General features: G+C 42.6%; 1 protein-coding gene and 1 long non-coding RNA gene across 2 annotated transcripts; one reads left to right on the top strand and one right to left on the bottom strand.

The window, feature by feature from the left end:
• Nucleotides 1-23,475: 23,475 nt before the first annotated feature.
• LOC143998312 (uncharacterized) lies at nt 23,476-36,150 on the bottom strand. Its single transcript, XR_013277839.1, has 2 exons — nt 36,085-36,150; nt 23,476-24,258 (listed from the first exon to the last, which is right to left on the bottom strand). It is a non-coding gene; the product is annotated as an uncharacterized LOC143998312 (long non-coding RNA).
• A 100-nt stretch (nt 36,151-36,250) lies between these two features.
• Nucleotides 36,251-90,940, top strand: BLOC1S5 (biogenesis of lysosomal organelles complex 1 subunit 5). The gene is made up of 5 exons (XM_077492165.1): nt 36,251-36,449; nt 40,434-40,516; nt 53,213-53,342; nt 68,093-68,151; nt 90,287-90,940. Exons 1-5 carry the CDS (start codon nt 36,344-36,346, stop codon nt 90,458-90,460), a joined length of 552 nt encoding a protein of 183 aa, XP_077348291.1. The 5' UTR covers nt 36,251-36,343; the 3' UTR covers nt 90,461-90,940.
• The last annotated feature ends 36,189 nt before the right edge of the window (nt 90,941-127,129 follow it).

Below are 127,129 nucleotides of genomic sequence, written 5' to 3'. Positions count from 1 at the left end.
GGGAGTGGGGGCTTCGTTAGGAGGGGGACTTCCTGTCCCACTTCCTCCTTCCGCCCAAGACGACTCCTCTGTTTGCTTTAGGCGCTCCTTCCCTCTAGGTGATCTCCTGGGACACGTGACAGGTCCCAGGAGATCGCCTGTCCACTCCAGGAGCGCACACTTATGCATGCGCTGTGCATGTCCAGCCGTGAAGCCAAAAGCTGTCACGGTCTGGTGCCCATAGTGGCAAAGGAGGTACCAGCAAAGAGGAGGGGGAGAGGAGCGCCGCTCCGTTCGGACGCATCGATGGACCGTGGAACAGGTAAGTGTCTGTTTATTAAAAGTCAGCAACTACACTTTTTGTAGCTGCTGATTTTTAATACACATAAAAAGCCTGGAACTCTGCTTTAATTCTAATAGTTAACTTATTGCTCACGCCATCTAGTGGGCGATCAACAGTTTACATTTTCTCAACTTTAAAAACCCACATACAACTGGCAGAGAACCAGCTTTACCTTGGATTATATGTAGGACATCCTCCCGAGGTAAAAAAACAACAAACTCAATAATAATACCAAAATATAAATATGCGTATACATACAATAAAATAAATACAATTGTACATATGCATTTTATACTAGGGAGGACTCCTTTTTCCCCCTGTTAACATATAAAAGGCCTTCCAGCCCAACTAAACTTTAAACTTTTTGACCTCCCAGTCTAATTTTAGCTCCCTCTAGAGGGTATAGGTTATGTAAGATTAAACACATCCCTATATGCTAGAACCAAATATAAAGTATGTTCCCCTTACCATCATTAAATCAGAAAATCCTCCTAGGCTAACATTCAATATTAGTGACTGAAGAAAGGGTTCAGAAGTACCTAAATATGATTTTTACTATGTTTAAGGGCATTGTGCTTAGACACACAATGCTCAAGGTCCGTGTGGTCCGGCCCGCATAATCTAGGCCACAAGGGTGGCCTACTAGTTTCAATTCTGCATGTTCTGGGAAATCCTTTGGCATACAATATTTCATTACCTGCTCTACACAACATGTGGTACGCATTATTAGGTGCCCTTGTGGCCTTGATTATGTGGGCCGATGCATAGTAGCCCATTATGCTTTACCTTTGCAGGGAGGCAAAGAAGTAAACCCATCTTGGTTTACTTCCTCTTTAACTACCTCAGTACAGTGCAGTTACACCCCCTTCCTGACCAGACCAATTTTCAGCTTTCAGCGCTCTCACACTTTGAATGACAATTACTCAGTCATGCAACACTGTAGCCATATGAAACTTGCGTCCTTTTTTTCACACAAATAGAGCTTTCTTTTGGTGGTATTTAATCACTAGTGGGGTTTTTTTTTTTTGTGCTATAAATAAAAAATGCCGTAAATTTTGAGAAAAAAATGCCTTTTTCTTTTTTTCCATCAAAATTTTTTGCAAATTAGTAATTTTTCTTCATAAATTTTGGCCACAATTTATACTGCTACATATCTTTGGCAAAAATAACCTAAATTAGTGTAAATTATTTGGTCTTTTTTAAAGTTATAGAGTCTACAAACTATGGTACCAATCACTGAAAATTGATCACTTCTGATCAGGCCTTCAGTACATCAGGTGTATCTCATTTCTTGAGACTCTAACAAGTCAGGAAAGTACAAATACCCCCCAAATGACCCCTTTTTAGAAAGTAGACATTCCAAGGTATTAAGTAAGTAGCATGATTTTTTTTTTTTTGTTGTAATTTTTTCCCACAATTCTTTGCAAATTGACGATTTATTTATTTTTTTTTTTTTTTTTTTTTTACAAAATTGTCATATTATCAGGTTATTTCTCACACACAGCATGTGCATACAACAAATTACATCCCAAAATACATTCTGCTACTCTTCCCGAGTACAGCGATACCACATGTGTAGGACTTTTACACAGCCTGGCAACATACGAAGGTCCAACATTGAAGAAGCATCTTCAGGCGTTTTACGAGCATAAATGACACATCTCATTTCTCAACCACCTATTACACTTTTGAAGGCCCTGGAGCACCAGAACAATGGAATTGCCCCCAAAATGACCCCATTTTGGAAAGCAGACACCCCAACGTATAATCTATGAGGCATAATGAGTCTTTTGAATGGTTCATTTTTTTCCAGAAGTTTTTGGAAAATGTGGGAAAAAATGAAAACGCATTTTTTTTACACAAAGTTGCCCATTTATCAGATATTTCCAACACATAGCATGTACATAGCAAAGATGACACCCCAAAATACATTCTGCTACTCCTCCTGAGTATGGCGATACCACATGTGTGAGACTTTTACACAGCCTGGCCACATACAGAGGCCCAACACTGAAATAGCATCTTCAGGCGTTCTACGAGCATAAATGACACATTTCATTTCTCAACCATCTATTACACTTTTGAAGGCCCTGGAGCACCAGGACAATGCAATTGCCCCCAAAATGACCCCATTTTGGAAAGCAGACACCCCAACGTATAATCTATGAGGCATAATGAGTCTTTTGAATGGTTCATTTTTTTCCAGAAGTTTTTGGAAAATGTGGAAAAAAATGAAAACGCATTTTTTTTTTACACAAAGTTGTCCATTTATCAAATATTTCCAACACATAGCATGTACATAGCAAAGATGACACCCCAAAATACATTCTGCTACTCCTCCTGAGTATGGCGATACCACATGTGTGAGACTTTTACACAGTCTGACCACATACAAAGGCCCAACACTGAAATAGCATCTTCAGACGTTCTACGAGCATAAATTACACATTTCATTTCTCAACCACCTATTACACTTTTGAAGGCCCTGGAGCACCAGGACAATGGAATTGCCCCCCAAATGACCCCATTTTGGAAAGCAGACACCCCAACGTATAATCTATGAGGCATAATGAGTCTTTTGAATGGTTCATTTTTTTCCAGAAGTTTTTGGAAAATGTGGAAAAAAATGAAAACGCATTTTTTTTTACACAAAGTTGTCCATTTATCAGATATTTCCAACACATAGCATGTACATAGCAAAGATGACACCCCAAAATACATTCTGCTACTCCTCCTGAGTATGGCGATACCACATGTGTGAGACTTTTACACAGCCTGACCACATACAAAGGCCCAACACTGAAATAGCATCTTCAGGCATTCTACGAGCATAAATGACACATTTCATTTCTCAACCACCTATTACACTTTTGAAGGCCCTGGAGCACCAGGACAATGGAATTGCCCCCAAAATGACCCCATTTTGGAAAGCAGACACCCCAACGTATAATCTATGAGGCATAATGAGTCTTTTGAATGGTTCATTTTTTTCCAGAAGTTTTTGGAAAATGTGGAAAAAAATGAAAACGCATTTTTTTTTACACAAAGTTGTCCATTTATCAGATATTTCCAACACATAGCATGTACATAGCAAAGATGACACCCCAAAATACATTCTGCTACTCCTCCTGAGTATGGCGATACCACATGTGTGAGACTTTTACACAGTCTGACCACATACAAAGGCCCAACACTGAAATAGCATCTTCAGGCATTCTACGAGCATAAATTACACATTTCATTTCTCAACCACCTATTACACTTTTGAAGGCCCTGGAGCACCAGGACAATGGAATTGCCCCCAAAATGACCCCATTTTGGAAAGCAGACACCCCAACGTATAATCTATGAGGCATAATGAGTCTTTTGAATGGTTCATTTTTTTCCAGAAGTTTTTGGAAAATGTGGAAAAAAATGAAAACGCATTTTTTTTTTACACAAAGTTGTCCATTTATCAGATATTTCCAACAGATGGCATGTACATAGCAAAGATGACACCCCAAAATACATTCTGCTACTCCTCCTGAGTATGGCGATACCACATGTGTGAAACTTTTACACTGCCTGGCCACATACAAAGGCCCAACATTCAAGTAGCACCATCAGACGTTCTAGGAGCCTAAATGACATATAGTTACCTGGCAACCTATCATTTTTGAAGGACCTTCGTATTTCTAACACATAGCATGTACATACCAAGAATTATAATCCAAAATAAATTCTATTGTGGAAAGGGTAAAAAAAAAAGCATTACCTGTGTAGTATCCACCAGAGCGCTGGTCCAGGCAGCAGGCAGGGATGTGCTTAGCGACAGCAATGGTAGTTATCAAGGCAGCCGGCAGGAATATTGTCTATAGTCAGCACAAGGATATTGTCAGCATGGCAGTCCATAGAAATTGTCCAGACAGAGAGAGCCATAATATTGGTCCTGGTACACCGTTACCTGCAGACACTCATTATCGCACCGCTCTCCAGCCCTTCATAAACATACTGCCTCTTGCTACAGCTAATTATTTGCATAGTCCAGGTAGCGGTGTGGTCCGTTCATGCGGCAGGCAGAGGCATGGTGGCAGTAAGTCAGCGGCAGGCTGAGGGCCGCAATCACGTAAGACCTGTGCACATGGGCACAGGGGTAGAGGCTTCGACCCTCCCAAATCTCTATGAAGCCTCCGGACTCCAGACCCTATTCCGAAAACCGGAAGAAACAATAAAAATTGTTTCCTCCATCCGGAAAAACATTTCTGGAGCCCCTCACATGGGAGACCCCTGTGTCCTAGAGTAGCAGGGCAACAGATCAGTCCAAGCGGTAGGCAAAAGCATAGTCCATAAAACAGGCCAGGGTCAGATGACGTGAAAGCAGTCCAAGCGGTAGGCATAAGCGTAGTTGGTAAAACAGGCCAGGGTCAGTTCACGTGGAAGCAATCTAAACGGTAGGCAAAGGCATAGTCACAAAACAGGCCAGGGTCAGTTCACGTAGAAGCAGTCCAAACAGTAGGCAGAGGCATAGTCAAAAAACAGGCCAGGGTCAGTTCACGTGGAAGGCAGTGGCATGGTTATTTGGGGAAGCATGAAAAATGGTCAGCACAGATAATGAAAATGGGGAAATGGTTAAAAATATGGGCTAATATTTTAGGGATGTATGATAAAGTTTGAAGCATTCACCAATGCAAAGGCCAGGTTGGGAGGGACAATCGGGACAATGGTAGCTGGTATCTTTTCGAAACCCTTTTTTGGTGCACACGCGACATTTTTTTTGCCATCTTCGGCCTGTTTCAGATGCTGGAATTCTGAAGGGGAAGTGGCGCTCACGAAGTCGGCAAACAGCCTCAGAGCGAAGGTCAACTAGGGGGGGTCTTTGGTGATAGATGAGGGTCATGACAACTTCTTCGATGAATTTTAGGAAGGGGGCGGGGCTTTCCATGGATTTGGTGTAGACTATGTAGGAATTATAAATGGCCAAATGGATTAGATAGATTGCTACTTTCTTGTACCAGAATCGGGACCTCCTTATTGACAAATAGGGCTGAATCATTTGATCGTTGAAATCCACTCCCCCCATGTAGAGATTATAATCTTGGACACACGTTGGCTTTTCAGTGGGACCTCGTCTTCTTTGAACATCAATTGTAGTGTCCTCATGGATGGTGGACATCATGTACACGTCCCTTTTATCCTTCCACCTCAAGGCCAGCACTTCGTTGCATCTCAGTGATGCTCTTTCCCCCCTTCGCAGCTTTTTGTTTGCCAGTGATTGTGGGAAGCCCTTTCTATTTTTTCTGCAGGTTCCGCAGGCAAGGGTTTTTGCAATGTATAAGTGTCTGAAAAGGGGCAGGCTGGTGTAAAAGTTGTCAAGGTATATGTGATATCCTTTGTTCAGAAGTGGGTATGCCAGGTCCCATACAATCTTTCCAGTTGTGCCCATGTAGGCCGGGCACTCAGGGGGCTGGAGCTGGGAATCTCTTCCTTCATATATGCGGAACGCATACAGATATCCCGTGGCTCTCTCACATAGTTTGTATAATTTTATTCCGTATCTGGCCCTTTTGCTAGGTATATATTGCTTTATTCCTAGCCGGCCTGCAAAGGGTACCAGGGACTCATCGACACATATATTTTGATCGGGGACATAGAGTTCTGCAAATTGTTGGGAAAAGAAATTTATCAGTGGGCGAAGTTTACATAACTTGTCATAATTTGGATGATTGTGGGGAAGGCACTCGGTGTTGTCGCTAAAGTGAAGAAAGCGCATTATCTTCTTGTATCGGGACCTGGACATTTCGGCAGAATACATAGCCATGTGGTGGATGGGTAGGGTGGACCAATAGGCATGTCCTTCATTTTTTTTTGTTATCCCCATGTTCAGGGTGAGGCCCATAAAAATTTTGAACTCCTCCAAATTGAGATCTCGCCACTCAAAGGGACGGGCATATGATGAGTGGGGGTTATTGGCAATATACTGCTGGGCATATAAATTTGTCTGGTCCACAACTAATTGCAGAAATGTGTCGGGCAAAAACAGATGAACAAAATCGATCTCTGAAAAATTTTGGGTGTTGGTCTGCACACCTGGCTGTGCTGTGAAAGGGGGAATAATTGGTGATGCCGAGTTGGAAGGCAGCCATGTTGGGTTGGCAAGACCATCTGGCATAAATGTAGAGGCCCTGGCTCTTGGGGGATGTGACACTCTAGTAGTCGGATTGGAATTTCCTATGCTGGTACTCAGGCGTGATGTGCCAGCACTGGTACTGGGTCTGGGCAATTGTTGGTGAGGCCCATCGCCGGCGGCAAAGCTGGTACTAGGCATTTGATCCCGGGGCCTAACGCTGACAGCAGCGCTGGTACTGGGCCTGGGAATTTGTTCTTGGGGCCTATTGCTGGCAGGAGCTCTGATACCGGGCCTGGGAATATAATCCGGGTTTTCAGAGGGCCTTGCCCTTTTAGGAGGGACCCATTCTTCCTCCGAATCAATTTCCGATTCACTATTCGGGTTAAATGCCGAATTTGATTCGGAATCAGAATCAGAATCGGAATTGGAATCTGATGAGAATTCCCCGTTGCTCTCATCGGTCATGGAGAGGATCTGGAACGCCTCCTCGCTGGTGTATACTCTTCTGGCCATGGCGCTGATGGCTGTGTGACAGGTGACGTTCACTGATGGGCTGTGCGATGGGTGGCAGGTGATGACGGTGTGACAGGCCACGGATTGTGACGGGTGATGGTCACTGATGGCTGGCAGTCACTGATGAGTGATGGTCACTGATGGCTGGCAGTCACGATGGGTGGCGGTTGATGGCTGGCGGTCACTGATGGGTGACAGGTGATGGGTGACGGCTAGCGGTCACTGATGGCTGGCGGTGACTGATGGGTGGAGGGTGATGGTTGGCGGTCACTGATGGGTGACGTGCAATGGCTGGTGGTCACTGATGGGTGAAAGGCGATGGCTGGCGGTCACTGATGGGTGACAGGCGATAGATGGCGGTCACTGATGGGTGACAGGCGATGGCTGATGTGTGACGGCTGGTGGTGGCTGATGGATGGCGGGTGAAGTCTGGCGGTCACTGATGGGTGACGGTTGATGTCTGGCGGTCACTGATGGGTGACGCCTGGCGGTGGCTGATGGGTGACGGGTGACGTCTGGTGGTCACTGATGGATGACGGGTGACGGATGATGTCTGGTGGTCACTGATGGGTGACGGGTGATGTCTGGCGGTCACTGATGGCTGACTGCAGGCGGTGGCTGATGGGTGACAGCTGGCGGTCACTGGTGGGTGACGGGTGACAGCTGGCGGTCACTGATGGGTGACGCCTGGCGGTGGCTGATGGGTGACGGTGAAGTCTGGCGGTCACTGATGGGTGACGGTTGATGTCTGGCGGTCACTGATGGGTGACGCCTGGCGGTGGCTGATGGGTGACGGGTGACAGCTGGCGGTCACTGGTGGGTGACGGGTGACAGCTGGCGGTCACTGGTGGGTGACGGGTGACAGCTGGCGGTCACTGGTGGGTGACGGGCGACAGCTGGCGGTCACTGGTGGGTGACGGGTGATGGGTGACAGGTGCACCGCTGACGGTCACTGATGGCAGTCTCCTATGTGACAGGTTCACTTTATTGGGTGACTGTGGTGACTGTTGGGTGACAGATGACAGTGGGGGGGGGGGCGATCTGACAAGTGTGGTGTTGGTGTAGACACTACAGAACACAGATGATAACTCACTGCTCCAGGCTCTTCTCTCCTCACACTGGAAACTGTGTGTGAGGAGAGAAGAGCTGGTAACAGGCAGTTACCGCTCTGTGTTTACATTTAGTGATCGGCTGTGAAAGGTTCACAGCCGATCACATGGGTAAACAGCCAGCCAATGGCTGTTTACCGGCATCGGTGACGAGCAGTGTTCCCGGGGAACACGCCGCCACCGATGTGAACGAGCAGCGCGCTCCCGATCCCGCGCATGCGCCGTTTACAGGCGACGAGCACTTGCTGTGATCGGCCGTGACTTCATCACGGCCGATCACGTGGTAAACAGCCATGACCAATGGCTGTTTACCACCCTCGGTGGTGAGCGGTGTCTCCGTGACGCGCCGCCACCGAGGGAACGGGGATGCGCGCGCACGATCGCGCGCATACCCTCTTTAAACGGGAGGCCGTCATATGACGGCCTCCCGCCACGAGAGCTGCGCCGCCTGGCCGTCATTTGACGGCCGGCGGTCGGCAACTGGTTAAGATCCTAGAGTCCTTAAGATAATCCTCTTTATGAGTACAATTTTGCCTAAGGCGTGCAAAAATTGTCCCTTAGGTACCGCTGACAACCAGAATGGATGATAGCATGAATCCGTTGGGATGTAGCCATTCCTATGTGTTATTTAAAAAAGTAGATGTCACAATATCACCCTCTACAATGGAGATTTTTAAATGCATAAAAAGAATTTAATTGGAGCTAATTTAATGACTGAATTGAATAACTCTGTTGTTATTAATCACATGATTTAGATATGAAACAGAAGAGGGTGAAAAAAAACGTAGGAGATCCAATATAAATATACTTTGAATTCTAAGGATTGTGTCATTTTGATTCAAAAAATGTAATACCGCCTCTAACCCTAACTCATGGGAAGTTACAGTATACAGTGATGCCACATCAGCTGTGACAAGCAGATAATTTGATTTCCATTGTACATCCCCAACACATTAATTACATGCTTAAGAACAGAGGGAGTATCCATCACGAGTGGTTGAAGATAGAAACCAATGTACTTTCCGGCAGGAGCCGTAATGGAATCAATGCCACTGATGTTGGGTCGTCCCAGGGGATTCTCAAGACTATCAAGAATTCCTTCTCTTTCTTGTTCAGGATTCTGTCAGGAACCATGAAACAGACAGAGACAGAAGTACAATCAAATCACACTTGTTTATTAATAAAAATAAAAAGGTACCGTATATACTCGAGTATAGGCCGACCCGAATATAAGCCGAGGCCCCCAATTTACCCCCAAAAAAACTGGCAAACTTATTGACTCGTGTATAAGCCGAGGGTGAGACATGCCTGTCCATCCCTGTGTGTGTGTCCGTCCATCCCTGTGTGTCCGTCCATCCCTGTGTGTCCGTCCATCCCTGTGTGTCCGTCCATCCATCCCTGTGTGTGTGTGTGTCCATCCATCCATCCATCCCTGTGTGTGTGTGTCTCCATCCATCCATCCATCCATCCCTGTGTGTGTGTGTCTCCATCCATCCATCCATCCCTGTGTGTGTGTATCCATCCGTGTGTGTGTGTGTGTGTGTGTGTGTGTGTGTGTGTGTGTGTGTGTCCAGCCTACCTGTGTCCCGAGCCTTTGTCCCGAGCCTCCGTCCCGTGCCTTGCCTCCTTGCCTCCGTGCCTTGCCGCCGTGCCTTGCCTCCGTCCCGTCCCGTGCCGTGCCGTGCCTTGCCTTGCCTTGCCTTGCCTCCGTCCCGTGCCCTCTTCGTCGGCGCCTCGGCGGCCATTGTAAAATTCAAAAGCTGCGCCGCCGCCTTCGCCTGTGATAGGCGGAACACTGAATTTCCCAGCAGCCTGTGTTCCGCCTATCACGTACATCGTATCATCCTCGTCCGTAGTACGAGGATGATACGATGTCCGTGATAGGCGGAACACAGGCTGCTGGGAAATTCAGTGTTCCGCCTATCACAGGCGAAGGCGGAGCCGGAGGCGCGGCTTTTGAATTATAGAATGGCCGCTGTCTGTCTGCTCGACACGCTGATCGAGCGGGCAGACAGCGATGACTCGAGTATAAGCCGAGGGGGGCACTTTCAGCCTCAAAAAAGAGGCTGAAAATCTCGGCTTATACTCGAGTATATACGGTAAATAGAAAAAGTGTAGTCAAGCATAGCCAGAGTCCTGTAGCCAGATCAGGTAGTCAGCCAGTCCAAAGTTCATTAACCAGATCGGGTAATCAGCCAGGCCGGAAGTCAGGGATCCAAGTAGAGCAACCGCAAGCAGGATAAGAAGCCAGGTGGGATGTCAGCAAGCCAGTCTTGAAACAAACAGCAGGAGATGGTTCCCTGTGATGTGACCAACACGAAGGCAAATGAAAAAGTGAGCAGGAAGGCTTTAAATAGGCAGGTCAGACGAGCATCATTGGGAACAGCTGGTAACTGTGGAAAGAGAAGAGAGCTGGCAATTAGCCGACAGCTGAGCGGCCAGCCCAGAGGAGGAAGGGCTAAGCCAGCCCTGACAGATTCCTAGACTAAAACCCTCATCAATTAGTGCCCTAAGTTCTCTTTTGTATTTATGCACAGGATCCATTTGTATAGACGAATATGTTTCAGTATTAGCCAGAGTCTTGGCCACTTCATTTTTATATGACTCCTTATCTATCCAGCACTACAATAGTCCCCCCCTTGTCGGCCGGTCGGATTATAATATCCTTTCTGGCACACAACTTCTCAAGACCTATCTTTACATCCTTTGCAGGAAAACCTTTTTTTTTAATTCCAGGTTTTTAAGCATTAAATCCCTGAACACCAAAACATTAGAGGCCGTGCTACCTGGTGGATTAAATAATGAAGCATTGGCTGAATTAGAATGTACATTCTCTGAGGAGGCCATGGTTTGGTTCCTTACTGGATTGGAAATAAGGTACTTCTTAATGTTAAGTTTTCAGATATATTTCTGCACATCAAGAAATGTTTTAAATTTACTGATGTTACATGGAGGTGCTAATTTGAGGCCTTTATTTAAAGTGGCCTCTTCCTCTTTTGTAAGTCTTTTACCACTAAGGTTAATGATGCCACTTTCCACTAAGCTCGCCTTCTTAACCTACTAAATGTGAGTGTTAAGGCCCATACACATGATCGGACTTTTTGACAACAAACATGCAAATTAGCTGTTTTGGAGCAACATCCGACTGTGTACGCTCCATCGCACAAACTTTTTCCGTTTTCATCTGACTTTTGTTGGCTGTGCGAATGGACAAATGTTTTGACAACATAAGTCTGATGGAGCAAAGTCTGATCGTGTGTACACAAAACCATTGGACTTTAGTCCAAAGTACAAACACGCATGCTCGGGAGCAAGGACCAGCACGAACAGGTCGGTCTTTTAAAACTAGCGTTCGTAATGTAGATAGCACATTTGTGACGTGTTCAATTCTGAATTTTCTAAATGCAGCGTACAGTTTTTTAAATTTTTAATGGCTTAATAATAATAAATTTGATTTGCTGGTGATACTGACGAAGTACTAACAAACATGTTTTACATAGGATATGTGTTCTAATGATATCAAAAAAAAAAAAAATTATTTATTTTTTGGCCATTTTGTTTATTGTGCATTCACAACATAAATAAAATTCTTAAATGATTAGACATATTTTCTGTCATCACAATTCTAAATTTAAAATTAAAAAACCAAAAGAGCAAATGATACACCGAAAACCAAAAATATAGCCTATTAAATCATACTTAAATCAAAAAAGCTAAATTAGTAGCCCCTAAACTCCCCAGACCACTGGCCTTGTGCATCCTGGGGCTAATTTTGACACTGACCACCATGATGCTGAGGTGGGTGGGCTTGCTGGGGGTGGGTAGGTTGCCTTAGGTGGGTAGGCTTGCTGAGGTGGGTAGGCTTGTTGTGGAGGAGGTAAAGGTGTGTGGTCCAAATTACACACATGTGATTTGTTGGTTAGCTCACGTTTCCTGGCCTTGCTGAGGAGCTGGATTATGATACCCTCACATAGCTCCTTTTGATCTGGGTCAATTTCACGGAGCTTATTAGCTGTAAAACAGCCAAACCCTTCAGCACTATTGGGTGCTGTGGTGATGACAGATGTAGCCCTACTTAGGAAGTCAGCTGTGGCCTCATCCAGGTGGTGGCTCTTCCTGGCCCTTTTTTTGGGAGGACGCAGGGGAGGGATTCTGCACTCCGTTGTCTGGCTGCTGGGCCCAGCCTCTTCTTGGCTCAAAAGTTTCGGTGTGTGAAAAAACAACATAATTTTAATGTTTGGTCATCCATCACAAATACTTTTCAGCTCGTGACTTTTTTAATTTAGAATGTGTCCAATTGGTAAAGACAATCAATATGACTCCAGCATTTGTCATTCTTGTCCAAATCCTTTTATATATAATATATACACTCACACACACATACATATATATATATATATATATATATATATATATATATATATATATATATATATATACATAGCCAAGCTTTTAAACAATGCTATACCTGGGTCAAGCTGAGCTCCTCTTTGAAAGGTTATGCTAAGCATCCATCTTGTTTCTGTCAGCCATCTTAATATTCACAAACTTCCATTTCACAATATGTACAGTTTGAACACCCCTTTAACTTCTCAGATAACTGTCTCAACATGAGATTCTTCTAACCCGTGTGTTCTCACACACTTATCTATAACCTTCACACTGTTTCTCAGCATCTTTTAGCTACAGAAGGAATTATGTATCTTTTCTTATATTAATTCAGCTAGCTTAGAACAAAGAACAATAGTGTTTTTGTCTTGACCAGCTGTAATCGTCTTGATGTCTACTGCGCATGTCTTATTCTGTATGACGTAAAATACCCTATATCATTTGCTTTGTAATAACCCAATACAATTAGTTCTCGAAGGACGCCATGGTGTGTGTGTGATTTTATTTGTCCTTTGAGAATTGATTCCAGAGCGCTCTGAATTTATACAATACATTGGATCTAAGGTCTGAGAGGTTGAAGGGACCACCCTAGACACAGGATTAACCCTAACAGAACTGGGGGCTCGTCCCGGGATGGATGTTTATTAACCCTTAACGGACTTGGAAAGCTACTAACGGCTCGGTAAGTGAATTCTATTCTTATTGAGTGAAATTGACTTGCCGCAGTCCAGGTGTCAGGTGTGTGACTTGGCTTCCATCCCACAGAGATTGCTGTTGGGTTATAGAACCTCTCATAAGTATACATAAGTTGACCGGTCATGACCTTGGAGGTCATATAGTGTTTTGGGGACACTTGTAAAGGTTTTGGTGACCTTAAAAGAAAAGATCTTGGCGATCTTAGAAGAATAGGTTTTGGGGACCTAGGAAAAATTTACAGAGTACTCTAGAGTTTTCGTTCTGTTCGGTACAGAACTGGTGACTGATGATCAATGTATTGTGTAAACTTTGTGTATGATTGTATAACTGCTTTGCTTTAAAAGTATCACGCTGAATGAATTGCGCTGAGTGTGTATATGTGGACTGCTATTTTGTTTCCAGAACCAAAAGGCATACTTGGTGAGTAGTATTCCCGGAGGTTATAAAGTTACAATTTGGGTAAAGCTATTTTGTGAAAGGTAAACAGATGTACATTGCAAGTTAAATTCATCTGTGGTTTAAATTTGTCTGAAACAAAACGGCAGCTCCATGAGCAAGATTGTGTGTTTATTGTATGTCTGAAATACTCTTGAACTTGTTCCAAATTTATTCTGTTACAGTCTTGAAGTGATTGTAGCTGTATTAGTACAAAAAAGTGTCACGGACAGTACTGATAGTTTTTGTTAAAGGAATCTAGGTTGAGGTATTGCCTAATTGTCTGATTGTCTGCACCGCTAGGTGGCAGTCAAGCAAATAAATTGTTTTGCTTTCATAGGAAAATGAAATGGAGCAATGCCTAGTTAACCCTTAGGTGGACCATATGGCAGGATGGACAGAAAGCCGGTTTGGGCATTCTGACAACTTTGGATCCATTATTGATCCAGACTTTCCTGGGTAATCTCAAACCCCATTTAGTGGTCCCAGTCAAACAAATGATTACTGAATGGTCAACACTTTCTAGAACTGACTTTGGCAAAGCTCTTTCACAGAAAGATGTCTCCACACAACATTTCCAAGAGAATACGAAGGGGAACTTTAGAGGCAGAGGAAATTTTAGAGGCAGATTTAGAGGCAGAAATGGAAGAGGGATGAGTCGCTCTAGAAACAATGAATGTTTCAATTGCGGTGCTGAGGATCACTGGGTGAGTCAGTGTCCTCACCCCACCCCTTCTCAGACTCCCGATTCCAGCTCTGTCCCTAACCAGACACAACAACCACAGGCATCCATCCAACAAGGTCCAACATTTCCAATCAAATGGGGAAATCAACAACAATGATGGGGCCCGGAGGGTAGTGTCCCAGCTTTTCCTTTTGTCTCAGATGATTTCACTGACAGTCCAATGGTTGCTATTTCAATAAATGGGAGACTCCTCCCCTATCTCGATGATAGCGGGGCCACTAGGAGTACTATTTGTGAAGATCATTTCAGAGGCAAATGGGAACCAGCGGAACCCTCTTTGGGAATTAATGGGATACTGACAAAAACATATAGGACTCCACCCCTACCAATAGAAGATGATGAAGGGTACACCATATGCACACATTCTTTCAGGATAATACCAAGGTGTCCTGTAAATTTGTTGGGAAGAGACTTGTTTGGGCCACTAGGAATCACAATTAGAACCAACTCAGAAGGAGGTCTAGACATTTCCTCAGATAAAATCACTATAGTAGCATGCAAACCAGGTTTTTTGATGCTGTCACAACAAAATAGTGAAGAAGATTTTGAGGATATAGACCCCCAGGTCTGGTCTACATCAGATCTGGATGTAGGACTTATTTCATGCACACCATACAAGGCCACTCTCAAAGAAGGTGCATTTCCTATCTATCACAAACAGTATCCACTCTCTAAAGAAAAGATGGATGGCATAGTGCCAATGGTGAAAAAGTTTCTGCAGGATGGAATCCTGGAGGAAATTATTTCTCCATACAACACACCTGTTAACCCTGTAAAGAAGCCGGATGGCTCCTTCAGATTTGTACAGGACTTGAGGGCCATAAATGACCTCATAGTCCCAATAGCACCCATTGTACCTGATGTTCCATCTCTGCTGTCCTCCATTCCAGCAACAGCCAAATGTTTTACTGTGATTGATTTAAAGAATGCTTTTTTCTCTGTCCTTGTAGACAAGGAGACAAGGCCACTCTTTGCTTTTACTGTGTCGATTGACCAACACAATCGCCAGTTTACCTGGTGTAGAATGCCCCAGGGATATATAGACTCACCTGTGGTCTATTCTATAGTACTCCAAGCCACCCTCAGGCCTTGGACTGCCCCTCATGGTTCTGTACTGTTGCAATATGTTGATGATCTTTTGATTTGTAGTTCTTCAGAGGAGGACTGCCGAGCTGATAGCCATATCCTTATTGAAATGGTTACATACGTGTGGTCACAAAGTGTCTAAGAAAAAATTACAATGGTGTAAACAGGAGGTTGAGTACCTAGAGTTTGTGCTGTCTCCGGGAGTTAGGAAAGTCAGTCACAAAAGAATTGTTGCTATAGTGGGTCTGCCCCGCCCACTTACCAAGAAAGACCTGCTAACCTTTCTTGGAATGATTGGTTACTGCCGCCAATGGATACCTGACTGCTCTTTCTATGACAATATATTGAGACAAGCAACCCTCTCTGAAATGTCTGATATTGTAAAATGGTCTGATGAAATGTTAAATGCTTTTACCATGTTGAAAAGTGCAATGGTTACCAGCCCGAGCCTCGGCCTCCCTGATTTTAGCAAAATGTTTCACTTGTTTGCTAGGGAAAATTGCAGAACCATGGCAGGAGTACTGGCCCAGGAACATGGTGGGAGACTGCGCCCTGTAGCTTTTTTCTCAAAGGTGGTTCCAGTACAGGTGCAAGGCATGCCTGCTTGTCTCGTTGAAGCTTGAAGCGTTGGCTTTTTGTTCTATGGTCGCAGAGTTGGCAGCACCATTTACCTTGGGCCATAACACTACTTTATACACCTCACACAGCGTTACCACACTCCTCAAAACTTTACATACTCAGCATATGTCAGCACAAAGATTGAGTGGGTATGAAGTCATCCTCCTGTCCAATCCAAACCTGAAAATAAAAAGTTCAAACATAAACTCTGGCCCAGCTCCAATTTTGAATGCCTTATTAGGTCTTAAAGGAGAACAGGATGACTTACCACCACCTCATGACTGTATACAATCAATACATCAGGACACTTCACCTAGAGCAGACATGCTTTCAGTACCAATTCCTACTGCACAAACAGTTTTTGTTGATGGCTCTTGCAGCAGACCGAGTGATAATGTCTATCATGCAGGATATGCTGTTGTCCAGCTGCCGGATACTGTCCTCGAGGCCAATCCAATACCCTATCAGTCTGCACAAGCTGCTGAATTGATAGCATTAACCCGTGCATGCCAGCTGTTTGCAGGAAAAGAGGTAAACATTTACACTGATTCCAGGTATGCTCATGGTGTGGTTTGGGACCATGGGGTAATATGGCTTCGCAGAGGATATGTGGCAGCAGATGGAAAGAGCATCTCACACTCTGACCTAGTCACAGCATTACTAGATGCAATTCAGTTGCCTTCAAAACTAGCTATCATGCACTGTAAGGCACATACAGGCCAAATGACTGATATAGCCAAAGGTAATGCACTAGCTGACAGAATAGCTAAAGAAACTGCATCTACACAAAAGGCAAACATTCAAATGCCCATGCTGACACCTCAGCCATGTTCCCTGAAAGAGACACATCGGCTCACAGAACTGCAAGCTTTTGCCACCCCTGATGATATTGCGCAATGGAACTGTGATGGGATGATACAAAAGGATCCTAAAACAGGATTAATCTTCAAAGAGGGGAAGCCGTGTATTCCTGTTGCTAGCACCCCCCTGTTCATTGCACAATATCATGGACTGGGTCACAAGGGATGGCATGCCACATGTGAACTTCTAGATGCAGATTTTTTCATTGCAGGATTACCTAATCTAGTCAAAGCTTTTGTAAGGAGATGTGTCACTTGCATTAGGAACAATCCAACAAACCCAAAGAAATCAAAGCATGAACATCTTGAGTACCCAACAACACCGTTTACCCATTTACAGATAGACTTTACACATATGCCCAAAGAAGGAAAGAAACAACAATATCTTTTGGTTATCGTGGACATAATGTCACGCTGGCCCGAAATTTTTGTCACCAACAATGAAAACGCACAAACTGTAGTGAAGATCCTCACACAGGAAATTATTCCTAGATGGGGGTGTCCATTGCAAATAAATTCAGACAATGGCCCAGCTTTCACAGCTAAAATCTGCCAAGATCTTGTAAAAGTACTAAAAATAGACTGGAAATTTCACCTCCCCTACCATCCACAGAGTTCAGGAATTGTAGAAAGAATGAATAGAACAATTAAAGACAGGATAAGGAAAGCTACGGTGGGAATTTTGGCAAGTGGAAAAAAGTTCTCCCAGCTGTATTAGCTGAAATCAGAATGACCCCTCACAGTGTGACGGGTTATTCCCCCTTTGAGGTACTCATGGGTAGGCCATTCCCCACACCGTGGGCTAATCATCCCTTGATGGTAGAGAAAGGTGATTTGGAACAAATACAGGAGGAATATGTAAAAAAACTGATTGAAACTCTTGATATTGTCGAAAGAAGAGTTGCTCGCACCTCTCCTTCTTCTTCACAGGTACCAACCCACCCGTTCCAGGTCGGTGATCAAGTTGTGGTCCAGAGGCTTCAGAAAGGTCGAAAGCCGCAAGAGGTTCCATTCGGACCAGTGACCAAAGTGGTAGCCGTCACCAGGACCGCCATCCTTACAGAGGAAAGTCCTACTTGGATCCATGCCAGCAGAGTAAAGAAGGTTGATCTAAGCCCAGGAATTCAAGAAAGGCTGAAAAGAGGTGAAGCAGGTGTTTTAAGTCCTCAAAAGACAAGCACAGACATAAAGGACAGTGATGTCACTCATTTCACCACAGACTTCTGGGAAGGCCTTTTGCCTTCTGGTGATGTTTCTACTTCTGATCTTTGTCCCAGTGTGGATAATAACTAACTGTATTTTTCATCCTGAAGACTTAGGTGCCTTGAAACTCATATGTGGTAAATGCGAAATACACACCAACCATACTGACTTTCACCTCAGAAATCGCAGTAAAAGAGATGTCTCTAATGAATTGATCAAAGAAACAAGTTTTTCTGGAAAAATGTTACTGTTAAAATTTAAATATGCTTACGCTAGAAAGTCAGGATATGAAAAATGCTGGATTTGTAGTAAGTTGCACCCAGAAACTGCTAAAATCCCACTCTTAGCTGTCCCTCTGAACCTCAAGTCATTATTGGAAAATACTCTAGTCTTAAGTATTAAGAATGTCTCGGAAGGGTACCGCAATCAGAGTATTATGTTTTACACTTTAGGAAGGACACATGAACCTGAGTGGTGTGTTCAGTTAGGCAATACATCCAACGGAATAGGTATGTGTTCCAAGTCTGTATTTAACATTTCAAAGGGTATTCCCTTCCACACCAGTAACATTATCATAGGTCATATGTGTAGTTACAAAAATCAATCCCTTAACAACACCATTAGTGAACTTACTACATACAGGAACACAACCTCTGGGATACTTGTGAGTAAACTTGTTAGTGCTGCATTTGAGGCTGGAACTGAGCCCCAACGTAGTTCTCTAAGAAGCTTTTCATTGGGAAACAATACATATGTATGCTGTGCTAAAATTTGTTACCCATGGATCCCCGCAGGAGTGAAAGGATGGTGTTATTTAGCACAGTTGGTACCAGTCATGTCAGCCCTAGGCCAGAATCAGGAACATCACATACAAGTTACTTCAAGTCCAGTACATAGGTTAACTTATAAATACAAGAGAGAAGCCCCACCTATGTTTTCTACTTCAGATAAGTCATGGACATGGTTTCCATCCTGGACAGGATGGGGCATAACCATGATGGACAAATTAAATAACTACACTAGTTTAATAAATGATGTTATGGAAAAAAACTCCCAAGATATAGGACTACTCAATGTCGAGCTCAAAGCAATTAGAAGACAACTAGAGTTACACGAATTAGCTATTGAAAGCATGAGTGCAGCTCTGACAGGTTTATGCGAAATGACCCAAGATTATGAATGTTGTACATGGTTTCACAATACCAGCCTGGAAATCCCAGACTACTATGATGTTATTAATCAACACCGAACACAGGTAAATGAATTAATGAAACAAGCAAGGGACATAGGTAATTATGGATGGAACCCCTTTTCTAGTTTGGGTTTAGGTGGAATGTTTTCATGGTTAAAGGACATAGTGATTATGATTATCATAGTACTATTGTTAGGATTGATAGGCTACTTGATTTTCAAGCTTATTCTACTTTGTATTAGCAAGTGTACTACACCAGACCAACCTTCTCACGCATATACACAATATCTGCAGCTTTATGTAAAAGAATATAACAAACGTAGCAAGAACCGTAGATTTCAGGAGGCTGCGGATCTGTAGAAGTCATTCCATGACTTAAAGAGGGGGTTGAAAGGTTATGCTAAGCATCCATCTTGTTTCTGTCAGCCATCTTAATATTCACAAACTTCCATTTCACAATATGTACAGTTTGGACACCCCTTTAACTTCTCAGATAACTGTCTCAACATGAGATTCTTCTAACCCGTGTGTTCTCACACACTTATCTATAACCTTCACACTGTTTCTCAGCATCTTTTAGCTACAGAAGGAATTATGTATCTTTTCTTATATTAATTCAGCTAGCTTAGAACAAAGAACAATAGTGTTTTTGTCTTGACCAGCTGTAATCGTCTTGATGTCTACTGCGCATGTCTTATTCTGTATGACGTAAAATACCCTATATCATTTGCTTTGTAATAACCCAATACAATTAGTTCTCGAAGGACGCCATGGTGTGTGTGTGATTTTATTTGTCCTTTGAGAATTGATTCCAGAGCGCTCTGAATTTATACAATACATTGGATCTAAGGTCTGAGAGGTTGAAGGGACCACCCTAGACACAGGATTAACCCTAACACTCTTCATCCTGTGTAGAATCAGGCTCAGTATCGGTGGCCTCAGCTGATGCGGAGGGCAGTGTAGAGAGCAATCTGCGTGGTACTGTTTGATCCTTTAAAAAATGGAGGCTATTAAAATACCAGAGCTTGGGAACATAGACCTCTTCAGCTGCTGCTCCAGTTTTTTTGGATTTTTCTGTCTTCTTTCGTTCCCTGTTATATATGCTTCTGAGGCCCCCAATTTTTGTCTTGATCAAACTGTAGTTTTTGCGAATTCCACCAGTTGCTCAATTGCTGCTATCCTCTTGGTTTTATTGCAATAGTCTTTATGTTTGACTTGCCACAGACAAGTGAGCTACCTGTATTTTCCTATAAATTGTGTAAGGAATTTGTGAGAATTTAAACTTGACTTCATGATTTTGATCTCTGCAAAACATAATAAAAAACAAACTATAATGGGTGGCGTATAGCTCATAAGCTGCTCACAATATGGGCCTTTATTTAAGCAGTAGGGATGGGCTGTATGTTCAAGCCGAACATGAGTTTGACTTGAACATTGGCATTTAGGTTGTTTGTGACAAATTCTAAATCCGCAGAAGACCCTATAATAGCCTATGTGAGAATTCCAAAGTCTTAATTTTAATCAACAATATGCAAGCTATTGTCATAAAAAACTTTTTGTGACACGGTACATGTATCAATGCAAAAGAACATTTAAAAAAAACGTCAGTTTTTATCGGGACCATGGACTTTAATGTTTAAAAGTTAAATATTCCTTTACATTTCATACCTGGATGTGTGTTGGGGGGGGGGGGGGGGGGGGGGAGGGGGCTGGTGGTTAGGTGTGGATGTCTATAGTATGCCTGTAAAGTTGCACGTTTCCCATGTTTAAAAACAGTCCGAGAGCAAAATTTAATTTCCAAAGTAAAAGAGTCATTTAACAGTACCAGCGATAGCGAAAACTTTTAGAAACATACCTTCCTTTTGTGTCTACATTCAGCTTGCGTCGGCTTGTGCCAGCTTGCGCTCGTCTCCCGCCTATTCTGAACATTACATTGCATCACACGTTTGTGCTTTATACACGGCGCATGCGGCAAACCTCCGCTCTCCAAGCGTCATGACGTTGGACCTTGACCATATTACAGATTCTGCAATGCATCGTTAATATTTAACATTTGTGTACCATTGACTTTAATTGTTTTCTTCATTCATGTCCGGACTATTTTAATTATCACATATATATATATATATATATATATATATATATATATATATATATATATATATATATATATATATATATATATTAGATACATTTTCCATACATGTATTTAGCAAAAGAGAAGTTCAGTGCTTAAAATTTTCGATCGTGTATGGGGTGGAGTCCATCGTATATTTTTACGGCGGCCTGTATATAGATCGGACCTATATACAGGCTGCGTGTTAAGCTTGACATACACTACGCATGCGTGAAACTCCACTCGTGTCGCCCACCCCTGACGTTCCTTTTCTGTAATATTCCCTGCCCCTTCTCTCTTCATTGCGCAGTCGGAGCAAACATGGCGGAGACACAGATGCAGGCTAATGTGTCATCTAGTGAGGAGGAATCCCGATCTAGGAGGAGGAGATTCAAGGCCACCAACATGGCCTTTGAAGAAATGGTGGAGATGGTGGATATTTTACACAGGGAGGATTATAATGGGAAACATGGCCCATACCTGTATCTGAATTTGTTGAAGAACTAAATTATGAGTAGAGTGGTGAACACTCTGGAGCAGAAATTTAGGGTGCAACGGTCCAGTTAAGGAAGTTAAGGAAGCGCTGGTCCGACATTAAACTGAGGGAGCCGGATCAGTATCTCAAAATAAAGAAGGTGCTTCGAAAAAGTAAGTACCTGTCATGCGTTCCTATTATAAAGTGCAACTTGTATGCACTTGCATTGAACCATTCGTATGTATGAACCAACGTAGTCAGGAACCACGTTCATAAGGTGATTGTTTACTAGTGAATACAATGTCATTAGATGATACAGGGTTATGACTGTTTTGGTCATGATAATTTGTCATATTGAGTGAAGTTTAAAACATTATTGTTTAGCTGAAATTTGAATTAATTACTAAATAGATTCAGTGGAATGTAAGGAGAGGGCATTCAGCAGCTGTTTCCACATCTGGACTCAGGAGCACTAGTGTGCGACATCAGAGAAACTTGGGCAAGAAAGATTAAGTATTTCAGTTTGGTTAAAAGGGAAATTTAATTATGTCTTCAACTTGGATCTCTTGATAAACAGACAATTGTACACCACCTCAAAGCAATGTTTCATATCTGTGTGCTAAAGCATACCTTTTGTTTCATTCTCAGAGGGGAGAAAAGGCTCAGACAACAACCTCGCCAGGACCCCCAACTTCGCCAGGACCCCCAACCCCGCCAGGACCCCCAACCTCGCCGGGACCCCCAACCCCGCCAGGACCCCCAACCTCGCCGGGACCCCCAACCCTGATAGGACCCTCAACCTCGCCAGCCTGAATGGCAAATTAGCCCCAGAAATCCTGAGGAGGTGGAGGAAAGAGAGGTGGAGGAAGTGACAGAGATGTACACTCCACCAGATGAGTGTCTGACACCCCAGCTTCACGTAATCTATGTAAATACATGTTTTTAACCCTTTTTTTGATGATGTGCTGGTTGTGGAACAAGAGCCTGAACCATTCACTCAGGACACTGCACAGAGGCTCATCGGGCAAATAATGGCATGGAATAGGGAGATTGATGCCATGAGCAATCGCCTCAACATCATGCATCAGGAAATGAAGAACATGATAGATATTTTGGGGAGAATATAATCCCTTTTTCCATTAAAAAAAAAATAATTTTCTTCATTTCCTGCTGCATGATGTTGAGGCGATGTCCACATTCCAATTTTATTGTTCTTCTAGTTGCGGTTTTAAACATGACTATTAAAAATAAAAAAAACACCTAAAAAAATATATATATTATATGTAGTATTTTGATATTAAAAATAAAAAAAGTTTAAAAATAAATAAATAATTAAAACGCACATGTGAATGTGCACAGATTAAAAAAGTTAAACTAAAAACAATGCATGGCTTCTTATTTCAATGCTCAATACCAGTATATTTGTTAAGTTGTTGTAGTTACATTGACCGTGTACTCTAAAATGTGTGTAGCCGAGATACAGCACAATATAAAAGTTAGCTCAAAGAGAGATTGCCACCTCATGTTGCACATCAGGTTGGTTTAAACTAGTGGCAAAAAGGACAAAGATCATGGCTATTTGCAAACATAAGAAACACAGACAACAGTAGTTGAAATGAAATAGTATTTTGGGAATAAGTAAACTATTTACAAGTTAGCAGGAACATTTTGCTGCCAAGGCACTGCCCCTCTACCGACAAAGTAGTCCATATATTGTTCACGGACAAGACGGCCATTCTGGGAGCCCAGACCAGCGCACTTTCAAGAGCTGGCATCACAGCCTCTTCAGCTGGTTGGGAAAAAGCCTCAACAGTCTGCCCTGAGGCAATATAGCTGGAAGTATTCCTCCTTAAGCATAACACCACATGATTAATTTTATATTCTGCTAAGTTTATGGCAGTTAAAAAGAGAAGAAATCTGCTGGAAAAATGCCAAAGGCATTTTCAACTACCCTTCAGGTACGAGAGAGGCGATAATTGTAAATCCTTTGTTCTGGGGTTAGGTTCCTTATTGGAAAGGGTTTTAGAACATGTTCCCCCAAAGAAAAGGCATCATCTGCCACAAACACAAAATTTAGTCCCTCAATATTGTCCTGAGCAGGTGGCAAATGTAAGGTCCCTTTCTGCAGCCGGTCATAAAATTCTGTATGCATCAGCACACCTCCATCAAAGTGACGGCCATTCATCCTAACATCAACGTACAAAAAAATCATATTTGGCTGACACCACAGCAAGCAGAACTATGCTGCAAAATCCTTTATAATTGAAATAATATGATCCAGAGTTTCCTATCCTCACATGCTTGCCATCAATGGCACCTCCACAGTTGGGAAAATTCCATAAATTGGCAAACTGGGCCGCCACATCCTGCCATTTCTGGGTGTTTGAAGGAAACTGTGGAATCAAACAAATCAAAAAAAATTAATACCTGAGTACATAAAATTGCAACCATATTTGACACAAACATTGTGGGGCAACAGAATATTCTAACATTTAAATGTGTATTTAAAATAAAAATTATATGCTCCCTCACCCCCTCTGGTGGCACATTCTAAAAATCTTAGGAGGGGGGATTTGAATGGGTAGATGTTTTGGACAAGTAAACACTTCCATGAGAACTAAATGCATTAAAATGTAAGTTTAATTTGGCCAACCCATCCAACTTTACAAGATTGTCAGGCCAGTGGACAGGTAAGAAGTGGCATAAAACAAAAATAAGAATGCACATTGTCAAAATCTAATCACATTTTGACATACATCGTAAAAAAATTATAAAAATATTAATTAATTATGAGTATTCGTTATGATGAAGCTAAAAACCCAGGAAGCTGGCACAGCACAGGGATGGTGAGAGCCATTCATAATGATAAATGAATCATAACCAAAGTATAATTTGTACATTTTGAAGGTAATCAGGCAGGCCCTTGCACTACATTCTTTTAATATTTTTTTTTGGGGGGGGGGGGGGTGTTCAAAATAAGTGTGTGAAACATAGAAAAGGGACTCTTGCACTCTGCATAAATTTAAGGGCAGGAATAAGATTGGGACACATTTTAGGCAGTGTTTAGGGTAATGAATGAAGCATAATAAATACAGTGTTATGTACTAGGCTAGGTGTATGAAGGATGAACAAACTCTGGACAGCCGCACTCCGGATCAGATGAAAACTAAAAAGTGCCTTTTATTTCTTCAAAGTAAAATAACCTCACATCACACAAATAACAGCAACAAAGGGAAAAAAAGCAAAAATTTTTGACGCGTTTCATGCTAAACCTAGCGCTTACTCATAGCTTACTAGGCTAGGTGTGTATGGGCCCAGGGTAGCGTGCTGGGGAGGTTAGTGAAGGGAAATATGCACGTAGGCCACAAAAAAGGTTACAGCATGCATGAGGACAAAGAGGACATTCATTCACAGCATATTACAAAAATGGGAAGGATGGAATACAAAAAATATAAAATAAATTGTAAAAACATGAAGGTGATATTAAAGCAAAAAATGTACACTAATATAGTCCTTCTGCAGGATTGGATGATGGCACTACATGTCTCAGGAATAATGGCTCCCAGAGCCTGGGGAGAGATACCAGTGGTAAACTTGATATCCTGGAGACTCCTCGCCAAATAACGCAAGGTAGGTATGAGCCTTTGCTCTGCTGGAATAGCAGCTCTCATGCAGGTGTCCTGCTTCATGATATAGGGGGACAGCAAGGACAATAGTTGCTGAAAGCAGGAGTCCGTCATCCGGAGATAATTACGATAATCATTCGGATTATTCTCCTGCAGCTCACGCAATAAGGGCATATGGCTAAATTGGTCACGATTAAGTAACCAAGTTTTAGCCCAAACACTCCTCACCCTACTACTCCGATTATTCCTAGACCGGGCTAAAGTCACAACAACAACTCCAAGCCCATAAATAGCACGCTCTCTCCTAGGATCGCGCAACATGGCTAGGTCAGAAAGGAACACGAAACTCACGGAACGGAAAACCGTGAATCAGCACCGACCAAACGTCTACTAACTCGAAATTAGCAGAAGGAGCCAGAAGGGTGATGCCAGGGAATTGAATATCCTCTTTCGAAGCGTCGTCAGTACGTTGTAACGTCACTATGTTTGTGTTTGTTTCTCAAAAGTCCGATGGTGTGTATGCAATACTAGTTTGTGGACAACGCCCTTTGTACAAAAGTCCACGGGAAAGTTTGTACAAAGTCCGATCGTGTGTATGAGGCTTTACTCTTGGTTTTTATCAATAAATAGTCCAAAGGTTATTATGCAATGTGGATTATTCCTTTATTTCATCCTATGCTACCTTCAGTTTCATGGCTGGAGGGACTTTTTTTTCACTCTGAGTGCTTTATCAACAGCAATTTTGGCCACTTTTTAGTGAAATTCACATACTGTATGTTTTTTTGCAAATATAATTATACTTTGGTTCTAGTGCTGCACTGTTTGTATTCATATATCATATGTCAGGAATATAGACTTTATGCACAGCTGCTGTTTTCTATTTGATTTTCGTTTTATTTGCTTTTCATTTATTCACCATTTGCGCAAATATATAATTTAGGTATAGGTCTTTATTCCAATCTGTGTCTCTGTTAGGGAGACTCACCCTCTCTATTTGTCCTGTTTGTCGTTATCACTGAAAGATAAGGTCACCAGAACAGAAAAACTGGAAATCTTCCATTCAGGACACTAGTCCTGGCACCCTGGTGACAACTAGGAATTTTCTCACTTTAAAGGGATTTCCTTTCACTTCCTTTTTTGGCTGTGGGACAGGAAGTGACGGTAAACCGTCCTAATGGGACACATATAGCAGATAAAAAATGACAGGTGTAATTTTTTTTTTATAGGTTCTGCTTTTATTCTACTTTATACTTAATAAGGCTTTATACATACCTACATTGCTGTTCCCCTGAAACAGCCAGCTAAAATCTGTTTAGGGTAGATGTAACCTTTTAAATACTTTAGGTGGTATGACACACCAGTGAATTTCAAGCTTATCAAATTCTTTAATGCCAATGTAAAGTATATGCTATCCTCCTTTGCAAAATGTAAACAGATGTTTAGTTTTAAGTTCTAATTCCGTCACAATGCATAAGGAATTAGAATATAGCGTTCACACAGAAAGTTACTTCAAGGACAAGAAAATCTGTTTATCCTCTTATATTTTCATGATTATCCTCAGATTGATTTTATATGTATCTGAAAATGAACGTCTGTTTTCCTTGCTTTCTAGGAAAGGCAGTGGCCTAATACCGTTCAAATTCATTAGCTAAGCATAATAGGTTATGTATTTGTACACAGGTCTAAATAAGGAAACATTATTTCCCATCTTACTCTAGGCTAATATTTAAGCCCATGACTGCCAGATACTTTAAAGCAGTTGTACAACCTATGCTCATTGGTTTATTGTATACCGTATAAGCATAATTACAGAATGCCTAAGGACATGTAGAACAGGATTGAGTATAAACCGTATTGCATGCAGGAATGCAGAAAGAAGTCTCATATCAAGTATACATTTTCTTAGTACTAACATTCTTTTAATAGATCTTTGTAGCTCTCGAATGTGACAAGCATCAGCAGAAGAGCAACAACACAATGTATAGATATGGATGTTTGTTACCTTATTGGGAACTTGTGCTTTTCCCTAATTGACAACTAGGCTTCATGCACACTGGAAGTTTTTGCTATCTCCCCTAGACTCCTTTCCTCTAGCCACTTCCGGACTGCCCACCACATATATACTGTAGCAGGGTGGCTCGGCTGTGCAAAATCACATACCTGTACGTGATTTTGTAAAAGAGATCTGGGGCGCGCGTGCGCCAATCATTACGAGGAGAGGAAGAACGGTGGTCTGCCTACGTAAACAAGGCAGATCGCCATTCTGTGAGGGAGGAAAATCGAGATCTTGTATTTCTGCTAAGCAAAAACACAGATCTCTTTTTTCCTCTAGTGCATCCATTCCCCCCACAGTTAGAAAGCACTCCCTAGGAGCAGACTTAACCCTTTGATCACCCCCTGATGTTAACCCCTTTCCTGCCAATGTAATTTATACAGTGATTTTTTTTTTTTTTTTTTTTTGCGCTGATCACTGTATTGGTGTCACTGGTCCCCAAAAAGTGTCCCTTAGTGTCAGATTTGTCCGTCGCAATGTCACAGTCCGCTAAAAATCGTTGGTCGCCACCGTTAATAGTAAAAACAATAATAGAAAGTCCATAAATATATCCGATAGTTTGTAGACACTGTAACTTTTGCGCAAACCAATCAATATACGCTTATTTGGGATTTTTTTTTTACCATAAATATGTAGCAGAATACATATTGGCCTAAAGTGATGAAGAAATTTGATTTTTTTTTCAATTTTTTTATTGGATGTGTTTTATAGCAGAAAGTAAAAAATATTGTTTTCAAAATTGTCAGTCTTTTTTTTTATAGTGCAAAAAATTTAAATCGCAGAGGTGATCAAATATCACCAAAAGAAAGCTCTATTTGTTGGAAAAAAGCACATCAAATTTATTTGGGTACAGGGTTGCACGACCACGGAATTGTCATTAAAAGCAACAGTGCTATATCGCAAAAAATGGCCTGCTCAGTAAAACCTTCTGAGGCTTACTAGGCAATGATGTACTGGCAGAAGAAAATGCTTGCCACTTGTAAACACGTGTTATGCGTTTAAGTGCGTTTAGGAGCGTCAAGTGATTGGGTGTTAATTAATTTCATTGGCCAGAATAATAATTTATTCTGAAAGAAAGAAGAAAAAAAATAATCATAAAGACTCTTATGCCCTGTACACCACTGGTTTTCCCGTCGGAATAAACTCTGAAGGTTTTTCTGACGGAGTTCCGTCAGAATTCCGCTGAAACTGTCCTGCATACACATGATCACACCAAAGTCCGATCGTCAAGAACGTGGTGACGTATAGCACGTACCACGAGACTAGAAAAAGGAAGTTCAATAGCCAGCAGCCAATAGCTTCCGTCTCATACTTGCTTCAGAGCATGTGTCGTTTTTGGTCCGTCGGAACAGCATACAGGCGAGCGGTTTTCCCGATAGGAATTGGTTCCGTTGGAAATATTTAGAACATAGTCTATTTCTAGGTCCGTCAGAATTTTCAAAATAAAAAGTCTGGTGAGGCATACACACGATCGGAATATACGATGAAAATCTTCTGTATAACTTTTTCTGTCGGACATTCCGCTCGTGTGTACGCGGCATTAGGATGTATGACATCATTTTGGTCTAGGCCAGAAACCAGAAAGCAACTGAAGAAATAGGTTAAAATAGGTTAAAACAGGTAGCTATAATATACCCTCTCTTTTTTTACTAAGGCTAGCAGCACAAGAGTTAAAATAGTTGATGGTGATTGAGAGAATTTAATTCCGCTTGATGCACGCTCAAAAACTATAATTATAAGATAAATAAGTCACCTCAAATGAAGTGTGCCCCATCTCTGGATTCTCTAGCATTTGTTATTAAAGTTATATCAATATATATATTTTTTTAAATAATAAACATATCATACTCAGAGGCGGCTCTAGGCTTTGTGAGGCCTTAGGCAAAATTTAGACATGAGGCCCCACTGATTCCCGTAATGGGAAATTTTTAAACAAACTCCATCAATTGCAGCCACTGTACCCATCAATTGCAGCGCCACTGTGCCCATCAGTTGCAGCCTCACTGTGCCCATCAATTGCAGCCACTGTGCCCATAAATTGTAGCCCCATTGTGCCCATCATTTGCAGCCACTGTGCCCAGCAATTGTAGCCTCACTGTGCCTATCAAATGCAGCCTCACTGTGCCTGGAAAATGCAGCCTCACTGTGCACATCATATGTAGCCTCACTGTGCCCGTAAAATGCAGCCTCACTGTGTCAATCAGAAATCAGCCTCACTGTGCCCATCACTCAGCATCGCTGTGCCTATCAATCAGCATCAAAGTGTCCATCAGAAAGCAGCCTCAATGTACCCATCGATAAGCGTAACTGTGCCCATCAGAAAAGCAGTGTCCCTGTGCCCATCAAAAAACAGTGTCACTGTGCCCATCAATGAGCGTCACTGTGTCCATCAATCAGCATCTCTGTGCCTATCAGAAAGCAGCATCACTGTGTCCATCAATCAGCATCACTGTGCCCAGGGCCGCTGATAGGGCAGTATAACCAGCCCTGTTGTACCGGGCCTGGCCAGCAGGGGGGCCCGAGCAGCTTTTAACCTCTAGCTAAAAAAAAAAAAAGAAGCTAAATAACTATATTAACCCGCACCCACTTGATTACTAAGGTATATAAGGAATATATATTAATTTCCTGGGCCCCATCAGGTTACCAGAGGGGCCCAGGAGGTGAAAGCAGAAGAGGGACTTTTTTTCCATTTTCGGGTGCAGGGATATAATTGCATGCTGTTCTCAGTATACCTGCACAAACTAAAGTTCTTCCTGCTCACTGTATGCCTCTCCAGCGGATGGATATTACTGTTATACGGCTCCCTTCATTCAGTAAGTGCTGCAGCTTGAGGGACTTATCACTGAGGCGGCATAGAGAGACAGAGCAGCAGGAGTAATCTGGACAACGGCAGTGGTACACAGGCAAGCAGTCCCCTGCACACACACATACTGACAGGTCACACTATTGTATAATGTGCAGTCCCCAGACTCTGTGTGCTCATGGTTATTATCATTATGATGATCAGGGCACATGACTGTGTGGTGCTGACTTTCCTGATTTATGGCTGTACTGTGTGTTACAGACTATAACTCAGCACAGCTATAACAAAGTCAGCACCACACAGTCATGTTACACTGACAGAGCCATACATCATGAGCACATAGTGAGATGCTACTTTTACACATGTGATGGGGGGAAGGGGCAGTAAAAACACACAGCCAAGCTGCATTTTTACCACCCCCAATCCACTCCCCTTTGATAACCTTTCACCCAAGCTTTGCAATTAGATCCTTTTTAATGCAGACCTGATTGAAAGCTCCATGTAGGTTTACAGGTATGAACTGACTTGTGTGCATTTAGATCCACCTTCCTCCGTGTCCATTCAGGTAGGAAAAAAAAAATTGGAAAAGAATATCCTTTTCTATTTTTCCAGACCTAAATGTGACAGATCAGAGGTAGCCTGATGTAAATGGACACAAGTTGGTGGTGTATGAAGACACAAACTGAAAGGGCACAGATGTCCAAACACTGACATCTCTCCCATTCAGATGCAGTTATGAATGGTGGGGCGCTATAAATGTTACATGTTCCAGCTCCTGCCTCCAGACACCCCCCCCCCACCCACCCTGACAGCGTGGAGGCAGGGGTGGAACGAGGGGTGGGTTGTGGGCGGGGTCAAAGGGGCCCCCCGTCAGGTAGGCTGTATGCCCCATGATTTCTAACAGCGGCCCTGACTGTGCCCATCAATGAGCGTCACTGTGCCCACCAGAAAGCAGTGTCCCTGTGCCCATCAAAAAACAGTGTCACTGTGCCCATCAATGAGCGTCACTGTGTCCATCAATCAGCATCTCTGTGCCTATCAGAAAGCAGCGTCACTGTGTCCATCATTCAGCGTCACTGTGCCCATCAATTAGCGTCACTGTGCCCATCAGAAAGCAGCATCACTGTGCCCACCAATCAGCCTCACTGTGCCCATCAAAATGCAGCCTCACTGCTCATCAATCAGCGTCACTGTGCCCATCAATCAACGTCACTGTGCCCGTCAGAAAGCAGTGTCACTGTGCCCATCAATCAGCGTAACTGTGCCCATCAATCAGCGTAACTGTGCCCATCAGAAAGCAGCGTCACTGTGCCCATCAGAGAGCAGCCTCACTGTGCCCATAAGAAAGCAGCGCCACTGTGCCCATCAATCAGCCTCACTGTGCCCATCAAAATGCAGCCTCACTGTGCCCATCAATCAGCGTCACTGTGCCCATCAATCAGCGCCAATGTGCCCATCAATCAGCGTTACTGTGCCCATCAGAAAGCAGCATGACTGTGCCCATCAGAAAGCAGCGTCACTGTGCCCATCAGAAAGCAGTGTCACTGGGCCCATCAGAAAGCAGCGTCACTGTGCCCATCAATCAGCGTCACTGGGCCTGTCAGAAAGCAGCGTCACTGTGCCCATCAGAAAGCAGCGTCACTATGTCCATCAGAAAGCAGCATCACTGGGCCCATCAGAAAGCAGCGTTACTGTGCCCATCAGAAAGCAGCGTCACTGTGCCCATCAATCAGCATCATTGTGCCCATCAGAAAGTAGCGTCACTTTGCCTGTCAATCAGTGCCACTGCGCCCATCAAGAGAGGAAGGAGGGGAGATGGTGGGTGAGAGGAAGGGAGAAAGAGAGAGATCCCCTGCCCTGTTCCTTGCCCCCATGTCCCATTCTGCATACTTTATGTGCAGAATCTGAACTAAATGGAAGCTCCAGTCATTGTGGTGAGGTTACTCAATGTACCCTGTAGCAGTGTGTTCAGTCCCGGCTGCTCATCTATGCGTGAAGGGCTGAGGCTGGGGGGGGGGACATTCCTTGGGCTGAGTATTTCATCCTCCTGGACACTGACAGATCCCGGAAAGGCAGGGGAAAGTTCACCGTAGGGCGGCATGGTTTATCCCCAGGAGCGTCTCTCTCACTCCCTCAGTGTTGACAGTCACATGGCGCCGGTGCGGTGCCATCTTGGAAAAACGCCGGCGGCTGTTGTGGCTGCAAGAAGCGTTCCATGCTGCAACCAGTGTGGGCAGATCAGCGGTCCGGTTTCCTGGGCATCTGCACCATTCGGTACCAGCAGCAATGTTTGGCAAGATGCAGCGGTGCCCCTGGCCAGGAGTTCTGAAACGTAGGGTCCCCAAGCCGCCATGTGGAGACCACGCCCCCGATCACAGGCAAATTGGGCGGCCGCGAGGCCCCTGCGAGTGTGAGGCCTTAAGCGGCCGCCTAATTTGCCTAAAGAACCGCCTCTGATCATACTTATAGTACCTGTTTTGTGCGATGGTTCCCGGCTCCCCCGCTCCCCCTCTTCTTCTCGGCTCCCCCTCCAGAGCTCCTGCTTCCTCCCCCTTGACTAGGGGCACTGGAGCATGCTCCCTCCATAAGACACATAAAGCCTCAGCTCAGTCCTGCCCCCTGCTCTCTCCTCATTGGCTCACTGGCTGTGATTGACAGCAGTGGGAGCCAATGGTTCCTGCTGTTGTGTCAGCCAATGAGGAGAGAGAGACCTGGGAAAGCCAAGACTCCTGTGCACATCGCTGAATAGAGTGGGAGCTCAGGTAAGTATTAGGTGTGCCTGTGGGGGTGAGCAACACAAATGCATAGAGGTAAAAACCCTTCAGCCTCTAAAACCACTTTCATTTTATTCAGCCATTTAGCCATACATCAGTAGTATTTCATTTGAAATATATAATTTTAAGAACATTCATTCAATTTTCTAACCTTTAACTTCAGCCTCGGAGCATTTGGCTGGCCAAAGACCAGAGCACTTTTTGCGATTCGGCACTGCGTCGATTTAACTGACAATTGCGCGGTCGTGCGACGTGTCTCCCAAACAAAATTGACGTACTTTTTTCCGCACAAATAGAGCTTTCTTTTGGTGGTATTTGATCACCTCTGCGGTTTTTATTTTTTGTGTTATAAACAAAAAAATTGCGAAATTTTGAAAAAAAATAATTATTTTTTACTTTTTGCTATAATAAATATCCCCCAAAAATATATAAAAAAACATTTTATAGGCCGATACTTATTCTTCTACATATTTTTGGTAAAAAAAAAAATACTAACCGCAGCTAAAACCCTCATTCCCCTACTCTGGAAAACCACTTACCCCCCTTTAGTCAAGGATTGGCTGGACAGAGCTCTGTACCTATATAAGATGGAAGAGATTCTGGCAATGAAAAAGGAAAATAGTGAGAATTTTATTAAAACATGGCAGCCATTATTTACCTACTCGACCGAATACCAAACACTTCTTATGTAAAGACATAGATGTAATACCCTTACAATATAATATGCATAAGTTTATACCTGAATGATATAAGTTCATCTGTACGCTATCAATACCCAACACCCCGCCCACCCTCTTCTGAATGGACTTTCGTGAATAAAAACTACATTCACTGTTATGCCCTTTACACACGACCGGACATTCCAACAACAAAATCCCATGTTTTTTTCCCGGCGGATGTCGGCTCAAACGCATACACGCGGTCACAAAAATTTGGACGGAAATTCCGAACATCAAGAACGCGGTGACATACAACACGTATGACGAGCCGAAAAAATTGAAGTTAAATAGCCAGTGCGGCTCCTCTGCTCGATTCCGAGCATGCGTGGAACTTTGTGCGTCAGAATTGTGTACACGCGTTCAGAATTTCCGATGACGGATTTTGTTGTCGGAAAATTTGAGATCCAGATCTCAAATTTTGTTTGTCAGGAATTCCTCTGGAAAATGTCCAATGGAGCCTACACATGGTTGAAATTTCTGACAACAAGCTCCCATCAAATATTTCCCGTCAGAAAATCCGACCGTGTGTACGCGGCATTAGAGTCTGCAAAAGACTTGAGATTGTGGTAGAGTTTCACCTTCCAGCAGAACAAAGACCCTAAACATACAGCCAGAGCTACAATGGAATGGTTTAAATCACAATTCTGTGCTACTTTGTGTTGATCTGTCACATAAAATCCCAATAAAATACATTTACATTTTTGGTTGCAACATGACAAAATGTGAAAAATGTCAAGGGGTATGAATACTTTTTCAAGGCACTGTATATATACTGGAATTTTTATTTAATTGTTTTTTATAGTAGTAATGGCAGGGATCAGTGACTTATAATGGGGCTGTGCAGGGAGCAATCTAAGCCCTTGTACACACGGTCGGACATTCCGACAACAAAATCGGTCTGATTTTTGCCGCCGGATTTTGTCTGAAACTGGTGTTGCATACACACGGTCGGACAAAGTTGTTGGAAAATCCGATCGTTCGTAATGTGATGATGTTATTTAGCTACGACGGGACTATGTTCAGGCTAGTAGCCAATAGCTTTGGTCTAGGAATTTGATCTGAGCATGCGTGGCACTTTGATCGGAATTCTCTACAAACGATTGGACAAAGTCCGATCGGATCATGTTGTCGGAAATTTTTTATATCCAGCTCTCAAACTTTGTTGGTCGGACATTCCGACGGAAAAAGTCAGATGGAGCCCACACACAGTCGGATTTTCCGACAACATGGTCCGATCAGACATTTTCCGTCGGAATGTCCGACCGTGTGTACAAGGGCTAACACTAATGCCGCATACACACGATCGGAATTTCGCCCAACAAAAGACCGATGAGAGATTTTCATCGGAAAATGCGACCATGTGTATGCTCCATTGGAATTTAGCTGGCCAAATTCCCGCCAGCATGTTCTCAGTTTTCCCAACAGAAAAACTTTCTATCGGAAATTCTGATTGTGTGTATGCAATTTCCGACATACAAAAACTCACGCATGCTCAGATTCAACTACAAGATGGAAGCTATTGGCTACTGGGTATTGAACTTCCCTTTTCTAGTCCCGTCGTACGTCACCGTGTTCTTGACGGTCGGAATTTGGTGTGACTGCGTATATATATCGCAGTGCGATCTGCAAACTCAGACAGGAATCTGATCACATGGTATGAATACCCATGCGATCTGATTCTGCTGCGGACCAAAAAAAGGGTCCTGTATGAGTTTGGCCTGAATGCGATGCAAATTCAGCCATAGTATCTGTTGCACTGCAGTGCGGAGCGAATCACATCCGATCTTGGACATCGCAGATGTGGCAACCCCGCCTTATACCCAAACACAAATAAATGACACAGGTTCTGAGGCTAAGTTAATGCAGAAAAGTGAATTTAATTACCACCCTAATCAGCTACAGAACCTGTGTAATTAATGTGTTTGGTTTTAAAGGGATGAGGTGGCAACTCCACCACCAGCACCAGCCATGCGATGCGATTCAGGTGCAGGGGGGAAGGGTCCTGCTTCCTTTTGGTGTGGATGTGATTTCAAGCAGAAATCGCACAGTGCAGACATCGCATGTGATGTGCACAACAATGTGGTGCGATTCCTGTGCAAATCACATGCGATGTCTGCATCACACAAATGTGAAGAATAAATAAGTATTGTTAATCATTTCTGATGCTAATAATAATTTGCTCAGCAACCCCAATTCATGTTTTCTTTGTAGGATTACGTATTTCATAACGTGAAACACTTTTACCATTCTCCTTTCCCCCGTGTGGCTACACTCAGCTGAGCTCATAGAAGTACAGAACACAGCACTTCCTGAAACAGACGGAGGCGTGCCATGTGAGCTCACCAATCGGGCGCCGGGGCTGGCTAGGCACGCCTCCACCCCGTATCCAATCACAGTGTGTGTTTTGCGGTCCAGAGCTGTAGTGGTGGGGTGATTCCGCGCACGGTAAACGCGGAATCTGGTCATGTGACATGGTGGTCAGCTGTCTCCTCCAGGAAGGAACATGAATATTTCTCCTTCTAGAGCTGCCGCTTCTCCGGTCACAGCGAGCCCCAGAGCCCGGGACAACGTCTATTCTGTGACACCAGCAGCCCAACTTATCATTAAGGGTATGACTAATAGACCAGGGACGGCCTTGTATGGAGTATTGCTCATATGTTCTTGGAATCAGATACATCTAGACATGTCCACCCATCAGGACTGTTTGTGTTAGTGGAAAACATTGTTATTATCAGTGTGGAGGAGATCACATCTCCTGTCTGTGCCCCCACAGGGAGATTTATCTTTACTTCCGGTCGTGGAGATGCAGCAAGGTGATAAAAACAAATCCTGTGCTCCCACTAGTGTGACTTGTCATGGCCCCTTTTAATGTCACCTGTTCCACTCTATGCGACCCCGGTTCACACCGGTGCAGCTTTGACATCGTGCTATTTTAGAGCCGCGTTTCACTGTGATGTCATTGAACAGAAGTCTATTCAAGTCGCAATGAAATCGGTAAAAAGTAGTGCAGAAACCTTTTTCATATTCGCTGCTGATATGAGCTGCGTAAACGGTTCCATAGCTGTCAATGGGTTGTGACTTATCATGTGATTTGTAGCTGTCAAATTGTATGACAAGTCGCACCGGTGTGAATGGAGCTTAAAAATGGTTCCTCCACTACTTTTGATGCAACTAGAGTGCCAGAGAGTGTAAAGCTTCATGACTTTGGATTTACACTGGTGGGCACAGAGCCTTAGAGCTGATTTTAATACGTGGGCTGGTGTCCCTTGTGTGTTGGGGGATGTGGTGTAGCGTAGCCCTGGTTTTGAAGTTGTGCTGACATCTGTGCACTAAGGATGAGCTCAGGCATGTTTGCATGGTCCACATGCAGAGCCCGCCAGGAAGTCGGCGCAGTGCTGCGCTAATCACAGGCAGTGAGACATTGCCCCGGCTGCAGAGACTTCCTGGCGGCCTCTGCACGTGGAGTATGCGAACACGCCGCAGCTTATCCTTACTGTGCACTTTATTTAACTTATGTCAATGCAAGTCGCACTGAAATCGCACAGAATCAGTGCAGGAGCCTTTTACAAAGTTGCTGTGACTCAAGTCAACTTGGGTTCACGCTACTGCAATCTGAAAGTCACGTGACTTCCTGGCTACTTGATGCGAGAAGCGACTTTGTCTTGTGCAGGTTTGCAGAGATAACAGCGTAGAGAAAGATACCATGCATTGCTTGGGTACTCTTCCTGTAATGTCGGATCCAAATCACATCAATATAAATGAAGATCCCACTTGTAGGTGACTTCCATTAAAGTCTATGGGCACAAGTCGCCTTGAAGTGGTACAGGAACCTTTTCTAATGTGGGAGCGACTTCAGTAGTGCTAATTAGGACATCTCTCATTGATTAAGGTGGAATTTCACAAGTCAGATCCCAAGTCGCAGCAGTGTGAATCGAGCCTAGAAAGGGTTCCTGCGCTACTTTTAAAGCGACCTGAGTGTAAAGTTGCATGATTTTGGAGTCGCACTAGTGGGCACCAAGCCTTAAATCCCGTTTTTAACATGTGTTGGCGAGGGTGCCGGGGTCACACCAGTGTGGATTTAACCACTTAAGGGACCAGCCACGTTTTTGAGATTGTGTTTACAGGTTATAATCCGTTTTTTTTTCTGCTAGAAAATTACTTAGAACCACCCCTAAAAAATAATATAAATATATATATTTTATTTTATATTTTTTTTCCCCACACACCCTAGAGAATAGAATGGCGGTCGTTGCAACGCTTTATGTCGTACGGTGCACTTTATTTGCACAGCAGTCTCATAAGTGCAATATTTTGGTAAAGAAAATACATTTTTTTTTTTTTTTTTTTAATTAAAAAAGGCCAATTTTTTTTTAGATTGTAAAAGACAAGGTTACACTGAGTAGATTGATACCTAACATGTCACGCTTCAAAACTGCACCTGTTTACATTTTTTTACAGGTTAGAAGTTTTGAGTTTTGAGGAGGTCTAGTATTAGAATTATTGCTCTCGCTCTAACGATCGCAGCGATACCTCACATGTGGTCTGAATCGGTCCTCCGTCTTCCTCTTAGCCGCTGCCATGGATCCCGGAGCGACTTCCGGGTCTTGCGGCTCCAGTGCTGTGATTCGCCACAGCCGCGATGACGTCACTCCCATGCATGCGCACGGGAGCCGACGCTCGCGGCATATCGCCGCGATCTGCGGCCTGCCCCAGTGCGCCTGCGTGGTGGCTGTCTTCGGGCAAATATCTCCTAAACCGTACAGGTTTAGGAGATATTTCTTGGACCTACAGGTAAGCCTTAATCTAGGCTTACCTGTAGGTCAAAGTTGGTTGTAAGGGTTTACAACCACTTTAAAGCACTGTGTATCATAAGCTATACCATGTTATTTGTTTTTAGAAGAGCCTGTTTCCTCTGTATTTAATCCCTTTCTGAGTGCTGCAAATCTACTGCAACCTTTTTTGTAGCCATTTTCTGTCTGTGTGCCCACCCTGGTGTCAGCTGCATTTTATTTATCAGGGAGGGCTTCCTAATGGTGACAACAATGTAATGTTCCAGCATTGGCCCATGGGGGACTACACAGACTGGCCATCTCCCTACTGCACACTCTCCTGGCTGGTCCCTTGCTCCTGGACATGTTGAAAATCCCTTTCTTTCCCAAAAAGAGATCATCTATTGGTACACATTATAGACTGCCTCTTCATAGAAATAAATTGGAATTTTTTTTTTTTTTTCAAGCATCTGCAGAAAAAAGTAAGAACTGGCTAGGAAAGTTTGCAGCGGTCTCCCATCAGTCGCACAATGTGGATCTGATAGAAACCTGGACATTTGGTGGAATTCTGGCGATGGGTGGACTAAAGGCTTTTTTTTTATTTGGATTTGAAGTAAGGGAGTGTTATAACCCCGTCAGTCCTTTATTTTTATTTTTTTTTATTTTTTATTTTTTTTCCCATTAGGGAAATTTTCTCTTCACTTCCTGTCCTATAGCAAAAACAGGAAGTGAGAGGAAATCCCCCCCACAATGCGAGCAAATTTATAGTGGTCGCCAGACCTCGGTGTCCCTATTTAAATATTTCTCTGGCATTCCTGTTTTGGTAGCAACTCAACACTTGGCATGCATTCTAATCCCACAAAACATTATCCAAAATGTAAAAAAAAAAGATCCTAGCCAGGGGAGGAGTTGGGTTGTCTGTATATATTACACGTTGGTTGCAGGGTGGGTGTGAATTGACAAAGGAGGCCACGCCTCTGAAAAAACGCAAAAAAAAAGGCGTGACTTGACAAAGGAGTCCACGCCTTCCGAAACATGTAGTCTTGCCAACCGTGACACACGTTCCTTCCTGGTTGCCTGTTTCTTGATGTTGTAGTGTTTCTTCCAGTGCGCGGCCCAGGCTGGATGCTATTCACTATTCGATCTTAGTGGAGGAACTTCTTTTATGATGCCTCGTCTCTTATTTTATCTTGTGAGGGCATTGAGTTATGTCTGCTTTTAGCTCAGTTCAATGAATGGGTTTGCACTAGGACAGCTTGCACTCTCCCCTTCTATTTTTTTTTTTTAACTTGTGCCTGCCCTATAGCCGAAAGATGGTTACAGATCGGCTCTCCAGTTCTGGGAGGACGTCCATGAACATCCCCCTCCCCTGTACTAATCTCCCTGCACCCCCTGAGACGCGCATCGGCGTGCTCTTTGACCACTGTGTCCTTTTATACATATCAGGGTAAATGGCCAATTGAAGCAGCCTTTTACCATGTGATCAGGTGTGTCCAATCCAATCACAGCTTGTCACAAGTAAACAGACTTACCAGCTATCAGCATTAATTTCCTCACACGCTGTCTCTGTGTGAGGAAAGGAGGAGCCGATAGTCTGACAGGGCACAGTGAGTACATTGTTTACACTGATAATCATGGCACTAATCATTGTTGCATGCTTATCAGTGCAGCCTCATCAGTAAAGAGAAAAAAAATTCTTAGTTTCGGTTATAAAATTGTGAAAATAAGTGAGGTGGTGATGTTTTTTGTTTTGGTTAGAAAAACATGAATATATCCATAACCCTTTTACTATGCTCTTTATTAATTGATGCAATAATTTTACAGATGTTGGAGAGATCCATTCTAGACTGTTGGATCACCGGCCAGTTATCCATGGAGAAACACGGTATTTCATTAAGGAGTTTGAGGTAAGTCTGACTGGGTACTGTAGACACGTTTTACAGATATTTTCACTCGTAGGTACCTGTTTGTGTCTTGACGTTCTTTGAAAGACCATAATACAAATAAAGTTACAGCAAGAATCCCTTAGCTAAAACAAAAAAAAAATGTGTGTTTTTTTTTTTTTTTTTTTTAAATGTGTGGTGGTGTTTTTTTTTTTTTTAGACTAGTTTCAGACTCTGGGCATGCTACACACACCCAAAAAAAAGTTGTCATTGTATGCAGGCTGTGCGTGGCATGTCCAGTGTCTCTGCCCTGCTGGAGCCCCCTCCCCCACTATACAGTTATTGTTGCCATTGAATAATCAAATTCCTGGATTGCTGGCGTACTCACAGAAGGGGTCTGCAGCTGTCAATAAAAGCAGTCTGAATCGGTATTTATAAATAACACCGCTCCAAATGCAATATAGAAACATAAATACAATTTTTTTTTTTTGTGTTCATTCATCTGTGAATCAGGCTAGGTTCACACCGGAGCGATGTGGGAACGCCGCGAATCCGCTGCGTTTTCCCACATCGCATGCCTCCCGCCGGCAGTTCACACTGCCCTATGCGGTCTGCTGGGAGTGTCAGTGAAATGTTAATGACACCCCCAGATCAGTCCGCATATTGCAGTGCGATCTGCAAACTCGGACAGGAATCGGATCGCATGGTGTGAACACCCATGCGATCCGATTCTGCTGCGGACCAAAAAAAGGGTCCCATGCGAGTTTGCGGCGGGTGCGATGCGAATTCAGCCATACTATCTGTATGGCTGAACTCGCATCGCACAGAGATCGGATGTGATTTGCACTGCAGTGCGGTGCGAATCACATCCGGGTCTCCCAGCGGCAGCGGTGTGAACCCAGCCTCAAGGGAATGAATTTAGATCTAGATCTAATAGAACATTCAGCACATTTATTTGGACTTATTTGTTTGTTTTGTTTTTTTTTGTTTTTTTTGCTTTGTATATTCTCATCTGAACTTATTTACACTTGGTTACACATGTTTGATAATATTTGTCTTTTGGTGGCAAATGCAGGAGGCATCGCGTGTCGCCACTAGTGCTTTTATAAGGTAGCTCCAGAACTGGATCAACCCGCCACTGATGCGGCTCACCGTCCAGCCCCTTCTGGGTCTATCTGAACATTAGCGGCTTATCCGGCTGTATCCCTCCACTTCAGAAAAGAGTCCCTAGCCTCTTGCAGACAGGATTCACAAGATTATTTTTTAAAATCATGTGACTATACTGCAATACCTTGGGGGAAATTTTGGGTGTGCTATGGGGGGGAGCTTCAGCACACCCAAGCATACGCCTGACGCCACCCCTGCACAGGTGCAAAGAGAGAAGATGCTGGGGGACGAGCAGACAGTATATTCAGCTGATAACACTCCATTGTAATTTAATGAGAATTGTTCCTCTCTATTTATTCTGGCATCAGGATTAGGTGGGCACCAGCAACTGTAATAAAGGGCCCTGCAACAGGTGGAAAGAGCCCTAGCCAGGGGTCAGGGGGGCCTTTTGTTTTCCTGCATCGGGGCCCTGAAGGTTCTAGTTAGGTCTCTGTCTCTTGCTTAAAAGATTATTGGTGGTGGGAGAGGGGCCCCCCTCCCACCGCGAACTGGTGCCCTCCACCGATTACCGGAGCCAGCGGCAGAGGCAATCTCGTCTTGTCACTTGCTGTGCATGGAGACAAGTGAGGGAAAGCCCCCACCCATCTCCATGACACTGCAGGGCGGAAGCGACGTCAAAATAAACAAACAAGTTTGCTCTTCAGTTCAGTTTCAGTGTCTGTGTCTGATTGGACGGGACTTCCGTTGGCCTGCAGCCAAGGCTAAAAGGTAAGGGAAGAGACCAATCATAGAATTTAACCCCTACACATGCACCCACACAGGTTGAACTGGATGGACTCGTGTCTTTACCGAGCTGCGCTGCACTTTGTGCCGCAGCCTTCTGTGACCTGTCCTGGAAAGCTGTGGGTGAATAGCTGGGGTTGAACTTCTACTTGGATCGCCTAGGGCCTAGGCGATCCAAGTGGAAGTGGGAGAAGGTATCACAACTAGGTCTCACCCAAAAAAAAATGACATGCCAAATGTGGTAGAGCAGGGCGGGAGGAGAACTTAAATTGGAACTTCCCCTTTTGGGTAAAGGTCTGTTTTAAGTTAGACCCAATTGAAAAAGAATTCTGTTTTTTTATTTTTTTATTTTTTTTGCGTGTGATACTTTACCAGGGGAGAGGACTCCTGACCCAAAGAAGTGTGAAACTATCAGGTAATTACTAAGGCCAATCGCTTAGGCTGGGTTCACATTATTGCGAATTGGATAAGGATTTCCCTGTAGAGACTTCATCAAAGGTTTATAATTTTGCTAAAAGAGGACCATAAGTAAACCGACTCTTTTTGACTGGTTTTGGGAGCATGAACAAGCTTTTACCAAGCTGAAGGTTAGTATGTTGTGAGCTCCAGCCTTAAGCAATACAAATGCTGTTTTTCCTTTTTGCATGACAAGTATATGCCTGTGCAGTGGCTATAACAGCTGTATAGCTGCAGGAGTGGCAAGGCAAATGGGTGCGCATCTGAGACTGGTAGAGAGAGGAGGTTTAGTGAATGTGTCAGGAATCTTTTGGAGACTCGGGCAGTTATCACTACAAGACATGTGGTTGAGTTTGGTAAAATTCTTCTGCCAATGTCCATTCTCCAATTAAGATGCATCTGGAACATACCCACAGAGTATCCCCTGAGAGGATAGCCAAATGGCTAGTGAACTATACAACAACAATCCTGTTGTGAGGTGAATCAGACCAGATCACAGAAGGTGTTTATATTAACAGGTAAGGAACACCTTAACACCTGGGTGGATGGATCCAGGTACTGAAATGTAGGAAGTTTTCACACAGAGTATGCCCTGTGGTGCCCCCGACAGATGGACAGATCCTTCTCAGATGCCCCTGAAGCTCTTCTACCTAAAGAACTGAAAGCATTCAGGGGCCATCATGTATTTTAGTTCCGGCATGGTAGCTATCTTCTCTGACAGTGCCTATGTCAAAAGGTCATTAATCGACTACATGCCTTTATGGCTCTCAAGGGGTTTGGGTGATGCTCCTAGAAAAACCCTGGTACATGGCTCCATTTTTAGACTGTATATAGCAGAAGCAAGTGCTGAGCCTCATAGTGGCCAACTGGCCATCAAATTAAAGTTTACTGGAAAGGTAGTGATGAGGTTACCGTGGGCAATAAATAAAGCAGATGAGCTTTCGAAGGAGGCAGCCCTGATTGGAGTCAAGTGGACACCCTATGATGAAGGAAGGCAGGTCTGGGAAGAACATAGTTTTGATGTGCAGGTAGAAGATGCAGGATCACCTAAACTCAGGGCTGTGCTAAAGGTGCCTACCCTGTGTTAAGCAGAGGAGCAAGATAAGGATGTTGCCTTGAGGTATGTCAACAGGCAGCTTGGAGAAAAGGCATCAGATGCTGCCCAGAATTATGCTTTACAAGAGTGTCTCTTAAGCCCCATATACACTATCAGATTTTCTGCAGATTTTTTTTTTTGTCTTCAGGTTGACCAAAACCATGTAGTGCAAGGGCCTGCCTGATTGCATACAAATTGAAACTCCTAAGGTTTTACCTCATATTATATGGTTTTGGTAAATCTGAAGGAAAAACTCAGAAGAAAATCTGATAGTGTGTATGGGGCTTTAAGAAAAAAACCTTCTCTGAAGTTCCAAGATTTGTTTTGCCCTCCCAGCATCAAAGGGAATTAAGCTAGCCATAGACTGATATTTTCTTTGTTGGAAAGAAAATCTCTTGATTCCCCCATCACTGGAGTCAATGTTAATGGGGGACTTTCTCCAGCAGAACTATTGTGTTTTCCCGGCTGGAGCAACCATCTCATCCAGGAGAACATGGTGATTGCTAGCAGCTATAGCAGCTGGCAATAATTGCATGAAAAGCCTAGCAGGCTGGTTGTACCCAAGTTGATCGATCAACTTGGGTACAATCAGCCTGCCCATTGATGGCTTTAAAAGTGTCTCCTGAAAAGAGTGGCAAATGCATGAGAAAATGGAGATATAGTGGTCTGTATGAACTCTACTACTTTAAGAGATACTGCTGTTAGAAAATTGGCTCCTTTTTTTTTTTTTTTTTTTTTTTTTTTCTAGAGTTCTAGTGGAGCAGGGATTGGCAAGATCTCTAGAACATGGAGGGAAAGATGATGGTCATCTTGTTGGCAGTTAGTCTGTGCCATACCATCTTGCAGATATATTCTGAGGAAAATTCTGGGGATCATGTAGAAAGACAAAACATGGAAGAGAGCTATGCATCCACTTCTGTTGGGTCATTGATATTGGAGTCATTAGACCTGGAAGGAGTGACGGGGGAAGAGTGATGAAAGTTTAGGGTCATACTGGAGGTTTTTGCTTTTGGACAATTTATTCCTAACATGACAGCAGGAGGACTTGCATGTAAATAGAACTTGCTAAATATTATATGGATCTTCCTTCTTCTTTTTTTTTTTTCCTTGGTGTGTGTTGGATTTATTGGCATAACCAAGTGAATATGGTACAAGATGCTTGTTGGCCCAACTAGGGAATGTCAAATGACACATCAATGGTGAGAAAATGTATTGGCCATGGCAACATCTCAAACTTCTCAGTCATACAGAGGGCTATAGGTCACAGGACATATGGGTTGCTAGACCTAAGGGAAATACCCCTCACTGATATCTCACCTGAGCAGTAAGAATCCCTCACCGGTAGTGCAAATGGCACTACCTGTGAGGGATTCTTTAACTCACTGGCTACCATTTTTGTGGCACTTTTAGTATCTGTCAATGGTTGATAATGACCTATTATCCAGTATGTCCTGAATATAGAGAGTTATGTACAGTCCTTGTAACAATGGATTACTCCCAGAAATACACAGAAGCAAATGGGTTTTTGGGACACTTATTTCTGAGGAGTGCGGAGTAACCGAGAGGAGAGGTTTACTCGGCACTATTGGGGGGGGGGGGGGGGGGGGGGGGGATAGGAGCTGGGTTGGTTAAAGAGCAATATCTCTGCCATAGAGCAGACCGTAAGCAGGGGTTTGTTATGCAGAGAGAGATAACAACATCATTATCCAGCAGAGTTCCATTAAACACCCAAGTCAAGGTGACTGGAGATTTTATTAACCACTTTTAGGACATTGGTTGACAGAGTGGTGGCACAGGATAACAATGTACATAAACTTTTGGCATGCATACAAGGGCATTTGGGACTATCAACCAACATCAAGTTGAGTCTTCCACCTCTATATATGAGGGACAATCATCTTATCAATCCAAAATGGTTGGCAAATGCCTGAGTAGGCAGTATGAGTTAAGATTATACAAGTTATTATGCCTCTTTTTTAATCCTTAATGGAGTCTCTTATGTGTTGGTAGATATCATTTGGCTTACTTGCTGGGGTTTTCACATTTTATACATCCCATGTAAAATTACCCTCGTGTTTAGAGATGGTGGAAGCCGGAGGCAAGTTTGATATTTGTCTGCAACATCTCAATTTTGTACTGTGTCAATATGAGGTAGAGAATGAGGCAGGGAGGAACGGCGTGCTGACATCGCCGCGTTCTACGCCAGTCCCGGAACTACGGGTGGTAGTCGAGAGCCGGCCGGCTCGATCTTTTTAATCGCTCTGTGTATAGTTTGGACATGTGAGTTTATTTGATTTTTATTTAATAAAATTTTAAAGGGTTTTTATGCTATGCGAGTATTCCCTTGTTTTACATACGGATTGAGTCATTGTGATTTGAACATCCTGGGGATTGGGAGAGAGAGGTTCCTGCCTGGCTTCCTTTGATGGTTTACCCCGATCATTTTATCCATGCGATTTTTGGTCCCACTAAACGGGGATCTATCATTCTGGTAAACGGCCATAATCGGTTATTGGTGGCGCTATTCTTTTGGTTTTCATAAACACGTATTTTCATCGGTGCTAGTTTCTATTCAACACTGGACTTTTTACGATTCTTCTGCGTGTGGAATCTGCTGGGATTTCCTTTTGGACTATTTTTATAAAAATACCAACTCTGTTTACTACGTGTTGTGCACTGGATTATGTGCTATATGGTAATTTTTATTCCTGCGCTACCACTGGTAATTTGTTAAATACCAAGTGCTGCTGCAACCACCGAAATGGATCACACCGTATCCACTTACTGTAAAACTAAAAGGTATGTTGGTGTTGCGCTGCTCTTACATTGACTAAAGGAAATAACTCTCAAGGGGTGATAAATGGTTGTACAAAATAAAAGTGAATAAAAGAAAATATATATAAACCTGAAGTTTGCAACAGAAGTTAAATGTCTTATAGCTTTGAAGAATATCTCATAAAGGTTTCACGGTGGTGTTGCTCAAAGCCTCAGAGTGTATATATGGGTGTATCATAGACAGACCTGAAGGGCTGTCCCTGAGAGGGCTTTCTTCCATCTACAATGGCCTTACAGGTTTCTTCTATGCAATGGACACTAAAGCTGACCTTCCTTATTAGCGGTGCTCCAACTATGGGTCTCTCCCTATTGCTGAAATGCAATACATTTTGTGTATACAGTACATTAAAAAAAAAAAAAAAAGTTTAAATGATTACCCTCAGCTGCATAAAGAGCTCAGAGAGCTATGGTTGGAGAAACAGCAGTACACCGATCTTCCCAGTGAGGGACTGCACAGTGGTGCCCGTGTCGGCGCAAGTCTCCTCATTGGATGAGAGCTGGCTGAGTTCCCAGCACAGCCAGAAAACTGACCACTCTGTGCTCTCATGCCTTGTGTGGTTTAGTTTTTAACAGGAAAGCAGAGGGACTGGCAGGATTGCCAGGCCTTTTACACAAAGGAAACAATACAGAGAGAACAGGATACTTTCTCATACAAGTACATGGTACAGCAGACACGCATCAGGAATTAGAAATTTTGGGTTTACATATTCTTTAATGATAAATGCCCTTTGATGGATTTCTCCTCATGCTTTTATATGGCATTATCTCATGACTTTGTTCAGAAAACACCTAGGCTTTAGGAGGACAAATTTTAATGGCATTGGCCCCCCTTAGGTATGTAATGTTCCTGGAGAAAAAAAGAGTGATTTATGTTTCTTTTAAGAATTTTTCAGCGAAGCTTTAGTTCTCCACCATATGGGTATATTTTTTTTGCCCTGTGGCTCTTCTTCTTCCCTTCTTTTTTTTTTTTTTTTCCCCTCTCCTTTCTTTCCTTCCTTCTGCCCCTGGACACACACACTAAATTCAACCAGATTGAATGGTAAACGCAGTTCTGCTTAAATGAAATAATCCTATTTTTTTTTTTTAAAGTGTTTGTAGTTTTCATGTGATCTAGACAGTCTTATTAGAAGGGTCAATGAACCTGTTTAAATCTGACTTAACACTTAATCACTAAAGACAACCATTCTTCCTAATCAGATATATGTCTTCTAATAATGAAGCAGACTGTGCGTCACCCAATTTTCTCTACACTGTCTGTGCTTGTCCTTTGCAATTTACAGATGCTAGACTGAGCTGTCTGTGTTTTTTTTAAAATAAAAAATATGGCTACCTCTTGAGTACCGATTTTCATCATCTAGTCATTTTTAGAGAAATGACTGTTCAACTCCAGTGATTTTGACTAGTATAACATGTGGTGTGATTTATGTTTTTAATTGATAAAAGGTTTGAGGTGATTTTACGTGACTATGTCTTCCACTCAGTTTCAGCTGATTCCTTGCTGTATCCACATCTACATTTATAGGGTTAGCTGGAGAGCGTTTAGAGGTTGCACAGTACATGTTTCACCACTAGGTGGAAGTAGACATCTATGTTTAGTACATTTGTGTTTTATCTGGATAGCATGACTTTTTCTATATGTGGGTTTTAATGTTGTTCACCTCAGAAAGGCGGGTCATGCATAGCAGACATGACAAACACATGTTCCAAACAGATGTCCTTTGAGCCGCTTGTGCGAGGTGCTGTTGTGAGCTAATATCTTCCAGTATTCAGCTGTGTCTGTGTTTCATTCCACTAAGGGTTTATTAAAATGCTCATATTCTTTGTAGTTGGGATTCTTTTGAACCATTTTCCAGGCCTGCAGAACTCATCTTTTGCAGTATGCCAGGCTCCAGAGTGTGACATCAATGTCCTGACGAATAGCACTTTATGAACCTGTTACGATGATTTACCTTAATCGAACAATCCAATGTGTTGCATGCTGATTGTATTCCGTTAGGGCACGCTATTTTCCTAGTTTAAAAAAAAAAAAAAAAAGAGCGAAAAAAAAAAAAGCAAATGCGGATAGTGTCTTTCTTTAAAAGTTGGTAATGTATATGTGGTTGTGTTTTTTTTTTTTTTTGTTTTGTTTTTTATTATTGTAGGGGGGCGTGGCCTGGCATGTGACATCACTGATCGTCTTTCCCTATAACAGGGAACAGACGATCGGTGACAGCCACAGTAGGAAGCACGGGGAGAAGTTTGTTTACACAGACCTCTCCTCGTTCTTCAGCTCTGTGACCCGATCGCGGGACACCAGCGGCGATCGTGTCCCGCTGCCACGGTCACAGAGCTCAGGACCGGGTCGGGTTGCCACGGCTGGGCACTTAAAGAGTCACGTACATGTGCAGGAGGCGGTCTTTAAGCAGTTAATGTCTAAACCGCTGGCAGCAAAAGTGAGTATGCCCCTAAGTGAAAATGTCCAAATTGGCTCCAAAGTGTCAATATTTTGTCAGGCCACCATTATTTTCCAGCACTGCCTTAATCCTCTTGGGTATGGAGTTCACCAGAGCTTCACAGGTTGTCACTGGAGTCCTCTTCCACTCCTCCATGACAACATCATGGAGCTGGTGGGTGTTGGAGACCTTGCGCTCTTCCACCTTCCATTTGAGGATGCTCAATAGGGTTTAGGTCTGGAGACACGCTTGGCCAGTTCTTGACCTTTAACCTCAGCTTCTTTACCAAGGCAGTGGTTGTCTTGGAGGTATGTTTGGGGTCATTATGTTGGAATACTGTCCTGCGGCCCAGTCTCTGAAGGGAGGGGATCATACTCTGCTTCAGTATGTTGCAGTACATGTTAGCATTCATGGTTCCCTCAATGAACTGTAGCTCCCCGATGCTGGGAGCACTTCATGCAGCCTCAGACCATGACACTCCCAACACCATGCTTGACTCTAGGCAAGACACACTTGTCTTTTTTGTACTGCTTACACGGTTGCTGCTACACATGTTTGACACCATCTGAACCAATCATACATTTATCTTGATCTCATGAGACCACAGGACATGGTTCCAGTAATCCATGTCCTTAGTCTGCTTGTCTTCAGCAAACTGCAGGCTTTCTTGTGCATCATCTTTTAGAGGCTTTCTTCTGGGATAACAGCCATGCGAACCAATTTGATGCAGTGTATGGGTTGCCCCCCCCCCCCCCCCAAACTCCTTCAACCTCTACAGCAATGCTGGCAGCACTCATACATCTATTTTCCAAAGACAAACTCTGGATATGACACTGAGCATATGCACTCCACTTCTTTGGTTGACCATGGCCTGTTCTTAGTGGAACCTGTCCTGTTAAACCGCTGTATGGTCTTGGCCAGCGTGCTGCAGCTCAGTTTCATGGTCTTGGCAATCTTCTTATAGCCTAGGCCATATTTACGTAGAGCAACAATTTATTATTATTTTTTTCAGATCCTCTAAGTTCTTTGCTATGAGGTGCCATGTGGAACTTCCAGTGACCAGTATGAGAGAGTGGGAGCGATAACCCCCACATTTAGCACACCTGCTTCCCATTCACACCAGAGACCTTGTAACACTAATGAGTCACATGACATTGGGGATGGTAAATGGCTGTGTTGCGTTATTTTGAGGGGACAACAAATTTACACTGTTATACAAGCTGTACACTCACTACTTTACATTGTAACAAAGTGTAATTTCTTCAGTGTTGTCGCATGAAAAGATAGAATAAAATATTTACAAAAATGTGAGCGGTGTACTCACTTTTGTGAGATACTGTGCGTGCTTATATTGAATTGTCATTTCTGGGAAGAAAAAAGTCAGCATGCAGAGATCAGTATCTATGGGACCAGACAGGTGCCTGATTTTGACAAACTCAACATTACTGGACTGCTATAAAATATATTGGAGCATTCAAGAAAACCGTGCAATCCTCTTGCTTTCTCATCTAACTGTACCTGTGCAATCTATGGACTGATAGAAAGTTGTCACCTGAGCAAGGAAATCATAAGGAGCTTACAAGCATCTGTATGAACAGGTACTGTTGGACAGGATCCAAAAGAGGCATGGCATGCTTTACTTTTAAGATGGAATTACAAAAAGATGTTTTTTTTTTTTTTTTTGACTCTCTGCAATTTGACCCACATTTCTTTCCAAATATTTATAAAATTGACTGATAAATGTAATTTCTATAAAAGTACATTTGGATAGGCGTAAGGGTTTTGACAGTTACAGCTGCGACAGTTGCACAAATTAGGATCCTGAGTTCCAAACTCCTTTTCTTCGTATTACTACCAGACTCTTGCTGCTTCCACTCTCTGTAGCTTGCTGGTTCTTCTATTCAAGTCTGCTCGACTGTCTGCACTTGCACGACAAATGCTTTTCTAGTACAAATACAACCCTGATTCACAAAAACTTGGGACACTATGTAAAGTCTACATAGAAACAGAGTGCAATGATCTACAAATCTCATAATTTTTTTTTTTTAAATTGATGGCAGCCACAGGGCCATGTTTACCATGGTGTGGCATCTCTGCCCTTTTTTCTTTTAATAACACTCGGCAAACATGTGGGAACTGAGGAAACCAGTTGCTGGAGTATTGGGAGAGGAATGTTGGTCCCTTCTTGTTTGTTATAGGATTCTAACTTCTCTACGGTCCTGGATCTTTTTTTTATAGTATTTTTCATTTCAGGATGCTCTAAATATTTTCAATAGGTGAAAGGTCTGGATTGCAGGCAGGCCAGTTAAGCACCTGGGCTCTTCTACTACAAAGCGAGAGATTTTTTTTTTTTTTTTAAATATATAATTGGAAAACCTAGATGATGTATCAGTGCTGATACTTTGGATTGGTGTTTTTGATCTTGGTTGGAATGTTGCTCGTTCTTCTTTTGTTTACTTGTTAAAAATTTCAAAATTAAATCTAAATTTAAAAATTTAGTGTGCAGCTCTGTCTTACTGAAATATGCAAGGTCTTCCCTAAAAAAACAAAAAATAGAATAAACAAAAAAAAGTCTAGATGGGAGCATATGCTGCTCTAAAACCTGGATATATTTTTCAGCATTGATGGTGCCTTTCCTGATGTGCAAGATGCCCAAACCATGCGCTTGGATGCATCCCCATACCATTGAATATGCGGGCTTTTGAACTGAGTGCTCATTACCAGCCCTGGAGGTCCCTTTCCTCTTTTTAGTCTGAACAATGAGGCACCCATGGTTGTCAAAAATAAAAAATTTAGCTTTGTCTGACCACAGAACAGTTTTCCACTTTTGCAACAGACCATCTTAAATGAACTTCGGCCCAAAGAAGACGGGGGGGGGGGGGGGGCGTTTCTGGTTCAAATGTGACTGATTCTTAGCATAATAGAGCTTTACCTTGCATTTTTTTGGATGCCATGGCAAACTGTGTTCACAGTGATTTTTGGAAGTATTCCTGAGCCCAAGCAGTGATGTCATCAGAGAATTATGCCTGTTTATAATGCAGTGCCATGTGTGGGCCGGAAGATCACGGGCATCCAATATTACATTTCGGCCTTGCTGCTTGCACACAGATTTCTTCAGATTCTCAATCTTTTGATGATTTTATGTACTGTAGATGATGATATGATTTAAAGTAGGGGTCTCAAACTGGCTGCCCTCCAGCTGTTGCGAAGTCTCATCATGCCTCTGCCTGTGGGAGTCATGCTTGTAACTGTTAGCCTTGCAGTGCCTCGTGGGACTTGTAGTTTCGCAACAGATGGAGGGCCGCTAGTTTGGGACCCCTGATTTAAAGTCTTTGCAATTTTTTACATTGATGAGGTTAGTCTGAAACTGTTTAATTCTTAGACCGTTTTGCACAGATTGCTGTACCTCTCTGCCCATCTTTACTTCTGGCACACTCAGACTCTCGAAGATGCTCTTTTTATACGTAATCATGTTACTGACCTGTTGCAAAATGTTCTTCTAGCTCTTCCTTGTTGGTACCACTTACTTTTCAGCCTTTTTGTTGCCCTGTCCCAACTTTTTTGTAATTGGAGTTGTACTTTGCCAGCTTTTTCTTGCCTTGTCTCTACTTTTTTGAGGCGTGTTGCTGCCATCAATTTCAAACTTACCTTATTTTTTTTCTTAAAATGGTATATTTTCTCAGATTAAACATTCTGTTTTTATGCCAATTTTACACCACTTCCCAACTTTTTTGGAATTGGGTTTATATTGTTCTCGGCTACGGCTTGCGTACTGTAGTCCTTTGCTTTAAGGAAAGTTAAAAAAGCTTGGCTTTTAATGCAACAGTTGTGTGTTTTTCAAGAGAATAGTATCTGTTATGCAAATTTATTATTATTACAAATGTGTACTTTTATTAGTATACATGTTTGTTGGTATTGGTTGCAAGCGAGTATGCAAATCGGTTGAGAAACAGTTATGTAAATTACATAATGTATCAGTTTTTTTTTTTTTTTTTTTTGTTTTTTCCTTAGGAAAAGAGAGGATTTAGAGAACTGAGAGTCCTTGAAAATGTGAAAAACAGCATATCTGAAACCAGTGATTCTGTTCTTCCAAAATGTATGGATACAATGCAAGACCAGCTGGGGTTGGTGCTAAAAACCTGTAAGTCAATAAAACCATTCTTTTTATTATTTAACCCAAGGGCGACACTACTGGGGGGCCTGCAGAGATGAGGGGCAATGAACATAAATACACGATGGAGTACCTGGCACTGACTGGAAATTGCTGGGAAGATTTTCTAAACGCTGCACTTTGCGTCCACCTGCGTTTTTTACTTTCCATCCTTCAGGTTCAGAGTTTTACAACTTGTGTATGCAGAGCCTAAAGCAACAGCTAGTGTATCTTATTTTATGCTCTAGTATGGACTTTTGGGATCTAAGTATATTTAGATAAATAGCAATGCTCAGAACATATCCAAAGAAAATCTTGTAAAATGAAGAACTGAGTCAGCAGATGGCAGTAGGTCATCATTTTAAGACCAACGCATTGTCTTGTGTTTCAGTCTTTGCATATTAAATGTTCAATTTTTTGCTGATCTGTCCATTGTGAGGATCACTGTGTAAAGGGATTGCACCCTGTAGTACTGCCAGTCTGGATCAGAGGTTTTATAAGAGCAGGTCATGTACTTGGGTTTTCTTGTTAAAACAAACTTTTCAGCAATGTGAAATAATACTCCTCCGACTGTAGGACAGCGTGTTTTTCAAAGTTAATTACGAAGCTTAAAACAACAGGTAGACCTTTTTAATGTTTCATTTTTGTCTGCCAGTGTCAATGTACAGTTACTTTTACACAAACTTTTGCTAAATCTTCATGTTTAAACTTTTTTTTTTTTTTTTCTGCAACAAAGTGAATCTTTATATATGTGCTCCTAAAATACAGTTGCTCTTAATTTGTCTTATAAAAAAGTGCTCGTTCACACCAGTTCAGCTGAACTGCATTGATCCATACAGACCAATGCTAGGGTACACAGAGAACCATTATTTTCTATGTGCCCTGTTCACATCACAGTCCTGCCTTGAGGTGGATTTTATAAAAATGCAAAAACCTAAAGCTGACATCTTGGGCTCAGTTAGCTGTGCAGTTGCAATGGTGCTGCACAGATGATCAGTTATGTAACTGTTTTGGGAACCCTTATATCAAAAAGACCCCTTTTTAAAGTGTCTGTAAACCCTTACATATACCAAGCAAAATGACTGGCCTCAGGTGATACACAGGGATTAAACAAATTCTCAGACATAAGTTCTACCTGTTTATCTGCAGTCTTTTCTATATATACGTTCAAAGTCCAGAATTTTTTCATCTTTTTTGGGCTGTCAAGAAAGGGGGAGAAAAGCTGAATTTACACTCTGCAGAGCTCAGTAAGGAGAGCTCTGAGAGCTGATTGAAGGGAAGAGACGCACACGGACAGAGAGGAGGTTGTCAAGTCGGCTAAAGCTTCCTCCCCGGTTGCCATTTTTCTCTTGGTGTTAGGAAAACATGTCAAAGTTACTCATGCTGATTGCAGAGGCACAAAACAGCAGACCGAAATGACACTTTGTGCTCTGGATAGACAAGTATACACTATAGAGGGATATGCTTTGTTCATATTTCATCTCAAAGGTTTACAACCACGATGAGATAGATTTCCTTTTAGGCCTCTTTCACACGGGGCGGATCAGTAATGATCCGCCCCGTGATGATCCGCTCGCTCAGCGGCGATCGCTCCGTTGTCCCCGCTGAGCCAGCGGCGGACAGGGCGGTCTCCGCACACTGTGCAGGGACCGCCCTGTCAGCTCTCTGCTCTCCTCTATGGGGATCGGATGAGCACGGATCGTCTGTCCGTGTTTGTCCGATCCGCTCTGCAGACGGACAGAAAAATAGGATTTTCCTCCGTCTGCAGAATCGGACAGTAGCGGAGGCGGACAATAGCGGGTGTCTGCGGATGCTCATCCGCAGACACCCGCTATCCCATAGGGATGAATGTATGCCCGTATTTCATCCACAAACGGATGGATGAAATACGGACATATCGTCCGCATGTGTGAAAGGGGCCTAACTCTGTTGTGTCTCTTGACAGGAAGAAAAGGGATATCTCCTCAATAGGACAAAAAAAATTAACTTTTACAGGTCTATTGACCATTCCTACTTTAGTCAAAACTAGAAAAAATTGGATATAATTTATCCACATAATTCTTAACTTCTAGACGGATCTATTACACAAGTACTGTGAGGGATGTATGAAGCCTGTGTGGTTGATGTCATGCAAAGGGACATGTATGTTATTATAGTTTGCTTGGTCTGTGAACTCTGGGCCACACTTATGCTCATGCACATACATTTCCAACTGTGTTCAATGTCCATTGTGCATGGTTATTAGCTGCAGTCTTTTTTGAACCAAAAATAAATAAATGTTTGTCTAAACTATGATCAGACAGCCAGCATCTAATGTTTGAGTTTTCTAAAGCAGGCCTGGCATTTTATTACTTTTTATTATTAGGTTCATACCCCCACCTACTGTAAAAGTTGCTACCTAAAAATACTTCAAAATTGTATCCGACGTAAAGAAAATATTAAATTATAAACTTTCACTATCCCCATCTTGCACATTGCAGGGCGTGACAACATTCTTCCCTGGAGATTCATGAGGAACATGGAGGACCTCAAATTTCAGAGAGAGACACTCCATTCTAGTTGAGGATCATTTCTTGTGAGATTTAGGCTGCTCTGCATTCCCCAAGATCTTGCCAAATGAATGGGGGAGACTTGGGTATGGCAAGTATATAGTCTAACAATTTTTTGAAGTAGTATTCGGCAGAGGCAGGAAGTCCAGACCTAATAGGCCAACCTTCCATTTTACTGCATTGTCCAAGTCTTTAGCTGGCTTGTGTGACTAGACCTTCCTCGTAACGGTTTGTCCCCCACCCAGGTGTCACAGCAGTTATAATTATTTTTTTATTTTTTTTTACTACTCGAGGATTAACAAAGGTTTAAATTGTTTGTTTCAAGAAGCTATTGTTCTGCAGTGACTGTAGTCCAGTGCTCTTGTTGGCAGTTTTTTTATTAAAATACGGTTTCATTCCCACAGACCAGTGGAATGTTGTGGAATATTGAACATTCTGTTAATTAATCTACAAATACTTTAAAAGCTGCTGTTTATTTAGAATGGGGAAAGTGGAATTTTTCTCCAGTTCAAAACCACCTGTGTCTGTCGGGGATCCCAAATTCAAAACGGGGTCAGTTCAGTTGCAGAGATGGCCTAACGGCTGTTAGTAGTGCAGGCCAAGGTATTCAATTTCTGTCCTACATGCTGTTAAGTATTGTTTCTGCATAGTCTTGCATTCCTGGGATCAACCAAAATATATACTGCATATGTGGGGGGAAAAAAAGCAAAAAAAAAAAAAAAAAAAGTGTCTAGGTTTTTTTTTTTTTTTTTTTTTTTCCATGCGAGCTTGGCTCTTGCCAAAGGGAGAAGAAAGTGACATAAGTTGGCAAAATATCCCTGAGCTATGTAAAATTTGGTCCGGTTGTGGTTTTAAATCTGGCCCCTGGCAAGGTTTTCACACTTGCGAAGTAGCTGGGAACTTTTCTGCTTTTTCTGTGTGTTGGCATTTATCCAGAGAATGATTTCGATGCACGAGGAAGAACCTGTCTATGCACCTGTATCTTTCAAGCTTTGGATATAAAGTGTGTCGCTGAATTTTATAAAGATGACAAAGACCCTAGACATCGTCATGTAGCCTTTAACTGTTCCTGTACAGCAGAACAAACTTTTTTTTTTTTCTAAACCAGTTTTTTTGAAAGGATGAATCCAATATCTTGAAGAAAATTAGTTGAGGGAAAAATATGTTCTCTCTTGTCCTCTGAATGTGGTGTTTGCCTGAAAAATTTTTTGGCCTCAGTACTATTCATGTAACTGGCCTAGAAGTATGCATATTAGGAATTTTGATCTCACTTGTTTCAAGTTTGTGACTAACTAGACTAAAAGAGAATATAGAATACTAGAAGGCAATGAAGCCAGAGATTACAATATGCTGAAGGTCAGCAAGTGCAGCCTATATATTTTCTAGCATTCTGAAAATCTACCAAAAAAAGCCGCGCTACAGAGTATAATAATCTGCAATAAATACCAAAAACATTGTACAAAAATGCATATAGCCAACAATACTCACTGCTGCCGGCTTGTTAACGAAAAATTTTCAACATGTGAAATAAATGTGTACAAACAAGGGGTACACCCCAACTTCACAAAAGCACTGCGATCAAAAATATATCACCATTTATCAATCAAGTGCATTAACATCATAATGTAGTCCTCAAATTGTCCATAATAGTGCAAAGAAGTGCTGTGTTATTCCGAAATTGTCCAACACACTTTGAATGTGCTACGTTCGATCCCTCTCCCTTCAGTAAACAACTCGCCAGAAGTATATGCCAATCACTCTCATGACTGGCATAATTTGCTTTATGTACAATACACCTCAACTCCCAGGCATCTCATCACTGGATCATTCCTCTATCTGGCTCATTGATCATCCCAAATTATATAAAAGAGAAAAGAACAGCCTCCAATGGTACAGTAACCAAAACAACCACAATTTTATTGATAAAAAGCCAATTGCAGACTAAAAACGCAAATAAGCTCATCAGTGGTGTATGATGGTGTCAGGATATGTAGGTATAGTGCTAGCTCAGCTGTCTCACTACATGCAGAACCATCAGGCGCACCCGCCACATCACTTCCTGTTTCCGGCATAGGTGTCCCTTTACAGACACTGCGTAGCAACAAGTTCTCGTAACTTCATTTTCTACCAGTTGATCCTGCTGTTAGTGTTCAGCTTCCTCTAACAGACCAAGCTATGCAGCAAAAGTGGAAGTTAATGTCTTGAGACAAACCACTTAACACCAATGGGTTATTTACAAAGATCAGCTTTTATTAATTTGGTTAAAACCTTTATCTCAAAAGGAAAAAAGCAGTTTTTGTAACTAGTTAAATTGTTAGCTACGGTTGGGCTTTAATTTTGTTACTTATGTAAAGTACATCAAAATCTCCAAGTCCACCTTACACTACCCTTGCCAGATAATGCTGCTGTCCAAGAGTGACCCAGTTGCTTTTTCATAGAGGAGCCACTCTAATGCCATGTATACAGGACCAGACTTTCTGGCAGAATAGGTCCGACGGATAATCCGATCGTGTGTGCGCTAATCCAATTGTTTTTCGTTAAAGTCAGACTGACCTAGAAATAGAACATGTTTCAAATCTGTCCGACGGACTCAATTAGTGTCGGGAAAACCATTCGTCTGTATGCTGGTCCGACGGACCAAATATGACACAAGGGAAGCTATTGGCTACTGGCTATAGAACTTCGTTTTTTGGGGGGTTTTTTTAGTCCGTCTTACGCCATCACGTTCAAAACAAATGGACTTTCGAACGGACTTAGTCCGTTAGTTCGGAAAGTCCATCGGAACTCCGCCAAAAGTCTGTCGGGAAGACCATCGGACCTAGACTGCCGGAAAGTCTGGTCATGTGTACGCGGCATGAGGAAGGAAGTGTTGCTGACAGGAGCACAAAGTGAAAATACAGGTCATTGGTTATCTGAATAATCTTTTCCTGAAGGACTCATCTCCCTTGTAGCTATCTGCAAACATCCACTGGACAGTTCAGATGCCTCAGGTCAAAAAGACAAACTTCAGTGAGATGCTTCATGGGAGTTCTTGGCCTCATGGTGGTAGCTTTCTTTGAGGCTGTTTTTTGCTCAATTCAATTTCTGGTCACTATAACACAACATCTTGTTGACCTGAAACAAATATGTGTCTCCTCCTCATCTTGCCTATGCTCCTGTCCAGCCAAGTAAGGAACTCTCAAGCTTGGTGGGTCTCCAGCCCAGCCTGAACATCATGGAAGTCCTTCCCTATCACTGGAAAATTATAACAACTGATGTTGGTCTTTTAGGCTGAGGGGGAATGCTCCTGTCCCTTAAGACCTGTACACACGATAATAAGCGGTTACTCAACTTATGAAAATTCTCGTACGACAGAATACACCTTCCAAATTCATGTAGTCTATTGTATAGTAATGTACTCTTTATATTTTCAAGCATGCATAGCCTTGTTCTGACTTTTCTTCCGTACTTATTAAACACTTCAATACCGGCCACTTTCCCCCCTTCCTACCCAGGACAATTTTAAGCTTTCAGCGCTGTCACACTTTGAATGACAATTGTGTGCTCATGTAACACTGTACCCAAACAAAATTTTTATCAATTTTCTTCCCACAAATAGAGCTTTCATTTGATGGTATTTGATCACCACTGGAGTTATTTTTTGCTAAAATAACTAAACTAAAAAAAATTTTGTTTTCTCCTTCAGTGATGGGCACTGATGAGGCATTGATATGTAGAATTGATGGGCACTGATAGGTAGCACTGATGGACACTAACTGATGGCACTGATGGACACTAACTGATGGCACTGATGGACACTAACTGATGGCACTGATGGACACTAATAGATGGCACTGATGAGGTACTGACAGGTTTTACTGATAGGCACTGTTGTGGGCACTGGCAGGTGTTGCTGATGTGCACTTATTGGCATTGTTCATGGCACATCAGAAGGGGCTGTGCTTCTTAATCAATGTGCTGATTATTGCTCTCCCTGTTAGCGCGAACCAAGGAAAGCTGTTTACCGGTACTTCATGGGTCACGCTGTGATTGATCATGTGGTGAGGAGCCTCCGTCAAAGGCTCCTTACTACAATCTGAGATGCAGTGTGTCAGAGTGACACACAGCACCACTGATCGCCGTGCTGCTCGCCCCCGCAGGTGCAAACAGGCATGCTATCCTGCTTGACATCATATTATGCCCAGTCAGGATAACTGAACCACCGCCTGGCTGTCATTCTGCTATAGGCCGGCAGGAAGTGGTTAAGTGAAAATCATACGATCTAGAGAAATATGTTTGTCACTTCTGATCATTTCAGAAGAACTGTCCTGATTGGGTCTCAAAAGTTGTGTACTAAGCGATCAGGTCATCGTATGATCACTTCAAATGCGGTACCTTTTGTACAATATTTCTGATTGTGTGCACTAGGTTTTAGAGTCTGGGGCCAACATCTATGTGTAGCATTTATTAAAGCATATTGGTAAAACGAAAAACCATAAATGTGCACTTACAATTAAGGCATTAAACACTTAAAGAGGAAGTAAACCCAAATGGGTTTTACTTCCTCTTTTACTACCCGCAAGACCTGCAAATTAAAAGCATAATGGGCTAGTATGCATTGCATCGCTCAGAACCAATGCAAAAGATCAGACAACAATACAGAAGTTGACCAAAGGTGGTGGTAAAGAGCAGAAAAAAACATGTGATTTGGTGAAAGTTGGCTGACAAAGTCCTGCCGTGTGTATGCAATACAAGTTCACGGCTGACGCTCTTTGTACAAAAATCCACTGGAAAGTTTGTACAAAGTACGATCGTGTGTATGAGGCTTAATACAAGAGGTGTGTTACTAGCCAGATAACCAGGTGAAAACGGAGAGAAAAAAAGCCTAAGAAAACAAATTGTAGCCACCACATCTGATTGGAAAGCTGCAATATATTAGTTTTTGTTTTGGATTGAATACCTCTTTATCCTATTGTAAACAGGACCATTTGTTTCTTATTTCAGGCAGATTTCAACATCATCCATCCATATTTTAAAACCTCATAAATCGGCCTCATAAAAAACTAAAATAAACAGTTTAGGAACCAATTAGCACTTTTAGAGTACAAAAATCATTTTAAAAGGAAAAATTTCCAGTCTTAGCATTCACTTGGGTGTTTTTTCAGTCACTTGAAGGTTTTTATTGTGTGCTTTTGACATAATTCATGTATTTTCAGGCACAAGAAGTTTTTAATAAAAATTCTAATGAGAAATGTGTCATGGATCTTCCAAACCTCATCTATATTGCCAGTGACAGGTTGATTGGATGCAGCCACTGTCCAAAAAATGTTTCAGTCAAAGAATGTTGGGTGGGGCGGCCACCCATGTAGCGAATTTCGATCGTTTTTTATCAGGAAATATCTATGTGAATTTCAGTGTATGGCCTGCTTAATTCAATGACCTGTAACAAGTATTTTGATCAGGAAAGAAAAGGTAAGAAGTTCTTACATGCTTATTCTGGGTCATCAACTCAAAGTACTGAAGCTAAATGGTAATGACATTTACAGAATGAGAACTCGGCAGAATGCATGATTCCCTCATGAAAGGTTTCCTTTTATATTCCAGAAGGCTAGATAGAATATGTTTCCAGGCAAATGGGCTCCTTTACTAACCTGCTGCAGCAATTAGGGGCAGTTTTTTTCCCCTTTAGTCCCTGTTGATAACTAAGCTACCTGTAATGTATTATTGATCACTCTTCTTCTATCTATATGAGAAAATGAACCGTCTGTTGTGAACCTGCTTTTTCCAGGCTTAAACACGTGAAAGTAATAGAGGAACTTGGTTCATCATGTAGTTTACATGCATTTTGTCTGCAGGGCGGGAGGTTGCTTGGTCCCAGTGAAATGTAATCATAGTTACATAGGTAATCCTGGTTGAAAAAAGACACAAGTCCATCCATTTCAACCAAGAAAAACGTTGTTGCGTCCTTACAAGGACTGATTTCGCCATTTAGATTTACATAATTGGACCAGAATTGTGTGCAAATAAAAGCGCTTAACTCCAAAGCTATTTGGAACCATTCTTACTGTTTAGAATTCACCCCATTAAGGTGTCTCTAAACCCACATCATAAAAAAAAAACTATCAATAAATGGCGTATTACTTGCTGTTCATACTCAGGCTGGTTTCACATATGAACACGCAACAGCTCACAGCAGGGGTCCGGTGTGTCCTTGTACACTGTTTCAGGTCCGATTTCAGCCCGAACTTTTGGCTGAATTCAAACCTGAAATGGACCAAAAGACGCACAGGAGCCACTGCAGAAATGTGTGGACCGGCTCCATAGAGAGCCAGTCACAATCCCCTGCTATTGCGAATTCCTGCATCCAATTCACACTAGTGTGAACCCAGCCTCAGTCACTACTAGATTCATTTCCTGTACTCTGCAAAAAACCTGGTTGATCCTGATCCTGCTGTTCTCCATCTCCACTTTCTGTCCATGTCCCCAATTCAGCTGGGGATTTTGCAGCTGTGGTGGCAACTCTTCACATGCTCGAGTTTCAGTGAGTTTCTATGTAGGAGCATTTCCTTCCTATCATCACATCTGAGCAGCCCACGTGACTATAGAGTCACATGTGGGTCTATACACAGTGATAAATGACAGCCCACTCCCTCCCTCCTCCATGCCCACTAGCCAGTTAAACACAATAAGGATGGGATATTACATGTAAATTAATGGAGACTTCACCTCCCTCTTCTAAGACACAGGCTGGAGAGGCATGACACAGCCTGTCAATGGCAGAAATCTGCCCACACCGTGTTGCCAAAAATATTAAAGATTTGATATACACATATATATTAAATATATAAATTATATCAATTTAAAACAGTTTTATTGATATTTATTTTTGTTTACTTCTGTATACCAAAGGCTGTTTTTTTGTTTTTTTTTTTTAGCTTTTGAACAGCAGCAGAGGGCTAGAAGCTCCTCCTGCTTATGTTTCCGTGCAAACATGCTGGGAAAGATCTGGGTGACAGCTGTATATTGATTAGGAAAAATGTGATTTTTTTTTTCCTGTAATTTTTAAATTACAATGTAATTGTAATTTTAAATGTTTGTTTTTTGTTTTTCATCCAAAGGGTGAACCTTTAACCACTTTGCGCCGGATGGACGTCCTTGACTTTACGGGGGTATATCTGAATGATGCCTGAGGCTACAGACATCATTCAGATATCAGCATTTTCAGCCGGCGATTCCGTGCACCATAAGAACAATCATAGCGGCTGTTCCGCCGCTTGATCGTTCTAATGGGCGGTGGGAGGGGACGCCCCCCCCCGCCGCCATTTGGTGCTACTATCGACTCACCGCTTCCATCGGTGAGTCGGACACAGGATCCGCCGGCCTCCGAATGGGGATCATGGCGTTTCTATGATCGTTCAGAGGCTGGGTGCGATCTTATGACATCACACCCGGCCTCTGCATTCAAATAACGACGCCACCTCGGCTGGGAAGCTGTGATAGTGTTTTTTTTTTGTTTTTTGTTTTTATTTTTTATTTTAGGCTTCCCAGCCTAGAGGTGAGATGCGGGGTCTTATTGACCCCATATCTCACTGTAAATAGGTCCGATCATGCCATATTTGTATTACAAGGGATGTTTACATTCCTTGTAATAGGAATAAAAAAAATTTAATTTTTTTTTTTTTTTTAAGTGTCAAATGAAAAAAAATTAAAAGTAGAATTAACAAAAAAAATAAAAAAATTTAAAGCACCCCGGTCCACGTGAGCTCATACGCAGAAGCGAATGCATACATAAGTCCCGCCCACATATGAAAATGGTGTGCAAACCACACATGTGAGGTATCGCCATGAACGTTTGAGCGAGAGCAATAATTCTAGCCCTAGACCACCTCTGTAACTCAAAACATGTAAAGACCAGTAAAAAAAAATTAAAGTGTCGCCTATGGGGATTTTTAAATACCAAAGTTTGGTGCCATTCCACGAGCATGTGCAATTTTGAAGCCTGACATCAGCTCAGCGTGTGTTCATCTTTCACATTATGCAAAAAAATTGGGCTAACTTTACTGTTTTTTTTTTATTTTATATTTTTTTTAAAGCATGAAACTGTTTTGTTTGTTTTTTTTTCTGAAAAAAAAACATGTTAAAAAAATTGCTGTGCAAATACCGTGCGAGATAAAACATTGCAACAACCGCCATTGTATTCTCTAGGGTCTTTGCTAAAAAAAAATATATAATGTTTGAGGGTTCTATGTAATTTTCTAGCAAAAAAAAAAAATTAATTTTACATGTAGAAGAGAAATGTCAGAATTGACCTGGGCGCGAAGTGGTTAATCACAAGCAGTAGCAGCCATTGGCCTGTGTCAGTTTTGTACAACCGCCTCCCGACTTTAACGTGAAAGTGATGCATTAGCTCCATAGTTGCAGATCACTTTCACACAGCCGGCAGCCCAATAGCCCTTCAGTGGAAAACTTGTGAGCTGCTAAAATTAATGCAATGAAAACTAGTGAAAAATAAAGTGAAAATTATAAAATTAGACAGCTGCCGGCACTCAAAGGAATCGGGAAGTGCTCTGAAGCACAGGCTTAGGACGGGTTGAACGCCTCTGACCGGGGCTGCAGGTCTGGTTTCAGGAGACACGATCACCCCACCACACATGAGTTTACTAAGACGTGTTTTTTTTTATCATGAAATGTGAGTGAATTTCTTGTGGAGTTTAAGTTGTAATAAATCTTTTTAAAATGAAATCACACTATTGCAAGCCTCTATTGTTTCTACATGTGGCATATATGAGAGGAGGTTGCTGGTAACCAGGGGGAAGTTGTTCTTGATTTGCAATTTAAGCCAAATGGTTACCACGGGAAGGAGTAATCACAGGAGGATCTTTTAAAGCTGTTAACATTTACTACAGGCGAGGTGAGGTTACATCCGGTGGAAGGGTACACGAGGATTGTGTGTGCACCACTTGAAGGCACCAGCATCACTTTTATCTATGATTTTATGATGGACTGTTAAGGAATCTGATTCAGCATATATATTAAGGATATTGGGCAGACCTTGGAGCACTTCATTTTGGACATTATAAATAATTGAATGTTATTTGCACGTTTTTGGATTTGTTTTATAGGATATATTTAATATATTAGTAGGGGTGTGTGTGTGTGTGTGTGTGTTATAGATATGCATACATGCATACATACAGGTGGCCCAAGTGGAAGTAGGAGCTGGGTACCTGTCAAAACTAGGTACCCACGCCATTAATAAAACCCTGTGGAACACTTTAATAAAACCCTATGTGATAGCATTGGGCAGGTGGCCGGTACTCTTTATGAAGACATTAGGGGTCTAATATCTCCCCTGCCCTTCACATTATCTAGTCAAGCACAGATCAGCTTGGTTAGACGTGTCCCCTGGATGTGCTGGCCCGGAAAGGGTGCATCTGAAACTGAAGGGACATAATTTCCAGTTTCACTGTTTGTATGAGAGATTGAGGCATGTATTTGCCTCGGTCTCACTGCAATCTATTTCCCCCCGGCCGAAGGCTATGCCCCCTATATCATGCTCTCTATATCATCATTTTTTATTTTTTTTAATCATCTAGTTTCGTTTACAAAGATCAGGGCCACGCCATGTCCTAGCAACACAGTTCGGCTGTTCTGGGATGACGTCTTCCCCGAACGAGAGCCGCCCTGCCATACAGGCGGCAACTTATTAAACAGTTGCGCAAACATGTGAAACAACAATTTGCAACTATTGCCTTTTTTTTATTCTACAGGGCCTCTGCTTTTCAGAAAATATGTAATGTTCTAGAGGTTTGTCATTTTATTGCCAAAAATTTTGATTTTTACACGTATGCAGGGAAAATAAAAAAGATGCTCTGGAGCCGAACTGGTTAATTAACCACTTGCTTACTGGGCACTTAAACCCCCCTCAGTCCCAGACCAATTTTCAGCTTTCAGCGCTGATGCACTTTGAGTGACAATTACGCGGTCATACAACACTGTACCCAAATGAAATTTTTATCATTTTTTTCCCACAAATAGAGCTTTCTTTTGGTGGTATTTAGTTACAGCTGGGAGTTTTATTTTTTGCTAAACAAACAAAAAAAGATGCAAAAAAAAAAAAAAAAAAAATCATGTTTTAATAGTTTGTTATAAAATTTTGCAAACGGGTCATTTTTCTCCTTCATTGAAGTGCGCTGATTAGGCGGCACTGATAGGCTGCATTGGTGGGCACTGATGGGCTGCATTGGTGGGCACTGATGGGCTGCATTGGTGGGCACTGATGGGCTGCATTGGTGGGCACTGATGGGCTGCATTGGTGGGCACTAATAGGCATAGTTAAGGCGGCACTAATAGGCACAGATAAGGCGGCACTGATGGGCAAAGATGGGCACAGATAAGATGGCACGGATGGGCACTGATAGGTACCACAGATAGATGGGACTGATGGGCACTGATAGGTGGCTCTGATAGGTGGCACTGCTGGGCACTGATGGGCGGCACTGCTGGGCACTGATGGGCGGCACTGCTGGGCACTGATGGGCGGCACTGGGGTGCAGCACCTTTGAGGCAGATTTTGGGTGGCACTGTGGGTGGCACTGTGGGCACTGCTGGGTGGCACTGTGGGCACTATGGGCACTGCTGGGTGGCACTGACAGGGGGGCACTTACTTTATTTCAGGATGGCACTGCGGGTGGCAGGTGGGCACTGGCAGGGGGCAGGTGTCAGCTTGAATTGCTGGCCGTGATCGGGACTGATGTCCCGAACACGGCCGCCGGCGATCGGCTTTTTTTTTTTCTCCTCGCGCTGTCAGCGCGAGGAGGAATACTAGCCGATTACCGGCTCCGTTTTATCACATGATCAGCTGTCATTGGCTGACAGCTGATCACGTGATAAGGGGTCGGGATCGACCCCTTACACGGATCGGTGATCAGGCGAGTCTCACGGACGCGCAGGCCGCTCGTAACCGGGACTACGTCAATAGACGTAGTCCCGGCAATCTAGGTCCGCGCTAATGCCGTCATTCGGCAATAGCGCGGATCCCAAGTGGTTAAAATAATAGTACCATCATGCACGTACAGAAACAGAAGGGACAATGTAAATTAACCAGTGTTTGTTTTAGTATCACTAAGTTTTTCTGGTAAATGCCATCCTTTTACTACATTTGATGATCAACTGTCTTCAACAAGGAATTTTCCGTGTGTAGGTAGGTGAGCGCAGCAAGGGGAGGAGGATGGCAGAAGAGCGTCGCAATGCTGATCCAAGCAGTATTGCAAATGCATAACCTATGCATAACCTATTTTACACATGGCCTACCCCTTTACCCTTAAAGTGGAAGTCTATGCAAAAACTAAAATCCCTGCATCTATAGACACCACCAATCTAATACTAACTCATCTATAAAGAAAAAAATGAGTATAAATACCTTCACTTTGGAGGCGAGTCCAGAGGACACGGACGACAAAGGTAGCCCCATAGTAAGTCTATGGGTGACGTCACTTCCCACTCATTTCACAGCTGTTGGTGGCGGTGTTTTCGGCAAAGCTTCCGCCACTGGCGATTGGGTAGGATCGGGTTAGAATAAAGGTATGTGCACTGATTTTTTACTTTACGGGGCTAGGTAAGGTTAGTGTTAGATTGTGGGTGTCTATAAATATAAGGTATTTTAGTGTTTGCATCGACTTCCACTTTAACAGAAAATGTAATTGTAAATGTAATTGTTTTAAAGGGGATGCATTTGTGCCCAAGGTTTATTTGTCTGTAGATACTGAAATGTCTATGTGCTTGCCTGTTATATTATTTAAAATACAAGTGTGGCATATTCAAAGAACAATGCAAGAGCTTTGAATGCTTGTACGGCTGTTCTGGAATATGTAAATAAAGGAAATATTTAAGCCCCTCTGCCCATCTGTTAGCAATCTGTACATATGCAAGGAAAGGCTTGACAAATCTCAAAGTACTAGCAATTCCTATTGCTTGTCAGTTGGGGGAAACTGATGAGCTCTTTTATATCCTTTCCTGCTTTGGCCATTTAAAGCATCAGCATGCAGTATGCTAAACCAGGCCTTCGCAATGATCACCCAAGGGCACTTCCTGAGTATAGTGCGAACATGTTTTACTAAAGTCCGTTTTTAGTTCTGTCACACATGCTTTTGTGTACACAACTTCCCTTTGAGGACAGAACAGCTGATTAATCCATTCAAATCTTTCTTACAGTGGAAACTGCCAGTCATACCATCCACAGGCTCCAGCAGCAAGAGCAAGAACATGCAAAGGTAAACGCTGATCATACCATATTCCTAATATTACTCTGAGACATACAAAGAACTGGAATCTTGGAATGCCTGTAGTGAAGATGGAAACTTTGGGGCAGAATTCACAAATGTAAGCTGTCAAAACCAAAGGCGTAGTTCTTATTTAAAGCCTAAGTGCAGCCAAATTATTAAACAACAAAAATAAAACCTGTCCCTTGTTGATGCGTCTTGTTTTGGTTGAGATTCTCCTCCTTCTGTGCCCCCCTCTAGGGTGACCCCATTTCTAAACTGTTACTCAGGGACCCCCCCTGCCTTCCCAAAAAAATGGGGGGGGGGGGGTGGATTTGGCAGCGGGTGATTTTGTCAGGCGACTTTGATGGTGTTGCCACTTAAATCATCCAGACACTATGCTTGATTTGGTGTCAGGATGATCAAATCACATTTATATTACTACATTGTAATATATAATGAAATAGTGGAACTCTGAGCTTGTCACTTGCCACCAGATGCAGAGTGCCACTGTTGCCTGCAGCCAGTTGCAGCGGGGGCACTTGCCGCCAGATGCAGTGGCCACTTGCCAACAGATACAGTGCGCCAGTTGCCATGCAGTGCTTGCTTCCCAGAGCCTGCCACCAAATGCAGCGTGCCACTTGCTACCTAGAGCCTGCCACCAGATGCAGGGTGTCACTTGCCACCTACAGAGGTTTAATGTTGGGACCTATAGTCCTTCACTTTTGGAGGGGGTCACATCCCCCAAAAGTGAAGGACTACAAGTCCTAGCATGAACCCCTGATATCATTGAGGATGTGTCCTTCTCCCTTCCCTCCGAGGTTGTCATGTCATCTGTCACTGTTTGTTTCATGTCAGTGCCCTCTCCTCTGCTGTCAGCTTACACCTCTGTTGTCCTCTGAGCGCACTGCAGTCATCCATCTGCATACCACCGGTCTGCAGGAGAAGATTGAGGAGAATGTGGGCGGAGCAATGCACTAGGCACGGAGGAGGAGAAGGTTACATCCTCTGCTCTGTGGTGGCATCACTGGTTGCTAGACTGCAGGCACCTAGCAACCAGTTAGGGCAGTGAACCAGTGGGTGGTGGATTCTGGTAAAATGGCTCTTGGCCAGCCCAGGAGTCCACCAGGAAGTGATAGCGGCGATGAAGCAGCCTATTTGGGGGGTCAGATCGGCCCCAGGAGCAATTCCAGGACACTGCATAGTCCTGGAGTTTAGGTGCCCGGGACCCAGGACAGGCCTACCAATTGCAGAACTGTCCCGGGCAATCCTTGCCCAGCTTCTCCATTCATGGAAGTCATACTGCAGCTTCTATAATTGATACAGGAACTAAGAATGGAGAATGGGCAGATGATCATGTTTAGTGCAGCTTCTGTGAATGGTGAAGCTGGGTGGATGGGGCGGCATTGTTGGGGCCTCTTGAAGATTATGTGATAGCCCCTTTTATGTATTAATCTGCATTAGAGGTCGACCGATTTTTGCCGTTTTTTAATTAATCGGCATCGGCCGATTGTGCTGATAAAAAGGCCGATTTAGAACAGAGCGACTTGGAAAGACATCTGTAATAGAAGTCAGTGTAAGTTGCCTGAGTCGTCATAGAAACGACTTTCCTCCTCTCTGGGCAGTCTGCCAAGAAAAGAACAAAAAGATACAATGTTTACACTTGAATGAATGAAATCATCTCTGTGTGTAGAAGTTCTCAGTTTAACCATTTAAAGACTAAATCTTTTCTGACACTTGTTGCTTACAAGTAAAAATCCTGTATTTTCTGCCAGAAAATCACTTAGACCGCCCAAAAATTATATATTTTTTAGCAGAGATCCTAGGGAATAAAATGGCGGTTGTTGAAATATTTCAATGTCACACGGCATTTGCACAGAGGTCTTTCAAAAAAATACACTATTTAAAAAAAAAAATTAAAAACAGTAAAGTTAGCCCATTTTTTTTTTCGTCCAAAAGTTTTGACTACCTGTTTTTATTTAATTATATAGTTTTTTTTATTTTTTATTTTTATCTAAATCATACATACAAGTAAACTGATTGGAGGTTTGTTTTGTTTAATAAATGTTTAAATGTAAGAAATTTTCTGTATCACTTATGAAGGCCGCTTTCACACTGGAGCAGGCAGGCGTTGATGGTAAAACGCTGCAAGTTTTAGCGGCTCTTTACCATAATTTTAGCGGCGCTATTTGGCTGCTAGTGGGGAGCATAAAACCCAGCTAGCGGCCGAGGAAGAGGTTAAATGCGCCCGTGAAGCACCGCTGCCAAATCGCAATGCATGCGCTTCGGCAGTGGTGCCCATTCATATTAATGGGCAGGAGTGGTGGAGGAGCGGTATACACCACTCCAAACGTGCTGCTTGCAGGACTTTTTTTAAGATCCTGCCAGCGCATCGCCTTAGTGCCAGTTCACACTACCTCGACTTAGTCGCCTGACAAGTCGCGCTACGTTCTGTACTATGGAACCGTTCTAATAGGAGCGACTCAAGTCGTTCCGACTTAGAAAAAGGTTCCTGTACTATTTTTGGGGCGACTTCAGGCGACTTGCATTGACTTCTATACAGTCGTCGTTTTGCAAGTCGCTGCTGAAGTCGTGTGCAGGTCGTGTCTGTGAGTGAACGGGCAGCGCAAGTCGTGTCGCCCCTGTGTGAACGGGCACTCAGTGTGAAAGCGCTCTGTCTTTCACACAGACTGCAGGGGAGCCGTTTTGCAGGCACTTTACAGGCGCTATTTTTAGCCCAAAAGCGCCTGAAAAATGTCCCAGTGGGAAAGGTGTGTTAGATTTTATGAGATCAAGGGGGATTAAAAATAAATAAAATAAAAAATGAATAAAAATCGGCCTAACCTATCGGCCCAAAAAAATCGGCATCATATATCGGCTATCAGCCGCCATGATTTCTAAATATCGGCATCGGCCAGAGAAAAACCCATATCGGTCGACCTCTAATCTGCATTAATCGGTGGGGGGCTGAGGGTGCTTGGATAGAGAGATTTCAACCAAAAGAGGCATGGGCACAAGGGCCACATCCTACTGACTGTTAGACATGTCTTGTATTTTAATTTTTTTCTGTTTTGACTGCACCTTGGCTTTCAAGTGACTTCCTATAGGGTTAAAGTGGCACTTTTTTTTTTTTTTTTAAGTCGTATAGTTAAGGCAATACAAACAGCAATGATGTAGCAGCTAATCGCATGTTGACTGTATCCGTTTATTACACAGAAGATGAATTTTGATCGATAGGTGTTGCTGGTTTTGAACATTGTTTTGATTTAAAAAGCCAAAAAAATTCACTTACAAGTTGTGGACACCTGTAGTATATGTGATTTATTAAATGTTTATGTTGTATTACAAAATCTGCTCCCTTTTTTTAGCTTTGAACACGTGGGTATGAGTACTTACATTTTTTCTTTGCTGGGAAGGTTTCTGTTTATTTCCGGTTCCTATAACAGGAGGACATGAAATAAAGGGAGTGGTTGTCACTGGGACAGGAAAAAACAAACCGTAATGATGTAGGTTCGAACTCTTTCCCAGTTTACTGAAATAATGTATTTTGTTGCAGTCTGTGTGTACCTACTGGAGAGATTTCCTTCCACTTCCTGTTTCAACATGGGTGCAGACACTGACCAAATCTTCTTTGGCAGTCTCATTGCTGGCACTGTCCGTTCCTTCCTCTTCCAGGTGCCAAGGAGGCCCTCGCGCGCACGTACTCCTGAGTCTGGCTGTGTGCATCCATAGATGCATACAGCATCGGTAAGCCACACCTCTGCTCTCTCCTCCACAGAAGTTTTACTGACAACAGTAGGAGCTTATGTCTCCTGTGAGACCAGCAAATGAGAGGAGCTGTGCTGGCTGCAGCCGAGACAGCACTGGAGTGGTGACAGGTAGTGAGGTTTTGTTTTATTTAACTTAATGCAGATAATGCATTAAAGTTAAAAAATAAATAAAATAAAAAATTTGACTTTAGAACCGCTTTAAGATCACTTTAATACTGAGTGTAAGTCATGAGCGTGCAGCCTAGGGTGAAACGATGCTTTTTTATAGTAACACATTTGTAAGAATTAGCGTTTTTAAGCCACCTTGAACTTTAGATTCATTTTCCACAAATTCTTAGTGTTTGCTTATGTTACAAGTTTTTTTTTTTTTCCCAAAGTTTGTAAAAGACAGAGCACTTTTATTATTAAAAAAAAATCCCATAGTGGAAAGGTAAAGGTTACAGCAGTTGCTCTTGTACGTCATCTTATGGAGTGGCTTTTCATCGTGACATGCGGAGAGATCTTGTGAATCACTGAAGTGTACTATTTGCTTATTTGAACTGCCTGTTGAACCTACTAGCTTTAATCAATTTGCTGTGTTTACAAGTCTATAGAGGAGTTTCTCTTAAAGTGACCCTGTCAGTAATATAAGTAATTTTAACTAGCACATCCTTTAACATAACATGTTGCATACATGCAGAGAAGTGAGTGAAACTTCACTGTGTTAAACAAATCTGGGCATCGCTGCTAGCCAACACTTCTAGGTGCATAGTGTGTCCCTGGTTGGGTGCTGTGGTTATCCTGTGAGGAACCACAGCGCCCAGCTGGAATCTGTTATTTGTGTTTTTGGTGGAAATTGAATGCTAGAGTACCTGCACATCTTGAAGCGTGTTTTGTACATGCATTATTCCATTGCCAGGAGGTTCCCTGCATTCTCTGTCTCATCCTCTTTGGAAACTGGTTGCCGCCTAAGCAACCTCTACTGGTTCTCTTACCTGACGGCACATCCATAGAAATGAAGATCCAGGGTTATGGCAGCTTACAGGTGCTTGCACCGAGGCATTTCCTCCTACTTCACTGCTATGAATATCATGTGTACAAGTATTGTTTGCCATGAGTGCAGAGATAAAGGGTCAAATGGGCCCCATAACTCAGGCTCAGCCTCTAGCTCCCTTGAGGGGTTGTTTTGAAGGGCCCTAGTTCCCTCTCCTCCGGTTGCCTTCATTATGACTCCTTTGGCATATCGGCTGCACCAGCCTCATCATTCCTTTCTTTTTCAATATAGTTGATTTCTCTTAGTTTTTTTTTTTTTGTTTTGTTTCTTCAACATTCTTGCTAGGTGTTTACTCACTTTATTTCCCCATTGGTATCTTTCTTTTGCTATTCTATTAAATGTCCTTTTTGACTCTTGTTCCATAATATCCTTAAGTTCCTCTCTCTTATTAACCAATTGGTGGAATAACTTATGGTTTTGTCCCTTGTGTTTATATCCTTGTTCTAATCTGTGAATCTTTGATTAAGATGTTCATTTTTTTAATTTATTTATTTTCCCCCCGCACCAATGGAGATAAGGACACCCCTGATGTATGCTTTGTGTGCTTCCCACAGGGTAATACCCAAGATTTCCCTCATATCATTAACTAAAAAGTATAGTTCTATCTCTCTAGGAACTGCTTCTGCTACTTTCTCATCCTGTAGAAGGGTTTCATTTAATAGCCATGTATACAGTTGTCTTTGAATTCCTGATATCCACACCTTCATTGATACCGGGGAATGGTCCGTTAGAGTATATATTTCTATCTTCGTTTCCCTCACCTGATCCAACAGGCTATGGTCCACCATTATATAGTCTATTCTTGAGTACGTCCCGTGCACATGCACAGGGGAAAAAAAATGTATAATCCTGTATCTTAGGATGTTGCACCCTCCATACATCCATAATTTGACATTGATGCATTGTCAGCTTAATCATTTTCAACAAAACCTTATTTGTCCCCTGTGCCCGGGACATACTATCCAAAGCCGGATCCATACAGAAATTTAAATCGCCAGTTAGTATATCCTCCCCCATCTTAAAATCCATTAACCTTCCCAAGACCTGTTTCAAGTACCTTATAGGGTTTGTTAGGGCAATATACATTTGCTAAAGTAAGAGTTCTTTCCCCTAATCTGCCCTTCAAAAAGATAACGGCCTTCAGGATCTGTAATCCTATCCTCCAACGTAAACCTCATCATTTTTGAAAACCCAATTGCCACCCCCTTGGCCCTCTTAGTTGATGAATCCACATAAAACCAAGTTGGAAAGTCTTTAGAATATAATTTGATTGTTTCCTGGGATAGATAGATCTCCTGTAAAAACACCACATCTGCTCTATACTGCTGGAGTTCTAAAATTTTATGTCTCTTAGTTGGGGAGTTTAGACCTTTTGACATTATATGTCAGAAAATGTATTTCTGTCATCTATAGTTTCCCCCACCTAATGCATCTCTCACTTACATTGGTGGTCTCTGGGCTCTTACTTATCTGAGATTGTTGGACTCTTAGGAGGGATTCCTGTCCACTGTGGATGACTACTATTCGTCTCTGCAAGGTGCGTCTTGCACATCTCCCCCCTCCCCTTTTTTGGCCCCTTTCTCGCCCCAGAACTATAGGTGGGTCTGAATTTCATTCCCGCCAATGATTCTCCTGTCTGGAGGTGGGGCTCTGACCCTGCCTCCTGGCCCCTCTCCCCCCCTGTGCTATCTCTAGGCCGGGGGAGGTGGGTCAAGGGTGCAATAGTAATCCCAGGATTTTCTGGCCTCAGATCCCTTTTTTTTTTTTTTTTTTTTTTTTAACTCTATTCTAGACCCTCTCCCCCCAACTCCTACCCCCACCACACAGTCACGTAGCTTTTACTACTGTTCATAAATCTTGTGATATCATATTTTCTCCTTCTGACCATCCTGAAATTACTGGGACTTGTAGGTCTAGTTTATTGCAAAATTCCTGTAAATATTCTGGGAACCTCAATGTCGTTGATCTTCCATCCTTCTGGCCTATCAGGCATGCTGGAAATCCCCAATTATACTTGAGGTTCTGTGTCCGCATTTGCTCAAGTAGTGGTTTGAGGAGTCGTCTCCTTGCCAATGTTTTTTGGTAAAGATTTGAAGGTCGACCCCCCTCATAATTTATAGGTGGTTTTCTCCCTCATCTTTCCCCAGATTTCAGCTTTATCTTAATATTTTTGGAATCTCACAATAATATCTCAAGGCTGGTCCTCCGCTAAATTTTTAGGTTTTCTGATTCTCTCGATCTTTAGGCCTTCTTCAATACTTTTATCCAACACGGGGTTAAAAATCATATTCATAATTTTTCTCAGATCTTCTCCTCTTTCCTCTGGTACTGCTCGAATTCTCAAACGTTGTCTTCTATTTTGATTTTCCTGCTCTTCCAGTTTGTATAAGATTTTTCTTTGGTTTATTTGCATTAATCTAACTTGCTCTTTTATTTTGCTTATTTCCTGAGCCTGGTTGTCTGCTCTCTACACGTGCCAGCACATGCCCCAAATCCGCTCGTATTTGTAGTTATCTCAACTTTAATGGCATTTTCTAATCTTGGTAGCATCTCTGCCATGTCTGCTTTTCTAGGGATTTGAGAGCCAGCACTCTGTTCCATTTTACTTCTCTCCAATTCACTCTCCATACTTGTATTTTCTCCTGGAAGGTCGGAGTTCTCCCCTTTCTTTTTTTTTTTTTTTGTTTACCGCATCCAGGGCTCTTGGGGCTTGTCTCCTTTGTTGGGTATTGTTTAATCGTACTAGTATTTGCTTTTTCTTTTGGGGTTTTAGGGTCACCACCCTTCGTATTGCTACCTTTCATACTGTTTTTTTTATTTATTTTTATTTTTTTATCCGAACTTCTGTATTTCCCCAGTTTGCTTCCTTTGAATTTCAATGGGCATCAGCTGGTAAGTATGCAATTGGACAGAAATATAAGCGTATGGATATCTGACAAAGCAGACTTAATACCAAAAAAAGAGGATACAGACTACTAGTTTGTATATTAACAGTCTCTAATGCGGCCCAATAACACTTAGAAGTTTACTATAACTCCACATTCAGCTCTAAGGCAATGGCAAAGGTAGCAGTCCCGTGTATATTGTATATGGTTAATTCCCTTACGCAGAACTTCTGCTGTGAAATGTGCAGTTAAGTGAGGGAGCAGGTAAACAAGTATTTGCAGCAGCTTGTACTAGTGCAGCCCAATTTACAAAAAAAATAAAAAAAATTAAATGGTGCAAAGGTGCTAGCAGTTTTTTTATGCATGTGTGAACTCAAGTATAGTTCCAGGGTAGGCTGAATTGGGGAAAACCCCATTTAATACTGACCGGGTGGCCACAGTTACAGTCTCATATGTGAGATTAGATCAATTATTTGTGGCTTCAGCAGGTAGCTATACAATTAGAGGGTCTCTAACGCAGTCCAGGAACAAAATAAGTTTGCAATTCATCCACATTCAGCTCTGAGGGGGTAGCAGAGGAAATTGTCCCAAATCATCATTACTTTCTAGCCACTTTAAGACCAGGCCTTTTTCTGACATTTTGTTGCTTTCAAGGTAGAATCTGTATTTTTTGCTAGAAAATTACTCCAAACAGCATCTTTATTTACAGCTGGCCACCTGCTGTAAATAAAGATACCGGGGGTTATGTCGGCTAACTAGCTGCTGCCATAACCCTGGTATTTAGGTATTTAAAGTAATGATGTACATTTATAGTTGGGCGATGGGCAAGTGGCTATAGAGGAACTCTCTGCCATAAGGTCGGTATTCATTGGCAGTATGTTTAGGCCCTAGATGGCAGAGGTCACAGCCCTACCTCCCCTCCTGAATCTGTATTGGTCTTTGCTCTAGTCTAGATCCAGTCACGGAACAAGAGGAAAAGGTGTCAGTTGAAGAAGACACCTCACCTTCTGAGCCATTAAATGAGGATAAAACTGTTGCAGCCTTTTCTTCTAAGCTGAAAGACACTATTGATACACTTATTGAAACTGTATGCTCATGTTTAGCATTGGAGCAGCCAGTATGGGGGTCTCTAAAAATAGTCTTGGCGAGGCTTTTTCTCTAAAACATTTCACCCAGCAATATCCTATAAAAGAATGCTTCCTTGGGCAATTTCTATGAGCCGGCCTTTCTTACCTTAACAAAAGCCTGATGGCCCCCTGTACAGGATAATCTTGTGTTCAAAGACCCAGTAGGTGAAAAGTCGGAGGGAGGCCTTTCGTAGAGCTATCTTTGCCTTAGTGAAGCCTTCCATACAACCTGCAGTTGTGTTCATGGCAGTCTATCGGACCATTGCTACCTAGACTAAGTGTGGCCCAGAACCCCATCCTTGGGGATCCCTCTGCTCATATTTATGTGAATCCTTTGCCTTCATCTTTTACGCTGCTGTGTAATCCGCTTAGTGAACATACTTTTCTAAATTTCCAGGTTGGGCCTTCTCACTGTGCAAGATTATCTGCTGGTTAGCAGAACTCCTTAATGTTTTGAGAGATTACTTTTGGAAGCCAAATGCCTGTTTGGGACCTCCTTGAATAAGTATATTCCCCCCCCCCCTCCCCTACAAAAAAGGCTTGCGTCTCTACCTATAGGTCTTCTACTCCTGAGAATAGGAAGGCTTTCTTTCGTCCCTCTGTCTTGCACTGTTAAGTCTAAAAGAGGAATTTACTTTACTGAAGAAACAAGACCATCCAAACCAGCCAAGAATATTTTTTTTGGGCTGCCTGGTCCCAGATCATTTTAGACGTTTGAGTGTTGTTACCAGGCGCTACAGTAGGGAGTTTTGCATTCTAACGCTGTTCGAGTCATTACCTATGTACTAACAGGACAATGCTTTCAAGTTTTCTGTTCAACTTCTTTATGATTCTCAAACAGAATGGAAGAGTTCAGCCCATTCTTGATATGAAAACTCTCAATTTGCTCCTATGGGTTCAGAGTTGACATCGAAAAATGCCAGATTGGTCATTGCCTCCCACGGGAACTTCTGGCCTTAAGACATCAGGGATGCCTATGTAAACACTCCTATTTTTCTTTCTCATCGACATTCTGCATTCTGAAATGGGCAGTTAGTTTTACCAATGTGTCGCCCTTTACCTTGGCCTGTCCATGGTCCCCTAGGGTTTTCACCACCAAGGTGCTTGCCTTTTCTCTTGCTCTGCTTTTTTCTCAAGGGCTTCACATTGTATGGTACCTTGGGTTATCTCTTGGTAAAGGACCAGTCTTCCCTGTTCTTGTCAGCCAACATCCAGCAAAAGGTAGTCTTTTTTTCAGAGCTTCAGTTGGATCTTCAACCTCCAGAAGCCAATGCTGGATCCATCTCACATATTGTCTTACCTGGATTCACAATTTTTCTGCCTTGGGACAATTTTCTGTCATTTCGTTCTCATGCCAAAGCCTTTCGGGCCCATAGATGGCCCGTGATTTGTACTTGCATGGTACTGCTCATGGTGGCCTCTCTGAGGCAGTGCCATACACTGTTTCAGTCCAGACCACAGCAACATTCTGGTGCAAATGACAAGCAGACCCTTTTCTTGACCACCCCATTCGTCTAACCCCCTGGGCCAGATGCTCTCTAGCATAGTGGATTCCCAGTCCAAGTATAATGAAAAGTTTTTAGGACTAAGGCCAGCCTGTTGGGCTAAGAAGCAGTCCTGAATACCAAGTTGCCAGAGTAAGTTTTTATTTTTGATTACAATTCTAAAAACTCAGGGCAATTCAGTTGTCCCTTCAATACTGGACTGCTCTGACCTCAAGCATCAAGGAGGCATCCAGAGGCATCTGCTCTAAGGGAAGCTAATGTAAACCTCTCTTGGTCAGAACTTAATGTTCTGACCCTATCCCCTGTCCATATCCCAGGCATGGAAATTTAGACGGTAGGCTTTTTTAGTCAACTATGTTTTGGACCTGCAGGAATGGATTCGCCATCCAGAAGTCTTTCAAATCGTTTGCTACGGGGGAATGGCAAATGTGGACCTCCTTTACATCCAGAATCAACAACACACTGGACAGGTTTATTTTAGGTCCGGGGGCTTTCGGGGTTTCACAGTGGACACACTGGGATCAGTTAAACCTTATCTATGCCTTTCCACCTTCCATATTCTCACTCGCCTACTGCTGGATCAAGGAGGACACTCCAGTAATTCTCAGCATACTGAATTAGCCCAGGAGGACGAGGTATTTCCAACATACTCAAGTTCCTCACAGATGTTGTGAGGTCTTCGGATTGTCTGAATCTCCTGTCACAAGGGCCAGTGTTCCATCTTGTTTTTCGGTCACTGGCTTTAATGGAAAGGCCACTGAAGTTATGGTTCTCAAGGGCAGGGGCCTTTCAGATTCAAGTCATCCCTACCCTCTTGAAGGTTAGCAAGTCAAGTTCTCCTAATGTCTACCATCCAACCTGGAATGCCTGCTTTGCTTGGTGTGAGTCAAAGAACATTCATTCTAGAAAGTGCTACATGAGATTTATTCTGTCCATCCTTCAGTCTGGTCTGGACCAACATATTCCCTTAAGTACCATTTTTAAGGGATAAATATTTTGATCTTAACAGTTGTTTATGGACCTTTTGGCATTGGCCATTCTGTTTCAGAGACCTATGGCCTCTTACTATCTAGTTAAGGCCTTTTGGGGGTAGCTCATGTCGCTCTTCCTGTTTCCATCTGGGTTCTCAATCTGGTTCTCTCAGCACTTTAGAAGCCAACCTTTGAACCTATTAGAGATTTTCCCACCTATAGGGTGGCCTTTCCTGTGGCTATCACCTCTGAGGAGAATCAGAGTTAGCAGCCTTATTCTGCAAGTGCAAGATTTCCATGAGCCCTAGTATAAAAAAAACTCACAAATAAAAGGTAACTTTATGCATACATACATACATACATACATACATACATACAGTATACTCGGCACACATTTAGTACTTGCATAGGCCACACATATAAACATTGGCCATGAATTCATGCATAAAGTCTTTAGAAAGAAGACAAGTGAAAAGTTTCTCCTGCAGCTCCTTCCAAGAGATACTGGAATCAATCCAACTGGAGCATAACAGGTGAAGCGGACAAGGGAGCAGGATTAAATTAGATTTAAAGCATGTACAATTTATTCCAAATAAAAAAAGTATGCCTTTGCATCATAGTTGACTGTATTGCTCTCTAGTGCAGAAAACGCTGTGCAGACCAGGAGCCCAGATGGTAAAGGCACAGTGGTGAAATGTAAACCCCAGTGTTAATGGCGATGACCTTGTGACCATATGCTCCCCCCTTTTTTTTTCCAAACCTTTTTGACTTGACAAAGGGGGCGTGCCCTTGAAATGCATTGCTGCTCTGCCTCCCTACACACTCTGCCCTGTCTGAGTGCTGTCTGTGGCTGGAGATGCCACTTAGTTTTACAGCTGAGAGTGGATCCAGTCTAAATGTACATGACCTTTACCAAGAAAGACATGAAAATAAACCAAAATTTATACTGAGCCATAGCCTATCAAATGTAAATTTCCAACCCAGTAAATCAGCCATTTATTCGCTAAAGATGTTTTTCTGCAATCTCCGGTGCTTTTAGTCAGCCCAATCAATAAGCATTTAATGTCTATGAACACGCTAGTGTCCAGGTTTCATAATAAAAAAAAAATTAAAGCTGTTGGGTACAAAGTATACCTGCAGCAGCAGGTTTTATTGTGCCCGTGTTTTGTGCTGAATGTCAGGCCATTGTGACTGGTAAAAATTCCTGCACTTCCTGATGATTTAACTTTTCTACCTGCCACACTTTCCTATTGGCCGGTGAGGGTATCCTCTGTGTACTGCCCACATACAGCATTAGCCACAGCTTGCCCCAGACTGTTTAGTCAAAGTTGATATACCATTGAGTCTTTCGGGACCCACTGCTCTAAAAATTTTCCCCGATTTGTATCTGCACCCACAGGAAAATTCTTAACAGCCCTTATGACTTCATTATCATATAGGTTATTCTGATTTGTTCCACCTCAGTTTTTACTTTGCATCCTTCCTCTTGGCCAGTATTCAAATCCTCTTCTCCTCCATTGTGGGATCTGACCAACAGGCCTTTGTCAAGGCTTCCACTTGCCTTCCTTCGCAGGTTATTCAGTTAAGAGTGCTGCAGAAATAGGCTTACAGTACCACATATATATTCTAGCCTCACCTACTCCCCTGGTAAAACATTGTTGGCAGTACAGGAAGTAATGGTAAAATAGATCCCAAACAGCGGTAAAGACATGAGAGCTGTTTTAACCATCTCCCACTCTACCTAAAACCAAAAACATTTTGGCTGGAAATAGAAAAGTGATGCTCCATAGTTTTCTCATGTGACTATAGCTTAGGCAAAAAATTACAAATTTGTAGTCTTTATAATAAAAATGCATGTATCTGTCTCTTCTATTCTTAAGTGAAGGCGAGCCATACTATCTTGATCAGTTTGTCCTTTGTCAGTCTGTTTAGAAGTACAGGCAAGCGCATGGCGTTCCTGTACTATTGCTATTATAATACAGGATTTATATAGCGCCAACAGTTTATGCAGGGCTTTACAGTGTAGAGGAGGGGACACAGTAAAATTATAATACAGTTCAATACAGAAGGAATAGATGGGCCCTGCTCATGGAGCTTACAATCTAAAGAGAGGGGGAGGTGGTACAAAAGATAATATCTGTAGGGGATGATCTGATGGAGGTGACTCCGGTACAGTTCTTAGGTGGAGTTGGTGTAGATTTCCCTGAATAGGAGAGTTTTCAGGGATCGCCTAAAGGCGGACAGGGAAGGGCTGACTGGACATACTGGGGAAGGGTGTTTCAGAGAATGGGAGAGGCTCTGGAGGAGTCCTGGAGGAGAGCATAGGAGGAGGTAACAAGGGAGCTAAAGGGAAGGTCTTGGGAGGACAATTTGGCCAATATCGGCAGATGAGGTTGGTGATGAAGCTGGGGGCGGTGTTGTGGATGGCCTTGTATGTTGTGGTCAGCATTTTCAATTTCATACAGTGGGGTAGAGTAAGCCAGTGAAGTGATTGGCAGAGAGGAGCAGCAGTCATGGATTGGCTAATAAGGTGTATTAGTCTAGCAGCAGCATTCATAATAGACTGAAGGTGGGATAGCCCATGTAAAGGGCACCTTGGCATGTGAGGAGGAACCACTGGTTTTGACGTTGATCTCAATGGTAAAGTCATGGGAAGGGGGATCAGGGAGGAGAAAATATTACAAGCTCTGTTGTAGAAAGATTGAGATTGAGAAAGTGGTATGACATCATACTGATATGTTGCTCAGTCCATGGGAAGTTATCAGCTGGCCCAAGAAAGATGTAGAAAGAGAAGAGGAGCAGCCCAAGGACAGAGCCTTGGGGTACCCCAACAGAAAGAGGAAGAGGAGTGAAGCAGATGGTGGTGTATGTGTCGCTGAAAGTGCTGAGATCATTAGAACTAGGAAAGAGCAGAAGCACACAGGCCAAGGGAGTGGAGTTTGTTGAGGAGGAGTAGTTGGTCAACTGTGTCAAAGGCAGCAGAAAGGTCCAAGAGTATGGAGTACTAGACATTGGTTTTAGCAGTACGGTCATTGGTACGTTTTTTTTTTTTTTTTTAGTAGGGCAGTTTCAGTGGAATGTTGTGGTCAGAAGCCGAACTGTAGGGAATCAAAGTTTTCTCTTCCGTAGTCAGTCTCTGTAAAGAGGACCTGTCACTAAATATTGCTTTGACAAAGGAATGTTTACATTCCTTGTGATGACAATAAAAAACTAAAATGTATTATTATACAGAATTTATATAGTGTCAACAGTTTGCGCAGCATATTACAACCTGAGGGCAGACAGTACATAATGAAATAAAATAACATTTTTAAAGCGCCCTCTTTCCCCCTGTGTTTGCACGCAAATGCATGCATCAGTCCTGCGTTGATAAGTAAACAGCGATCACACCACATGTGAGGTATCGCCATGAACGTCCGACCGAGAGCAATAATTCTAGTACCAGACCTCCTGTGTAAATCTAAAGTAGTTACCTACTAATATAAAGGCTTTTAAAGCGTTGCCTATGGATAATGTACGTAGTTTGTCACCGTTGCATGGGCATGCGCAATTGTAAAGTTTGACTTGTTGGGTATCTATATACTTGGTGTAACATCATCTTATATTTTTTTCAAATAATTTGGTATTATATTGTGTTTTTGTGCATTAAAAGTCATTAAACAGATGGTACAGCGCTCTAAAATAAAATAATTACTAAAGTATTAAAATTAATTAAGTCCAAAATAGCTTATGTGTCAAAAAATCCACGTGAGGAATCTTCAGTGGTATACAGTCAGATCATGCATAAAGTGACTTAGTGCTGGGGGGGGGGCCGCCACCAATGGTAGAATTGGCTGCTCACCTCATCGTATGGACCCTTTAAATTACAGAGGGTCACGTGCACTTAATATCATCAAATGCTTATCAACTCGTCCAATTGCTGTATTCCTCCTCACAGTTAATATCCGACCAGTTCACAATCAAAGATGCATCTTTCTCCCACTCAGAGTCAAATCAACTGACAAGTTTGTGGAGTACCCACATTGAATCGTTGTATGCCAGTAGTCACATTTCCTCGAAGCATGTAGATAGAAAGACAAGCCATAGTGCTCTCCATAGAAAAACGTTTTAATGATGAATATACATAAAAAACACACTTACAATAACGAAGCTTCATACAATCGTTAAAATGAACAGTGGCCGCGGGTGACGTCAGGTGATCTTCGTCCCTATGGGCGGGACTTCATCAGCGGACATGGATATTAAGCGACACCCGATGTATAAATAGACAATAAGGGGTTCCTATAGTAATGGCTCATCCAATCACGCCACTCATCCGAACGTAAATACGCTTAATGGTGAGCACGACGTAACGGACGACCTTTCCATGTTTACAAAAATTTACCATGGTAACAACTCATCCTGTCGTGTCGTTCGAATCAAATGCAAAACTACGCAATAACAGGCATGACCCTCAGGACAGCCTTTGTGAATTTAAACAAACGTCACCATGTTAATGGCTCATCCCATCATGTCTTTCAGCACGATGCAATCGAGCACAACAACGAACGTAATTTAAAAAAAGGATCATATCCATATTTGTAAACATTGCCATGGCAACAATCAATCCCTTCCCCTTATGTATATAATATAATTATATACATAAAAACCACTTAATGGGTACTCAAATTCAATACAAAAAAAGCCCATTAATAAGCACATTTTCACATATGCTCAAAATCGCCAAGCATGAACTTTTTCTCCATATAAAAGTCTACCTCATATTAAATACATATAAAAATGTGTTTCAAACTTAATATTCAAAAGCAATTAAGAATATTAAAATGTGTATAATACACAATATATCAACGTGACATCACTTGCGGCCAAGCAAATGCTAAAAGTACAATAAAAACGAACAATAAAATCATCGATCAGTAATAAAACAATTAATATCGAAATCGACATTCAATCCACCAGGAATTAATACCTTGGTCTCATGTGTCCAGTAGGATTCCCTACGGCTTAACTGGCGGATAAAATTACCCCCCCCCCCCTCCAATGTTTTGTGACCCTCTCAATCCCCCAAAACTTTAGGCACTTAGGGTTTTGCTGATGGAGTTGTTTGAAGTGTCGGGACACATTGTGGGTTTTCAAACTTTTTGTAATGTTATCAACTTGTTCTGCTAAACGCGTTGATAACGGAAGAGAAGACGGAAATGGAAGACAGAAAAGATCAAAGGATCTTATCCAAAAAAGGAAGCAGCATATCTTGACCCTTTGTTTTGTAGAACTCCTATAATATATTTCCTCCCCAAAATCCATAAAGACAGTACCAATCCCCCAGGGAGGCCTATAGTGAACGGAATCGATTCCGTATCTGCTAGATTGGGTCAAAACTGCGCTTGTGCAGTTATGTGGCTCCACCCCTGAGTCCAGGTTCAAGCCCCACCATCCAAGTGGACATAGAGTTAGATTATAAATATGGTGAACGAAGCGAGGCTGTGCCCAAAGTGTGGCGAGCAAAAAAGAGGCCGCAAGGGGCCCTGTTGCAAAGCGGTGTCTTACAATCAATAATTATACAGAAGAAGAGCTTGTCTGTGACATCTGACGGTTTCACTGCTCCGTATTGTCCTAAAAAATTTTGGAACGCATATCGGCAAGTTAGGCATGTGCAGTGCGAAATTTCTTAGTGGATTGTCACTTCTGTAGCCAAATGCGATGGATCGCCATATGTGACCAAACGCCTGACTGACATGCTTACTTTTAAGACTTGCTTTAGGCAGAAAATCTGTTTGCCCAAACTATGCCATGCATCACTGATATCTTGCAACCTTATCAGTTAAAAGTAAAGACCACAGTGTCTACAAAACCAAAATGGACCCTCGCTGCAGTTCCGTTGTTCATTCCATTCGAACTGCGATGCAATGAATCTTAAACATAGGTTTTCCCATTAATTGTATAACTCAGAATATCTCCCACAGAACTTTGAATCTTAATTAGCTACAAATGTATATCCCTAAAAAAGAAAAATCCCTTTCTGTAAACCACTAAAACCAAGTTTTTAGTGTCCTGATGCCTCTGTCAGGCATATGTGGCAAATTGGGAAATTCCTACAGTAAGAACCCATGTGTGACCACTCCTCATCCAACTAGGTCTCTATATATATATATATATATATATATATATATATATATATATATATATATATATAAATTGTATTATATATTTTTTATTTATATTCTAAATTCTGTGCTGTGGAACAATAAAATGCATAGGGGCTGAATAATCCGCACAGCCAGTGTTAAGATACTGGACTGTTTATTAGCTGCTTTGTCAATGCAAGGAAAAGAGATATATATATATATATTTTTTAGATACTGGATTCCTTGGAAAAGTCTTGACACACAACATTTAGTTTAAGGCTCTTTCCTTATTTCAGTTCTGTAAATTTACTTTGGTAACCTTTTTAGGGGTGTGATGGAGCTGCCAAAACTGCTTTCGTGAAGTGATGGGTATATTTTATTCTTTACACTAAGAAGATTAAACCGTACTTGTTTGTGTTCACATCAAGAGCTGGAAACCACTGTGACCTATACACTCCCACTAAAAATCAACAGTGGTCTCCACACTGTGGCCAAGACTAGAGTGGTGAAAGCCCATAGGACCTGCTCATACAGTGCCTCTCTGTTTACAGGAAAATGGGGGAACATGCTTAGAAAGGTCAGAGCACAAAATAGCTCTGGAAAAGGACTGTATCATCCATAGACCCTGCTTTTTTAGAAACCAAATCAGACATTTAGGCATTTTGAAAATATTGCTTATTTAAACCCCAGAACTAACAGTCTTTGCAGAAAATCTGTTTTATAAAGAACAAGCATTTGGCAGTTTTTCACTTTGTTTTAGGTTTTAACCCTGACTGTATTTGTTGTACGTGTATGTAGCTTAGAAGGTGCGGAACCATAAGTGTCTAACAGATGAATTTATACCTTCTGCCCTGTTCCAGATATATTTGGGAAGGTCAAAAGTGGCCTACAAAGTTAATTATAGCAGGTGAAAAGGAAATGTAAATTGTTGTTAATACTACTAGACTATTTGTGTATTCAATTCCCTATTTTTGTGATATGGATAAAAATAAAACAAAACAAATTATTCACTAGAAAAATGGTGTGCCCATTATTGATGAGCTTAGGTTATTTGTTATGTTTTTTTCGTTTTTCAGTGTTGCACTGAACTTACGAGATCATATATTCAGGCAAACCGCTAGTAAACAGTAAATATGTCTAAGTCAGAGAGCCCAGTGCTTGTCCATGATGATCAATAACATGCTAAGGTAGTTTTTCACCTACAATATCTCAAAGTAAGTACACCCCTCACATTTTTGTAAATATTTTATTATATCTTTTCATGTCACAACACTGAAGAAATTACACTTTGCTACAATGTAAAGTAGTGAGTGTACAGCTTGTATAACTGTGTAAATTTGCTGTCCCCTCAAAATAACTCAACACACAGCCATTAATGTCTACAACTTTGGCAACAAAGTGAATACACCCCAAAGTTAAAATGTCCAAATTGGGCACGATTGGCCATATTCCCTCTCTGGGGTCATGACCAATCGTGCCCAATTTGGACATTTTCACTTCAGGGTGTATTCACTTTTGTTGCCAGAGTTGTAGACATTAATGGCTATGTGTTGAGTTATTTTGAGGGGACAGCAAATTTACACTGTTATACAAGCTGTACACTCACTACTTTACATTGTAGCAAAGTGTCATTTCTTCAGTGTTGTCACATGAAAAATATATAATAAAATATTAACAAAAAATGTGAGGGGTGTATTCAGGTTTGTGAGATACTGTATGTACAAGCAGTAACTTACATTTTTATTGTATCTACAGTTGCTGTACAATAAAATTGGGAGAAAAAGGGGCCTTTTGCTTGTTAGAATGAATTTTTAGTAGATTGGTTTGATGAATAATTTTTTTTTTTTTGGGATTTATCTTTCTATTTGTTGTAAGCCTTAACCGAACCTTCCAGTGACCTCAACGCCTCTCCTTCCACCCACAATATCTGATTGACTGCATACGGTAATTCTATATTATGCATATCAAGCATTTTTCAGAGCAAATCTCCTCCTCATTCTCCTCCTAGTGATTGCATAACATGTTGCCAATTTGAGCTTCTGCAGCGGACCTTTGTCCTAAGCTTGTAGCTTTTGAAGTGGGGAACAGGATCATGTGACCTGAGCTTAGAAGAGACAATTTTTTAGTGCTTTCACAAAAGTCTGAAGTCTAAAGGAGTTTGCCTTTTAATGCGTTCTGCATTAATGCAAAAAAAAAAAAAACCTTTTCAATAGCAGCTCCCCCGCACCCATATCCCCAAAACACTTAACAACGTCTTCTCTCGATCCAGCGTTGTCCTGTCTAGAGCAGCTCTTCTCCCCACTTCCTGGTTTCACAGGCTTTGCTGTTAGCAGCAGGAGCCATTGGCTCCTGCTGCTGTCAATAAAATCCTCTGAGGAGGGAGCAAGGGACCCGGCCAGGCTACGCTGTCTGTTTCATTAGACACACACAGTCGGAATCTGGAGCGGGCCTGCACAAGTGCTCCCTTAGCAAGCGGCATGTTATTGGAGGACTCGGAGAACAGCGAAGAGCCCCAGCGGGGACCCCAGAAGAGCTGGTTTGGGGCTGCTCTGTGCAAAACCATGTCACAGAGGAGGTTACTTTTTTTCTTTTTTTTTTTTTTTTTTTTTTCTTTTTTTTATGAAAATAAAATAGGTTTACATCCTCTTTAAGATGCCATGCAGCTCAATGAATTCAGTAGGTTCCATTAATTAGGATTTTTTTTTTTTTATATATACATGAATTGCATTTTCCTGCACTAAAATCTAAATTTTCTGATGACCTTGCAAGTTGCACCCTGCTTCAAAATCCACTCTTAGACAATGGCTATTGCAAGAACTTCCATTCCTAAAGAGATTGCTCCTCCTTTTACGTTCCCAAACCACTAGATCAGTGGGAGTTTCTTGGAAGTTTTGGCACCAAGCCTCTGTAGACCAGCTGTGTAAGGCCATCACCTGGTCTTCTGTTCATACTTTAAAATTTTACTAGGTGGACTAGGAAGACTTCTGATGCAGCTTTTGGCCACAAGGTTCATGCAGTGTCTCTCTGAGGTTCAGTCTTCTGACCCTGTTGTTGGGCTTGGTGGCACAGGTTTTGTTTGCAATAATATTGCTTGCTCTTCTATTCATTGCTGGGGATGTCCTATGATGTATGAATATTCTACCTGTGTCCTGTACTGTATGATTAAATTGGTTGTAAACCTCAGAAATTAGCATATCTCTCTACGTTTACTTGTCTCAGGAGCACGTGTCATATCTGTGTCTTGTCTGTCTTCTGCTTCGTTCCTCTTATCAGCGTGAATCACTTCTGACAAGTTTTCCTGACACCAAGAGAAAAATGGTGACAGAGGAGGGACCTCCAGCTGATTGACAGCCCCAGCTCTTTTCCCTGTGCTGTGTGAAGGTGTGTCCCTTCCCTCTAATCCAGCTCTGAGTTATCCTCACTGAGTTCTGCAGAGTGTAACTTCAGCTCTCTGCTCTCCTTTTTTTTTTTTCAAACTTTCAGACAAGCTGTTTATATTCTGGACTTTGTACCTGTTTCCCTGCAGTCTTCTCTTCTCTACATCTGTTCAATCTATGTAGGAGGATTGGTTTCATCTCTGTATCACCAAAAGCCAGTCACTGCACTGGGTATATGAAGGTTTTACAACCACTTTTAAGTTGAGGAATTTTGACTTACCCAAAAACTCCATATCTTGGGGTACAGTACAGGACACCCTCCTTTCCATTACTTGGTTTACACTCCATTGCTTGCTAGAGAACTCAGAGTGGGGTTGGGTTATAGGGGAAGCAAACAGGGAATGTTTCCTCCTGAAAGCTTTGTCGGTGTCCAATAACCTGAAGGTACACTCTTTTATAAACCATGGTATATGAATATACTGCCTGTCAAAATATATATTTTTTCTTTACAGCCTGTAGCCTGAACGGAAAATATTGACCGTATTCCTCCATCCACGCTACACAGCGAGGATGGATGACTTTCTACGGCTTTTGTATTTTGCAGCCTCCTTATCTACGGACCAGAAAATTGCAATATATGACCTTTTTGTTCTTGGGTTTCGATATATACTTTAATCTACTTCCAGTAAATGTGTGTGTGTGTGTATATATCTCTATCTCTTATCTCTTATCTCTTAGTAGAATGTTCCTTTTGGATGAATATTGTACCTTTTTTACTATATGTATAAGGTAGTTTTTCAAATGATGCATTCCTTCAGTACTGCTGTCCAATGCACCCCCTTAGTCTCCATTCGCAAATGCGCGTCCAATGTGCTATACGGCATCCCATTCATTTGAATGGGATGCAAATGCACCACAATGGATGTGCAAATGCACCTGCTTGATTTTTGGAAACGCAAAGCACCATGCCTTGTGGTGTACTGCAACACAAGTTCATTGAATGGCATTCAAAATGAATGGGAATGCTAGGCCGTGCACCACAATCCATTAATTTAAAAAAAAAACTACTATAGTAGAGTATAAGTAGGATATATTGTTGAAGAGCGAATGTTGGATGTTTTAAGTGGCCCTTTAGGAAAACATCCTTTTGAATTGCCTGAATTTTTGCATTACAATTTTTACCTGTCAAAGGGGGTTATTATTTTACAGTATGCTCAACCAGCCTCTTAATCCATGCATCACTGGTAACCAGTACAGCCAGGTCCTGTACCTCTGCAGACTACACAATAGTTCTTTAGCTTCACCTGTAAACATTAGCACATTTTTGATGCCATATTACCTCTTTTATTTGCAGAGTTGCGCAGAGAAAGCTGGGCATGAGAAACTTTGTGCAAAGTGGGAAGCATTTCTGAAGGAACAGGAACAAAGACGGCTGGAAGTTGATGAAGAGCAGCGTAAAGCAGTGCAGCGTCTGAGGGAACAATATGTGGAGATTAACCAAGAACTTTCCAAAATGGCCTCCTTCTAATAATTTTCCTATACATATCAAGTTGGCCTAGTGTTTGCTATTCTGTTGAGCTGTAAAAAAAAAAAAAAAAAAAAAAGAATGGTAGAAGCTTTCATTACCTCATTTGTCAAGTGCCTAAGGATCTTTAGGACTGAGCTTTGATAAAGTGCTAGTTGAGCAGAACATGCATCTTTGCTCTATCATCTGCAGCTAGTACTCTGAAAAAAAGGGTTTTGTATGCACAATGTGCTTACCCACAGATATATGCATTTTTTTAAAGTCTTTTTATGTTTTTTTTTCTTGTTACTGACTTTTCGCTTCACCTGGATTGGTGTTTCATTCTGTAACAATTTTTAATGAATGTGTTTTGTACCATGTACCTCAATCACTGTGCATACTAAACAGCAATATACGCTGTAGCTCTCACTGTACACATTGAAAATAGTTCAGCAATAAAAATAAGTCAGTGATGCTAACAATACATAAAAAATGTCAAATATTTATATGCATTTTTTTTTTTTTCAAAACTTTAGCTAAAAGGTAATCCTTTGGCTTTTTTAGATGGATAGCCGAAATGTTCTATAACAAAAAAAAGTGGATGCATTTTAATTGATATTTTTCCTTTTAGCCACATGAGGATTTAGATTATAAGCAAAGATTTTAGAAAACATTGCTAATGGCTCGTTCACACGTGCTTTGATCTCTGAAGTGCAGATTGCTCTTCAGAAGCATTTGACAGGCAGTGGGGAGACATTGTATCATCTCCTCACTGCCTGCTTTTTAACCCCTTGAACCCCACACTGTGGGGATTTTTTTTTCAGATCCTCAGAGGAGTGAGAGCAATAACATCAAATTTACTACACCTTCTCCCCATTCACACCTGGGACCTTGTAACACTAATGAGTCACATGACACCAGGGAGGGGAAAATGGCTAATTGGGCCAAATTTTTACATTTTCACTTACCTTTGTTGCCAGCAGGTTAGACAATAATGGCTGTGTGTTGAGTTATTTTGAGGGGACAGCACATTTACACTTGTATAAGCTGTACACTCACTACTTTAGATTGTAGCAAAGTGTCATTTCTTCAGTGTTCACATGAAAAGGTATAATGAAATATTTACAAAAATGTGAGGGCTATACTCACGTTTGTAACAAACTGTATATAGAAGTGGTATTTCTACCACATCTATGTATGACAGCATCTGCTATCACTAGTTCCTAAGGAAGCAGCGGTTACTTGTACCTGCCCTGTCCCTAGGGACCACTGATATCGCAGCACATTGCTTACATCGCCAGGGAATCCTGTCAATGTAAGGCAAAGGGACAGGATAGCAGTGACGTTACAGCCCAAATATGGCCATTGTCACCACTATCCCCTTGCCTTTATAAAGATGATGACATTTAGTTGGCTTTACCATCAGGATTGGTCATGTGCGCTGGGTGTTGGGTGTTTTTTACGGCTGGCTATGGATTTACAACAGGGGACTTTTGTGATTATTATTTGTCTAAGAACTTTAGCCACTTGCCGACTGCCCATAGCCAAAAAACAGCTGCAGGGCGGTCAGATAACTCTGGGAGGGCATACTATAGCGTCCTCCCAAAATCATGCTCCTGTGTGCCCCCTGGGGCAGGCACCCAGGATTATCCATGACTGCCGGGTCTGGGGGACCCAGGGCATCACAGTATAGGGCTGATGGCAACGGCCTTTTACCACATGATCACTCCATCAAATGACGGAGCAATCGGTTGTAAACATGCCCAGTTCATCTCTCCCCTCCATACCGATTGGTACACAGGGGAGAGATAGGGTACAGCAGGGCTGTATCTGTGGTGCCCACAGTGCTGCTCTGTGCTAATGCCTGCCTCATCTATCCATGCTTAGCCATCCCATCCATACTCACAGCTATCCTTGCTCAGCCATGCCATCCATACTTGGCTATGTCATCCATACTCACCCATCCATCCATACTCAGCTATGCCATCCATACTCCTCCATCCATCCATGCTCAGCTATCCCATCCACACTCATCAATCAATCCATCCATACTCCGCCATCCCCACCTATGCTCAGCCATCGGCATCCACGGCTCATCCATCCCCATCCATGGCTCATCCATGCCACTTCGTTGCCTCACAAAAGTGTAATAGGTGGTAAAATTTGATTTGAAATGTAAGCCCTTAGAACACCTGATGGCGCTCCCTGCATGTTGGGCCTCTGTATGTGGCCAGGCTGTGTAATAGTTTCACACATGCGATATCGTTATTCTCAGGAGTAGCAAGATACATTTTAGGGTGTAATTTTGGCTATGTACATGCTATGTGTTAAACATATTGTATAAATTGACAAATTTGTGTAAAAAAAAAAAAAAGTTTTAATTTTCTTTAAACATTTTCCACTTGTGGGAAATGACATGTTCAAAAGTCTCATGTCTCCATAGAATATACATTGGGGTGTTTTCTTTCCAAACGGGGGGAATTTTTTTTTTTTTTTTTGGGGCGTTTCCATTATCCTGGTGCTCCAGGGCCTTCAAAAGTGGTAGTCAAGAAATTATGTGTGTAATTTTATGTCTCTAGAACCCCTGACTGTGCTCCCTGCATGTTGGACCTCTGTATGTGGCCAGGCTGTGTTAGTCTCACACAGTATTGCCATACTCAGGAGGAGTAGTAGAATGTGTTTTGGGGTGTAATTTTGTGGTATTCATATGCTGTGTGTGTGAGAAATCCTGTTAAAATTACACTTGTGAAAGAAGAAAAAAAATCTTAATTTTGCAAAGAATTGTGGGGGGGGACTCACTATGCCTCTTACTAAATACTTTGGAATGTCTACTTTCCAAAGAGGGGTTAGTTGGGGGATATTTGTACTTTCCTGGCTTGTTAGGGTCTCAAGAAATTAGATAGGCCTGTCTGTGCATCAGGTATGATCAATTTTCAGTGACTGGCACCATAGATTGTAGACTCTAATTTTCACAAAGACCAAAAATATATTCACGGATTTGAATTATTTTTTACCAAGGATGTGTAGCAGTATAAATTTTGGCCAAAATTTATAAAGAAAAATTACTAATTTGCAAAATTTTATAACAAATGAAAAAAATGCATTTGTTTACAGAATTTTTGGTCTTTTTTTCATTTGTAGTGTAGAAAATAAACCCAGCGGTGATTAAACCCCACCACAAGAAAGCTCTATCTATGTAGAAAAAAAGACAAACATTTAATATCAGTACAGTGTTACGTGGCTGAGTAATTGTCATTCAAAATGTGAGCGCACGGAAAGCTGAAAATCAGTCTGGTTAGGAAGGGGGTTCAAGTGTCCAGTAGGTAAGTGGTTAAAGGGTATGGCATGGATTTTTAGGGGGTCTCCTGCATTTTTATTTTTTTTGCATGAAGACCCCTGAAAATCCACGGTATGGATGTCCTGGGAGACCTCAGCAGATGAGAATTGGCAGTGGCTAACAACACTGTTTGGTATTCCAGTGCAGTGGACGCACTGTGTTAGCACAGGAAGTTAGGAGCTCACTGGATTTCTGAAAGATCAACAGTTCTTTTCCCTGTACTTCCTGAATATTCAGGAGTGTAAACCTGAGGGAAATGTGTATGAAAAATATAGCTGATGCTAGAGCCACTAAACTATTTACATTATTTACTACTTTCCCATGGTCTGTGCTGATTGGAGCAAAATAGTTGGGACTGTGGATGGGCAGTGCTAGACCATTGGTCATTTTAGTGAAATTCAATGAAGCACACTTAATTAAATTTGGTTATTTTTGTTTTATTTATGGGGCAATAGGTATTATTTGAGCATTACTGAAGTTTCCTGGCCCATAAAATACAAATTTTAAAGCAGCACACAAAAAAGTGAAAAATACAAAGACCACCCCAATTAAATAAACAAAAATGCCCATCTACATGGGAAAAAAATGGTGAAAGCAATTTTACCAAAATCACTCCCTAATCCCTACTAGTAATATGCATGTCACAAAACTGGTGGAAACGATATACTGTATTTACATTTAAGTAACCTATAGCCTACACTAGATGATAAAGGATATATCAGATTGTTTTCTAATAGCTGCTGCTCTTGCTATAGCAAATGAGTTCTCATACTTATACAAGTTGCACTCTACTATTTCCTACAGGGCAGTATGCCAGCCCTAGCATAGATGATGTCAGATTTTGCTGTGGTTTCAACTATATGAAATCAATCTGTGGAAACCATTTTAAGGACTCTGAAATAAGCAAATTAAGTGTAATAAAAGGATGTTTTTACGAGCCTTGCATTTAAAATGACATTTTAGTCATTTTACTTCTGCAGGTAGGAAAATATATAACGATTTAATATTATTTCAGTGTTTTAAATTGCAAAAGTGCAACAATGGTAGCCTGTGTCAATTTATGGCTTCATGTCAAAGCTCCCTTCCTGGCAACATGGTGAAAATGTGATTACAGTGAGTGCAGGAGATGGAATAAATATTTGAGATTTCTTACAATAACACTAAACTGCAGCCAAGCTTCCCTATCCGCTACTGTCGGTCTGAGTCTCATCAATCATTGCTGGGTTACTGGCCTGAAAAAGGACTTTGCCATCACTGAAACGTGTTGGAATGCTGCTCATTGCATCTAAGATTTTTCTACCTGACGGGTGGAAAAGAAAGTGGCTATGACTATAACAGACCTTCCCCCAAAGATGTGTTACTTGTTGGAAGCTGTACAATGGGTCTTTCACAGAGTGACGTCACTCCATGTCTTCTCCATCTGGGCATTAAGTGGGGATTGTGCTGCTTCTTTCTGCACTTAAACTTAATTTAATTTTCACCAGACAAATGCAATCATGCAGAAGAGTGGAAATGTGTATGTATGAGCTTAGTGCTTTAAAGTCTACTTAGATTTTGTAGCCTCTTTAACAGAACTGATTGCTTTGTGGATAGTTACGTAAATGGATTTACTTTTTAAGGTGTACATTTAAAATACATGTAAATAAGTCCATTAGACTTTCATCGGTGCAGATGAATCACATCTCGTGGCTGTCAGGCTTGGTTGTTAAAAAAAAAAAAAAAAAAAAAAGTAAACCTATAATACACCTATTTTTTTTGTACAGAGAATAATATAAATCAAAAAAAGGTTTTGTGGGAGATCATTTAGGAGCAGATTTTTAATTTAAAGTGATACTGAAGGTTATTTTTTTTTTTTTTCTGTAATAAAATAAAAAAAGGTTATATTCGGCTGCTTTAGACTTTATAACCATTTTAGAGTGGTTATAAATTCACATACTTAAAGCAGCACACTTTTGCACAATTTAGTAGATAATGCTGTTATAACCTAAATAGCATTTTGTATACCTCTTAAAAAATCCATCATCATTCAGTTGTAGCCCTCCAAAATCTGTTAGTCTGTGGGAGTGACATAGCAAACGAAACTTTGGGGGTGGAAATCTGACATCACTTTTCTCCTCCCAGCCACACATGGCCCCTCTCTCACACAGTATTCTGCCAAGCCAACAAACACAATAGATCTGCAACCATGTCATTCCCATTTATATTAAATTATTTTAATAAGCTTTCTCCCTTTACAAACAGTTAAACTGTGATAAAAGGAAGCCAAGTCCTATGCTGTGCATGGCAGAACAATCACTCTCCCAAAGCTGTAATAGCGCAATTTCATCTACGAGAGAGAGAGATATCTCTGCCCACAGCACAAGTAATGTCCTGGCTTCTATTGTTCTCCAACCTTTTTAGTGAGCATTACGATACAGTGCAAAAAAAACAGTACAACTGAAATGTTGGGGTGCGAAATTTCATTGTTATTGTGTGGCTCTCAGGAAATGTCAGGGACCGTACTCTATAATTTTCCAGATGACCACCAATGTCCTAGAGATTGAATTCTTCAAGGTCTCTAGGATAGCACTGCTTTCTGTGCCTGTGCCCAGAGTTTTGTGGTTTAAGGCCTGGTCTGCAGAGCCTGCTTGCAAAAGGCGTATTTGTGCATGCCTTTTGACAGTAAACAACTGTCTAGTGAATCCTTTGTCAAATTTATAAACAAAGTGGTGATAAGGTACTTTTACCCCTCAAAATACAGCCAAAGCTTACTACTACCACAGCTATTAAAAGGGTCCTCTTGCTCCACTATAAAACAACAGACGGAGGGCGCACCAGGCTAGCACCTTACCTCAGTAAACACTTTAATTACAATAAAAGATTATACTGTGCCAGCACTCAAGGAATATTTAGCTGCTGACACTCCAATAGAACTGATTACATAAGTGAGTGTGATATAAAGTGCAGCGCTGAGATGTACAAACAAAATGAAAGTGCAAAAAATGTAATTAAACAAATAACTAACCTTAATAAAGAGTGTAGATCATACAAACATACTGATAAAAATTTATATATAATAATGTCTATATAAAAATGCACCTGAGGAAACAAAAAAGGTTTTAAGGGAGAAGTAGGTGACTGGAGTGAAAAAAACAGTTCGATATGAATTTAAACATCTGCTTCTGAGGAGAAGTTAGATGTGCTTTTGTGAAGAGGACCACCAGGAGTGGAAATTGACATTGAATGTGCAGCCACCACCAGACACCATGATCGGGTACTCTTACCAGATTCAATGGGCTACTAGCAAGCAGCCAAATGTGCAGAGAAACCAAAGTAGATTGGACTCCACAGGGACCAGCATACACGGAACGAGCACAGAGGGAATGCAGACACTCCAACTAAGCATCCAAAAAAATCCAAGGCTCAACCAGGCATATATAAATTGAGGATGAAAAAAGGCCAACATAGCATAAAATACTTAACTAAATATATATATTGAAAAAATAATTCACTTACATCAATATGGATGGATACATGCACTGTATATATGTGATCACAAAAGAGTATAGTAGGAATCGCGATAACATGGAGCCAGCACAATACATCCCAATGTTTCGTCCACTAAGACATCATCCGGGGTACAGGCCGGCTCTCCATGTACTATGCCAATATGTAACAATCTAAATTGATGAACCATGTGGGCCTGAACTTGCATAAGCCAGAGCGCAACAGTTACCTCCATGTTGTCCGACGTGCGTTCCAAGCACACACAGGGATAAACAGAGAGACCTGAAGGGAATGCTGCATGTCCAGCGTGCGTTCCAGGACTCGTCTCAGCGTTGCACTTTAAAAAGTAACACTTTATTAGTAGAAACAAGTAATATACTCACAAATGCATAGTGCCAACAGGCATATCAAATAATCTAGTCCCTCTTGCTCAGAGCCCTGAGAGATGCCCCTCAAAACACGTTAGCCATACTGGACTCTGATGGGTCTTCCCGTTGCAGATCTGGTGACAGCTGCATCTTGATTATTTGATATGCCTGTTGACACTGTGTTTGTGAGTATATTATTTGCTTTTATTTACTAAAAAGTGTTTACGAAGGTAATGTACTAGGCTGGTGCACCCTCTGTCTGTTGTTTTATAGTGCTGCATTTGAAGGGACACTCACAGTCCTTAGCCCACGTACACACGGTCGGAGATTTTGCCAACCAAATGCGTCGGATTTTGCCCGTCGGATTTAGTCCGACGGATTGTGTTCGAAACTGTTGCATACACACGGTCGGGCCAAGTTGGCAAAAAATCCGATCTTTCAGAACGTGATGACGTAATTTCGTTACGATGGGACTACGTTCAGGCTAGTAGCCAATAGCTTTGATGTAGGAATTAGATCTGAGCATTGCCTACCCCTCAGATTATTGCATGAGGTCAACCCATGGTCTATGACTTCCTGTCCTGTGTCCTGAACTGTACAATTAAGATAATGAGTGTTTTGACATACCAGTAAATTCCATATTGTGTAGTACAGTCCACAGATCCCTACCCTTTGTCTTCTGTTTCTCCTTATTGCTTGCTACAAAACTGATTCCCACAGAGTGGGTGGGCTTATATGAGGGTGCACTGCAGGCATTTACAGCAAAGCTTTTTCCAGTGCCCCCCTCCATGCAACAAATTCATGTGCATGTTCCCAACAATGTGCTTAGTCTCTTTTAAAAATATTGTGAACTGATAAGTTACTGTGCTACACTCTTTATCAGTTACATAAGATCCTAGCTGCCCATGCCATGACATTTTTGTAGACTGCTGACCAGCAGATGGGACTATATAGTTACATAGTCAGGTTAAAAAAAGACACAAGTCCATCTAGTGCGTCTAACTGCTGACCTTTGCACTCTGTATTTTGTTCTCTGTCTTCTACTTCTGATCTATGCACTCTATGCCCTTGTACACACAGTCGGACATTCCGACAACCAAATCGGTCGGATTTTGTCCGAAACTGTTGTAAACACACAATCGGACAAAGTTGTCAGAAAATCTTATCGTACTTAACGTGATGACGTTATTTCATTAGGACGGGACTACGTTCAGGCTAGTAGCCAATAGCTTTGGTCTAGGAATTTGATCTGAGCATGTGTGGCACTTTGTCCGATTGGAATTCTCTTCACATGGTCGGACAAAGTCTGATCGGATCATGTTGTCGGAAAATTTTATAGCCCAGCTGGAAAACTTGGTCCGACGGAAACAGTCCGATGGAGCCCACACACTGTCGGATTATCCGACAACAGGGTCCTATCGGACATTGTCCATCGGAATGTCCGACCGTGTGTACAAGGGCTAAAAGCTATGTTGTACATTGCATACAATGAATGCTGCACCGTATAAACTGAGATGTATGTTATACAGTGCCAACCACTGCACTCTGTAATCTGTGATGTACATTACATACTCCTGACCACTGTGTTTATTATCTCAACAGTAGCTGGTTGCTATGTAGTCCCTAACTATTTTAATGACCTTCTTTAACCACCTCAATGCCGAACACTTTCACCCCCTTCCTTCCCAGGCCATTTATAAGTTGTCAGCGCTGTCACACTGAATGATAATTGTCATGCAACACTGTATCCAAATTAAATGTTTATCAGTTCCTGAGACAGATAGGTCTTTCTTTTGGTGGTATTTAGTCACCACTGGATTTTTTATATTTTGCTATATAAAGAAAAAATACTGAAAATTATGAGAAAAAAAATACACATTTTCTCTGTTTCTGTTATAAATTTTGCAAATAAATAATCTTTCTTCACAAATTTAGGCCAAAATATATTCTGCTACATTTATTTGGTAAAAAATAACCCAAATCAGTGTATATTATTTAGTCTGTGTGAAAGTTATATGACTGTACAAACTATGGTATATACTGTATATTTAAAAATTGATAAATTCTGATGCGCTGACTGCTTATTTTATTTCTTGAGGCCGTTAAATGTCAAGACAGTACAAATACCACCCGAACTACCCCTTTTTGGAAAGAGGACAGTCCAAGCTATTTAGTAAGAGGCATGGTGAGTTTTTTTACATACATTTTTTTGTGACAATTTTTGGGAAAATTAAGAAATTAAGTAAATTTTTTCACAAAGTTGTATAATTACACCCCAGGTGTGAGCCTTTTTCACAGAATAGCCACATAGAGGGGTCCAAAATCCAAGGAGCACCTTTGGGCTTTCAAGGAGCATAAATTACATTTAAATTATTCATCAAATTTCCTGACTACTTATAGCATTTCTGGAGGCCCTGTAGCATAGTATGACTACATTTTGGAAAGCAATCACCCCAAGGTATTTTTTAAGAGGGATAGGAGTTTTTTGAAGACATTTTAACTGCCTGGACTGATTATGTACCAGACATTGTATCTTGTGTATCACATAAACCAACCAATTGTATCAAAACCTACTGTAATTGTCGCCTCTATACGACTGGTCAGGGAATATAGTTTAGTGTATTGTTAGCTATAACAGTCCCGGTTCCTATAAGCCAAGGAAGCTTAGCCTACTGATATGTTACTGCCCCTAGGAATGCCATGTTCACTGTACAGGAAGTATAGGAAGCTAAATAAAGTAATAACAGAAGAGTTCCTGTCATTCCAAGAGTGCAGTTGTTTTTGTTTTTTTACACATTTTTTTCTTTACAATTTTTTTTTCTTTACATTTTTTTTGTATACTGTCACCATAGTGACACTGTACTACTTTTGGAAAGTAATCTGTATGTTTTTTTTGTACTATGACTGCTTGTACAGTGATGAGCACTATACAATTAATGGTTTTAACACTGAGATTTCTGTGATTGGCTACAGCTATCACATGGTACAAGGTCGCTGTAAATGTGATCACTGTAACCAATCATATAGATCATAATAGATAGCAAGCTATCATGAACAAAAGCCATTAATGATAGATGTGTTTACTTGTTACCATGTGCTCGGTGTGACCAATCACAGCAAAAGTACCAAGCACTGTGATCCACTGTATCCACTAGATAAAGCAGTCATAGGATTGCACCACTGCATGCCCCAGGAGGCGCACACGTGGGGGGGGGTGTCCTCCCAGAACAAGAGAGCACCCTCCAGCCATATATGTACATTGGCTGGCTAGGAAATGATTAAAGTGTTACCAAACCCACACGTCTGTATATGCAGCGTAGCATGTTTGTTATTCTCGCTGTGGAACTTAAAGGGTTAATACTCTGCATTGTGTAAAAAGGCTTTTTTTTATCCTGTATGCACAGATCCTTCCCTCTCTACACTGTCTATCTGGGGAAGGCCAGCTAACTCAGGCAGAGTAGCCGACCTGCACATGCTCAGTTCTTTTATGCTGGAGAAAACAGTTACTTTTTTCAGAGATAGCCAGACCACATGATATTGGCATCACACATGTGGGCATGTATACAGGCTGTAGTGGAAATCTCCTCCCTTCTAAACTCTCAGCACTGGAGAAACTGTGCAGTTTATCATGTAACCCTGGTATTCAGATAATCCAAAAAGGTATATAGTATTTTTATGTAAAAAGAAGGTTTATAAGCTGTGGGTGGGGGATTAACTATTTTCATATCATATTACTAGTAACACTTTAAGTTAGGATCACACATAGTGTTGGGACCCTTTCAGCACAAACGAGCGCCCCCTCCCCCAGCCGTACCAGGCCGCATGCCCTCTTCTTCTTACTTCGGGGGTCTTATCCCCCTCTTCGGTTCTTCTTGCTGGGCCTCTGCTTCCTTCTTCCAGCTCTTTTACTAGGCAAGAAGAACCTAAGAGGGGGACAAGACCCCCGAAGTTGGAAGAAGACCCCCGGGCGGCGACGAAGAAGAAAGCCGGGCTCTTCCGCTAGTAAAAGAGCTAGCAGGAGATAGCGGAGGAGTCCGGCGAGAAGACCCCCCAAGACGGAAGATGACCCCCGGAGCTGTGCAATAAATTATTTTAAAACCTTGTGTTGTGTTTTATAAAAAAAAATTTCACCAGGTGAATGGGTAGGGGTACATTGTACCCCATACTCATTCACATAGGGTGGGGGGCCAGTATCTGGGGGCCCCCTTATTAAAGGGGGCTCCTGGATTTCCGATAAGCCCGCGCCCGCAGACCCCGACAACCAATGGCCAAGGCTGTCGGGAAGAGGCCCTTGTCCTCATCAACATGGGGAGAAGGTGCTTTGGGGTGGGGGGCCGCAGGGCCCCCCTTCCCCAAGCATCCCCCATGTTGAGGGCACGTGGCCTGGTATGGCTCAGGAGGAGGGGCGCTCGCTCGTCCCCACCCCCTTTCCTGACTGGCCGAGCTGCGTGCTTGGATAAGGATCTGATATGGACTTTGGGGGGACCCCCGCGCCGTTTTTTCGGCGTAGGGCTACCCCTTAATGTGTCAATCTCGCTGATGGAGGTGGCGACATTGACCTCCTTCGCTAGTCCCGTCTACCTGGAGCCGCGTTCAAAATGAACTGACTTTTCTCCGTGTGCGGGCAAGTTCGTTCATTTCAAAAGTCTGGCACTCAGGCGGCTGGATTGTCCGCCGGACTGCGAGTCCGGCAGACAATTTTGAGTCAAAACTTCTTTCTAAGTCCGCCGGACTTTTGGGGGGAAAAAAGTCCGCCGGAGCCCACACCCGGGCGGATTGGCAGCCAGATAGTCCAATCGTGTGTACGCGGCATCATAGATTATACATTGGGGTGTTCGCTTTCCAAAACAGGGTAATTTTGTGGGCAGTTCCATTGTCCTGGTACTCCGGTGTCTTCAAAAGTGCAATAGGTGGTAGAGAAATGAAATGTGTAATTAATGCTCGTAGAACACCTGAAGGTGCTACTTCAATGTTGGGCCTCTGTATGTGGCCAGGCTGTGTAAAAGTCTCACACATGTGGTATCGCCAGAATTTATTTTGGAGTGTAATTTTTGCTAGGTACATGCCACGTGTTGGAAATATCTTATAGATGGACAGCTTTGTGTAAAAAAAAAAAAATTGTTTTTTATTTTTTTTTCCACATTTTCCAAAAACTTCTGGAAAAAAAATGAACTGTTCAAAAGACACATTATGCCTCATAGATTATGGGGGTTATTTACTAAAGGAAAATCCACTTTGCACTGCAAGGGCACTTGAAAGTGCACTTGGAAGTAAAGTCGCTGTAGATCCGAGGGGGACATGCAAGGAAAATAAAAAACAGCATTTTAGCTGACACATGATTGGATGATAAAATCGCAGAGCTTCCACTCATTTCAGATCTACCCCTTATGCCCCGTACACACGAGAGGGATTAAGTCTGACAGACTTCCGACGGAGTTCTAGCGGAGTTCCTCCGGAGTTCTGGCGGACTTTTCGACCGAACGGACTTGACCACACACCATCACACCAAACTCCGACGGAGTCGAACGTGATGACGTACGACTGGATTCGACGTAGGAAGTTCCTAGACAGTAGCCAATAGCTGCCCTAGCGTCGGTTTTAGTCCGTCGGAGTAGCACACACACGAGCGGATTTTTCGAAGGGGACCGGGTCCGGCGGAGTTCCGTCGGGAAAATTTAAAGCATGCTTCATTTCTAAAGTCCGTCAGACTTTAGCTTCGCTAAAGTCCGTTGCAGCCCACACACGATCGGATAGTCTGACGGACTCAGCCCGTCGGACTTTGGATGTCGAAAAGTCCGCTCGTGTGTACGGGGCATTAGATTTAGAGTGACTGCACTTCCAAGTGCACTTTCAGTGCATTTGCAAGTGCACTTGCAGTGCAAAGTGGATTTGCCTTTCGCAAATAACACCCTATATGTTGGAGTGTTAGCCATTTTGGTCATTTTGTGGGTGTTTTCATTGTCTTGGTGCTCCAGGGCCTTCAAAAGTGTGATAGGTTGTCATCAAATTAGATGTGTAATTTATTCTCCTAGAATGCCTGGAGGTGCTACTTGGATGTTGGGCCTCTGTATGTGGCCAGGCTGTGTAAATGTCTCACACATGTGGTATCGTCATACTCAGAAGGAGTAGCAGACATGTATTTTGGGGTGTCATTGCAAGTATGCATGTGCTGTGTGAGAGAAATAACTTTTTATTATGACAATTTTGTGTAAAAAAAAAAAATAATAATTCTTAATTTTCCCAAGAATCATGGGGAAAAATAACAACTTCAAAAAACTCACCATGTCTCTTACTAAATACCTTGGAATGTCTACTTTCCAAATTGGGGTCATTTGGGGGTTATTTAAACTTTCCTGGCTTGCTAGGGTCTCAAGAAATGAGATAGGCCTTCAGTACATCAGGTGTGATCAATTTTCAGTGATTTACACCATAGCTTGTAGACTCTATAACTTTCACAGAGACCAAATAATATACACTAATTTGGATTATTTTTACTAAAGATATGTAGCAGTATAAATTTTGGCCCAAATTTATGAAGAAAAATTACTTCTTTGCAAAATTTTACACAATTTTCTTTATTTTTTCATTTACATTGCAAAAAATAAAAAACCCATTAGTGATTAAAGCGGTTGTATACCCATTTTTTTTTACTTTGACCTACAGGTAAGCCTATAACAAGGCTTACCTGTAGGTAAAAAGAATATCTCCTATACCTGTATGGTTTATGAGATATTCCCCTTGCATGCAGTCACTGACTTCAGCGGCGCATGCGCTCTGAAATTCCGGGCTGAAAGGTCCGGCAGACGCCAGACCTTGCCGGACATAAGTCTGCTGGGAGTGCCGACTTTGCGGCTCCGGCCACTCACAGCACCGGAGCCGCGATACACGGAAGACACGCTGAGGGAAAATGTCAGCTCCCTCTGTGTGGACCGAGATCACCTGCTGACGCCTCGTTCAAAGGTAAGTATTTCATAATGAGCTAGTATGTGATGCCTTTTGCCTTACAGGTTTAAAAACCTTTAAATACCACCAAAAAGGAAAAAACTTTTAAATACCACCAAAAGAAAGTGCTATTTGTGAGGAAAAAAAACTATACAAATTTTGTTTGGGTACAGTGTAGCATGACTGAGTAATTGTCATTCAAAGTGTGAGAGAGCTGAAAATTTGTCTAGGCAGGAAAGTTGTATCAATGCCCTGTATTGGTTAAAGAATATGTAAACCCATCATTTCATATTCCTGATATATGCCTGCTGTACAATATATGTAAATGAAAAATGATCCTGTTCTCTTTTTTATTGCTTCCTTTGTGTTAAATCCCTGGTGTTCCTGCCAGTCCCCCTACTTTACTATTAAAAACTGACCACACTAAGCAGGAGAGCACATCATGGTCAGTTTTCTAGCTGTGCTGAGAACATAGCCTGCTCTCCTCCAATGATCAGACTTGTCCTGCTACCCCCTCCCCCTGCACAGTCATTCACTGGGAAGACCAGTGTACTGTTGGTTCTCCTCCCCCAGCCATTTTGCAGCTGAGAACAGAGGGAATGTGATAACTTATATACAAAAGGAGGAAAGGGTATTATAATGTTTTTATTTACAGTATCTCACAAAAGTGAATACATCCTTCACATTTTTGTAAATATTTTATTATATCATTTCATGTGACAATACTGAAGAAATTACACCTAACTACAATGTAAAGTAGTGAGTGTACAGCTTGTATAACAGTGTAAATTTGCTGTCCCCTCAAAATAACTCAACACACAGCCATTCATTTCTAAACCGCTGGAAACAAAAGTGAGTACACCCCTAAGTGAAAATGCCCAAAGTGTCAATATTTTGTGTGGCCACCATTATTTTCCAGCACTCCTTTAACCCTCTTGGGCATGGAGTTTACCAAAGCTTCACAGGTTGCCCCTGGAGTTCTCTTCCACTCCTCCATGATGGCATCACAGAGCTGATGGATTTTAGAGACCTTGCACTCCCCCACCCTCCATTTGAGGATGCCCCACAGATGCTCAATAGGGTTAAGGTCTGGAGACATGCTTGGCCAGTCCATCACCTTTACCCTAAGCTTCTTTAGCAAGGCAGTGGTCATCTTGGAGGTGTGTTTAGGGTCCTGCAGCCCGGTCTCCGAAGGGAGGGGCCCATGCTCTGCCAATTCCATGATGGCAGTATCCAGGATTGGTGTCTTCAGGGCTGACTGCAGGTCCCAGCAATCCCTCTAGGCAGTAGAAGGATCCTGGGGACTGATGTGCATTAGCTGGCATTCTGGTCTCCACATATCCAGCAGACCAACAAGATGGAGTTCGGCAACGGTAGCAGCAGTAGCTGCTGCAAACTTTCAGTAACCTTTTTGCATGATCAGGGACCCCTGTCCCTTTTATAAAATGTAGAACCAGGGGGCCAGGCACAGAAAAGCCCCCAGTAAAGAACCAGGAACCACAACACTAACCATGCTGACTGGGGCAGCATAAAACTCTACCTGCCGACATGCACATACTGCCCGTGGGCACCTACCCTCACTCCTCTCCTGCGCTTACTGCCCCCTGTTATACTCTCCTCACTTCTCTCCTGCACATGGTACCTGCTGTCATACCATCCCCACTCATCTCCTGCGCATACAGCCTGCTGTTATACTCTCTGCACTCCTCTCCTGTATATACTGAGCATTAGGACACTTCTTTAGTATTGTTTATTGTATCCCTAATATTATGTTCCCTGTTGTGTGGTTATTATTTTGAAAAGAATGCTTACAGTGCCTTCAAAAAGTATTCATACCCCTTGAAATTTTTCACATTTTGTCATGTGATAGACCAACACAAAGTGGCACATAATTGTGAAGTGAAAGGAAAATGATAAATGGTTTTAAAAATTCTTTACAAATAAATATCTTTGTATAACCACCTTTCGCTGCAATTACAGCTGCAAGTCTTTTTGGGGATGTCTCTACCAGCTTTGCACATCTAGAGAATTATATTTTTGCCCATTCATCTTTGCAAAATAGCTCAAGCTCTGTCGGGTTGGATGGAGAGCAATTTTCAAGTCTTGCCACAGATTCTCAAATGTATTTAGGTCTGGACTTACTGCTCCATTCTAACACATGAATATGCTTTGATCTAAACCATTTTGTTGTAGCTCTGGTTATACGTTTAGTCGTTGTCCTGCTGGAAGGTGAACCTCTGCCCCAACCTCAAGTCTTTGGCAGACTGTAACAGGTTTTCTTTTAAGAATGCCCTGTATTTGGCTCCATTCATCTTCCCATCAGCTCTTACCAGCTTCCCTGTCCCTGCTAAAGAAAAGCATCCCCACAACATGATGCTGCCACCACCATGTTTCACAGTGGAGATGGTGTATTCAGGGTGATGTGCATTGTTCGTTTTCCACCACACATAGCGTTTTACTTTTAGACCAAAAAGTTAAATTTTGGTTTCATCTGACCAGAGCACCTTCTCCCACGTTTGCTGTGCCCCCCACATGGATTCTCGCAAACTGCAAATGGGACTTCTTATGTCTTTCTTTCAACAATGGCTTTCTTCTTGCCACGCTACCATAAAGGCCAAAATTGTGGAGTGGACAACTAATAGTTGTCCTGCGGACAGATTCTCCCACCTGAGCTGTGGAACTCTGCAGCTCCTCCAGAGTTACCATGGACCTCTTGGCTGCTTCTCTGATGAAGGCTCTCCTTGCTCAGCCTGTCAGTTTAGGTGGACGGCCATGTCTTTTTAGGTTTGCAGTTGTGCCATACCATTTTCGGATGATGGGTTGAACAGTGCTCTGTGAGATGTTCAACGCTTGGGTTATTTTTTTTATAACCTAACCTCGCTTTAAACTTCTCCACAACTTTATCCCTGACTTGTCTGGTGTGTTCCTTGGCCTTCATGATGCTGTTTGTTTACTGTTTGTTTACTAAGGTTCTCTAACAAACCTCTGATGGCTTCACAGAACAGCTGTATTTAAAATGAGATTCAATTACACACAGCTGAACTCTATTTACTAATTAGGTGACTTCTGAAGGCAATTGGTTCCACTAGATTTTAGTTGGGGGGGTATCAGAATAAAGAGGACCGAATACAAATGCACGTCACACTTTTCAGATATTTATTTGTAAAAAAAATTGAAAACCATTTATCATTTTACTTGCACTTCACAATTATGTGCCACTTTGTTTTGGTCTATGACATAAAATCCCAATAAAATACATCTAAATTTTGTTTGCAACATGAAAAAATTTGGAAAATTTCAAGGGGTGTGAACACTTTTTCGAAGCACCGATAAGCACTAAATATGTATTATTTCTAAAACTCCTCAAATAAATGAAACGAAGCATCTTATAAATGTAAATGTACAATTTTCCCTATAATCTTATTTTCCTAGCGATGTTTGATTAAGTATCGACAGCTTACAGAAGACACTTGGGAAGTTGCATTTCCGTGACTGCAATCCATATTGTTAAACTGACATTTTTCCTCATTGCTGGAAATTGGAAACTCAGTCTGCACAAAAAAACGGCAACATAATTTCTGTAGCAAAGGAAATGGCTATCTGTTCCAAATGCTATGTAGTATGCTCTTTGCCAGAAATCTGTCTAGACACTAAGACCTTATTTCATTTATTTTCATACAATGTACAGTATATGTATGTTTCATACTATCCCGAATGCTGCTGTTTTCATCTTTTAACAATGACAGGTTCACATCATTTCCTGAATAATTGGATTTGGAAAGCCATAATCTGCCCAGTAAATGTGTTGGAAAACAGTTCCTGATATTCTTCTTATATTCTGCAGACTTCCCAGGAATCCGGAAAAAAACAAGCCACATGAGGTGTTTTGAATGAAGGTAAAACATTATAACTTCCTGTACTGAGCACCAGACATCCAGCATTCATATCAGTGTGTACTTTGCAGGCCTATGTTGGCAGAATGCCTTCTATTATGCTCACCACCAAGCTATCCAAAGGCTTACAGCAAATCCGTATACATGACTGTAATCCTAATGCCTGGATATTTAGCCAGCCAGATAACTCACTTGGATAGATCCCACACTATGTTATTTTCGTAATTCCATCATGAATTTGGAATCTAACCAGAAAATGCCATGTCAACCGATAAGTTGCACATTTTTTCAGTTGTTTGGGTGATGTAACAGACGCTCTATCTGACTTGTATTTTAGCTAGCTAACGTAATGTTCCAAAACAGATCCAAAGTTCCACAAGCCAATGAGTAAGTCATAAAAACAGTACCCTAATTGTTAAATATGTTGATGTAAAGTATTGCATCAAATTTCACCCTACTGCATCCCTATAGTCCGGAATACCACATTGATTTACTCTTATATTTTGTCTTCCTTAATCTTAATACATTGCAGGCTATTCAGAATCTCCAAAGGATTAGGATTATGGTCAGTCAGAGCAAAGGAAGATGCTTAAATCCTAATTTGAACACATTTTCTTTTCTCTACAGCCATGGTGCCACACCTATGGTCCTTGGGTCCCAGCAGCCAGTAGTAGGAGCTTTTATTTGTAAATAGCAATGGCCTCTACCAGTCTCATGTAACATATTCCCAGTCTCTAAAGCCCCATACACTCGGTCCTAATGTCGGGTGGCATCGACTGGTTCAATAGAAACCGGGCGACATTTGGTCCGTGCAGGGCCGTCTTTAAGGCAGGGCAAAAGGGGCAGCTGCCCTGGGACCTGTCATTGTTGTGGGGCCCAAAGCAGCTGATTCATACTTGCCAACTATCCCAGTGTAAATTCCCTTGTCTCTTGAAGTTTTAGTCCCAATATCTCAGTGTGAAGTGATGGTACTAATGCTGCCCAGGTCTGCCCTATTGTTGTGTACAGATAACTCACCTGCAAACCCTGTGTTTACATGTAAATTACCGGCATTCATATGTAAATAGTGGCGGCATTACTAAGTAAATAGATGCGGCCGGCAGCATTGATATGTAAATAAAGGTGGCATTCATATGTGTATCATGCTCTCCTGCAGTGAGGAGATGATGTGCTGTAACCTCCAGCAACCAATCAGTGAGCAGTATTACTTTATAGTAATCTCTAGTAACCAATTAACAAGCAGAAATAATTTTCTGTAACCTCAAGCAACTAATCAGTGAGCCGTAATGTGTGCTGTAACCTCTAGCAACCAGTCATTAAGCAGTAATAATATGCTGCAATTGCTGCCTGATCTGATACGGTAAACTGATTTTAAGTCTAGCTGCTATTTATTGTATGTCTCAGAGCGGGTAGAGAGCAAAACTGCATAGGGGGGGGGCCAAGAAAATTTTTGCCCAGGGTCCAATCAGTATTAAAGACGGCCCTGGGTCCGTATGTAGAAGACAGCCATGTGACCATCTTCTGCCGAGGGGGCATGACGGAAAAATGGCTGAGGGCACTGACCGGAGTGTTCTGGCAGGGGCTGTCCCCCTGTCAGAACACAATAGCATAGCAAGGGAGATTGCTGTAGTAACATCGTATTGTTAGTACAGTGGCTCCGACCTGAGCTGTCATTTTTTTTTGTTCAGCCCTGCTGGGTTGAACAAACAAAAACTAGCAGTTTGTACCAAGCTTACCAGTCTCCCACAGCATATTTCCAGCCTTCATCTTTACATGAAGCAAATCACCAGCCTCTGATCATCTCCAAACAATACTCTGTAGCACTACATAACCCCCTGGGGATGTTAGTTTCCACAGTTGAGGCCCCTAGATCTAATAAGGTGATCACCACTGGTCTACAATAAAAGATTTATAGCAACATATACGGTACTTCGCACAACACAGTTTACCAGACTCAAGCAATACACATATACAATGTTTCAGTTGCACATCATGTGATTTAGTGCTGCCCAAAAGTTAAAGTATAATGCATAGAGATGCAAAATACATCGCTTTCAGGGGCATTTGACTTTTTTTTCATCTCTGAATGCAGTATTCAGAGGCGCTCCTGGAGAAGCAATTTTGCATTTTTTCCCCGCACAAACACACCTAAACACACAAGCCCATAATGCGCTTATGCGCAGTAATTTATTCTAGTGGGGGGAGCGCAGGGTGGCGGTCGCGGCCGCGTGTTGCTAGGACACAGCGCTACCCCGATCTCTGTAAAGAGCCGCATCCACAGCTCTTTAACCATGTGATTGGCTGTGTCCAATCACAGCCTGTCACATGTAAATACGGAGATGCCGGTAATAGGCTCGCCTTGCCTCACACTGACAGAGTATGTGGTGAGGAGAGCCGATCAGCAGCATCTCCACGCAGGGGGACATCTAGGAATGTAATCAGGACACTGATCATCAGTGCCATGATTACAATAAAGAAATATAGTGTCACAAATCATTGCCCACCAATGCCAGCATACAGTGCCCACCACTGCCCACAAGTGCCACCAATCAGTGGCCATTAGCGATGCCAGGCAGTGCTGCCCACCAATGCCCATCACTGCTGTCGATCAATGCCCATCAGTGTCACCCATCCGTGCCGCCTATCAGAGCCCACCAGTGCTGCCTATTAGTGCCCATCAGTGCCACCTAACTGCCCATCAGTGCCACATATCAGTGCCCATAAGTATGGCATATTAGTGCCTCATCAGTGCCACCTCATTAGTGCCCATAAGTGCCACCTCATCAATGCTCACCAGTTCAGCCTATCAGTGCCCCCTTATCAGTGCACACCAGTGAAGGCGGAAAATTACTTAGTTACAAAATTTACTGACAGAAAAAAGTAAAAAACATTTTTTTTTCCAAATTTTTGGTCTTTTTTTTTAAGTAAAAAATAAAAAACCCAGCAGCGATTAAATACCACCAAAAGAAAGCATGACCTTGCAATTGTCATTCAAAGTGTGGCAGCGCTGAAAGCTGAAAAATGGCTTGGGCAGGAAGGGGGTGTAAGTGCTCGGTAGGCAAGTGGTTAAAGTAAATTTTTCTACACAAACTACAGTTTAAATTCTAGCTAATCGTATCATTCATTCATTCATAATTGTTGGTTTCAATCAAAGATAATAATGATTACTGCAATGATTGCAAAGTTTAAAGCAAGTCCTTCAAAATAAAAATAAGGGACTCTAAATATTGATATATACATTGTTATATCTGACACAAATAGGTTCCCAGGTTTGGTTTTCCTCAGCTCTTCCCGATTGCTTGGGTGTGTGACACATTATGTATGGGTAATGCCGCGTACACACGTATCAGACTATCCGGCGGACTTAGTCTGGCAGACAAACCGCCGGACTGTCCAGCGGACTTTCCGAACGAGCTACCTGCCCACACACGGCACTTTTGCAGCGGACTAGGTCCAGCGAGTCCGCCGGAGTATCCGCCGTACTTTTGAAATGAACGGACTCGCCCACACACACGGAAGAAAGTTCGTTCATTTTGAGCGTGGCTCCAGGTAGCCGGAACCAGCAATGGAGGCGTCGCTGGCCCTGTCACCTGGTATGGACTTAAAGGGGAATCCCTACACCGAAAAATCGGCGTGGGGGTCCTCCCCTAGGTCCATATCAGACCCTTATCCGAGCACGCTACCTGGCCGGCCAGGAAAGGGGGTGGGGACGAGCGAGCGCCCCCCCTCCTGAGCCGTACCAGGCCGTGCCCTCAACATGGGGGGTGCTTTGGGGAAGGGGGGCCGCGTGGCCCCCCCACCCCAAAGCACCTTGCCCCCATGTTGATGAGGACAAGGGCCTCTTCCCGACAACCCTGGCCGTTGGTTGTCGGGGTCTGCGGGCGGGGTCTTATCGGAAGCTGTGAGCCCCCTTTAATAAAGGGGGCCCCCGGATACCGGCCCCCCACCCTATGTGAATGAGTATGGGGTACAATGTACCCCTACCCATTCACCTGTGAAAAAAATGTAAAAAAAAAAAAAAAACACAACACACAAGGGTTAAAATAGTTTATTGCACAGCTCCGGGGGTCTTCTTGTCGGACTCCTCCGCTATCTTCTGCTAGCTCTTTTACTAGCGGAGGAGCCTGGCTTTCTTCTTCGCCGCCGCCCTCTTCTTCCGACTTCTTGTCCCCCTCTTCGGTTCTTCTTGCTGGGCCACTGCGCCTTCTTTTAGCTCTTTTACAAGCGGTGGCCCGGTCTTCTGTCGCCGCTGCCGCTGTCTTCTCGGCTTCTGTTCTTCTCTTCTGGAGATGTTGCCTCGTCGCTGTCTCCGGTCACTATGACAGGACACTCGGCGTGCGGAGACTTATATAGGGACATCAACGGATGATGTCCCTGCCGCGCGGCCTCCCTTCCCCAAAGCACCCCCCCATGTTGAGTGCACGTGGCCTGGTATGGCTCAGGAAGGGGGGGGCGCTTGCTCGTTCCCACCCCCTTTCCTGGCCGGCCGGGTAGCGTGTTCGGATAAGGGTCTGATATGGACCTGGGGGGGGACCCCCACGCAGTTTTTTCGACGTAGGGATTCCCCTTTAAGTCCATTCCAGGTGATGGGGCCAGATGACGGGGCCAGTGACGCTTCCTTCGCTGTTCCTGGCTACCTGGAGCCGTGCTCAAAATGAGCAGACTTTTCTCCATTCATTTCAAAAGTACAGAGGACTGGCACACACACGGGCGTACTGTCCGCCGAAATGCGAGTCTGGCGGACAGATTGATGTGCAAAACTCCAATCTTAGTCCGCTGGACTTTTGGGTAAAAAAAAGTCCGCAGGAGCCTACACACGGGCGGATTGCAAGTCCGCCAGACTTTTCCACCGGATTGTTTGATCGTGTGTATGCGGCATCATATGTACACACATACTAGGGTCAGTGTAGACAAGAGCCAGTTAGCCTGACAGAATGTCTTTAGAGTGTGGGAGCAGACTAGAGTACACAGAGGAAATGTACACATTAAGTAGTTTGAAGTTGGGCCTATGGTTACACATTGTTTAGTTTGTCCTGTATCAATATTTCACCCTGAGCGAGAAAAGAGTATTTTCTTTTATTGTTAGGCCAGGTCACTAGGGATCATGAATTTAACTGTGCAGAAATCTATAATGGGTATTAAGGATGAGATCAGGCGTGTTCGCAACCCGCTCGTGCAGAGCCCGCTAGGAAGTCGGCACTTCACATCGCTAATCGCAAGCAACGGGACATTTTCCTGATGCATGACTGCAGAGATCTTGCAGTGGCTACTTCCTGGTAGGCTCTGCACGCCCAGGTTGCAAACATGGCTGAGCTTATCCTTAATGGGGATATATGGGCATTGTTGTAAGATATGGAATGTTTGACTGACAGTCTTGGTATCACACCTGTCTTTATGCCAACCACAAGCATATTGGAGAAAGGAAGCAATTGCTTTTGACAGCAGCAACCGTCTATAAAGATTTTGCCACTGATCAGCAGCTGAACTTTTGGTGCAAGTTCCACCTGCTCTATTTGTCAATTACCTGAACTTTTCCATTCGCTATAACTGTCTGTGCCTGAACTGTCTGTAAAGTTCCATCTACCATGGTGGTTATGTGCCTGCATGTTTAGTGTTATAATAGTCAGGAGGATATGGAATTTGTATTCTACAGTTCTTTCAGTTCTACAGCATTGCAATTACTGTGCTGCAGCTGCGATCTGGTAACTGGATGTCTAATGCCACGTACACATGACCAAACTTTCCGGCAGACTGGGTCCGACGTAATCAGTCGGTCGGACAATGCGATCCTGTGTGGGCTAATCCAGTCATTTTTCATTTTAAAAATCCGACGCACCTACAAGTAGAACATGTTTCAAATCTGTCAGATGGACTCAATTCCTATCGGGAAATATGTTTGTCTGTATGCTGGTCCAACGGACCAAATACGATGCAAGGGAAGCTACTAGCTATTGAACTTCATTTTTTAGTCCTGTCTTACGTCATCACATTCAAAACAAACAGACTTTTAAAACGGACTTAGTCCGTTCGTGTGTGGGAAAGTCCGTTCGTTCGTAAGGTACGTCGGAACTCCGCAAAAAGTCAGTCGGGAAGAGCATCAGACCTAGTCTGCCAGAAAGTCCAGTCATGTGTACGCGGCCTGAGACTCTGCTGTCCATCACCAGATTATGGAGGACTTTGGCAAGTTTCTACGCTTTTAAACTTTTGAAAAGGAAAATTTGATGTTCATACCCGCTCCTGTGCTTTTTGAAAAGAAGAGTTTAGTGTTAGTCCAACATATAGTTTTTTTTTTTGTTGATATTTTTATATTTTTCAACCCTAACATAGCCGAATTAGATTTTCTGAGTAGGTAAATCAGACAGGAAAAATAGATATCTACACTTAGGTTCCCCATTTTTCATTAAAGGTAAACCGGGGGATGGGAGCATACATGAATTATTCTTTCCCAAATTACCTTTCAGGATAGGACCTGGAAAGAGCGTAGCTCCACCCAGAAACACTGCAGCCTTTTAAATCTCTCCTCTTCCACCATGTCTTCAGGCACTGTGTTTCCTCCGCCATGGTGGAAGTGCTGCGGGAACCAGTTTGGGGGGGCTGCGCTCTCTCCAGGTGGAGAAAGGGTAGGCTTACCTCGAAGTAGTTTTATTGTGACCATCCCCGCATCCCCTCAGCGCAAAAGGGGGAGTGTGTTCCGGAGCCTCCGGTCCTTCCAGCTCAGGGGAAGCAGTGGCCTGCAGGAGTGTCCTGGTCCATGTGCCTGGGGGCCGTGAGTTTGAGTCTGGCTGCCAGTCCAGGCAGGAGTCACGGCTTGTGACAGTTCCCGCATGTCGGTCCCAGCTGGCGAGTGAGGTCGGTTCCGGTGGACAGTGGTTCCAGCTGCCAGAACGCAAGGGTCAGGGGGGTCAAAGGGTTGGTGCTTCCGCTTCCCGGTCCCCAGAGCTTGGGGACTCAGGAAACACCTTTCAAAAAGAACAGTGGTTCTTTCAGCAGCCCGCTGGGCACTGTGCATCAAATTCAGGAGATGTCAGCAGCGTCAGCGGAAGCAGGTGACGCAGGCACCAGCCAGGCCCACATAAGAGGGGTACAGTGGTGCCTCCATCTTCTCTGTTGGGCTGGTTGGGGGTTGGTGTTGTTGTCATTCCCAGTAGGGGAGGCTGCTGATGTAAGGGCTGGGATAAACGACTCTCAGCCTTACAGTCTGTGAAATGCCTCTGTCTGTTGGTTGCTGGTTTCGTGCACTTCTGAGTGGCCCCTTGTTTTCCCTGAGGTGGTGGTGGGGATCTCATATAGGGTTTTCCTACCTGTTGACAGTCTGTTGCTGTTTTGTTATTATCTTTTTAGGTCAAAACCACAGCTAAAGCCGCGTACACACGTAGCGGTATGTCTGACGTACTTAGTCTGGCAGACTTCCCGCCAGACTGTCCGTCGGACTTTCCGAATGGGCTACTTGCACACACACGGCACTTTTTGAGTGGACTAATACGGCGTACTAAGCCCGCCGTACTATCCGCCCTACTTTTGAAATGAACGGACTCGCCCACACACGCGGAGGAAAGTCCGCTCATTTCGAGCGCGTCTCCAGGTAGGCGGAGCCCGCGAAGGAGACGTCGCTGGCCCCGCCGCCTGGTAAGGGGAACCCCAACGCCGAAAAAAATCGGCATGGGGTCCCCCCAAAGTCCACAACAGACCCTTGTCCGAGCACGCTACCCGGCCGGCCAGGAAAGGAGGGCGAGCGAGCGCCCCCCCCCTCCTGAGCCGTACCAGCACCCCCACCCCAAAGCACCTTGTCCCCATGTTGATGAGGACAAGGGCCTCTTCCCGACAACCCTGGTCGTTGGTTGTCGGGGTCTGCGGGCGGGGGGCTTATCGGAATCCGGGAGCCCCCATCCTATGTGAATGAGTATGGGGGTACAATGTACCCCTACCCATTCACCTGTAAAATAAAAGTACAAAAAAACACAACACACGAGATAAAATACTTTATTGCACAGCTCCGGGGGTCTTCCGTCTTCGGGGGTCTTCTCGCCGGACTCCTCCGCTATCTTCTTGTAGCTCTTTTACTAGCGGAGGAGCCCGGCATTCTTCCTCGCCGCCGGCCTCTTCTTCCGACTTCGGGGGTCTTGTCCCCCTCTTCGGTTCTTCTGCCGGGCCACCGCGCCTTCTTATAGCTCTTTTACAGGCTGTGGCCCGGTCTTCTGTCGCCGCCGCCGCCGCCTTCCGTTCTTCTTCTTCTTCTCCAGGAGATGTTGACTCGACGATCTCTCCGGCCGCAATGCCAGGGACGCGCTGCGCTGCCACTTATATTCCATATAACAAATTTAATAAAAGTAAAGAAATACACTTACATAGAAAGCAGTAAAAACGTCCATAAAAAATGCCGGCCGGCATGCAAGCGCCCGTCCAACCTACGCTGTATCGCGATGACGTCAGCACGTCTGCCACCCGACGTACGTTTCATCGTAAAAAGACTTATTCGTGGGGACCGTTTCATTCAATAAGAGAGCCTACTGTGATCATGGTCTGAGGAGGTGCTGTGGAGATTGACTATGGGCATGAAATCACTTGCCTTTTGGTAAGCGCGTATTTTGTGTGGTGGTGGATTGAAAAGCTTGTATTTTTTTTTTTTTTTACATTATTATTATTACACTCATATTATCACCAATTTTTTATTATTATCACTAATATATATTTTTTACATTTCATTTTTATTGCTACTATTAATCTAATATTTTTTATTTTTCCATGAATTCTTATTAAGTTTTCACTGGAATATTGTTCATTGATTGGACTTTTTTATCACTTCACTGGGATTTTTCGAATTTCATTATTAGCACTTGTTATTTATAATTCTTTTTATAAATTATGGTACGTTTGGTTTATTAGAGGGGTAGATCAACTTTTTTTCACTACTATTGCAATCAATTAATCACTCATAGGTGTTTGTTTATATTTAATTTTATTTACAGTATTTATGTATGTGCGCAGCTCTTTTCTTTTGTTATCTTATTGTGTTTACGTGCATCTTGTAAAACTGAGCTGCATCGATTTTTAGTTGTACTAGTGTAGATTTAGGTTTAGCGCGGTATTTATTTTTCTTTTTGGTCTTTTAATATGCCCATATCCTCGAACGCCAAATCTGTACAACGAGTGAAGATTCACCCTGGGCTTTTCACAATTCACCCTGGGCTTTTTATTTCACACATCGATCTCGTTCTCTTTGAAAGGGAATCTTCTCTTAAAGCGGAGGTTCACACAAAAATGGAACCTCTTTTTAGAACCCCCCCCCCGGTGTCACATTGGGGGAGGGGGGTATCTGCACCCAATTCCGGGCATAGACTCCCGTGGGAGTCACGCCCTTTCACGTCCCCCCCCCCCCCCGCTGTGTTCTGCGAAACACACAGGTCCCAGAACACAGCGGGGACCAGTTAGGATGTGCAGTAGGGAACCGGGAAGTGAAGCCGCAACGCTTCCCTTCCTGATTGGCGGCGCCAGCAGCCGAGAGCTATGCGATTGATCAGCTTCAGCTGTCGACATCGCGGGCACCCTGCACAGATAAGTGTCCATTTATTAAAAGTCAGCAGCTGCAGTATTTGTAGCTGCTGGCTTTTAATATATTTTTTTTTGAGTGGAACCCCGCTTTAAGGGTTTTAGAGAAGAAAGGGCCCCTCTCTGGTTCTCTCCATTATTTTTTAACCATTCCCGAAAGAACCCTGTGGACTGGAATAACCCTGTGTTTCAATTCATCCAGGCCTTGGTACATTTTATTGTGTATGGAGAGCTGGACATTCTCCTCTTGAATTTCGAGGGTCATATAGATTGCCTTAAGCAAATCGTCGTCTTCCTCTAACAATAGTTTGTATCTGGATGTTCTACTGACATCCTCTTCTTCTCCCTCATCTGAATCCTTAAAGGGAATGTAGAGTACTCGCCCCCTCATACTCTGAGTTACTCTCCTCTACAGACTTTGAGGTGGACGGCAGGGAACTGGACTGCAAGTCTGTCTGGGTTGCTGGATTTTGCCTAGCAAGGAGAGTGTCCGTTAGCTCTCTCACAGAAGAAAATAAATCTTTACACTGTTGTGAAGTTTTTTCTTTAACAAGGTCCGCAATGCAGGTTTTGGCCGTGAATCCCTAAGGTGATTTTTGCAGGAAGGGTCCAGCAGCTGGGGCAGGGAAATTTGCCTGGTACAAATGAACGTCAGTGTACTGCTAGCAGAGTGCCCGCAAGTACTTGGCTGTGACGCACCTAATTCTACACCTTGATTCCTCTCAGTGCAGGTTTCAGAGAAGACTGAAGGTATAGTGGGGTTGGAGATCCCAGATGATGAGGAGCAAGGAGAGGTCCGCTTTGTTCTTTGGTTCTTTAAGGTACACTTGCCAACGAGCTGCATGGCAGGTCAACATATGTCTGGTCAAGCATGTGGTGCCCAAGCGGCTGATGTATTGGCCATGTTACATTGAGATATGTTGCAAATAGCAGCGGTGCGATCTGATGCACTCGTCTCAAAAAAGGCCCACAACAAAGAGCTTTTGGAATAACATGAAGAGGCAGCACCCTGCACAGGCGGAGCTCTGCGGTGTGATTCAGTCGGTGTGCTGCCCTTAAGCTGGCCCCCGGAGGGCATCCTGCCTCGTTGAAGATGTGCCTCCTCCTCCTCCTCTCAGGCACCCACGTGGAGTCAGTGACCTCATCATCCCCTCGATCTTCATCACTGGAGCAAACCTGGTAGTATGCTGCAGCTGGTGGAACATGACTGCCAGATTGCTGTCCTTTTTGAGCATCCCCTCTCTCTGCGCTCATGCTACTGCTTTCCTCTAGCTGGGTGTCATCATCAGAGCCTTCAAAATGCCGGGCATCCTCCTGGAGCATGTACCCAACACTGTGCTCAAACAGTTCGGGGGACTCCTCATGAGGACATGGTGGGTCTAGGGAAGGAGTGACTGATGACATTGAGACAAGGGAAGAGGACACGTTGACAGCTGCTTTGCTAGTACCCTGAGCCTGGTTGAGAGAGGATGAGGAGGATGAGGAGGGCTTGGTCATCCACTCTAACAAGTCTTCGGCATGATGCAGCTCAACACGTCCAGCTGCCAAAAATAAGGACACGCGTGTCCCATGGCCACGTGCTGATGATGATGCACCACGTCCTCGACCAGCACTGTTGTCTCTAGACACAGAGCCTGCTTGCCCTCTTTTATTGGTTGTCTGCCTCTCCTTGTTGTCCTTCCAGACATAGTAATAGCCTGCAGCGATATGGGAAAACTAGCAATTGGGGTAGCTTTAGGTGCACACTGAGCAGATGACACAGTACACCGACTGTAATTACAGGTGTATACTGTGCAGGAGGCACACAACTGCTGCAGATGACTGTATTACAGAAACAGAACAACACCAGCAATAAGGGGTATCTTCAGGTGTATACTGTGCAGGAGGCACACAACACCCACTTTAACTGCTGCAGATGCCTGAGAATAAAGACGGGGCAAAGGTGTAAGCAAGACCCCTGGACTTTAAAGGTGCTGGATAATAATGATCACAAAGTATGTATCATAAAATAACACATTTTTTATTTCATTTACAGAAATACAAAACAATATTTACAATTTATTAAAATTGTTATCCACCTCAATTTGCTATGATGAAACACAAGAAATAATATTTATCACTTCAGAGTATACCACTCGACATGTTTCGCTCCTCTGAGCTTCCTCAGGAGTTTAAGGTACACTTTGTGGATAAACTGGAAGCAATAGAGAGATATGGATCAAGGATATATCACAATAGCATTCACATTATCAATAAACTTATAAGATAACATACTCCAATGATACCCAATTATTGGGCAAAACAACATTATATGAGTATACAGTGTTGAAAAATATTTGTTGAATTTATAAACGTAGGTTCATATATGATCTTTCCAAAAATATGCCAATTAGCCAATTACACCGCAAAGGATAGCAGCCAACAAATAGAAAATATTGAAACAGGATTATGAATCACACATAGGTATGCCTGAGTCCAGGGGCCACAGGAGGGTTAATGAAGGAAATGATGATCTGTATAAATAAAAATAGGGAGTGGGATACATCAAAACCACCTAAAGTAACCATCTATGTAGTATACTATTATATGGATAATTACCTGAATATTAATTAAAGTAGAATCAGAAAGTTCTATATTGGAGAAATATCCTCATCTATAGATATAAACCTATTGGTCATTCGATAACGGCTTGACCCCTTTGGCAAGAAAGTAAAATAGGGAAAACCCCAAGAAAACAGTTCTGTGAAGATATAAAAATTGTATATATAATGTGGTGGTTAATAATTATCCTACAATATGTCCCGTATATAAGAAGGCAACTAAATATAGAGGACTAACGTACCTGATGTGATAAGGCAATGAAACTGACAGATCATCGGGTGATGGATGGGTATACCACCCCAATAATGCGCTGGCAGAGACAGAAGATTGGCAGTGAAAGCACCGCATCTAAATAGCCCTCCCAGCCCGGCGGTGTCTGACGTCACCGCCGGGCTGTGGACGCATATTGAGAGAGGGAAATGGGAGCAACTGATTGGCTGGATTGGAAGTAATGGCAGATACAGCCCCATGCAGATTGTATCGCACATGCATTCCTTCATCACATAAGGACAAGGAAAACTTCCGGGAGTGATGTATCCAACGTCACCTCCCCGTAATGGGCTTGCGCCCAACCACACACCTTAATATATGGGAAAAAGGGCATATAAGCACTTCCTACACCGAAAGCGCCATCTTAAGTGCTGGATACTAACTGACACATTGAATACTCAGGACTAAATGGTGCTAAAATACCACACAGCACAGAATGCTCCAGACTGTCCGTTATCTCAAATAAGGCACAGTATATGCAAGCGTCTGATTTTCCGCTTAACCAATAATGTGCCCTGGGTGTCCATGTGACCCACCCAATGGGGTTTAGGCATATCGAGTGAGAGAATACAATTAAATTGAATAATCAGAATTATTTTGACAATAGGTATATAGATCAAGTATGGACAATTGCAAAAAAAAAAAAAAAGGGATTTTTAATGTTTACAAAAACATTTGAAGCTCATAGCATCATTAAGTCCAGGATATTTCAATGCTGACAAATCATATATCCACCTGGCCTGCCATTATAAAAGGATTTATTTTGGAATTATTGAGAGTTTAAAACTAATAGCTACAACTTGAAGTTTACTTTTGAGCTTAATCAACATACATTGACTTTTCTAGACGTTCAGATTTTTGTAAATGAGGATGGCAGCTTTGGAACTACCGTATTTATCGGCTTATAACACGCCCTTTTTCCCCTTAAAATCAGGGGGAAATCGCGGGTGCGTGTTATACGCCGATCCTCCGTGATTTCCGCACGATTTTTGGGCTCTGGGCGAAAACCGCCGAGAAGGGCCGAGAGCGGCCGAAAGCCGCCGAGTACGGCCGAGGCGGCCGAAAGCCGCCGAGTACGGCCGAGGCGGCCGAAAGCCGCCGAGAAGGGCCGAGACGGCCGAAAGCCGCCAAGAACTTCCGGGCGCCGCCGAGATACACAGGACATCTCGGCAGCGCCATTTTTAAAACCCTAAGCTGACATCACTGATGCACAAGGCTACAATGACAGACAAACTGCATGACAAGGCTGCATGACAAGGCTGCATGACGGACAGGCTGCATGACAAGGCTGCAATGACAAGGCTGCAATGATGGACAGGCTGCATGACAAGGCTGGAATGACAAGGCTGCAATGATGGACAGGCTGCATGACAGGGCTGCAATGATGGACAGGCTGCATGACAAGGCTGCAAATGACACTGACAAGGCTTCAGATGGACACTGATAAGGCTGCATTGATGGGCATTTAAATGTAAGTTTTTTTTCCTTAAATTTCCCTCCTAAAAGTTTTTTCCTTTAAAATTCCCTCCTAAACTTGGGGTGTGTGTTATACGCCAGTGCGTGTTATACGCCGATAAATACGGTACTTTATATCGAAAACCCTCCGCAGGGAATTCCCTACTCCATGCGGCCTCCTTACATCCAGCCCTATTAGTGGCAAGTGTGCCATATGGTCAATACTTGCGTTTGAAACACAACTGCGGCTCCGATGTGGACTTTGAAAGGGAAGCCAGTATGCTATATTTACGGCTACAGCAACGTGGCTATAGCCAAAAATGCTTAAAGAAAGCTTATTTGAAAGCAAAAAATCAGAAAAGGACCCTCCTTCTACATGGTTCTCCACCAAAAAATTTTGATTCTGGTGTCCGGCTGGTCACCACTTCCTCGTTTTTTTGTTTTTTTATTATTTTAGGCTTCCCAGCCTAGAGGTGAGATATGGGGTCTTATTGACCCCATATCTCACTGTAAATAGGTCCGATCATGCCATATTCCTATTACAAGGGATGTTTACATTCCTTGTAATAGGAATAAAAGTAATCATTTTTTTATTTATTTTTTTAAGTGTCAAACTAAAAAAATAAAAATAAAATTAACAATATAAAAAAAAATGTAAGCGCCCCTGTCCCCGTGAGCTCGTACGCAGAAGCGAACGCATACGTAAGTCCCGCCAACATATGAAAACGGTGTGCAAATCACACATGTGAGGTATCGCCGTGAACGTTAGAGTGAGAGCAATAATTCTAGCACTAGACCTCCTCTGTAACGCAAAACATGTAACCAGTAATAAAATGTAAAGCTTCACCTATGGGGATTTTTAAATACCAAAGTTTGGCGCTATTCCACAAGCGCATGCAATTTTGAAGCGTGACATGATGGGTATGTATTTACTCGGCGTATCTTCATCTATCACATTATGCAAAAAAATTGGGCTAAATTTACTGTTTTTTTTTTTTTTTTTAAGCATGAAACTGTTTTTTTTTCTGAAAAAAACGCGTTCGAAAAATTGCTGCACAAATACTGTGCGAGATAAAACAACCGCCATTGTATTCTCTAGGGTCTTTGCTAAAAAAAACATATATAATGTTTGGGGGTTCTATGTAATTTTCTGGGAAAAAAATTCTGAATTTTAGATGTAGGAGAGAAATGTCAGAATTGGCCTGGATGCGAAGTGGTTAAGTGATTTGGTAACTGCCACAATGAAATTAAATGGTTTGGAACTTAGAATGTTTTATTTAGAATAGCATAATGAAGATTTTAAACAACAATAAGGATCATCATTTACTGTGGGACCAATCCCCATTGGATATTTAACCACTTTTTAATCATAATCATCAAAAAAAAAAGTGGATGACACTTGTGTGAACACTGATTTTGTTCACTTTTTACAAGGACTCCAGGAAGTTGATTTACTTAAGGCAAATATACTGTGTACTGCAAGTGCACTTCAAGTAGTATGTATGAATGTGTGTTAGGGACCTTAGGTTGTAAGCTCCTTGAGGGTAGGGACTGATGTGAATGTGCAATGTATATGTAAAGTGCTGCGTAAATTGACGGCAGTACCTGAAGTAAATGAAAAAATAAGTGTAGTTGCTCTAGATCTGAGAAGAAGCTCTGCCTCTATTATCCAATTGTTAACCCTTTTATAGGTGTGAATATACCCATTGAAACATCGCAGTGTATATGTTGTTTAAAACACTGACCTTCTTTTCCTCTTCCAGCTTCTGGTGGCATCACTCTCTAGGCTGCTAGAAAGGTCTCAGGCAAAGTGCACTTGGTATCATTCCATCTGGGACAGGAGCTTACACTATGCAGCTCCTGCTTCCTTTGCAGCCACCTACTTCCTCAGCGGCTGGCACTGGCTCGATGCACTCTGATGCTCTGGCGTGGCGGGTTGGCAACCTGTTAATCATGATCTGGGCTTGCCAGCCCACAATCCTAGAGCATGTGCAAGCGCTTCCCTGGTTTGAGGTGATGAATCACATGAGAGGGTGCCACGGGTTGAGCAACCCTGCCATAGGACATAGGTTGCATAAGGTCAGTGTTCAACAAGTTCAGTTTTTGAGAAAAAAAAACCTAAGTTCAGTTTTCGTAGGTCCCTTGTATACGGAGGGTTCAGCTGCAGCGTGTCTCTTGCAATGATTTAGTGCGCCCAGGAGGGACAGGGTTGATGTTTAATGGGCCCTAAACAGACAGGGACCCAAAACACCATTCGCACTTGGTACAGCATTCAGCTACTTCCTGCCACAGCCTGGCAGGCTGCCTGTTAAGGTCATTGGCATCCCTCCTAGGTAAACTAAAGTGACACACTGCAGCTGAACAGTCCTGCGTGGAAAGGGCCTTAGGAGGGATAAAACATGCCTATTAAATCCTAATGAAAATCTTATTTATTCCTGAATAAACATGTGATGTATATTTTGTAAATATACATAACCTTTTTAGCTTTGTTGTTTTAGGAAAACATTCAACAATTTACTACAAGGGTAGACAACCTTCACTAGGTAGATATTTATCTGAACAACATAGAAAATATCAAATATGTTTTTTCTAAGGAGATAATCTAGTCTTATTATCTTACCAATTTAGCTTGGAATGGCTGACTTGAGTTCTGACCTGGCTGGCTGGACTAAGTTCTGGCCTGACTGGCTGGCTGGGCTGAGTTCTGGCCTGGCTAAGTGGGTTGAGTTGGGCCCATCAGAGTAGTGTACAATTTTGTTAGGACAGTGCAGGGGTCAGGAGTAACGTAAGTAATGCAAAGTGAAGAGGTCAGTGGAAAAAGCTGTGAAAAAGTCATGCATAAACACAATATGTGTTTATGTTATGCCATTGTATATACGAGATGACACAATGTTATTACGATATTCTTTACTTTATACCCACCAGCCACTCCATGTTCATCGCATACTTCATATAAAGTACCATACTAATAGTCAAAAAATTAGATGAGTAATTTATGCCCCTAGAATTCCCAAAGGTACTCCTTGGATTTTGGGCCCCTCTATGTGCCTAGGCTTTAAAAAAGTCTCACACATATGGTATCCCTATACTTGGGAGGCATAGATTGCAGAATGTTTTTTGGGGTGTAATTGTAGGTATGTCTATGCTCTGTGTGATAAAATACCTTGAGTTGAAATGACAACTTTATGAAAAAAAAACACATTTAATTACTGGTATCGTTTTCCAAAAAAAGTGTCAAAAAAATCACAACTTCAGAAAACACATCACACCTCTTACTAAATACCTTGCACTTACCTTGTACTTACAATCCAAAAAGGAGGTATGTATACTGTCCTCGCATTTTAGGGCCTCAAGAAATGAGACAGGCATCAGAACATCAGGATTTATTAATTTATATACCATAGTTTGTAGACTCTCTAACTTTCACACAAAATAAATAATATACACCTTTCCTGGACCTTCATATATCAGCCTACAATGGGTTGTTTTTTCGTCCTTGCTCCGGACACCACTTAAAAAAAAAAAAAAAAAGAGAGAAGAAAGAAGATTTTTTGAAGCTTACTGTAAGTTTTTCCCAAGTGCATTAGCCTGCTCAAGTTCAAGCCTCTCCTGAGTCAGAAGACCCCAGTGTTTAGCTGTAAATCTCCCATGTTGGTGGGTTCCCTTGGTGCTGGGACTTATTATGGGCAGTATAAACTACTGATATTGTATACAATCCTCCCCGATAGGCAGTATAAAATACTGAATATGGGCTGAGAAAGAATTGATGTGGCTCCTTACTCTGCTTGTGTTGCTGGTGGATGGTATGGAGCCTGGAGGCGTGCTGGCTTCAGTGGTCCTACAGCTCTGCATGGCTCTGGAGCCAGCCTGAAGCTGGAGGCAGGCTGTTCTGTGATTGCTGACCTCGTGGAGGGGCAGAGCTATCACAGGAGGCTGGGCCGGGTTGCCTAGCAACCAGAGAATGCCCTGATTTTATTGGCGGTCGCCGATGGTCATAAGGGCAGCCCTTGTTTGCTGCTCACCTCCCTGTTTGTGTGTGCTGTGCTTCAGGAGATCAGCTGCTCCAGCCTGTATCACTCGGCTCTGCTCTGATAGGTGAGTCCTCCAGGCTGTTCTGAGTACTGTCTTGTCTGGTTAGCAGCTTGAGCATGTCACTTACATTTATGTCCTTGCAGGTCTTTCCAATTCTCCTGCCTCTAACACTGAAGAAACACATAGAAAGGTATTTTATTTATTTATTTGTTTAATTTTTATTTAATTTTTTTATTTTATTTATTTATTTTTTGTATTAAAAGAGAGCATCCTTCTATCTTTTTTCAGAGGGAAGACAAGTGCAGGATAAACACCCGCGAAAAAAGGTCTAAATCGCCACCCCACCTTCAAAAGGGGAAGAAGGGCTGTAGGTGTGACAAATTAGATCAGCAACGGAATAAACTTCCATCAGGGTGGCACTCCATATCATCTTCTCCTGTCCCTCACTGTAGTCGTTCAGATCTGAGCCAGGAGATGTCGCATCATCAAAAATCGTCCAAAAAGAGCAAATCAGAGTAAGCACAGGCGAAGATCCTCTTCCTCTTCTAGGGCCTCCTCGCCAGCACAGGTGGAAGAGAAAGCCTATTGGGCATGTTCAGCGGATGTGCTACCAGCGAAGCTAGTATGTTCTTCTTGCCTGAAGGAAGCTGCCCGGGATAATGCGGCAGACACATGGCAAGTAAAATTCTACATCAAAGCGGCAGTCAGAGGGGATGAGAATTGTGTCTAAGAAATCAGCTCAGCCCGTTTTTTCATCGGGTTC

Source organism: Lithobates pipiens, unplaced genomic scaffold (assembly GCF_037356315.1).
Source record: "Lithobates pipiens isolate NorthernLeopardFrog02 unplaced genomic scaffold, aLitPip1_a1.2 Scaffold_19, whole genome shotgun sequence".
In the NCBI taxonomy this organism is placed as follows: Eukaryota; Metazoa; Chordata; class Amphibia; order Anura; family Ranidae; genus Lithobates; species Lithobates pipiens.
This window is presented reverse-complemented; position numbering and strand designations above follow the sequence as displayed.

Bases quoted from the DNA above. Each gene is read 5' to 3' on its own strand.
- BLOC1S5 (XM_077492165.1), top strand. From the start codon at position 36,344: ATGAATATTTCTCCTTCTAGAGCTGCCGCTTCTCCGGTCACAGCGAGC. The intron at 36,450-40,433 runs GTATGACTAATA...ATAATTTTACAG, and splicing joins AGCCCAACTTATCATTAAGG to ATGTTGGAGAGATCCATTCT. The intron at 53,343-68,092 runs GTAAGTCAATAA...TCTTTCTTACAG, and splicing joins GGGGTTGGTGCTAAAAACCT to TGGAAACTGCCAGTCATACC.